A 144,179-nucleotide genomic window follows, 5' to 3' on the forward strand; every position below is an offset into this window, starting at 1 on the left:
ATGCAATATGGTTTCCATTCTGCAAGATCTACCGCAGATGTGCTAACGGTTATATCTCATAGGATTAGTGAATCTCTTGACAAAGGCTACCTTTCTAGGGCAATTGCTCTTGACATATCAAAAGCCCTTGACAAGGCCTACTTCACAAGATTTCCAGCTACGGTATAACTGGAAATGTTTTCTCAATCATTAAATCATTTCTCTGTAATAGGCTCATAAGAGTAGTGGTCGATGGACAAAAATCAGAGGCCTGCAGTATTAATGCTGGAGTCCCCCAGGGGTCCATCCTGGGCCCAACTCTCTTCCTGATCTACATCAATGATCTCCCTAAACACATACTTAAATCATTCGTTGACATCTATGCTGATGACACGACCATCTACGGCAACACATCAAAGGCTGTAAATGACAAAGTTCTCTCTGATTCTCTCTCCTCTGATCTCGAGCATGTAGTTCAGTGGGGGAAGACGTGGCTGGTTACCTTTAATGCATCTAAAACCAAGATCCTATCTTTGCACCATCAACGTTCTGATCCCCATCTGGCATCAATTGTAATGGATGGCTCTCGCCTAGGAGAAGCTCAATGTTTTGATAAGCTTCTGGGCTTGACCTTTACTCCTGATATGAAATGGAACACGTACATCAAGTCTGTTGCCAGGGTCGCTGGAAAGATGGTAGGTTCCTTCTACCGCTCCATAAGATATCTCACTACTGAGCAATTCTCTATCTATATAAAAACCAAGTACGTCCAAGGATGGAATACTGCTGCCATATCTGGGCAGGAGCTACTAAAAATAGCCTATCCTACCTTGACAGAGTACGAAATAGACTTTGTGGCTTAGTGGGGGATGCCCTTTTCTCTTCCCTGCAACCTCTCTCCCACAGAAGAGACGTTGCGAGTCTGTCTTTGTTTTAACGTTATTTCCATGGCAAGTGCTCGTCTGAGCTCCAATCTCTGGTTACCCCCTCGCCAATCTTTTATGAAAAATACCCGTCTAGCTGAAGCCACTGTCAAAAATTTTCCCCACTCTCCATCTGTGCCTAAATCAAAACGTAGATTCCATGAACACGGCTTCTTTCTTAGAACAGCAAGCCAGTGGAACTCTGTTCCGTCTGCTTGTTTCCCACCTGACTACAACTTGGATGTCTTCAAATCCAACGTAAACAAATTCCTGATGAACCGCCCCCTTAAGTAGACACTTTATGAAATCTCAACACTAACGTACAACATACTGTACATGCAATAGCCCTTATCCCTGAGTGGCTTCCGGGCCTTGATAAGTGGTGACCTCCTTGTAAAAAAAAAAAGAAAAAAGAAGAAGACCTGTCGCCCCCAATTAATATATAATGATATTACATTTAAGTTTTATTTAATACATTAATGTGTTTTTTATGTGTTTTTATTTTATTTTGTCGAGTAAATCTCCAGAGTTCTTTATTTGGGAAATGCTAATAGTGTTACACATAGGAAAACCAAAATTTTACTTGTAGAAATTATTATTGAATTGAAAATAAGTCATATCAGTTATAAGTCTTTAAGTCATAAGTTATAAATCTTTAAGTGCTTATAAAGGTATCAGAAGTTTTTTTTTTTTTTAGATGTGCATAGAGTAAATTGAAACATTTTTTAGTGAGGACATTAGTACATAATGATGTCACATATAGTTTTATTTTGTTAATGTTTTTATTTTGTTGAGTAAATCTTCAGAGTTCTTTGTGTGGGAAATGCTAATAGTGTGGTAAAAATATTGGATATGGCTTTTGTAATTTTGTGTTCGGCACTATCGATGCCTAATATTACTGGGCACATAGGGATATCCGATTTGTGAGCTTTGGGTAGATCAGATAATGTGGGACTATTGAGGTCGTATTCAATATATAAATGTCCATGTTTTTTTATACCAATCCCCTAAATGCATTTGTAGCAGATGAAATTACAACAAACACAAGTAGGAGCGAATTCTCACGGCTGGAGATTTTGAATACACTTCCTTCTTGGCTTGTCCAATCAGAAGCCAGCTCTTGGTTATGTGACCAAGTTTATAAAATTAATCACCTCAAAGGAGTCTTGAAATGTTAATAATTTGGTTTGTTACTTTTTCATCTCTCTTTTACCCCCACTACCTTCTACTAAAATGCTCCACACATGTGTACATGTAAACAAAAAAAAAGAAACATTTGGCCATAGCTCAAAAACTTGAGCTGATTGAGTGAAAACAGATGTGATTTTTGGATTCAGCGCATCCAGATTCGCTGTATAGCAGCTGAAAATGCTTACAACAAATTTTTTGTTGAGCCACTAGCAGTGTCAGAAACTGACATTAAAAATGCGTGATAAAAAATTTAATAATTCGACCTACTATCTTTCCAAGCTTATAGCTACTTGAAAAATGTAATTCAAACCCTAATTTTTTTTTTCAATTATAGGAGCAAAGACCAAATTTTTAAAAAATAACAGGTTTAATAGCAAATTATGCAATATTTGTTTTTTTAAATCGGTTTTCTTTAAAAAAGATTTAAAGAAAATCAACGTATTTTAACTTGCTTCAATAAAATGTATATATAAATGCCAAAAAATCACTTACCTATAAAAAAATACTATTCAATGGCAAGTTCCATTTTTCATTATTAAGAATTTATCCATATTTATGTTTTAAATTCCATGTATTTTTTAAATAAAAGAATTTTTTTAAACAACTATTTGAAAACCCTGCCATTACATAAGCATTATTATGGTGTTTAGTGAAACACCGAACCAAATGGTGTTTCTCTTTGTTTTGAACTACGGATGAACAGAAGGACGTAAAAACCACACGTTTGCCGTCTAGCCTTGTGCGTGAAGAAATTTGTGTCTCCATAGTTGAAACTACTCACATTCTACTTATAAGTGTTTACCTTAAAAAAAAAGTCGAAGAATTTTTTTTTTCTTTTCTCAAAGAAATACATGAGTTTTTGATTTAATATATTTTATTTCCACTTTATGGGGCGAATTTTTTTTTTAATATATCTAAAAAAAAAAAAAATTAAATGAAATAGAAATAATTTTCGTAATAAAGCGAAACTTTCTGTGCAATATAAGAAGATTATAAGGTTTCACTTAAAAAAAAATCAACATTGTTTTTAAAAAAAAAGGTTTTAAAGTTTGGACTTTACAGGTAAATTTGCAAATAACTGTATCTTTTTGTTTTAAATTAGCTTATTTTATTTATTGATCTTTTATCTTCAATTTGTGATATATAAATTTGAGGTGAGAAAATTAATAATTTTCATTTTAATAGACATTTCAAAATTGGGAGGGGGGAATTTAAAAAAAACCTTTGCCTAGAATATTATATTCGGTTTATTGGAATGAGCATAAAATTTCACATTGAACCTGAAGATATCGTAAAAATTGAACTAATAGAAAAGTTTTTATAGATTATAGATGTAGTACCAGTTTTCAAGAATTCTGGCAAAAGAACTAACCCAGTAAATTACTGCCCTATTAGCCTCCTCCAACTTTTGCCAAAATATTTGAGTCCAAAATCTAGTCTATCACCTTACAGATGCTAAACTTCTGACCGACCAACAATATGGATTTAGGCAAGCCCGTTCCACAGCAGACATTCTAACTGTCATTTCCTAGCATATATACCATTCACTTGACAAAGCAGGGGAGGGTAGAGCGGTAGCTTTAGATACATATCTAAGGCTTTTGACAGAGTATGGCATGAAGGTCTTCTCAGGAAAATCAGATCATATGGTATCACTAGAAGAATACTTAACATAATTAAATCCTTCTTAGATAAGAGAAAAATCCAGGTTGTTCTCGATGGTTGTACATCTAGACAATATGATATAAATGCGGGAGTACCTCAGGGGTCTATCCTTGGACCTCTATTATTCCTAATATTCATAAATGACCTCCCTGACAAAATTGTCTGTGAGATGGGTATATATGCTGATGACACCACGCTCTATAGCAGACATGACAGGAAAACAAATGAACACATATCTAAAGAAATGACAGAAACATTAAAGGATGACCTCCAATCTGTAGTGGAATGGGGGACAAAAATGGATGGTCACATTCAATGCTGCCAAGACTAAACTTGTTTTCTTCAATAACTATAGGAAACCTTCTCTACCACTAATAGCAATGGCCAAAGACTCTTTATCTGAAAGCACATCTTTTAAACTCCTCGGCCTAACGTTCACAGGAAACATGAGTTGGAACAATTACATTGAGAACATTGCCATATAAGGCCACCATTCGCCCATGTATGTAGTATTGTTGTCATATTTGGGCCGGTGCATCTGCTATGAGTCTCTCACTCAAAAGAGAGTCGTCGACCTAATAGGTCCTGAACTGTCATCTAAGCTTCGGCCTCTGTCCCATCGACGAAATGTAGCATGCCTCTGCCTGTTCTACAAGTACTTAAACGGTGAATGTTCCGACGAACTGCAAGAACTTGTACGCCCTCAACGTAAATACCCCCAACAAACCCGACAAGCAGTAAAATCCCACCCCTTCACAGTTGAGATCCCTAGATGTAAGAAAGCTTTCTACTCCAGTAGTTTCTTCCCCAGAACCGCCAGACTTTGGAATTCCCTTCCAGGTTCCTGCTTCCTCAACTGTATTGACATGCAGAAGTTCAAGAGTAACGTGAACCGACATCTTGCTGCCAACTCCCCACCTAGTACTCCTGTAGCCTGTGTCCCTAATAGTACATACATTAAAGTGGCAATGTGCCTTGTTTGGGGTGAAAATGTAATTAAAAAAAACATATCCAGTTAGGTAGAAAAGTAACTTAGCTTGTCTTTTATAACATTTAGTTGTCATATATTTGTTTTTTGACAACTTTTTCGAATCTATATGTACAGTAATACACACCCTACTTATTTTATAAGCTTATAGTTAAGAACATAGGCCATAATTTACTTGTATATACTGCTACTGCGCCAATAGTTTGTTCATATTGAGTTATGGTTCTTGAATCCTATTTAAAATCCCGTCAACCATTTTGTTTGTTTTTCTGGTATATGTGACACAATAAAGTCTAGTCAGAATACTTTATGGTATTAGCGTGATATATCTTTCTAAATAAATGTCGCTGAGATCCTACTAGACTATTCAAAAAGTTACATGAAAAAAAAAAAAACCCCAGAGAAACAATTCAAATTAAAAAGGACAAATTTTAATATGGGACGAACTTTCACCTGACACCGGTATTTTATTTGACTGCGGAATATGGCTGAAGTCATAAAAAATAATTTATGGAAAATTAATAAAACAAAAAAAAAAATACACACACATGAAAATTCCCTTTTAAAATAAAATAAATGAACATTTGTGTTCAGATTATTAACGAACGAAAATCGAAATTTGTACAACTGCGGAGTCAGAATATTTACTTCCTTTTAGAAACAACGTGTTCTTCTCACGTCCTTGATGTTTTTATTTTGACAAGAATGTCTTTTCTTGTCCGTCGTTGTTGTCTGACACACAATGTCAACATTTTTTTCACACAAAGAAGATTCCGATATAAGAAAAAATGGGTACATGTTTTATTTATATTTTAATATTGTTAAAGAAAATTGGGTAAATTTTTACTTCATTTCCACTTTAACAATCACCTTTGAAATGACGACTGTTATAGGTTTTCGGGTATGCTGAAAACGAATATCGCATTTAAATTTTCCACAAACAAATAGTTTTCCGGATATTAAGCAATTTAATTCCTGATATTATAAGTGATGGTCATCGTTGTACGCGCACTGTGGCACCACTTATAACATAAGGAATTACAATGGCCACCACTTTTAACAAATATTGCTTAATATTTGGGAAATATCTGTTTGCGGAAAATTTAAATACGATGTCCATTTTTATCATACCCAAAAACCGTTTATATTTGTCATTTTAAAGCTGATTAATGAAAAGTAAGTAAAAAAATTATCGAAAATTGTTTCATGTTTTTTTTTTTTTTTTAAATAAATAGGCCTAACGCGAATTATTGAATTTACAAACAGGACAAACACGGGACAAATGTTTTGCACCTAAACTAGTCTTTTTTTTTTTTTTTTTCGGTTTTTCTTTACGAATACTGTTTCCACTTCATTTCCGGTCTTTTCGGGCCAGGATCAAAGTGAAGTATCTGTTCTCATGCTTGCTGCACTTCACTTTTTTCATTTTTTTTGTTTGGTCTCGGTTAATGGAGGAGAAATCTTTCATGACTAATACATTTTTTTATTTTTGTTACTAACCAGAGTGCCCCTTTTGGGGGAGCTGTTTTTCCTCCTCATTAAAAACCGACCTTGTATCTAACTCTGCCCTCGTGGGGAGACAAGTAAACTAACAAACAAACAAAAAAAAGATACGGTAAAATCAAGTAAAAACGAAGGAGCAACAAGAAGTAGTGTCGAAACAGTAATCGTAACTTTTTTTTTTTTAATATTTACATCAAACAAGGCACTTTGTCAATTAATGCACTACTGTGAATTAGGGGCCCGATTTATAGGACATCCTGTGTGGGGAGTTGTGTAGCAAGATATTCAGATTACATTTAAATGTCGGCATGTTGATTGTGGATAGACGAAGCTGAGAACGACAGTAAGAAACATACGTTGACAACACCTGGGCAACATAAAAAATGAACAACAATGAATTCATGAATACCTCGAGGGATAAAGATAGATGGCGAGCCATAGCCGTCAATGCCTGTACCAGACAGGACACCACTTAAATGAATGAATAAATGTTGATACGGTCTGGGAAACAGTAAGCAGGGAGGTAATTCCAAAGGCAAGCAATTCGGGTAAAGGAGCTATTAGAGTAGAAAGCTTTCCAGCATGTGGGAACCTCTACAATGAAAAGGTGGGATTTTGCTGCTTGTCAGACTGGTTGAGTGTATTTACCTTGAGGAGATACAAGTGCAGTTAGTTTGCAATACTTGTAAAACCACCACATGGATGCAACATTGCAGCGATAATGTGACATAAACTGGAGATTGGTAGACAGTGTGGGATCTCTTAGTTTAGAGCAGCAGCACTTTTTATGCTTGCCACCAATCACAATCAAAGCATGTGATTATAATTAACTAACCAATGGCAACCATTTGAAATTGAAGAAAAATCGTCTGCTTTGAATATTTTAAAAATGAAACCAGTCTTTATTTTGACGTCTGCATAGAATATTTGCTGATTTTACAATATTTTTTCTTTCCAGTTTATTTTAAAATAGAATTAACGTCAATTCTATTTTCAAAGAATGATTTGGAAAGGAAAAATAGGTACTTATCGTGCTGAAATAATCAACCTTATTATTTAGAAAGCCGTTCTTAACAATGTGAGAGTGTTTCGTAACTATTCTGTGCTTTCACCTAATAATTTAATAAACAAAAATATCATAAAAATTGAATTTAACTTAAAAATACTATTAAAAAATACTGCGGTAATATAGTTGCATAATCACTAAAAATATTGTAAAATCAGCAAATATTTAAATCAAGGACAGAGTTAAACACAAGGTAAGTTTTAATGTTGAAGAGGGGCACACTAGATTAGGCCAAAATAAAAGTTGCCATAGTGTAGAAGGATTTCTCCTTCACTGATCGAGGATAGAGAAGACAAAGTATACTGTCTGAACAGATACTACACTTTAACATTAATTCTATTTTAAAAAATAGACCAAACAGAAACAAATGTAAAATCGACAACAGTTCAGATGTTTGTTCACCAATAATGTGTTAATCACTCAGCAAGCACAAAAAAAATGTCTCTTAATTATGCAACTGCTACGAAAACAAATGCTTTATACCAAATGCTATAGAATTTGATTATCTACCGACCTGTTTACTTTTAGCATTCTGAAATACTTCAATTTAAAAAAAAAATTTTATTTAAAGTTTTTTAAGCTTGTTGCTTTACTGTTGTGTGTCTTTATTCTTGAAAAATGCTAAAAAGAATAATAACTTGTCCTATCACTAACCCTAAGTCTGGGAGAGAGGGGCTTTGGACATGGTATTGGGGCTAGTGATAGGATAATAAATTTTATTTTACAGTTTCTCAGGAATCAAGCCCTTCTCTCCCAATAATTAGTGACAAGCAGTCATTTATTTGTTTCTTCTGTGTGTAAAGATTGTTTTGAAGGCAATAAAATGTTGAAATAAAAAATTTACAGACAGTTTCACTAAGGTAAAAGTATTGGATAGTTGACAGATAACTAAATTCTATTGTGTTTGGTATTTAAAAAATTTTTTTATTCCACTTTGATGTAGAGGGCTACTATCAGGGATATGTTGAAGGTATACTATGTGGGGAGTTGAGCAGCAAGATGCCTTGAACTTCTGCATGTTAGTACAGTTGGAAAAGTAGGAACCTGAAAGGGAGTTCCAAAGTCTTGCAGTTCTGAGGGAGAAACTATTAGAGTAGAAGGCTTTCTTACATCTAAGGATCTCTACTGTGTAGGGGTGGGATTTTGCTGTTTGTCAGGGGTATTTACGTTGATGGGGTACAAGGACTTATAGTTCGTCAGAGCTTCCACCATTAAAATACTTATGCTGGAGTCTCCAAGGGGTCAATCCTGGGCCCAACTCTTTTCCTGATCTACATTAATGATCTTCCAAATCACATCCTTACATCATTCGTAGACATTTTTTGCTGATGACACTACCATCTATGGTAGCACATCTAAGACAGTAAACGACCAAGTTCTCTCCGATTCTCTCTCCTCTGATCTTGATCACGTTGTACAATGGGGAAAGGAGTGGCTGGTTACTTTTAATGCATCTAAAACCAAGCTTCTTTCTTTACATCATCAACGTTCTGATCCCCATCTGGTATCAATTGAAATGAATGGCTCTCGTCTTGGGGAGGCCTCAAGTTTTGACAGGCTTCTGGGCTTGACCTTTACTCCTGATCTTAAATGGAATACGTACATCAAATCTGTTGCCAAGGCCGCTGGAAAAATGGTCGGATCCTTCTATCGATCCAGTAGATATCTCACTGCTGATGCAATTCTCTATCTATATAAGAGCCAGATACGTCCAAGGATGGAATACTGTTGCCACATATGGGCAGGAGCTGCTAGAAAAGACTTGTCCTGCCTTGATAGAGTTCAAAATAGACTTCGGGGCTTGGTGGGAGATGTCCTTTTCTCTTCGCTGCAACCTCTGTCTCACAGAAGAGATGTTGCGAGTTTGTCTCTGCTTTATCGTTATTTTCATGGAAAGTGTTCGACTGAGCTTCAATCTATGGTCCCCCCTCGCCAAACTTTCACAAGAAACACTAGACTAGCTGAAAACATTATCAATAATTTCCCCCACTCTTTATCTGTACCTAAACCTAAACATAGATTCCATGATCAAAGTTTCTTCCTTAGAACTGCACGCCTGTGGAATTGTCTTCCGTTTTCCTGCTTTCCAGCTTTCTATAATATGGTTGTCTTCAAATCCAACGTGAACAAGTTTCTGATGAGCCGTTCCACTTAGGTTAACAAATTTGCTGAACTTCCATTACTATCGATTACTATATTGTCCTTTTGACTACTCTACACTCTTTAACCCTTATCCTTGAGTGGCCTATCGGCCTTGATAAGTGGTGACGTCTATGTAAAAAAAAAAACAAAAAAAAACAGGCAGTGAGATGCAACATTTTGTCGATGGAACAGAGATTGAAGCCTAGATGACAGTTCAGAAATCATTTGTTTTCTTGTTTTTTTTTTTTGTTTGTTTGTTTTGAATTTTTGTATGATTTTTAAACTGTTAACTACCGTGTGGATAAATACTTGTTTTAAAATATGGGAGGTGGGGGTTCGGCCATAATTTAAAACTACAGAGATAGGACCTTAGCCTACCCACTCATACAGACACCACCACCATAAAAATGATACTTTGACAGAGCTCTACATTGCGAGTGAAACAGTTGCATTTGCAATTTATTTTTCCAAGTGGCGACTAAAAATGATAAAACGCTTAGCTTTTGACAATTGTTTTTTTTTTCACTGACAATCTTCCAAAAGCTCATTACTAAGTGAACAATTTTTTTAAAGCTTTTTTTTTTATAAATCGAGCAAAGTCAAATTATTTAAACAATAAAAAAGGTTAATAGACAATACTCTTTTTTTTTCATGATGGTTGTTCAAAAAACATCTGAAAAAATATAAATGTTTATACTTTCCAATCTCAACATAAAAGTTTGGTGCATATTTAGAAAAATATTTTTAAAAAATACAGAAAAATTTTATGATGTATGTAGTCATCACGGAATGAAGATATCATATTCCAAAATTCACATGGATTTGGCTAGTAACTTTTCTATTTGACTAGTAAATAAAAATATTTAGTTGTCAAAGGTTAACTTAAGATAAATTTATCCATAGAGCCCTATTTGAAAAATCGATTTTATTTAGTTAAAAACAATTAATAAAAAAGTATTTCAAAATAAGTGTGTGTAGGGGGGGGGGTTAAGTCTTTATTTTAAATTTAAGGTGAGAACTTCAAACTCAGAAAAGTCAATATTATTTGTTTGAAAAGACTATTTTCTTTAAATGCAACTCAACATTCACTGTTAAATTGGTGACTTTTATAGGTTTTCAGATATGCTGAAAATGAATATCATATTTAAATTTGGGGCAGGCAAATAGTTTTCTAGATATTAAGACCTTCACTATCCAATGTAACCCCTTATGTTTTCACTGGTCGCCATGTTTTTTTCCTAACTGAATGTATACTTATGCGCATGTGTGTTACAAAACACCCCTTCCCCATGTTAAGAATGGCGACAGCCACTGAAATTCATTAAATAATTAAATATTACACTGGAAAAAATATGATTTTATTTACTACCCAGAAAACTATTTGTCTGCCTCAAATTTGAATGTGATATTCGTTTTCAGCACATATGAAAACCTCTAAAAATCGTCAAGGTGAATGTTGAGTTGGCACTTATGTAAAAATTTACTTTTAAGAATATGGGGAGGAGGGCAATAGCTCCTATTTAAAACTAGAAGAGAAAAAGCTTTGCTCCTCTTGAACAATCATAATTTTCAGTTAACGAATTGTCCTTGCTTTGTGCCATTTTTCTTATTTATTTACTTTTGCAATTTTTGGCGGGCACCATTTTTATTGGATATGCAGTAGCTCAAAAGTTGTACTTTCAAGTGAGATCAAAGAATTGTTACAACAAAGTGAAAAGAAATATTGGCGTTTTTTCACTATTTTCTCACCATTTGTTTTGGCAATTTTTACGGATCAAATTTTTAAATATTTGTCTGTGTACAATTATCAATCATGTGGCTAAAGAATTTCAGTATTTAGAAAGATTATCAAGTATTTTAGAGTGGGGGTGGGGGTTACTTTCCTATCTAAGTGTTATGTAAAATGATCACCCATTCCTACCTAAGTGTTATGTAAAATGATCACCCATTACCAATTTGACCATATTCTTTTTTCTGTGTACACTTACTATATTGCTAAAGAATTCCGTTTTTTTTTTTTTTTTTGCTTTTGTCTTAAATCAATATTTTAAATTTTAATTTGTTTAAAATTTAATGTAAAATAATTACCCATTTCTTGACCCTAACCAATTTTCAGACAGAATAGCACATAAGTGATATTAACATTAGTTTTAACATTATTATGTAGTAACCAATTTTTTTTGTTTTTGGGTGGAGGGAGATTAGTCCTTGCACAAAAGAGCAGGACACAAAATGGTTTAAATAATAATAATAATAACTAGCAGGACCCGTGGAAATTCCACGGTAGTTAAAATCTTTTAAAACACATCAGTAAGAAATTCCTTATTGTTATATTACAAAAATGAACGTATGGAAGCAAGTAGAACAAAGAACTTTAGTTTAAACTTTTATTGAAGGTCAATGCGATCGTAACTGATGCTGTTGATATTGTCAGGAAGTGCTGGTGATGATTGAGGCGGTGACAGGGACATCGATCAGCTCCTTGGAGTGAGAATAGTGGTCAGTCAGCAGGTTCTTGGGAGTCAGATTGTGAATTTAAAAAACTGTGACATTGTTGACATCGATTTTGTGAAAGTTCTGATGACCCCAAGTATATTTCAGGACATCTTGGATTACACGTGTGAGTAATGAATAGGTCACAGAAAAGTGCCATTGCATCTTGATGAAGCTGTTGTAGATTCCTAGGACTTCCTGTAAATGTAGATGGTAGAATAACTGGTACACCAGAATAACCATCTTCATTCCTTGCTAAATGATCCATTAAGCCAGCATATTGAGCAGCTCTTGGTTGACTTTGATAGCTTTTAATGAAGTTAAATAAGCAACTGTCAACTTTTACATATGCAATAGACTTTTCTATTTATTTTGAATTTTAATCAATGAAGATTTGGAAATTCACAAATATTTTTTAAGTCGAATTATTGATATAGATTTCAATTAAATAAAATATACTGTAAATCTTTTAATAAGGAATAAATATTTATTTAAACCATAATTATTGAAACAAAGTATTTTACTGCATAAAAAAAACGGTTATGGGGAGAAGGGTTAACTATTTTGAACCTTCACCTAAATAACGATTTAATGAAAAAATGTTTAAAATGTTCTTGTATCTGTTTTATAATTTTTGTTAAATAAGAAAAATCAATAACTTTGATAGCACTATTGTAAGAATCATGCTGAAAGCCATTCTTAATATGGGGAGGGTGGTTAACTATTCTGAAACTACACTTAACAATGTAAAAAAATAAACGAAAATATATGTATGAACAATAAATATTTCTTCAGTTAAATAAAATATACTTTAAATCTTTTAATAAGGAATAAATATTTATTTAAACCATAATTATTGAAACAAAGTATTTTACTGCATAAAAAAACGGTTATGGGGAGAAAGGTTAACTATTTTGAACCTTCACCTAAATAGCGATTTAATGAAAAAAAAATTTAATGGTCTTGTATCTTTTTTTAATAATTTGTTTTAAAATAAGGAAAAAAAAATCTTTGATACCGCTATTGTAAGAATCATGCTGAAAGCCATTCTGAATATAGGGAGGGGGGTTAACTATTCTGAAACTTCACCTAACAATGTAATAAAAATAATGGAAAAATTCTTTAGTTAAATAAAATATACTGAAAATCTTTAAATAGGAAATAAATATTTCTTTAAATAAATTAAATCGTAAGTAATGAAACAAAGTGTTTTATTTCATATCAAAAAAAATTGTTGTGTCCATTTTTTATAGTATTTAGATATGCATGCCCTGTCGGTGGGCATTAGAAGATGATGAATACCGGTAAAAGAAGCAAAATAAAACAAACAAAACATAAGTAATAACTATGTAAACAACGTGAAGATGTATAAATGTTACAAAATTACTTGATTCAGCATTAAATAACACGAAAAAGGATTGATATGCCGTAAAACAAAAGCAAAACAAAACAACAAGACGTAAAATATGTTTTGACTCTGTGTTACTCAGTGTATTTGCGAATGGTGACTTTAGTGATTTATTTAATAAAGTCATTCTTGACTTTTGTAACATGTATTTCTAAACATATTTTTTGTCATGTAAGGCTCACTCAAAAAGTAAATAAGAATAAAAAAAAAAGATAAAGTGGCACAGTAAAAAAAAAAAACGAACTCGTAACATTAAATGTAAAAAATATATTTATTACTTAATATATAAAATACACTACAATAATAAACAGAAGACATCATTAAAAATGTAAGTAAAATACTATACTATTTAAACTGTGGAACGATACCTTCTATGAATAATTGTCTTTAAAATAATCCGGAACCATAAATAGACAGTTCATATATATATATATTTGGTCTTGTTGTTGTTCGGGAAGTTTTGGAAAATAAAAGGGGTTAATGATTTTTTAACTAATAAAGAGTGAACAATAAAGGGAGATCATTCACATTAATTAATGTTTGCGATGATGATGACGCGTTTCATTAATTAATGTTTGCGATGATGATGACGTGACACCGTACGGACAAGCATATTAATATATAGATAGAATAACAATAACAAAGACTATTGCTGGCAAGGACTACTATTGAGCGTAACCAGTTATACAGTCCTTTTGAAATTTTCATGTCTATTTTTCTCGTTATCTACAGAATATTTTTAATGAAACCTATATGAAATACGTTCCTTATTAAATTGTAAAGATTTTCTATTCTGAAAGAAGTTTTAAAAAATTTAATCTAAAAAAAGTTCTTTTAAAGATTTTGTTAAAAGAAAGTAAGATTTTCTCATTATTCAGACATGTATGACAAAGAGAGAGTTGCAAAAAAGAGTTGTGGTGTGAGGAGAAATAAAAACTGAAATAGAGAGTAGGAGAGTTTTTATAAATACATGCAAAACCACATTCATTTTGTTTTTAATCCAAATTAATAAATTAAATAAAATATAATCTTAAAAAGATACGATACAAGTTAGAAAAGCATTTCATCCAAGGCATGAAAATTGTTAAACAAAATGTTTTTACTATAGGCTTTAAAAATAAAGGTACAAGATTCAATTTGAAATTTATTTATCTTCAAAGTGCACTTTTATAAATTTTACAAAGTAAGGTATAAAAATTTAATACCTTACTTTGTAAAATGTATAAAAGCGCACTTTGAAGATAAATAAATTTCAAATTGAATCTTGTACCTTTATTTTTAAAGCCTATAGTAAAAACATTTTGTTTAACAATTTTCATGCCTTGGATGAAATGCTTTTCTAACTTGTATGTGTGTGTGTGGGTGGAGTTGACTAATCTTGTGAAATTTTCTTCTCTTTTTTTTTAACTTGTGTAGAACATGTAATTGATTGTTTTAAAAATTTTTGTATTCGTTTATTTTTCTGGTATTTGTATTTTTTTTCACATTTTTTTTTCTTAACAAATTGTAATATTTCCGTTAAAGTAAAAGTTTCTATGGCACGTGATTTTGCACACGTTCCTTTTCCTTTTTAAAAGGGCTGAGGTTTTTTTTCTTCAACATTTCGTTACTAACAGTTCTTGCGTTTACTGCTGCTACCTGCTCTTTACTATTTGATTTTACGTTTATTATTGACTGTGAAATTAGTTTGGTAAAGCCTAGTAAAGAGGTTTGGCTCTGTCTTTCGTTCTGTGATAAAACAACACAATTTACTGAACTAATTTTTTTATTTTCCTCATGGAGAAGATAATTCACCTGGATAAATTTGACGTTTCCTCGGCAGACCCTCAGGCCAACAAGCTTTGGAAATTATGGTTCCACAACTTTAATTACTACTTATCAACTATTGCTTCATTAAACCCTGATAAGCTAGAAGTTCTCTATTTAAACATCGGTCCCTCTGTTGCTGACGTTATCAAAGGTTGCTCTGGTTTTGAACATGCCGTGGAATTATTGAAAGGCATTTACGACAAGTCTCCAAGCGTTATTCACACTAGACATCTGCTTTCCACACATTTGCAACAAGAAAGCGAGTCTGTCGACCAATACCTTCAGGCCTTGAATCGACTTGCCGCTGACTGTTGTTTTAAAGGGATGAATCTGTCCGTGATGCATTCATTTGTGGTCTCCGGTCCTCATTCATACGTGCTAGGCTCCTCTTGAAATAGACACTCTAACTCTCACAGAAGCTACTCAATGTGCTAGGGCTTTAGAACAAGCTCACTTTCGTGCAGAATCGTATGTGTCCCCCCCCCCAGATTGGAGCAGTCACTGTTACTTCTATTACGGGAACTAAAAATGTGCTGACCAATTCTGCCAAGGAGGCCACTTGTATTTCTAAAATTTCTCTTCCAACTGATTCTTGAATGGAGTTTGACTCTGTACAGTTCTCTGCTGCCCTTCCTGTTCGTGGCAAGTGCTACAACTGTGGAGGGCGACGTCACCTTAAGGATGACTGCCGCCTTTGCCCTGCCTGCGATAAAGTATGTCGAAGCTGTGGTAAACTCGGGCATTTTTCTAAAGTTTGCCGTTCTACTCTAACGGCACCTTCATGTTCTTCTCCTGCTATCATAGGGGCCCGTGCTAAAGGTGGTGATAGTTGCCCTCCTATCACCGAAACTGTGGAGTTAAAAGGAAAAAGGTTAACTGCCCTTATAGACACCGGCAGTTCTGATAATTTTATCAGTGCCCGCATTGTCAAAACAATGAGACTGCCCACTTTAAAACGGAATTCCGTAATTTCTATGGCATCATTCGCCGTTTCCCTTAAACTGTATGAATATTGCACCGAGAACATTTTCTTCAATAGTTGCGAATATAAAGGGATTGACTTTACTGTGCTTCCTGACTCCTGTATGGACATTATACTTGGGGTGCCGTTTTTGAAACTACACCAGGGTGTTACTATTTCTTTTGGTGGATCTCAGAATGCCTTAAAAATTTGCGCGCTAACCAAGATCAGTTGTGCCCCTGTAAAATTGTTCCAAAACTTGACCCCTGGTTGCAGACCCATTGCTACAAAATTCCAAAACTACCGTGCGGAGGATGCCCGATTTATTGAAAAGGAAATTATTCAACTGCTTAAGGATGACGTCATTGAAACCAGTTATTCACCGTGGCGTGCTCAAATTGTCGTAACTTCGTCGCCTAATAGAAACGACCAGTGGCTGATTTTTCCCAAACTATTAACCGTTTCACCCTACTTGACGCATACCCTTTGCCTCGGATTGAGGATCTTGTAAACCAAATTGTCCAGTATCATATTTTTAGCATGATTGATTTGTCTAAGGCTTACTACCAAATTGAAATTTGTTCCGAAGATCGGCCCTACATGGCTTTTCAAGCTGGAAATCGTTTGTATCAATTCAAACGAATACCCATGGGTGTCAGTAATGGGGTTTCTGCCTTTCAACGGTTTATGAATTCCTTTATTTCTGAAAATAAGTTATTCAGAACTTTTTCTTACATTGATGATATTACCATTTGCAGTAAAACTCAAGAGGAGCATGTCGCTAACTTGGAACCTTTCTTAAAGGCTGCCTCAACATACAACCTCGAAATAAACCGAGTAAAATCAAAGTTTTCGCTTCGCTCTATCAGTTTGCTTGGATACCAAATCTGTGACGGAACTATCCAACCTGATCCTGAGCGGTTGAAACACCTTTTGCAAATGCCTCCTCCTTCGGATTCAAATTCGTTAAAAAGGTGCCTTGGTATGTTTTCTTACTACGTGAAATGGATACCTAAGTATTCACACAGGAGTTGCATTCGTACTAGTGCATAGTAAGGAGCGAATAGAATTTAAAACATCAGGCAGAACGTCCTGCTAAGCACGAAGGTGTAACTGTTTAGATTCCAGGGCCAATAATATTGAGTGCCAAATAACGCTGTTATACCACTCGCACTGGCTGTTTCTTCTTGGGTTGTATGCATTGTATGCAGTAGTGTTACTGCACCCAACCCTAAGTCACGTCAGGAAATTTCTGAACTCCGACACGAACGATGTTCCTCTATCAGAATGGATGAAAGTGGGGAGTCCAAAAAAAGAAAAAATATTGGTCAGGCACTTGATTGCGGTCTGCAAAGAACAATCACGGCAAGGGAACGCAAAGGGAGATTGACTGTACTCATCTACGATAGTAAATAGGTAACGACATCCTTTCGAAGATGCTGGGACAGGCCCCTTGAAGTCTACGGAGAGGCGCTGAAAGGGAGCAGTAGCACGGATCAGTGTATTGTTAGTAGGGCTGAAAAATCGAGGCTTTATTTTTGCGCACGTTGTACACTCAGATGTCATGCGCCGAACTTCATCAATTGAGTCGTGCACGAACGATTGTCCAAATTTGAAAGGCGCCTTACCTGTTTCGCTCTGCGAACCTGGGGAGGTACTATTTAAACGGTTTGGCAACAGGAGCAAGTACAACCCAATCATCGAGGTAGTGGAACTCCTCGAGGCCAACCCTACGCATGCGAGAATACGGCATAATGATGGCTTGGAGGATTCAGTGGCGCTAAGACATTTGGCTTGTTTTCCACACTCTGATGGACCTCAGGGTTCTGCTAAGAATACTCGACCCGACCTTGCAAATGCAGACCCAGCCCATTTGATTGAAACAAGTCCAGTTGACAATACACCTAATGCAGAAAATATAGAGAATTCGCAGAGACCTGTCAGTCCTTCGAATATTGAACTGCTTCCACGCCGGTCTAGCCGAATCCGTAAACCAGTCCAGCGACTAGACTTATAAATAAAACACATCGCCAATTTCAAAGATAACTCTGTACTTTGAAAAAAAAAAAAAAAAAAAAAATCTACACCTTGCAATCTCTCTTACTAGTGGGAGGGGGGAGATTGTTATATTTCCGTTAAAGTAAAAGTTTTTATGGCACGTGATTTTGCACACGTTTCCTTTCCCTTTTTTGAGTTTTTTCTTCTTCAACATTTCATTACTAACATCTCTTGTGTTTACTGCTGCTATCTGCTCTTTACTATTTGCTCTTATGTTTATTATTGGCTGTGAAATTAGTTTGGTAAAGCCTAGTAAAGAGGTTTTGCTCTGTCTTCCATTCTATGATAAAACACCACACAAAGTTAAGATATTGGTCTTAGAGGCTATACAGTTCACATCACATAAGGGCATTAACGAGCTGCTCTTGTCCTCCAGTTTCTATTGCATGGATAAACTAGTGCATTTGGGCATGGGGACAAAAACAAAAACAGATTACATGCATTTGGAGAGTGAGTATTTTCAAATCACAAAAACAAACCCGCAAGTTTTGATGTTATATGGTGAGTTTATTATTTTACAGAAATTATCGAGCGTAAAACAGATATGCATTATATCTTGTTGTTCTGTGTATGCTTTGGAATTGTAGAAATAAAAAAATTTCAAAATTAAAAAAAAAATGAAAATTGTTCAGTAACTCCTAAAAATAATTGTTACCATTTTAAAATTAAGATAAACTTGAAAAACAAAAACAAAACAAAATTAGATATTTCTACATTAAGTTTCTGGAAATTGGTTATGGTCAAGAAATAGATCTAAAACTTGTAAAAATTGATTTTCTATATAAAAAAGATTTATATGATTTTTGGAATATGACAGTTTTGTTCCCTGACGGTTACATACATCTTAAAGATTTTTCTATGTTTTTGTTTCTTTTTAATTAGCTTGAACTCTGGATTTGCATCACATTTGTTTATTGAATTACTACCGTTAATCCTGGTGCTACCAGATAAGGCTGTCTGAAGATACTGACTTCCTAACCTAAAATGCACCAAACATTGATGTTATTGCTTTTTCTTTTCCTTCCCCTTTGCAGAACGCAATCATGTTTTACAAAAACAATAATTTTCCCCTGCAGAAACAACCAAATGAAACACCATGAATAAATATTTAAAGATATTAAAAAACTTGAAGCATAAAAGCTTTTTTCAAAGTCTTCATTAAATAACCCAAAAAGGGTTGATATGTTGTAAAATAAAACAAACTAACCAAACTCTATGAATAAATATTTGAAGATATAAAGAACTTGAAGAGGCATAAAAACTTCTTTCTAAAACTACTGGATTCGTCATTAAATAACTAGAAAAGAGTTGATATGCCATAAAACAAAACAAATAAACAAACCCCTCTTAATGTTGTTACATCCAAAAAATTAACTATATATATAGAGAGATACTGAAACAGATAAAATGCATATTAGTATTTAATAGATTACTGGATATTACTAATTGTTACGTAGTATTTTAGAATTTAATATACTTGGATTCAGTTAGGAACCTTGGATGCATGGCTACCAGGCCTCTTATAATTATTGCCTTGGCGCATTCATATTTATTTATTTATTTTAAAAAATTTTTTTTTTTTTGGTGGTTATCCAGAATTTCCGCATCTGTATGATGTACATACCTGTGACAGAAAGAAAATATTGCATTTCAAAAATCACATAAATTGATTAAGTAGTTTTATAGTGGGTCAGATTGCTGAAACAATCTTTCACTTGGTGCTTGTATCAGTAAGCGAAAGATTCTTATGGAATATTGAGATAACCTGCCCCACTATTATTTTTATAAAGAAAATCATTTTTAAGTGCATTTTAGTTTTTTCGATATCCCCATATTAAAAATGACTTTCTAAACTCTTTGAGTTATTTCCCTTGATCCCTTGTTACTTTCCTTGTTCCTTTAACCTTTTTTTCTTTTTTTTTTGATGTCATTGCTATTTGTTTAGCCACAAAATTTGATTTTCTTATTTAAAAATAGAACTACTTGATCAGCTTATGATTGGTGTACAATATTTTCTTGCCATCACAGATAAGTACATTATATAGATTTTTTAAATTTTTATTGTTGTTTAGGGTGAATTCTAGACAAGTACCATTGTTTTTGATATTTCCCATTCATTTTTTTGTCGCTGACTCTTTTCTCTTTCAGGCTACACAATTGAAGGAAAAATCACACACAGACCGCGCCCTCGAATATTTTGATATCTACTACAAACCGTTCTATGCTAAACTCTGGCCCTCAATCCGTATTTCTCTTCTCTCACAACAGAAATATGGTGCGCTTGTTAATAACTTTTCCATAGATGAAGATACTGTCAACAATCTTAGTCAACTGGGTGCTTTTGATATAATCCAGCAAGCAAGAGACACTGAGCCACTTGTCGAGAAGAGCGAACATCCCACGATAGGAGAAGTCGTTAAAGAAATGGATCCCTTCCGAGATCCTGAGGAAAACATGGAACCTGAACCGGACAATCTTGACATGTTTATGCCTGTAAAGAAAGTTTATTCCGATAAACAGATTAAAAAACAAGAAGAGATAAAGCAGAGTCTTTACAGCCCGAAAGACGTTGTGAAAACAGTTCCATGTTTGTCAACACGTCTACCAGAAAATTTAAAGTTATATGTTTATGATTTGGGAAATGTGAGCGATTTTCCAAAGCCAACCACAGTCAAAAGTAATCTTTTAGGTAAGTTTATATTTTACATCATCTGCAAGATCTTTTTAAGATTCTGTTACCTTAATCGCAATCGCTTGTATCTCTTGATTAACTGAGTATATTCGCCATTTGATTTTTTTTTTTTTTTTTGAATAAAACTACTTGATCAATTTACATGATTTTTGGAATATGCTATTTTCATTTTGTCACTGGTAGGTACGTCATACAGATTTTTCTTTATTTTTGTTTTTAATATGGGGGAATTCTGGACAAGAACCTTTTTTTAAATGAATTCTGAACATTTATTAAATTCATAAACTGTTTATAAACTTCCTAGATTCATAAACTATAATTTTTCAATACCTAAAATGTTGTTTGATAATTCTTCTTAGAAAGAGTTTGACGAAAGAAACGCGAATTCCATAACAATGAAAATTTGAATATATTTCCAATTTTGATGAAAATAATGGAGATCCTTATCATAGTTATGGTTTTTTAAGAGGAATTATTTAAGGATTTCACTTTTATTTTGATGTAACCATAACTACAATGAGGATCTCTGTTATTTTTCGCAAAATTAGAAAATATTTTCAAATTTTCACCATGTATGAGCAAATTTCTCAACTGCCTCATGGATACCTTGGCAAAGGCTAAGGGAGTAAACCCCAACAAAAAATCCAGTTTGGAGTTCTGATAGGCGGATGGTGAAGCACCACAACACCTTTCTGCCAACTCCTTCAGCTTTGCGACCATATTGGCTTACCTTTCTATCAGACTTTGTCTGCAATGCCTGGAGGGGGACCTTGGTAATTGGGCAAATCTAGGTTTCCTTATCACCTAATCCAGGCCTGCATCCAAAAAGGCAATTCCAGCTTTGAACTGTATAGCTACTGTAGATGCTGCAGTGCATCAGAGTAGATATAGATTGCCATTGTCTTATTAGACAAAAGGTTGCCATCAATTATTGTTTCATAATTCTTTGTTTACACTGGTCTGCATATGTTATTTTATATATTTACTAGTGATATTCATCTGATATTACCCGTATTATTTTATATATTTACTAGTGATATTCATCTGATATTACCCATATTATTTTATATATTTACTAGTGATATTCATCTGATATTACCCATATTATTTTATATATTTACTAGTGATATTCATCTGATATTACCCGTATTATTTTATATATTTACTAGTGATATTCACCTGATATTACCCATATTATTTTATATATTTACTAGTGATATTCATCTGATATTACCCGTATTATTTTATATATTTATTAGTGATATTCATCTGATATTACCCATATTATTTTATATATTTACTAGTGATATTCATCTGATATTACCCATATTATTTTATATATTTACTAGTGATATTCACCTGATATTACCCGTATTATTTTATATATTTATTAGTTATATTCATCTGATATTACCCATATTATTTTATATATTTACTAGTGATATTCATCTGATATTACCCATATTATTTTATATATTTACTAGTGATATTCATCTGATATTACCCGTATTATTTTATATATTTACTAGTGATATTCATCTGATATTACCCATATTATTTTATATATTTACTAGTGATATTCACCTGATATTACCCGTATTATTTTATATATTTATTAGTGATATTCATCTGATATTACCCATATTATTTTATATATTTACTAGTGATATTCATCTGATATTACCCGTATTATTTTATATATTTACTAGTGATATTCATCTGATATTACCCATATTATTTTATATATTTACTAGTGATATTCACCTGATATTACCCATATTATTTTATATATTTACTAGTGATATTCATCTGATATTACCCATATTATTTTATATATTTACTAGTGATATTCATCTGATATTACCCATATTATTTTATATATTTACTAGTGATATTCATCTGATATTACCCATATTATTTTATATATTTACTAGTGATATTCATCTGATATTACCCGTATTATTTTATATATTTACTAGTGATATTCACCTGATATTACCCGTATTATTTTATATATTTACTAGTGATATTCACCTGATATTACCCATATTATTTTATATATTTACTAGTGATATTCATCTGATATTACCCATATTATTTTATATATTTACTAGTGATATTCACCTGATATTACCCATATTATTTTATATATTTACTAGTGATATTCACCTGATATTACCCGTATTATTTTATATATTTATTAGTGATATTCATCTGATATTACCCGTATTATTTTATATATTTACTAGTGATATTCATCTGATATTACCCATATTATTTTATATATTTACTAGTGATATTCACCTGATATTACTCGTATTATTTTATATATTTATTAGTGATATTCATCTGATATTACCCATATTATTTTATATATTTATTAGTGATATTCACCTGATATTACCCGTATTATTTTATATATTTACTAGTGATATTCATCTGATATTACCCATATTATTTTATATATTTACTAGTGATATTCACCTGATATTACCCATATTATTTTATATATTTACTAGTGATATTCATCTGATATTACCCGTATTATTTTATATATTTACTAGTGATATTCACCTGATATTACCCGTATTATTTTATATATTTATTAGTGATATTCATCTGATATTACCCATATTATTTTATATATTTACTAGTGATATTCATCTGATATTACCCATATTATTTTATATATTTACTAGTGATATTCACCTGATATTACCCGTATTATTTTATATATTTATTAGTGATATTCACCTGATATTACCCATATTATTTTATATATTTACTAGTGATATTCATCTGATATTACCCGTATTATTTTATATATTTATTAGTGATATTCATCTGATATTACCCATATTATTTTATATATTTACTAGTGATATTCATCTGATATTACCCATATTATTTTATATATTTACTAGTGATATTCACCTGATATTACCCGTATTATTTTATATATTTATTAGTGATATTCATCTGATATTACCCATATTATTTTATATATTTACTAGTGATATTCATCTGATATTACCCATATTATTTTATATATTTACTAGTGATATTCATCTGATATTACCCGTATTATTTTATATATTTACTAGTGATATTCATCTGATATTACCCATATTATTTTATATATTTACTAGTGATATTCACCTGATATTACCCGTATTATTTTATATATTTATTAGTGATATTCATCTGATATTACCCATATTATTTTATATATTTACTAGTGATATTCATCTGATATTACCCGTATTATTTTATATATTTACTAGTGATATTCATCTGATATTACCCATATTATTTTATATATTTACTAGTGATATTCACCTGATATTACCCATATTATTTTATATATTTACTAGTGATATTCATCTGATATTACCCATATTATTTTATATATTTACTAGTGATATTCATCTGATATTACCCATATTATTTTATATATTTACTAGTGATATTCATCTGATATTACCCATATTATTTTATATATTTACTAGTGATATTCATCTGATATTACCCATATTATTTTATATATTTACTAGTGATATTCACCTGATATTACCCGTATTATTTTATATATTTACTAGTGATATTCACCTGATATTACCCATATTATTTTATATATTTACTAGTGATATTCATCTGATATTACCCATATTATTTTATATATTTACTAGTGATATTCACCTGATATTACCCATATTATTTTATATATTTACTAGTGATATTCATCTGATATTACCCATATTATTTTATATATTTACTAGTGATATTCATCTGATATTACCCATATTATTTTATATATTTACTAGTGATATTCACCTGATATTACCCGTATTATTTTATATATTTACTAGTGATATTCACCTGATATTACCCATATTATTTTATATATTTACTAGTGATATTCACCTGATATTACCCGTATTATTTTATATATTTACTAGTGATATTCACCTGATATTACCCATATTATTTTATATATTTATTAGTGATATTCATCTGATATTACCCGTATTATTTTATATATTTACTAGTGATATTCATCTGATATTACCCATATTATTTTATATATTTACTAGTGATATTCACCTGATATTACCCGTATTATTTTATATATTTATTAGTGATATTCATCTGATATTACCCATATTATTTTATATATTTATTAGTGATATTCACCTGATATTACCCGTATTATTTTATATATTTACTAGTGATATTCATCTGATATTACCCATATTATTTTATATATTTACTAGTGATATTCACCTGATATTACCCATATTATTTTATATATTTACTAGTGATATTCATCTGATATTACCCATATTATTTTATATATTTACTAGTGATATTCACCTGATATTACCCGTATTATTTTATATATTTATTAGTGATATTCATCTGATATTACCCATATTATTTTATATATTTACTAGTGATATTCATCTGATATTACCCATATTATTTTATATATTTACTAGTGATATTCACCTGATATTACCCGTATTATTTTATATATTTATTAGTGATATTCATCTGATATTACCCATATTATTTTATATATTTACTAGTGATATTCATCTGATATTACCCATATTATTTTATATATTTACTAGTGATATTCACCTGATATTACCCATATTATTTTATATATTTACTAGTGATATTCATCTGATATTACCCATATTATTTTATATATTTACTAGTGATATTCATCTGATATTACCCGTATTATTTTATATATTTACTAGTGATATTCATCTGATATTACCCATATTATTTTATATATTTACTAGTGATATTCATCTGATATTACCCATATTATTTTATATATTTACTAGTGATATTCATCTGATATTACCCATATTATTTTATATATTTACTAGTGATATTCACCTGATATTACCCGTATTATTTTATATATTTATTAGTGATATTCATCTGATATTACCCATATTATTTTATATATTTACTAGTGATATTCATCTGATATTACCCGTATTATTTTATATATTTACTAGTGATATTCATCTGATATTACCCATATTATTTTATATATTTACTAGTGATATTCATCTGATATTACCCATATTATTTTATATATTTACTAGTGATATTCATCTGATATTACCCATATTATTTTATATATTTACTAGTGATATTCATCTGATATTACCCATATTATTTTATATATTTACTAGTGATATTCATCTGATATTACCCATATTATTTTATATATTTACTAGTGATATTCATCTGATATTACCCATATTTTATATATTTACTAGTGATATTCATCTGATATTACCCATATTATTTTATATATTTACTAGTGATATTCATCTGATATTACCCATATTATTTTATATATTTACTAGTGATATTCATCTGATATTACCCATATTATTTTATATATTTACTAGTGATATTCATCTGATATTACTCATATTATTTTATATATTTACTAGTGATATTCATCTGATATTACCCATATTATTTTATATATTTATTAGTGATATTCATCTGATATTACCCATATTATTTTATATATTTACTAGTGATATTCATCTGATATTACCCATATTATTTTATATATTTACTAGTGATATTCATCTGATATTACCCATATTATTTTATATATTTACTAGTGATATTCATCTGATATTACCCATATTATTTTATATATTTACTAGTGATATTCATCTGATATTACCCATATTATTTTATATATTTACTAGTGATATTCATCTGATATTACCCATATTATTTTATATATTTACTAGTGATATTCATCTGATATTACCCATATTATTTTATATATTTACTAGTGATATTCATCTGATATTACCCATATTATTTTATATATTTACTAGTGATATTCATCTGATATTACTCTTATTATTGTATATATTTACTAGTGATATTCATCTGATATTACCCATATTATTTTATATATTTATTAGTGATATTCATCTGATATTACCCATATTATTTTATATATTTACTAGTGATATTCATCTGATATTACTCATATTATTTTATATATTTACTAGTGATATTCATCTGATATTACCCATATTATTTTATATATTTACTAGTGATATTCATCTGATATTACCCATATTATTTTATATATTTACTAGTGATATCATTTGATATTACCCATATTATTTTATATATTTACTAGTGATATTCATCTGATATTACCCGTATTGAGATATATTGCTAATCAGTATGATAATGATTTGGAAAAATACCAAATTACCAATTACCATTTGGTGGATTGATTCTGGACCATGCAGTAGCTTCTGGTGGGGCCTCTCGATGCCATATTAGTGAATACTGTTACAGCTTTACCTTTTAATGGTCTGCAAAAATCATTTTCTGTTTCCCTTTTCTCCTTTTCTTTCCCTCTATGTACTGCTCTTACAACTCTGCCAACCTCTTCCACATATCTCGGTATTCCAACATGGAAAGTCTTAAGAAATAATACAAGATTAAACCCAGAACTCCAACTTCCACTACCAGGCTTCCTTCTCCAATATCTGGGGTCTAAGTTCGAGGTTGAAATCCAATAATAGGAAACGAAATCTGACCTATTGTTCCAAGATGAAGCTGACATTGGACCGACTATTTCCCTAGGTGAGTTTGTGATTAAAACATACTCAAACTTGACATTCAAATAAAACACCCCAAGATCATCATAGGCATGGAATATGTGCCTACATTAGAGACGGCTTTCCATGTTGTAAAGAGATTTCCAGAAAAGATCTAAAATTGCCCTAATATTCACGTCTGTGGAGACTTTAATGTTCACAATGTCGAATGGCTAGCCAACTCAAACAAGACGAATGATGAGGGAGAGGTTCTGTCATGACTTCTCCATTGCTTATAACTTAACACAGATTGTTCACCAGGGCACTATGGACAAATTTATATTTAGTTGACCTTTGACAACTAAATATCTTCATTAACTAGCCAAATAGAAAAGTTACTAGCCAAACCCACATGATTTTTAGAATATGACATCTTCATTCTGTGATAAGTATGTACATCATAAAGATTTTTCTGTATATGTTTTTAATAAATGCAGTTCTAAATCTACAACAATTTTCTGTTGATACTTGAAGGTATAAACATTCTAATTTCTTCAGATATTTTTTAAACAGCTTTCGTTAAAAAAAAGTATATTGTTCTATTAAACTTTTATTGTTTGAATAATTTAACTTGGTTTGTTTTATTATAAAAAAAAGTTGAAAAGATATTTTTCACTCAGTAGTGAGCCTTGGAAGATTGTTAGTGAAAGAAATGCAATCGCTAAAAGATAAGTGTTTCATTATTTCTAGTCGCCACTTTGAAAAATCACTCACAAATGCGACTGTTTCACTCGCAATGTAGAGCCCTGTTCACCAACCCACCCATATACCTGACACTGACAGACAGTATGCAAGTCTCCTAGACTTTTTTCTTACAACTTTCCCAGAACTATGCTCATCCTCCATTCTGTCTTCACTAGGATTTTCTGGTCACTTGGTCGTCTCAGTTAAAATAAAAAACAAAATGTAATAAGTCCTCAGACGTACCTCCATCATACAATATATTAATACTCTATGGCTAACTGGGATAGCTTCAAAACATTTATATCAGATATACCTCTGTATCAAACTGGACTGAATGTTTCACTAGTCTGTTTTCCAGCTGCTACAATATCATTATCTTCAAGTCCAACGTAAACAAGTTCTTGTTTAATCTGATTATACCAAAAACGATTCACGCAATTGTCCCAATAACTACAATACATACATTAACCCTTATCCTCTAGTTGCCTCCAGGCCTTGATATGTGGTAACCCCTTTGTAAAAAAAAAAAAAAAAAAATTTCTGCATAAGGGGTTATTATAAATGTGAGCAGTTTTGCAGAAATTGTAATGGACTTGTCATTAATTTTATTTTGTTTTAAAATCTATTATTATTCTTTAAACTTATAATATAAGGCCTGTGTTAATATTCAATATTATTTTATTTTATTTTGTATATTTTAAATAAATTTTCACTTTGATTTTATTTTTATATATGAAATGAAAAGAAAATCTATTCAAATATATAAATTTTGTTTCTTTACATTGTAATATATTTCAGTTATTTTATGGATCTAACCAATAATTGCTTCTTGTAACCTCAGATGGAATTGAAGGAAATATTTTTTTACTCACCTTCACCCCAAACAAAGCATATTGTCACTTAGAAAGTAGAAAGCTTTTTGGCATTTAGGGACCTCAACAGTGAAGGGGTGTGATTTTGTTGCTAAGTAGGTTTGTCGGGGATATGTACATCGAGAGGACAGAAGTGCAACGAATTCATCAGAGCACATTCCATCAAAATGCTTGTAAATAGGCACAGGGATGCAACATTGCAGTGATGGGACAGGGGTTGGAGCCTAGTTGACAAAGTGGAACCTATTAGATTGGAGACACCTTTTTAGGAGCTTATCCAAGAGGGAGATACTTGAGGTAGATACACTAGCCCAGATGTGGCAACAATTCTCTACGCATAAGCAAGCGGTGGTCTTGTAGAGGTACAGGATACTCTCAAGTGTGAGTAGTTTTCTAGCCTGATAGAGGGAGCCCATCTTCCTTGCAGCAGCCTTCACAATATCCTCAATGTATTTGTTCCAGTTCATATTTCCTGTGAATGTTAAGCTGAGGAGTTGGAAGGAAGAATTCTCAGGTAGGGGAGTTATTTTTCATGTATTCAATTGTATTTTTAGATTTTGTGAAACATTTAACCTGTAACTCTTATAAATATTGACTTTTATATTATGTATTGTTTATATTTAAAAATTATTCATTTGAAAAATTTAGAAAATCAAATTATGCTATGAAATATTTTATTAAATTATTAAAATCACTTTTTTAATAATTTAATAAGATATTTTATAACATTATTTGTTTTTTCTAGTTTTCAAATTAACCTTACAAAATAATGCTTTCAAAGAGCAAACTAATAATTATTAAAATCTTTGGATCTTCCATTTCTTTTTGTGTATTTCTTTTCACAGATTACTATTTACTTGATGCTGCATCCATTTTGCCTGTAATTGCTCTTGACCTTGTCCCTAATGACCATGTCCTTGACCTTTGTGCAGCTCCTGGTGGTAAAACACTTGCCATCTTACAAACACTTTTAACAGGTTTGTGAAAAAGAGAAAAATAAATATTTCTTTTTTGTATTAGTTTTTTTTTTTTTTTTTTTTTTTTTTTTTACAATTTATTGATCTTTTTGTTTTTGTTGGGGATGGGGCATCTTACTGGATGCCAGATATTCACCTACTATTTCAGAAACTCCATCTACAAAATTATTTTAGGATTCTAAGCATACCTTTAAACACAAATTTTTATGCCTCTCTTGCACTTAGTTCACCGAGTATATTCACCAATTGCTTCTATAAAAACTGAAATGATGGTGATCTTCCTAAGATTCCAGTTTCTTTGTATTGTTCACAATATGTTAATGTAATTTAAATTTTATAAATTATCCAGAGTGCTCAATACTCCTTGAGGTGCATAATTGACTTAATTGATATTGTTGAGGACTATAGAATTAAAGATATGCATTAATACTGTTGGGAAAAATGAAGCCCATGTTCCTCCAACTATGACTTGTGTTGAACTAATTGTATAAATGAAGGGCAATCAAGTTTGAATTTTATGGTTTTATAAATCCAATTTTGTGTTCTTATTTGGTCTTCTATTGTCAGGTCTATACCGAATGGTATTATATAATACCATTCGGTATAGACCTGACAATAGAAAACCAGATAAGAACATAAAATCCAACCTGCATCGCCTTTCAGGGTCTGTGGCACAGTGGATAAAGGCATTGAGTTTCTATGGTTCCGGGTGAGCATTGTCTGAGGATAGCAGTTTCAATTTTACCCAAAGCAGGCCAGAGGATTAGTTGGCCAAAATGTGATGAGACAACAACTATGGAAGGCAGTAATTACTGAAGATACAGTTACAAGACACAGCATTCCTATCCCATCGCAATTAATCACCTGAAGAAGGTCAGGGGATGAATTGGCTGGAACATGGTGAAAAAACAACAACTATGAAGATGAGAAGGATAACTGTCCGCAAAAAAAGTAAATACACAAATTATGAAGTCTCATCTCAAAAGATTCCAAAACATAAAAATAAAGTAATATATTAAACTGGTGTTGACCGAAAGCTGTCCCTTTTGTTTCCCTTGTCGACTGTGGTCCTTATACTCTACTTGGTCCATTCATACTTACTAGATTTATGTTGTAATGCCTATGAATTCCCATTAATTACTTAAAAATTATTTCCTTTATAAAAATAAAACTGTTTGATTAGTTTACATAATTTTTGGAATATGAGATATTTGTTTTTAAGGGGAATTCTGGACAAGAACTAATGTTTTTAATAAATATGATTGTTAGTTTTTAACTAGTATCATTACTTGGTGTTGCCTGGGAAAAATGTATCTAAAATCTTTTTCTCTCTTTCTCTCGACTGGTTCACTGTGATAGAAAGCAGAAAAAGAAAAAATCAAACAAAGAAAGCTGACTGATTTAATTTCACTGTTTTTGAAACCATTATTAGCAATAATAAAAAAAAGAGACCTGTTTGTTTGTTTTTTTTATGTGGTTTAAGGAGGTTTAAAAGAAAGTTGAGTGTTTGTGTAGATTATCCATCTTTTGAACCAACACATTTCAGGTGAAAACATTATTACGTACTTATGTGCTATTAGTATAAATTCCAAAAATACGAAAATGATAAAATAGAAGATGTGCTAGATGTATTGGAAAAAAATTCACCCACACGTACATCTGAGATTGTGTGTTTCAAAATGGCAGACCCTTAATTTAAGCAAAGGTAGTCAGATACATTTTTCCCAGGCAACACCAAGTAATGATACTAGTTAAGAACTAACAATCACTTTTTCATACAGAATTGGTTGCTCAACTCTTCCACATTAAACAATCTAATAAAACTGGTAATTTGATAAATTCTATTTTTACTTGTGATTATCTTTATTGCATCATTTTAAAAAATGTTTTGGACTTTCTACTAATTTCTTCATGGCACGTAAGTACATAATAATGTTTTCACCTGAAATGCATTGGTTTAAAAGATCACCAATCTACGCAAGCACTGAAAGTTGTCACACATATTTTTTTAACTCTTCTATTTTCTTATCCAGAATCCTGGATAACATCGATTTATGACATTTTTTTTTTTTAGTTCACAAAGTTTTGTTTCATTTTCAGAAAATTTGGTTTGCAATGATAAATGCCGAAATCGAAACCAGCGCTTGATAAATGTGTTACGTTATTACACCAATAGAAACAAAGATACGTCGTCCATACAAGTCACATGCAAGAATGGCTTACAATTTACTGAGCCAATTTTTGACAAGGTAATTTTCTCATTCTCTTTTCTTTTAATATGTTGTTTTAATTGCAAGGAAATCTAGCATTGCCCAGTACCTTTCCATCAGTAACACTTTGACCCCCACTGGCATCAATTGAAATGAATGGCTCTCATCTTGGGGAGGCTTCATGTGTTGACAAGCTTCTGGGTCTGACTTTTACTCCTGATCTGAAATGGAACACATCAAATGCATTGCCAAGGTCGATGGAAAAATGGTGGAATCATTCTACCACTCCAGCCGATGCAATGCTCTACTTGTATGTCATAGGATGGAGTACTGTTGTCATATCTGGGCAGGAACTGCTAAAACAACCATATCCTGCCTTGACAGGGTTCAATATAGACTTTGTAGCCTAGTAGGGGATTTTACCTTTTCTTTTTCCTGCCATCTCTTCCCACAGAAGAAACATTGCGAGCCTGTCTCTGCTCTATCGTTATTTTTTTAGTAAGTGCTCGTCTGAGCTCCAATCTATGGTCTCTCCTTGCCAAACTTCAAAATTAAATAACCTGAAAAGTTGATATGCCATAAAACAAAACAAAAAAGAATTTTTTAATTCACCGTAAGTGCATTAAAGCAACTTCCTTCAAAAGAGGAAGCTTTTAGGGAATATCAAATTCACTAATGGTTCCCAGTCACATGTATATTTCAGTTAGGGGAGATTATGACGTTAGATTTTTGTGGTTCTTCCGGGGGGAGGGGTGTTGATGACTGGTATTCCTAAACGGTCACTTGTATGCAGCATAATAATATTGACACACTGGTTCTCATTAGATCACCAAAGTTAAGCAATGTTGAGACTGGTCAGTACCAGATGGGTGACCATTTGGAAATACTATTTTTATGTCTCTGTAGGAGGATGTCGCTATTATAATTAAGACCTTTTATTTAATCACATTTTTGTACATGTTCTAATTTCAAGATTTTAATATCCTAATGATTAACCACAATGTTATATTTATTTTCTTGGATTTATGTTTTCTAGTTGCTTTCAATATCTACAGTCACCAAACTGTAAATAAAATTTAAAAATGAACAATGTAATATGGTGACAAGAATGGTGGCTGGTGCAACATTTAAGAGCTCTAAATCTTTTTTCCTTGAGTACAGGAGGCTTCAAGGCAAGCTCATCCTTGCCTACAACATCTTTCGTGTACAGTGTGGCCTGGACCCAGAACCTGTTCTTCACCCCTGCACCGGATCATGGGCTCCGTGAACACGTGATAAAGTACCTTTGACGGTTCCAGAGGCTTTGACGCCAAACAGGGTTCTTTCTCTATGGAACCAGCTACCGAATGAGGTTGTAAACCAGCTGATACTACAAGGTGGTCTACACTGGTTGGACTGCCACGGTTTTCTCCCTTTATAATTTCTCTTTGTATATAGCTCCCTAAATTCTCACTGACTTTTTCCCCTTGTAAATGGCGATTGCTTGTGTGTTTATTCTTTGCCAATTAAATGAATGAATGAACATGTATGAAATAAGGTATCTGTTTCTTGTTCAGAATTCCCACTACATAAATTTAAAAAAATAGGTATGATGTACGTATCCATGATGAAACAAAAATATTATATTCTGAAATTTATGTAAATTGATCGAGTAGTTTTTTTTCTATAAAGAATATAATTTTTAAGCAATTAATGGAAATTTGTAAACATTACAACATAAATCTAGTAAGTTTGTATTATTGTTAAGTTATCTGCCTTTGGTTTTTGTCATTTTTTTCAAAATAGCAGGTAAGACAGTCATTCCTCTGATACTCCAATTTGATATTCTTATTTAAAAATAAAACTAATGGGAATTCGTAGACATTACAACATAAATCTTGCAATCTTAAATTATTGAGTTATCTCCCTTTGCATTTTTTTTATTGTTTTCAAAATAGTGGACAAAACAATTGTTCTTCCGTTACTAATAAAATTTGATTTTGTTATTTAGAAATAAAATTACTTGATGAATTTTGGACAAAAACAAGGTTTGCTGTTGTGAGATATTTAGCTATATATATTGCAAGTTGTTGGTTTTTTTTTTTTTTTGTCGTTCTTCAGGTTCTTGTTGATGTACCTTGCAATTCAGATAGACATGTTGCTCTCAATGAAGACAACAATCTTTTCAAACCAGGACGAATCGAAGAACGTATCCATCTTCCTAAATTGCAATCTGATCTTCTCGTGTAAGTATATTATTTCTTACAAGTGTGGGGAGACATTAGTATTTTTAGTATAGCAGAATGGAACATAAATGCTATATGAAATAGTGAACAGATCAGTTACATAGGAAGGCATCTAAATTTAAGTCTCCTGTGAGTATAAATATGTGGTGTAACTGAGTAACGGTGGGAGTACTTAGTGGATAGAGGGAGGAATGGGAACTACTTTCTCTGTAGATTATGATGATGATATTCCTATGATTAAATTTAATGTTTTAATAATATGAATTAATGTGTATAAAATGTCCCTCTATCGTTAAATAAGTTACTGTTAATAGTGTAAACATAATAAATTTGTATATGCCATCTGGTGTTGTAAACCTATGGTATTTTGGTCCAGAGGGGAAAAACTGCGCCTTTTATTATATATAGGGATTTTGAAGTTATTTAATATAGGAATCTTATAAATTTTTTATATTCTCTGAGTGTGGTTATATGTTTATCTGATAAGACATCACATGAATTTAAGACTGAATAATAGGAGTTATCTCCCTTAAATTTGAAAATAAGCAAAGAAATAAAAAAATTAGAAACTAAAATGACTTCACTACATTCCTAGTAGATAAAACTAATGATATTATTTGGATTTTTTAGATTACTGCTCCCATTTTGAGTGTTATTTTCGCAATATTTCGGTTGATATAACCTCAGACCTTCTTCAGGTGTATGTTATCGAACTCGCAAACCTTTCTGTTAAACTTAGGAATCTACATAGAATTTTGAACAGCACACTTTATTTAATCTACAGGGGTAGCATGCTCTCGTTCCATCAGACATTATTGGATAGAAATATTTCTAAGTAGTTCACAATTGTATTTTGAGTGTCACCTGTAGTGAGAATTGAACGTTCAACCTCCCGAATAGTGTAACTTTACAACTGAATTTCACCAAGTACTTTATCTACTACACCATGGTTCTTGTGGACAAGATACACCTGAAGAAGGTCGAAGGTTACATCGACTGAAAAATTGCGCTCAAGATGAGAACAGTAGTCCAAAGAATCAATATAATACGAATAATCAATCCTCATCTCAAAAAATTCCGAAACGTAAGTATGGCCATCGTTAGAATGTGCCTGCTGTAAGGAAACAGTGGCACACAAGTCTAGAACCAATTGAGTGTCAGGCAGAGATGATTATGCAAATTTGTTGGGAGTCCAAAATGACTGAATTAAAGGAGATGGATTTTTTGGTTGGAAGTCATTTTTATTTTTGATGCCATGTCATGTGTGTTTTGGACGATTGTCGTTTATCTTTATTGGTGGTGAAAGGAAGAAAGGAAAAGTGTGACTGTCTTTGTTGTGAGTGAAGAAATGAAAATAATTTCGAACAATTTTTCAACTAAATAATTTACATGACTGAAATAGCAATTAATTAACTAAATATATCTTTCAGAATGTTTGTTATTTACCTGCCTACCAGGTTGGATGTGACACAAGGTTGGGCTTATTCTGAATGTGTTTTCTAAAACATATGTATCTATATCTTTTGTATTTTGAAAAGCGTATACACCTGATATACTTGAACAATCTGATATGGAGATCTTTCTTTCAGAGCTGGAATCAAAAGCTGTAAACCAGGCGGATCAGTTGTCTACAGCACGTGCACTTTGTCATTTTCTCAAAATGATGGAGTTATTCAGTCGGCATTTGAAACCATCTGGACAGAGACGAATATTAATATAGTCGTGGAGGATATGCAACCACTTTTCAGCCGTTTCCGGAACACTTTTAACTTCTTCCCAAAATGCAGGTTTGGTCAACTTGTGCTGCCTAAACTCTCTTCAAATTTTGGTCCGATGTATGTATGTAAAATAAATCGTCTACAATAACATTCTGTTTCTTTGTTGTTTTCTGTTAAATCAGCTGCATATAACCAGCCTTGCATATTCAAAACATATTGCTGAGTGGAGGGATTAGTCACATACAATTTAAGATACACTGAATATATCCTAACTTGTTACGAAAAGTGACAACATGTTGGATTTAGAGAAGCCTAAAATATATCTTGGTTTATGAAAATCAAACACAAAGTAACGTTCATAGCTTAAACGGGAAATAACTGTCAAAGCTTAAATAAATAAGCTTACTTTATGTTTTAAATGCAACTGCTGTCACCTATTAATAATTGAAAATAAATTAAATATAAATTAAATTATAAATAAAATGCGTCAACTTTAAATAATAGTTCTAAATATAGCAATTAAAACGATTCTATTATAACAAACAATTAATAAAATCGAACTAATTAGTAAAATAAATTTTCTTTAATGTAATATGCAAATGAAGTTACTCATTGAATGTAGATTTTTTTTAATAAATAGTATATATAGATATTATACTGGAATAAAAGTGTATATAAGTTTGTTCTTAGTTGTTAGAAATTTTTTTTATTTCTAACGCGCCTTTCTTCTCTTGGTTCCTTGTTATCCGAACAACTTGGTTAATTTTAAGAAAGAATAACACAATAAAATTCTTGTATTTAAAATAACGTATATTTACAAGTAAAGGTTAAAGTTTCCAAAACAGTTGTTCTGGAGGAGTTTCTGTTTGTTGCAGAAAAAGAGAGTAATTTCTGAGAAGTGCTTGCTGTTAATCTTTTTTTCTTTTTTATTGTTGCAAGCAACTCCAAGTAATAGTGAGTAATTTGCATAAGTGGCTTTATGCAAATTACCTTACAAAGTTTGAGTACAAATAATTCTAACATAGTATGAAAATTAATTTTTGAAACTGGGTACCTTTTGTACATATTAATTTAATTGTGAACAAACAAACAGACAGACAAGAATACAACTTTATTATAATACAAGATTCAAACAAGCAAGGACAGCCGGATGGTCCACAGAGGTTTATAATTATTAAGATTTAAAAGTGAGACAGGATACGGTAAACAATTGGATTTCCATACAAACCTCTTGATCACAGTGAAAAGATACAAACTCTGGTGGTATGTGTAACTTCCTGCCAGCCATGAAAGAAAAAGGGTTGCCGCTTCATATTGATGTTATCGATTTTATTTAAAAAATACTGTGAAAACTACAAAGGAAGAAATAGCTAGCATTCAAAAAGAAGATGAAAACATTTTAATAGAAAAGAAAACACAAGGAGGAAATGAACAAATTTTTAAAAAAAGAGGGGGAAGTTATAATTGGAACATAGCACACAAAGTACACATGAAAAATTCAGCATAGCCATAGGATAGCTGACTAGCGAAAATATTAGTAGCAGTAACCATCTTAGCACATATGCAAATTAAGCAAGTATGCACGCGCTAACATCAATGGAAGGAGGAGCAAAAAAAAAAAGGAGAAAAAAAGAACAGCACGTAGTTGAACAAAAAATAAGCAAAGTGCATGTCGGGGAAGATGGACATGTGATGTCAAGGGTGAGAAAGTGCTGACTATGGTTGGTGTCAGATGGCGGGAAGAGAGACTTTTAAAAAGCACATGTAATATGGCAGAGCATTGTAAAACATGGATGAGGGGAAAAAACTTTTGAAAGATAATGAAATGCGTTATTATTGGAAGAACCACAAATAAATGCATTTCTTTTGTGTTAAAAAAAATGCAGAGTCGAATTTTCCTTTCTCTTTCTTTTTTTTTTGTTTGTTTCTTTTGCGACAATACCAGACAACATGTGGGTCTGAATTGTTAAAATGTAAAAGCACGGTTAAGTTGTAACAGACGCATTACATAATTACCATGTTGTCTCTGCTAGCAGTAGTTAGAATGAGACAATGAATGATATTTGTTCCTTGATCTCATTTCCTGTTTAAATCTCGCAATAAATAAAGGGGTAATTTAATACAAAGGGTTATCAAATTATGGAAACAATTCTAATGTCTAGTTATGTACTTTAAATATATGATGAAAATGCATATAATAATCATAACTCACTAAAAAGTTTAATGACTGTTAGAGTAAGCAAATAGCACATAATTAACAGGCTTGCCACAACAATTTTTTGAGAGACATTGCAGTGTGTTAGAAAGAAAGGCAGATACCAAAAAAGATAGGACAACATGTCAAAGAAGACAAACCTAAAGTTTAGTGACACGCTTGGAGAGTAAAAAGTGGACCTTGAGTTTACTTTCAGCACCATTGGAACTCTTCCTTCCCTTATTTTGACCTTTAATTCTTACATTCCATAAACAATGTTTTTGACAAAGGGGAAGAATTGCTGTTTGCTGGCTCAGAATCTATTCATATAACACTTATCGTTTGGCATTTGTCCAGAATTTCCCCACCTTAACAAACAAACAAAACAGAAAAATCTGTATGATGTAGATACCTGTGACGAAATGGTTTGTCTAACTGATTGCCATTCAATAAAAAGACTTTACTACTTTATACTAATGTTACCAGTTTTATTCAATAAGAACTTAATGATATTGGCATGACATATAATTAACAGCGCTTGCCGTAACAATCTTGTAAGAGACATTGCAGAGGATGAAGAGAGACAGTGTTAAACCACGTACTCGTCTGGTCAAAACAATTGCTGACCCCAACGTTGTGTGTTATGGATTTCTTCTCTTCCATCTTCTCTTCTGGCCATGTTGTCGTTTCTCATATTGGCAGTGGCCGAGGGATGTGCAATGGCTCTGGGTGCATGTGTTACACCATCATTGAAAACGAATATCTGAACATTAAGGTTCACATCTACATAGTCTATCAAGGCCTCTCTGCCGTTGGTTGATATAAGCTCATCTCGATTTGCTTTCAGCCATGACCTGTGTTCTACTGTGTCTAACTGGAGATTTTTGTCAACTGTCTGTAAACTGTTCCAAACTGTCGTAAACAGTCGCAAAACTCATTGTCACTCCTAAAACAGCCCCAAAACTAACTCTAATACATCTAATATTTTTGTCTATTTTTTTTTTTTATCTACCATGCCTTGATTAACAATCCTATTTTACTTTTCTTTTGTATTCCTTGGTGGACAACTTCCTATACCTTTATTCTGCTGATAAACTTATTTCCTTTGTTTTTGTTACTTTTTCTTCTTTTTTTTTCCCTAACACTTGGAAGAGAGTGGGGGCATTGACAGACATCAAAAGAGATAGGATAACATCTCAAAGTAGACAAACATAAAGTTTGGTAACACTCTTGGAGATTAGAAAGTGGAACTTTAGTTTACTTTTAACACCATCATAGTTGTCTCCCTTCCTTTGTTTTAACCATTAGACCTTACATTTCATTAGCAATGTTTCTGATAAAGGGGGAAGAATGTTTGTTTCTGGGTTGGAATCTATCCATATAACACTTATTATTGAGTTCTTTTGCAGAATTCCCTCTCCTGAAAAAAAAAACAAATGTCTGTATGATGCACATACCGTGTTGGAAAGAAAATATCATGCACCAAAAATCATATAAATTGATAAAGTAATTTTATATTTAAATAAGAAAATCAAACTTTATGGCTAAGGCATGAGCGACGATCTCACACCAGCCTTTTGAAAATGGTCTCTTGTTGAAGAGGGAAACTTCAAATAATTCAAATTTTCGAGATTTTAGAAAGCCGTTCTTAACATGGGAAGGGGGGGGGGGCATTGGAAAAATTCAAAGTTGCTTCTAAAAGATTTTCTTTATAAAGAATAAAACTACTTGAACAATTTACATGATTTCTAAGTTATAATGTTTTCTTTCCGTCACAGGTACCTACATCATACATGGCCTTTTGGTCAAGATCAAAGTGTAGTATCTTTTCCGACAGATGCTGCACTTAAGATAATTTGTACCAGTCAATGGAGGGGAAACCCTCTATACTGGGACAATTATTATTTTTGGTAACCAGAGTGCCCCCTTTTTGCCTACTTTTAGGGGAGCTGGTTTTTACCTCACATTAAAAACGGCCTTGTGCCTAATTTGCTCAGTGGGGGAGCAAATAAATACCATCTGTTCTTCAGATGCTGCACTTCATTTTCTTGTTCTCTTTCGGTGGAGGAGAAATCCTTCACGACTGAGACAATTTTTATTTTTGTACCTTTTCTCCACGTTAAAAAACGACCCTGGTGTCTAACTCTGTCCCGTGGGGAGGTATAGTAAATAGGTACATCATACAGATTTTTCTTTATATTTGTTTCTTTTTCATAGGGGCAGGGGGAATTCTGGACACATACCTATTGTTGGCTAGTCTTTGACCTTGGAGTAGTGTTTTTTTTAAGCTTCTTACATCAAGTGACTTCATACATTTTCTATAGTGATTTTCATAAAAAAACGTCAAAAAGGAATGAAGAATCTTGGTTGACAGGTCATCTGTGATGTTAGATATATTCAGTGAATGAAATAAACACTTGAAGATAATTGACTTTTATTTGACTTCTGAGTATGGCTGTTTAATATCTAGGCTGTGTGTATCAAGAAATCATTTTGACAAAGATTTACACCAGACAACAAATGCAAAGAAACAACAAAATAATTATCAAATGTACCGAAAGGTCATATTAATAAAACATTATTAACATAGCATCATGTTTAATACCTAGATGATATCTACGGAGAAATCATTTTGACAAAACACATACACCTAGTCACAACTGTGAAAAGAAAAAATCAACTTAATTATCAAATGTATAAAAAGGGTATTTTGAATATAAATTATGAAACTGATACACACACACTTGCATGGTCAAAAACAACAAACTTGATCAATTGTCAAAAAGAAAATAAGTTAAAAGTATGATATTGGAAAAGTCATTTTCAGCAAAAGTTTACACAGGTGTAAGTCAGGTCAATTCAGTGAAATGACGATGGTCAAATAAAACACCCTTGGGGTGTGGCTACAGTGACAATGCTGTTCCAAAGGGGCATTTCAGGTAGTCACAAATGGTTATATAATAACCAAAAAAGATTTCAAAGTTGGTTGACAATTTGGGCTCAAGAAGAATCAACCCTTTGAATTCTTGTGCATGAATCTTTCTCCTAACAACCAACTATCCATAACCGTCACCGACAATAAAAATATATTGATATATTTTCATATATCAGTGTGTTACCATTCTTTTAAATGCAGCAGAAATACAATACTGCTGTAGAAATAAAGACAAACCCAAACAATGCTCTCCTATGATCTACATGTAGTCATTACTGGGTTCACCTAAACACAAAAGCTTTTATCCACAAAATGCAATACATATGAATCAGTTATGATACTGTGATTTGCTGGAGTCTGTTTTTCTGGTATTAGTTTTCTCTTATGTAATCAAGTACTTATAAGACGGACCACATGAAGGATGTCAACATCTATAATATAATTCTCACCCGCCTGTTTAAATGTATGTATGTATGTATGTTTGTATATCTGCCTAAAATGAACCTTTTTAGGGGTCAATGGCCAACTAGCACCGTGTGTGTTTGTGTGTATGTATGTGTGTGTTGGGGTGGAGAGGGCTTCTGTAAGCCGTGATGAAGGCAACCTTTCTAGGAGAAGCAAATCTCTGATTTAAAAAACCATAAAGCGGGAGACCGGTACCCGCATTAAGCTGGTCTGCAGTTTTTGTTCCTGACTATCTTGCTCTTGCTTGCTGCTGGATCTCAACATTTTGAACCAAGAGAGAGACTTAGCTGTCGTATAAAGCTAAGACTCTGTAACATCATCTGTGTATAGATAGTCTCTCAGGCATTTGTCTATTAAAATGGTCCTGTGGCAATGGAAGTCATTTTTGGGCTCATGGACTTTAAGTGTTTGAGGGAGTGGCACTCGTCTGACAAGACGCTGCAATCATCATATCTGCCTAAAACTTTCGACAGAGGCGACTTATTTTCATGAGATTGATATCATTTTGAAGCTCGACCCTTCAGACGACAAATATTGAAAAATTGGCCAAAAACATTAATTCTTTTACCCTCAACTAGGCATTTTCTACAGGGAGGGGTCGCTTTTTTCGCCGATATTTTCGGGAGTCATCACCTCTTTTCGATTGTCTAGCCTTAATTTAAACCTACGTCACTTCCAGTTTGGCGATGGGCGCAACAGCTAACGCATCACATTTTTTTTTTTCACTTTGTTTTCTTCCTTCATGGTACAGGTTTGAGCCTGCCTTCCTGCCTACTACCACTTTTTCTTTTTTTTTTTTTGTTTAACACACACCTCCAAACACCCGAGCAACGACGGCCAACCACGCTAATTCCTAATAAAATCAACAGTACAGGAGTCATCAATCTGTGCCGATACTTCTATCAGCAACATGCGGACACTAAGTGCCATCCAGAAAACCTCCCTAGTGTGATGGGTGATAGGGGTGCATCATGACATGTGAATCCTTGCTATTCACACACCAATGATAAAGTAAACTCTACAACAATTGATGAGGCAGTTTTGATTTAATGGTAGGGAAGGCGTGACGACGAGTGAAATAAATGAAAATTATTTTTTACTCGCAGAGAGGCACCTGACATTGCTGGTCGTAAAATAAAACTTAATATATTTTAATTCATGCATATTTCGTATTTATTATTACAGAGCCAATTCTTTAATGAATATTGTATTGTACCTAATATATAGTACTGACTTAAAAGATAAAAACAATGATTTGGATGCCATCAGCTAGAATTGAAACCAAAACATTTAGCGCTCCATCTGCACTCGCTACCATTTGATTGGTTGGCTGTTTTTGTTTTATGGCATATCAACCCTTTTCAGGTTATTTAATGCCGAATCCAGTGATTTTGAAGAAGAATTTTTTAATAGAGTTTATTTGTTTTTTTTTTTTAAGTTGGTTTCTATTTAACCCATAGTTGGGATCCTAACAGGTACTACCGCTCCGGGTCAGAGTTGACCTGGGAGCAATGGTAATTAAAGGGTGGCTCCACACTCCCCAAAGCCCACAAGCTGGGGCCTCACCATCGGATATAGTTTAAGGTCACATCTAGGAACGCTACCATTTGAGCTAATCTGACAGACAGATAAGAAAGTTAAAAAATAAAACTTCTTTTAGCAATGATTAGTTTACACATGTGAAAACTAATAGAAATGTCAGCAAGTTGAAATGAATATTTTGCCGATTTCTGTACACGTTTTTCATCCATCCAAACATTTTACTCATTATAAACCATCCTTAGTGTATGGTCACTATTTTCTGTTAATTTCGGTGTTATGTGACCTGTAGTTTAAGAGTTTAGCAGTTAAATATTTACACACGGCCACACATACATTCATCTACTGTTTTATATATAGAAATTTTTTGATTGTTCAGACTACTACTCATCTTGATTGTAATTCTCTCAACGTTTTGGCCCATGTAACCTCCCATCTTCTTCAGATATATCTTCACAATGGTTCTTATTGCTGAATAGTGGAATGAATGTTTTTGTCAATTTTTGTAGACACAGGTTTGGCTTCAGGAGTGCTAGGACTTTATACCCTTCTCTCACTGGTCACCTTCCTCCCCCAACCTGCACACGTTGGACTACTTTGTTTGGTCATACTTTGAGAACATCACCAATATGACCTCTCATGACACCAAAGCCATCCACCGAGTATTCGCCGAGCTCCTGTTGGCACTTGTGGAAAAGGCACGCTCCCAGTTCTGAACCCATATCGAGGTGGTAATTGAGGCTGAAAGTGGTTACATTGAATAGATGTCAGCTGTACTACATAATCCTGTTACCTGAATTGATTTTTCAATAAAAGTTTTAAAATAAAGCTGTATTATTGTTTTCTTTAGGGGAAGAATTTTATCGTTCCACCCTGTAAATAATAAATGCTATCAATCATCATCCAAAAATTTAGAAACAGTATTTTTTTTATTTTTCAAATACAAATACAAAGGCTGCTGCAGCTATTCTTACATAATGAAAGGTAGAAAGTGAGGGATAACAAAAGCTTTAATTGGTTGAACAAGATCAGGTTATAAAAGAGGACGGTGAGCTACAAAGCTAGAGCAAAAGAGACATTGCGAGCTTGCCTCTGCTTTATCGTTATTTTCATGGCAAATGTTCATCTGAGCGCCAATCTATCATCCCTGCTGACCTGATTTTCACGGAAAACACTCATCTAGCTGAAACCACTATCAATAATTTTGCCCACTCTTTATCAGTACCTAAACCTAAGCGGAGGTTCCATGAACAAATCTTTTTCTTAGAAATCCATGCCTGTGCAACTTTGTTCCGTTTTCCTGCTTTCTAACTGACTATGATATGGTTGTCTTCAAGTCCAATGTGAACAAGTTCTTGAGCCATCCACTTAAGTAATCCAATTTACCAAATTTCCACTACTAACGATTACTACGATATTTTCCCATTAACTACTGTACACTCATTAACCCTTATCCTCGAGTGACCTCCAGGTCTTGATAAGTAGTGACTCTTTTATTAAAGAAAAAAAGGTGGCCATCAGGACAGTCTCATCATGAAAATGAAATAGACAGTGCAAGGCGCTTCTGCTGTATAATAGGGATGGAGTTTTTTTTTTAGATGACAGAGTACATATATACGATGTTGGTGAGGGAGAGAAGTCATTTATATGTATTACAGTTTCACAGAGGGTGTGATCAGTTCTTATAACACAGGAGGGGAGGGTAATCATTACTCATGATGGAGAGAGACATTACTCATGAGGAGTTATTCAAAGTTCATTAAAGATGATTACACATTACCTTAAATTGTTGAATTACGACACGAAGACGAGTTTTGCAAAAACATAACGATAACTTCTTTATTATCACATCGACCAGTCGAAGGATGATGACGTCAAGGAATTCAAAATCGTTTTTACATGTTTAATGTTCTACCCCCTTTGCCTCTAAGGGGGACCCTCCTCATGTCAGCTCTCTCCGGCTGACTGTGCTGACTTTGATCCGGACTCGACTGCCTGACTGTTCGACTACCCTTGATCTTCGACTGACTAGCTCCTATATTAAGAAATTCCCTTTCTGCTATGACGTCATGTATGGCTTTAAAACGTGATCGACTCACGTGGCCTAAACATACGTGGTTTGGCACATGTTTCCAAACCATTTCTGCAGACAAAGAAGTCTCAGTAACCTATTTTTCAACCTAAACTATTTTCAATATATTTCTAAATTGCATCATTCATTATTTTCTAGCTGACCTTTTTTTTTTAATTCAGTTTTCATAAAAACAGTTGAACAATTAAATTCTTTTTACAATATCTTTTTCCAAATAATAGCTACAATCTAACATTACCATCTGAATCTATTCTGAACCTGGCTTACACGGTTCAAATCTCGGTCTATCCCAATCTCATTTTCACTTATCCAATGTTCTTCTTACAAGAAAAGGGGTCCCTTGTTCTTGTAACACTTCTACACTAGCAAAACGAAATTTCGGAAATTGTAATACTGAATTTCACATGAAAACAATGGTATCTACGTATTCCTTGTATTTTTAAGATGATTATATCCAAAGATTACGAAAATCGATAAGGTAGACAATTATTTATTAAAGAAAATAGAAAATCAAATTGAAGAAAACAATCGTATTTGTTTATGTAAGACATAGGAGAGTTAAAAAAAGAGGTAATTTTCTGTTGCGATTTATTTTATAAAAACAAGTTGGCTGCAATTTTTCACCTGCTAACACGATTAAAATTATTCAGGTAATTTCGACTGCATAATTTGAAAGTTAATATTGTGATTTATTAGAATTGACAAAAATAATCAGTAGAAACCATTGTTTTTTATCTGAAAACTCTATTTGTCGACTAAAAAATTTTGTTCTGATAGTGTAGAAGCGCTGAGTGCAAAATCCCAAAATTTCTTAGCTCAATCCACAACTTGCCTAAGAGAATAGAATGTGGAACTTGGATTAACTTTTTGGTAACCTTGTAATTCTTGCTTCCCCTTTTTTCTCCTTTAGTTCTTACATTCCATAACATTGTTTCTGACAAAGGGGGAAAATTGCTATTTTCTGAATCTCACATATCTACCACTTATCACTGGCTAGACTTTAACCCTGTAGTAGTATTTTGAGCTTCTCACATCAAATGGCTTCATGCCTTGTCTGGAGCAATTTCCATTAAAAAAAAATAAAGACTGTTAATTTGTTTGTAATAAATCTATATATATTAAAAAACGATTTTATTTTATTCATTCACTCATCTCTAAAACAACTTCCAGCTCAGAAGAAAAACTAAAATGGCAATTCACACCTAGTTACGAGCAAAATATATCTGTGTAGTACTGTAGTATCTACACTTTATCTTTTCTGTCCTCGGTCAGTGAAGAAGAAATCCTTCTAGACTGAAGCAATCTTTTAGTTTGCCTCAATGTAGAATGCTAAATTTTGAAGAGCTGGATTTTTCCCCAGGTCTGCCCTCGTGGGGAGGCATATAAATAGGGATTCACAACCAGTTCACATGTGGTGTACAAAGTCACCAAATCATCACGAATTCATACCCAACACTGTGGAATGTGAATACATTAACTGTGATCTATGTTGGGATCCTACGTCAGTACATAGAGATTATGTTAACTAGTATCAATTTTAGTGAGGGTTACATAAGTCGGTGCTTTCGTTCAGTCTCAAGAGACAATGGACACCCCTTTAAGAGTAGCTGTGCATGTAATTGTGAGGCAAGGCTTGCACAATCTCCAACTATACCATTTCTGTAATGACCTGATCCTTGTTGATTGTGATGTAATGCTGATTCTGCGCAGTTCTAGGAGGTGTGCTCTCACTCACTCACTTACTCACACACACGCTCGCGCGCACGCAAATAAACAAACGTTTACTGATTTCAATTTCTCCGTGCATTTGCACAAAAATAAGTTCTTCTAGCAGTGACATAATTCCAAATATGCCCACGCGCTTTTCTCACAACAACAAAAGTAAAATGGACATATTTCTGGCGGACGTAGTTCAAGACAGTACCATGTAACGCAAGCGACCAATGAGAAAATTTAGAAGATTGTCTTTTTAACGCTTTTTCAAAAGCCAAATACCAACAGCAGCAATCTTGTGTTGGAGCCAGTTCAAAAAGTATTTAAACGCAACAAACATTCTTTCTTCCCCTTTTTCTTCTTCTCTTCTCGCTCCAACGTGACACGAGAACATACCTCTCGTTTTCATCTCATCGTTTTTCAAATCTGTTGAAACCATAATTACACACGCCATGCGGGCACCCAAAAATCACACTTATGCACACACTCACCCATTCCGTAAATTTTCTATAAGAATTAATAACAACGGACTACTTTCCTCATAGGACTTTTGAATAAGGCGAACTTTGCCAGCTAAAACACAAACCTTGAAATAAGGACATTTTTTTCACACAAGACTTTCACCTTCTAATCTTATTAATTTAACGAAGGACTTTCATCTAACATGACCTTTTAATCCTAATAATTCCACAAAGGATTTTTCACCTACTTTGAACATTCTAATCATTATGATTTCTCGATCGGACTTTGCTTGTTCATCTTGTTAATTTTGTTGAAAAATAAATGCGGTGCATTTTAAGCGAGAAAGAGGTGTTATTTTGTTTTATTCCTTTTTTTTTTATAATTTTGTTTGGGGCAGAGAAATTTAATTTCACTTAAACCTCTTTTCTCCTATAAAGGTTCACCCTCCCAGGCTTTGCCTTCTCTCTTTGAGAAGAGGGTAGTTTATTGCTAATTGCCTGAGACGCCCTTACCGGGGAATGCGGACGGGGTTGTCCAGACACTTTTTGCAGGTCAGAGTACCCTAATTAGGGGGCGCTGACTTCTCAATCCCACTTTACGACCCTGGTGTCACAATTCTTATCGTGCGAAAGAACAAAATACCCTCTCTCCCCTCGATAGGTGCGACCGACAATAAACTCCCCTGAAGGAGAAGTTAATACCTAGGAAAGTAGACCTCTTTAAACTGAACTGGAACATACTTCCTTGAAAGGATCAGCAGGCGCTTAGTTAGAAAGTTTTTCTTAACATTAGTCGATTAGAGTTGTCTCCCTTTACAACTGAGAGTCGTGTTTGTAAATCGCTGATGGCGATGCCACGTCTAATGAAATCATAAAAAAAAAAAAAACTAAAATAAATTTTTAAATATTAATTATTGTTTTAAGAGAAAACGCCACTCACTTTCTTCCCAGAAACGAATCCATTTATTGGAACAAGAACAAATATTATTTGTTTCTTTAACGCGTAACCATTCATTCCGACTAAAGACACGGTGAGTATTGTTGTCAATTAAAAAAAAAAAAAAGTGCTTGCCAAGTTGTTTCATTTTCATTGACATTCATTCGTTAGATTATATAACACTAATTAATAGTTACCTGGTTTAAATAAATGGGACAAAAGTGTTAGAGACATTGTACGTTTTTTATTAAATAAAACTGTACTCATGCTGAAATAATAATGTCATTATTTTGAAAGCCATTCTTAATATGGAGATAGGAGAGTATTTTGTAACTGTTCTGTACTTTCACTTAACAATTTAATATCGTAAAACTCGAATTTAACTTGAAAATACTATTTAATAAAAGCGCGCGGTACAATTAGTTCATAAACACCGTGTAACAAAGCGTTGCCGTTGCTTATTCATTCATGGCAGCAATTAAAAGTAAAGAAAATACGGAAAAGTCTGTATGATGTACTTATTAGAAAAACAAGGTATCATATTCCAAAAATTATATAAATGAATATATATATATTTTTTTTGTACTAGTGCACTTATTGATCCGTGCTGAAATAATAACGTTATTATTTAAAAGGCCATTCTTAACATGGGGAAGGGAGGGTGTTTTGTAACTATTCTATACTTTAACCTTACAATTGAATAAAAAACATAATAAAACTTTAATTAAACTTGGAAATACGATTTAAAAATAGCGCGGATCAGTAAGTGCACTGCACTAGCACTTTTTTTTTAACTAACAAAATCAATATTTACGATTTTTAGCGATTTTACTACTAAACCGTATTAAACATAAGACCGATTTTTTTACCTCGAGACTTCAATTTGAATCGTCTCCCTCTTATTTCCTCATGCTTGGCGGAAACACTCTGACTTGACTGGCTTAGTTGTAAAATTTGATTTTCTTGAAAAAAAAAAAAACTACTTGATCAAATTACATAATTTTGGGAATATGACATCTTCGTTTTGTAACGAATACAGACTTTTTTCTAATTCGAACAAGCATTAATAAAGTTGGTTACGTTAATATAACAACGTGTCGATTCAGAAGTATAGGCGACTCTAAGTGCGTGATGTCAGATGAAAACCTAGACTCGATGTGAAAATGTTCCGATTACCAAACCGGACTTCCTAGTTTAGTTTAAAATAAATCTTTAAAAAATATTTTTAAAAATCGGTAAATTTTTATCTAGTTTCCATTACCTTAACATTTTCCAGTAAAATGATGAATTTTTAGGTTTTCAGGTATGCGGAAAACGAATATCGCATGTCAATTTTCCGCAAATAAGTAGCTTTCCAGATATTAACCGATGCCATTTCTTATGTTATTGCTGGTGGTCATCTTGGTACGCACGCTGTGCGCAAGCACGTGCGTACCAAGATGGCCACGAGCAATAACATAAGAAATGACATTACTTAATATCCAGAAAACTACTTATTTGTGGAAAGCAAAAATCCGATATTCGTTTTCAGCATATCCGAAAACCCGTGAAAGTCGCCATTTTAAAGGATGAAACCAGGTAAAAATCAATAAACACATTGAAAAGATTTACATATTTTCTTTCTTGTCAATTTCCTTATTTATTTTAAACGAAAACAGGAAGCGCTCCAGACTGGAAAGTGGATCTTGTGTTTACTTTCGGCAGCCTCTGCTTCCCTTATTTTGTTTTTAATCTTCACATTCTAACAAAGAGGGAAGAATTGCCTGAATCTATTCCATCTAACACTTATTGTTGGCAAGTTTTTTAACCTTTTGATAATGTCCAAGATCAGTGCTCGGAAAAATCAAGCTATTGGAAGTGGACACGATTGATTATGAATCGTTACGGAATCAAGACATGAAAAACGGAACTATATATTTATTAAAAAAAAAAAAAAAAAAAAAAAAATTAACACTGCTTGTGTTATCACGAAACACACACACACACACACACACACACACACACACACACACACAAATGACTTTTAAACGACAAAAAAAACCTCTTGTATTATCAAATAATAAAACAAATATTTTATTCCAAAAAATTAATTTTGTTTTAACACTTGTTTTACGACGAAACAGAAAAACAATTATTTGATTATATAAATTATATATTATAAAGTTTTATTTAATGATATAAATTATATATATATTATAAAATCTCTTTAATATATTTTTTATTCTTAAATTGAAGGACTTTCACATGTTTTATCACTTAATGTTTTCATAAATTACCATAAAATGGTTATCTCCAAACTTTATAATGTATAAAACTTTAAAATATATGATTTATTTAATCGAATAATTTTATAATAAATGAAAATTAAATACACATGTAACTTTTAGTTTATGTCCATACAAACATTTTGAATTGTAAATAAGTCTCTTTAATTTAAGAATTTAGTTAAGATTTAAAAAAAAAAAAAGCTCAGTTTTAGGGATTAAATATTGATATTTCTTAGAATTTAATAAAAATAATTTAAATATTACTTTTTTCGGGCTATAAATTACGATATTGAAAATTAATAATAAAGGAAATTTTGTCAGTTAACGAGTTCCATATCAAACCGGAAGTTAATTGTTTTAGATGTTTTCTGCTAAAGTATTTTTTTCCTGGAGATACATATTTATATATGTCCTTTTTATAATATTTCACGCCAAAGTTAATTTATTGTTATATTTCACTTGAATAATAATCGAACAAAAACCTTAAAAAGATATAATGTATATTTATTTTTCCCCCCTATATTTTTAATGTTTTATAAGACCTGTTTTTCGAATATCAGCAGCAGCACGATGTTATATTCTCATTTTTTTTTTTTTTAATGTTTTGGTTATTTTATGATGTTCAGATCAAATATCGTCCATTTTATTCAGTGTAAAATAATGTTTATATGCACTTTAAACCATGATCTTTCTTCAATATAGAGTTAAAATTATGATGAATTAATTTCATTTTACTAGTTTTTACTTGTATTTTTTGTTATAGGTGTCGAAAATTAGTCTCATACCTACAGTTCTTACATCAAGTCGCTTCATGACTTGTCTGGAGCTATTTCCATAAGAAAAGAAAAAAATTAGATTAAAAAAATAATTTGTGGTATTAAAAAAAAATGTAAATGACATTTTTTTCTTTTGTCATTACTCATTTAATTTGTTAGCACAATTTAATGACTGTTAACAATCAATATGCAGAGAGAGATAAAAAGATTCAATGTGCACTGCTTGTTCAGTCGAAGACCTACCTTTAGAATGTTGACTTTTAAGGATACTAGCAGTTCCGTTCGGCTTTGCTCAGGCCCCTATGTACTGTTCATAACTTTACATTAAAAAGTGTGAATATGCAAGGTAATACCTTTCTATAATAATAGGCTTTCTTAACTACCAGAGAGAAAAGTTGGTAGAGACTACAGACGTCAAATTTCTTTTAACTTTGACCCCTTAACATTTATTGTTTTGGACTGAAATTAAATTAAAATGTTCGAACTATGTCCAAGTAGCCTACATTTAAAATTTCAAGTGTATAGATCCAAAATTGGCGGAGGAGTTTGGTAAAGTCTGTAAAGTTCAACTCTGTAAACTTTAACCTCTTGCCAGCCAAAATTTCGCCCTAAAACTAATTAAAAAGCTTGCTGTATATCTGAATATACTTTATGTAAAATTTCAAATGTTTAGACCCAGAATTGGCTTAATAGTTTGCTAGAAACCGCAAAGGTAAAATCTATTAAACTTTGACCCTTTGGAAGCCAAATTTTCAGCAAGAAAAAAAAAACGATTAAAAAGCTTGCCCTATGTCTGAATACACTTTATGTAAAATTTCAAATTTTTAGACCAAAAATTGGCTGAGTAATTTGATAGAGACCACAGAGGTCAATTTTTTAAAACTTTAACCCCATTTATGACCCCTTAACCCCATTTATGACCCCTTAACCTTTATTGGTTTGGGCTCCAATCAAATTATAAAGTTAGATCCATGTCCAAGTAATCTAATTTCAAATGTTTAGACCCAAAATTGGTGGAGGAGTTTGGTAGTTCTCAAAGGTCCAATCGTTGAACTTTGACCCATTAACAGCCAAATTTCTGGGCGAAAACCAATTAAAAAGATTTTCCCAAATCTCAATACCCCTTATGTCAAATCTCGAGTCTGGAGACCGAAAATTGACAGTTATTTGGTCGGGAAGTGTACACAGACAAACACACACACACAGACATTTTCACTTTTATAGATATAGGAGTAATCTAGTCTGCTATGAATGAATATCACCTTTAAATTTATCAATGTGCAATTATTCAATGTGCAATGTTATTTTCTAGTATTTTGAATTGTTTGTCATGTTCGTTAATGAAAGGAAGTTGTTTATGGAGCATGCACAAATGTTTGAGTTTTGCAATATATGACAAGTGCACTACTTTTACTGAATGCCTGAAACTGGAGAAAGTTTCCCTCAAAAAAGAAGAATTCAACCAGCTTGCTCTTAATTTTTAAAAAAATTTTTAAATAAAGAAAAACTTACCCGCAAAGAGTTGATTTTTAGGGGTATTACCTTGAGACTTCGATTTCAGTTGTCTCTCCCTTATTTATTTCATCATCAGATTTCATGATGACTCGCTTAGTAGTAAAATTTTATTTTTATTTTTTTTTGAAGAATAAAAAAAAAACTACTTGATCAAATTACATAATTTTGGGAATATGACATCTTAGTTTTGTAATTTGAATAAGCACCAACAAAGCTTATTACATTAATATAACAACAACATGTGTCGATTCAGAAGTATAGACAACTCTAAGTGTGACCGTACTGATATCAGATGAAAACCTAGACTCTATGTGAAAATGTTCCGATTACCAAACTATTTAATTTAAATAAATCTGTAAGATATATTTTTAAAAATCGGTAAACAAAACCTCCTTATGGTAAAACAAGCTTTTGGAATAAACACCCCAACCTTCCCATCTTAAGAACGGCTTTCAGAATAGACATTCTTTCCAGATAAGTCTTCAGTGAAACAACCAGGCCACATTGGCCCCATTTTTTTTTTTTTTTGCTTTTTTCCGTATTCAGAAAGTTTTTTTCTTTTCATTTTCACATGCGCACAACCTTCAGTTTCTTTTAACTGCCAAAGCTAAAACAATATGGCTGCCAGGTAAAACTACTACAGGAAAACATGGGATAATGAATTGTATCTTTTGAACTAGTTGTCAGCAATAAATTTAAATATGATATTTGTTTGTATTGGGTCGGATTACCCCTATATATCCTTAAAAGTCAACATTCTATAGGTGTTTGATTGGACAAGCAGCACACATTGACCAAAAAAAGCGAACAAATATTACAAGCAATTTACTTGTCTACCTACTTACTGGCCCTGTCGGTGGGGCATTAAAATACGCCGACTGCCCCCCTGCAGAGGGTAAAAGTCCCTCAATGGGGGTCCTGGATATGACCTTAAACTATATCCAGTGGTGAGGCCCCAGTTTGTGGGCTTTGGGGAGTGTGGAGCCACCCTTTAATTACCATTGCTCCCAGGTCCACTCTGACCCGGAGTAGTAGTACTTGTTAGGGTCCCAATATGGGTTTAATAGAAACCGACTTGAAAACAACAAATATATTCTATTAAAAAATTTTTCTTCAAAATCTTTGGATTCGGCATTAAATAACCTGAAAAAGGTTGATATGCCGTAAAACAACCAACCAACCAACCTACTTACCATTTGAACACTTTTATTGATATTTTATCGATGCTTTCTCAGTTTTGTGAACCTTCCGTATTCAAAATAGTGACGGATGTTACTCCAGGTGAAAACTCAAGGTCGAAGATGAAAAAAAAAAAAAAATTAAACCAAAAATACAGCAAGTAATGTTAAATGAAACGACTTTTTCAAGTTTTGATGACAAATTTTCGACTTGACCTAATTATGCAGATGATGAATTGTGAAGAAAAATATTTGGAAAATTTGTTTTCAATCTTAGTTGTGCACACACACACACACACACACACACACACACACACACACATACACACACCCGCACACACACATACACACACCCGCACATACACATACACACAAAAGCACTAGAACCCTAAGCTAAGCTTGACTCTGACCCAACCCAAGTTCTTTTTTTTTAATTTTTTTTATTACATTTTCACCCCAAACAAGGCGCATTGCCACTTTGGTGTAGGGGGCTACTATCAGGGGCAGCAACTACTGGGGCACTATGTTGGGATTTGGGCAGCAAGACGTCGGTTCACGTTGCACTTGAACTTCTGCATATCAGTACAGTTAGGGAAGCAGGAACTTGGAATGGAATTCCAGAGTCTAGCGGTTCTGGGGAAGAAATTACTGGAGTAGAAAGATCTTTTACATCTAGGGATCTCTACTGTGTGGGGGTGGGATTTAGCTGCCTGTCGGGTTTGTCGAGGGTGTCTATGTCATGGGGGTACGAGTGTCTGCAGTTCGTTAGAGCATTTACCATTAAAATACTTGTAGAACAGGCAGAGGGATGCAACGTTTCGTCGATGGGACAGAGGCTGAAGCTTAGATGCCAGTTCAGGGCCTATCAGATTTGCGACTCTTTTTTGAACTTTGTCTAGGAACGAGAGACTAGTAGCAGATGCACCAGCCCAAATGTGACAACAATAAGTTCAGATGACAACAAATGCCTCACCCAAAATAAAAGCAGCAACAACAACAACAACAACAACAACAACAACAACAAAAATATAAATAGAAAGAAAATTATTGGCTGTTCCCTGTCATTTGTAGTTGTTCATCCACACAAAAAAATGGGGAAAATATGTTTAAACATCTTCTTCTGGTTACTCTAAAAAAATCTCTCTCTCTCTACTATTATATAAAAGAAACTGTCTGTGAGTTCGTTCCCTATGGACTTCAAAACAACTGGGTCAATTCTTATGAAATTTTATATGAAGGTATTTTATGTGTCTATAAGTATTCTTAAATAGGTTTTTAGATGGCTTTTATATCGGAATATCTTTGATAAGTATCAATAATCAAAATGATCCAATGAAAGAAAGAACAGGCGATTTTGATCAAAGTTAACATCTTACACAGTTTAACATCACAAGTGCATTTGAGAAGTTTTATTGCCACACAAGCCGAAAGATCTGACTTATAAAATCAACAGCAGGTTCTTTGATATGACAGGGACAGGGGCGTGTTCAAAATGAATGTTTCTGTTTAGAGCACAATTGCACCATGATACTTGACTTTTTCATTTTAAACTTAAATTCAAGCCATCATATATATAAAAAAATTTATGAAATCCATAGTAGGTTCCCTACAGTGCAATGTAGACTACAATGTATTGTGGACTAAGTCACTGTGGGGAGGCATGTGAAGCTTCCTCTCGGTGCACCACGATGGGTCCCCAACTAGAGTAGGCAATCAATTGATTTGATTGAAAAATAATCGATTTAACCAATTTCGATGATAATAAAATATGGGAGTGTGAAACATTTGTTGATCATCATTTAATCGCGGGCAACGTCAGGTCTCCCTGCTGGTATGCAATAAATTATTAAAAAAAAAAATAGTCATGTTTTCCAAGTATTTGGATAAATGTGTCTGTCAAGACTTAGGAATTTCCCTAAATATTCTTTAAATATCTAGTCTGCATGAACGCTAAATATGGCTTTTCTTGCATTAGAAGTTTTGATTTATAAGCGTTTTATTTTAAACCCAATTTCAAAATTTCTTTTCCTTTCACTATTGCTTGAATGACTTAATATTTTATTATGCAGTTTTATTCAACAAATACGTTTTTGCTTCTATAATTAATTTTCTTCGTTTACTTTATTACAGTTTCAAAAATTGATCTTCGTAAGCTCTACCAAAGTGTCCTCTCAACAAACAGCACCCGAAAATTCCGGATCCCTGTGGATCGCTGTGCCAATCAACGATAGGAATAATCCCAATTTAGACTCTTCCAGTTTTTCCTTCACCGAGAATCCATCAACCGCAACAACAAAGTCATCTTTTACGGACTCAACAACTCTTCTTTTAGAACCTGTTGAAGAAAGTGTTGCTTTTGTTAATACAGCCAACAAGCCTCCAGCACCGACAACGCCATGTCTGTTGTTGCCATTGGCGATCAATCATCCGCAGCACAAACGGCACCATCCCAGCCATCATTATCATCCTCATTCTCAACCAAGCAATGCCCTTTCTACCAAACACATCGACCCACAAGTCCCAGAAAATACCAAATCTACAGTTTTCACTCGCAACAAATCGTCGGTCTTACAGCAGACATTAATTAGCAATACTTTATCACACTTCCCTGATAATAGGGATAAAAACTTTAAGTTTCCGCTTTGTTGGGACAACCATAACAAGAACCGTTGCGAGTGTGGTGGTGACTGTTCTGAAGACCAGATAAGACACGTGCATAGCTGGGTGTGTCGTGTGATACAAGAGGAGAATCACAACGAAGAGGACACGTGTGGTTTGAACGACACCTCCGAAAAAGCTAACCAAGTAAGTTTTTATGGTAATTTTATAGAATCACTCCCGTTTCCAATTCACTTGGACTTAGGGTTAGTGGTAGGTTTAAAGAAGGACATGGACTTTCTTCAAGCAAAGTCTCCCAATGCTTGCTGCGAGCCTGTCAGACTAAAATCAAACATCATAAAAAAACGTATCCAATGCAAAATATTCTGAAAGTTTTGTTTACTATTAAGATTTATGACTATTTTAGGAATATTCTGTGTTTGATAAGTTTTTTTATGATGTTTGATTTTAGTCTGACAAGTCTGTAGCAAGTGTCAGGGGATTTTGCTTGAATTAAGCTAAATGAATGACTTTTAATTTTATGATTTTTATGATCTCAAAAAATGTTTGTGATAAAACGTTAGGACAGGGTGGAGCAATACATTTGTTGCCCTAAAGAAAACAACACTACAGCTTTATTCTAAAACTTTTATTGAAAAAATCAATTCAGGTAAATTGATTATGTAGTGGAGCTTACATCTATTCAATGTAGCTGCCTTCAGCCTCAATCACTGCTTTGATATGGAGCCAAAACTGGGAGCATGCCTTTTTCCACAAGCGCCGGCAGGATGGTGGCAATCAGGCTGGCTTTGGTGTTGTGGGAGGTCATGTTAATAATGTTCTCAACATATGACCAAACAAAGTAGTCCAACAGGTTCAGGAGGACAGTGAGAGAAGAGTACAAAGTCCTAGCACTCCTTCTGAAGCCAAACCTGGGTCTCTTTGGACTTGGGAATTATCACACTCTTCAGCATATCCAGATACACTTTGAAGTAGACTTTCAAGCCGACTTCAAAGATGTGAGGTGGCATGATCTGGCCCTCATTTGAAACTCACCAAAGACCATAACTGTGGCTGTAAACTTTGTTAAGCTGTACCTTCAAGTGTTGAACTATCCGGATTTGCATTTTGAGGGTGCTGGCAATGGTCCTTTTGTCATAACTTGAATTGATAGACAGAATGAGTTGTACAGCAGCGCACCTCCGATCACGCTCATTGAACATTGTGTCACTGTCAGGCATGATAGAAGGCTCCTATTGCTCTTAGGATTTATACACAACTGGCCAACTAGTAGATGGTTTACAACAAAAAAAGAAAACCGATTTTTATTTAACGGAAATGGAATCATGTCGTCTTTTCTAAGGCAGCAATTTTATCATTCCACATCCAAAATATATCGGTATTAAAGGTTATTAAAGAAAAAACACATACTCTTCCTTAATACTAGCATTTACTCTAAGTCTAGTTTGATTGGAGATGCGGGTGAGTCTATAAAATTGTTTTTTTTTTAATTTTTTTGTGAGGAGTGGAGGTAAATTCTGCATCTCCATTATCCTTTTTTTTCCCCACTTATTCACTCCCCCCTCCTAACAAAGCATGTTGGCATTTAGACATTACAAATTTCTATTTAGGATCATGTCTACAGGGGACCATGTAGGGAGTTGAGCAGCAAGATGCTTGTTCATATTAGTTTGAACTTTTGCCAGCTTGTACAGTCAGAGAAGCAGGAGACAGGAGGGGAATTCCAAAGTCTAGCAGTTTGAAGTAACAAACTATTAGAATAGAAGGCTCTGCAGCATCTAGAGATCTAAACGGTGAAGGGGTGGGATTTTGCTGCTTGATGGGTTAGTCAGAACAAGTATTGAGAGTTCATTGTTTCATTAAAATACTTGTAAAATAGGCACAGGAATGCAACATTACGTATTAATGTATTAGTTAAAATTTGAAATATGTGGTAATCTCTGAAGTAGGATGAATGTTTTTTTCTTTTCTTTTAATATAAATGTTAGAACAAGTTTTGCAGATCTATAAAGTTTTATCAGGATTCTTTTTTTTTTTTTTTTTTTTTACAAAGGAGTCACCACTTATCAAAGCCCAAATGTCACTCGGGGATAAGGGTTAAAGAGTGGACAGTGATCACCAGTACAACAGCGTAGTAATCATTCGTGGTGAAAATTGGGGATAATTTGATTAGTTAAAGGGACAACTGAACAAGAACTTGTTTTCATTGGACTTTAAGATGACCTTGTTGTAGTAAACCAGAAAACTGGCTAGTGAAACTGAATTTCACAGGCAGCAGCTCTAGAAAAGAAGCTTAGTTCATGGAATCTGCATTTAGATTTACATACAGTTAGAGAGTTGAGGAAATTGTTGATAATGGTTGTAGCTGTCGAGTGGTGTGGGTGAAAGTTTGGTAAGGGAAGATCATAGATAGGAGCTCAGGCAGGCACTTGCCATGAAAATAATGATAAAGCAGAGGCTTGCAACGTCTCTTCTGTGGGGAAGAGGTTGCAGGGAAGAGAAAAGGGCATCACTTACTTGGTTTTGAAGCCGGTTTTGAACTCTGACAAGGCAGCAACTTCTGCCAAGATATGGCAACAGTATTCCATCCTAGGACATATCTGGCTCATACAGATAGAAGGTTGCATTGGCAGTGAGATATCTACTGGTGCTGTAGAATGATCCAACCATTTTTCTGGCGACCTTCGCAATGGATTTGATGTATGTGCTCTGTTTCAGATCAGGAGTGAAGGTCAAAATTTAAGTTTAGGTTTTGTTTGTTTAATATTATCCTGTTTGAAGGAGATAAATACAAAACGTTGCTGGATGCATAAAAACTTATTGTTTTTCATTTTTCCATCACCATAAATGCAAAAACCCAAGTCAGAATTTTAGTGAAAATTTTGGTTTTCCTCCAGTTATTTAAAATTCTGGTTTTACCCATCAAAAATGCTTCAAACTGGTAATTTTTGCAAATATCTAAAAAAAAAAAAAATACTTCAAAATCTCCCAAGAGTTTTCTTTTTGGTTTCGCTATTTCCACTTAGATCAGATTGTGCATTAACATGAGCATTTGCATGGCAGTTTTATAAGCCTTACTACTTCCGTGTTGTCTTATGACAAATTGGAAGCAGGTATTTTGTTTGTGATACAATCTCTAGAAGATTGTCTTACAGGGCTAGCAGGCTTTCCATTTGTTTTTACATCAAAGTTTCCTTCTCCCAAATGGATTGCCTTTATTACGGCTGAATTTCATCTACTTCTTGTATGGTAACCCTATGGAATATCAGAGGAAGGCTAATAGGTGTGACACCATGCCCAAGGGTGACCTGGATCTGTGCAAGGCAGGAGCATTCAGATCTCTTAGGAATTATACTTACCCGCATGTTTAAATACATACCACACTTTGTATTCCCAAATGGTCACCCATCTGGTATTGATTAGACTCAATGTTGTTTAACTTTGGTGATTTAACGAGAACCAGTGTGTCAACATGATTATACCATATATGGTAAGGGTTAAGATTAATTATTAATTTATTTATACATTTAATTAGCAAAGAATAAATACAAGCGATTACCATTTACATGGGAAAAAGTCAGTAAGAATTTGGGGGCTATATACAAAAAAAAAAAGAAAAAGAATTTGGGGGCTATATACAAAAAGAAACTATACAGGGGGAAAACCATAGAGGCCTGACCAGCGTCGGTCCAAGGCTGCCTTGAAGCTCTGTAGTATGGGCTATTTTATAACCTCATTGGGTAGCTGGTTTCATGGAGATGCCACTCGAACCGAGACGCTGCTTGATTACTTACATAAAACGTTGGTAATCTCAGCAAAACTCTTATTTTGCTTTCTACTGAACCAAAGATCACACCTTTTCTCAAATATTTAAAGCACACTCACTAGTCCCCTCCTAAAATTTATTCAAGTAGATTTTGGGATGATAACTCCTGCTTTACTTGTGTAGCAATCGAACATGAAGATGCTTTAATTTGTTTCTATGCAGGCCTCTTTTTGCATGCATTCGCCTGAATTAGTAAAAACAAATAAAAAAATGTTCTAGGACAATCAAATACATTTCTCTGAACTTATAAAAATTTCCGTTTTCCATCCACCTTGGATGCATAAAAAGCCAAAGTTTTCTTCAATAAATAGTTGAGCCAAAATCCATGACAGAACTTGCCTCAGGCACCCTCGCCACTTTCTCTACATACACACAGTCATAAACATACACATGCAGACATTAATGAACACACAGACACAAAACTCATTAACTTTTTCATTCTCGTCTGCTCATCAAAATCAAATGTATAAACTTATTTAAATATTTCTAAGTTTTTATCAGTGAACTTTCTAATACTTATGCAGATAAGTTACTGTATTGACGTAATAATGTTATTACTTAGAAACCCATTTTTAACATGGGGAGGGAAGGGTATTTTATAACTATTCTGTACTTGCATCCAACAATTTCATAAAATGATATTGTAAAACTTTAATTTAACTTGAAAATACCATAAAACAAATAGCATGGTAATTTTCTACAATGAAAACAAATGAACACTGACTTTTATTAATAACTTTTAAGCAAATATAATTTGCACAATTGATTGAAGAAATTTTGATTATCATTTTCAAACCCGTGGATAATTCATAGCACTTAAATTATTGAATCAGACTTCTTTAATATCTCAGCTAATGAATCCCTCTTATTCTACAAGGACTCTATTGATAAGAACAAACATTCTGTTTTCCTATTCATGTTAACTTCCATTTTGAACATAGATAAAAATATCTCTTTATTTATGCTTTTGCTTGTGTTTATCATCTATCATTCTCACACATTAGAGTATAAACCTAAAAACAATTTTCACTGAAAATGTCTCCTTAAAATACTTCCTCCAAATTCAATTCCCATTCTCCACAGTCCTTCATGTCTGAAGATGACTAGACAAGCTTCATGCATTATCTACCGATGTTGAAGCTATCCTCTCCCGGTGTAGAACATCTTTCCGCAGGTAGCACATGCAAAGCAGCCAGGATTGTGTTCTCGAAAATGTCTCTGAGCTGCGACCTCTCTCCTATTCTTGATCATGACCTTCCTTTTGTGTAGATTGTTCTGCCAACTCCCTCGATCACTACTTTGTGCCTCCCAATTTGGGATATCAATGGTCATTTCCTTAAGATGACATTTAACTACATCCTTGTACCAGAGTTTTTGCCCACCCACTCTTCTATTGTTTTTCTCTAATTCTCCATAGAGGAGAATTTTTGGGATCCTGTCATCTGCCATTCTTACAGCATGACGAGTCCGACACGGTTGTGTGGTTGCAAGTACTGCTTCTATGTTGTCCGTATTTACTCTTTTTAGGACTTCCACTTTTGTCACATAATCATTCCACCTGATTTTCATTATTATCGTCCGGAGGTGGTGTTGCTGCACTGCCTCTAGCCTTCTGATATGAGCCCGATATAAGGTCTAGGTTTTGGAAGAGTCGAGCATGGTAGCAGTACTACTTATTATTTTAATGGATGGCTTCTCCCAAAGTGGAACTCGTAAAAAGGGAAACTGCAGAAATGTTTCAATTAAAAAATGCAAAACAATTGCTTTTTACAAAAATTATTTATAATTACTCAGACTTGAAAATTAAAGGCGCAAAATAACTCATTTTTCATAAGATCATATGTCGATATGTGAATTAAATTTGCTAAAAAAATTATTGCCATTTGGAAACTGAATGGTAAAAAAAAATGAATTTACTGCAAAAACTTTTGTTTATTTAGATTAAAATATACAAAGAAACAAAAAAAAAACAAACAAATGTTCTTTGATTACATTATTCTTTGTAAGAAAAAACTATCAATGCAGACGATACTGAAAATACAATTGTAAATTATTTAGGACTTCTATTAAGTCACGGTTGATGGAGTGAAAGCATGCAACCCTCGTTTACTTAATAAAAGGTTCCATTTGAAATTCCATTCAGATTCCTGAATTCAATGAGATTCATTTGAAAAAGGTCAATGGTTATATCGACGGAACCGCTGTGAAAATAACACTCAAAATGAAAACAGTAGTCTGAAAAATCTGAATAATATGTATATTTGTGCATGAATTAGAGAAGAAAGCAGTTATACGAGGTGAGGGGGGAGGAGACATGTTATTAAAGTAACATGACTGAAAGTGAGTGAGAAAAAAAGGAGGGAATTTTTAAGAGAAGGCTCTTATAGGTTTTAAAAGAAGGCTCTTATAGGTTTTAAAAGAGGGTTCTTATAGGTTTTAAAAGAGGGTTCTTATAGGTTTTAAAAGAAGACTCTTATAGGTTTTAAAAGAGGGCTCTTATAAGCACTTTTAAAAAAAAATTATTCTGTTTTCTTTTCCCGAACCTCAGGCAGTCTTTCTAGTAGCTTAGCCGCATTTTGTGTGCTTTCTTTTTTCATGTGTAAGTAATTATTCATGATGTAAAACCTAAAAATAAGTAAAGTATAAAGTTAAAGCTGTTACCAGATTTGATCAGCATTCATGTGGACACTGCAGACTTTGTTTACGTGGTGCATTTCGATAGACCAATTCAGTATTTCTAAATAAACGTAGTGACTGGTTATTTCATTCTTTTAGATTTTTTCTTTCTATTCTGCAACAAAGTTTCACATCAAAATCGTTTTACTATCTGAACTCATTGCTTTTATTTCCGTTTTTAAAACAAAGAAAAATGGCGATAAAAAAATCTGCGCCAACCAACTGTAAGTAAATAAATTGCAATTTCAAAATTTTTCTGTTTCTGTTGAGAAATATTTAAAAAATTCATGAAGTATATATTTTTTTGAATTCCACATATGAAGGTGTATCAAATAAATTATAAATCATATTCTTTAATTGAATATAAACTGAATGTCTATGTACTTGTATTTTTAATTTTTTAAAATTATAATTTTTGTATTTTTTATTTTAACTGTAATTCAACATTCACTTTTAAATTGATGACTCTGAAAGGTTTTCAGGTATGTTGAAAACAAATATCACATTCAAATTTGGGGCAGATAATTAGTTATCTAGATATTAAGACTTTTATTATTCAATATAATCCCTTGTTTTCACTGGAGGCTATGTTTTTCTCTCAACTGAACAAGTAGTAATGCGCATTAAAACACATCCCTCTTCACGTCAAGAATGGCAACAGTCACTAAAATTCATTAAGTAATACATTGGAAAAAGATGTCTTAATATCCTGAAAACTACTCGCCTGTCCAAAATTTGATTATGATGTTCATATTCAACAGACTCATAAACCTTTAAAAGTCGTCAATTTAAAGGTGAATGTTGAGTTGCAGTTAAAGTAAAAAAAAAAAGATTATAATTTTTTTAATTATAATTAAAAAAAAATTTGTTTTTGAAAGTTAGATTTAATTATTGTAACATTGTTTGGTCATTAAATTATTAATTGACCGAAATTGTTATAAAAAATATACTTTTGTTATGATAATTTCCATTTATAAAATTTGTAGAAGAATACGAGTCCTAGTACGGGCAAAATTAATTCCCCAAACAAAACAGGTTTGCACCACTTTTATGCATTCTTACCAAGACTAAAGAAATAAGATACAGTGCTACCAAACCTTATGCCTAGAATCCTTATGCAAATTTGGTAATAAAGTCCATTACATAATTTTGATTCTAGAAAATATCTAAAATTTAAGGCTTAAGCTTAATGGAGCTTAAGAAGAAACTGAAATACAGGGAATCTTGGTTAATTCATGTCTAATAACGATGGATCAAATTTAATACAAGTCTGAAATATTTGAATTTTGAAATGGGAGATTGTGTTTATATTATGTCCTCCTAATCACGCTTAAAAAACTGACAATTGGGGACTATTTATTAATTCACCAGACACCATAAAATTCAGCATTGGACAAAGCGCACACTGCTACTAAATTTGACACCCATAGTCTTTAAATCAGTAATAAGTACATTTCTCTTATGTCCATCAAAATAAAACTTATATAACTAGGTTCCAAATAATATTTACTTTAAAATGGTATTTGAATATTTTTGTTGTGATTTGTATATTCAAAGAAATTGCTATTTAAATCCGACTGTTAACAATGAAACATACCAGCATAGCATGCCTGCTGGCGGTAGATCACTTTGTTAATGTCTAGTATATCTATTCTCAAAATTTCACAAAAATCAGAAGTATCTGAATTTTCACAAAGCGCTATCATGCCCTTTATCCCTTTACATAAAACTAAATTAAACTCACATTACAACCCCTTCTTCCTAGCAGGTTTCTTCCAAAATTCATAATGATCAGTTAATCCTGTATATATATATATATATATATATATATATATATATATATATATATATATATATATATATATATATTGTGACATTCGCTGTTGGGTATGTATATAATTAATACATACGAGTCTCGGGAAAGGACCGATCAACGAATGTCACATGGGGAACTCGTCCGGAAAAATATATAACATATATATTCAAAAACGAATAACCTGAATACTGTCCTAGACAACCAGACGTGCGAACAAATCACATAAAGGGGGCTTGATAGCCAAGTGATATAGATACGTCAGAGAAAACATTTTTTTTTGGTTGACAAAGTTCTTGGAAAATAAAAGAAAATAACTAAAATATGAAAAAAAATTAAAAAAAAAAATAGGCGGACAAATAAATAAAATAAAGAAAAGAAAAATGGCTACAGGAAGAGTGGAGAATTTCCTAAATGAACCGTCTCTTGAAAAGCTTGAAGAAAAGCGAGCTAATTGCAGTAGGAGAGAGAGACTGAAGTTAGAAACAAAAATGGCCATGAGAAAAAACAAAATTATCGGGATAATACTGGAGCACATGGTGGAAGAACAGATCTTCGCGCCAGAAACGCTAGATGAATGGCACAGTGACTACAACGAATTATCAAGGGAACAACTAGAATTGGAAAAATATAGAATTGGAGCAAAAGTCGAGTTGGAAAAGGCGAGGAAGGAACAAGAAATTCGGATAAGAGAAAACAGGTTAGCTGAGGCAACGACAGAAACGAACCGAGACAGATTCGATTTGGCGAAACAGGTACGGCTAGTACCTAACTTTACAGAGGAGAGTGTAGACGAATACTTTTCACATTTTGAAAGTATGGCGGTCAACATGGAATGGCCACAGGAAAAGTGGACCACACTTATACAGAGCACGTTAATAGGAAAAGCACGAAGAGCTTTTACAGCGTTATCGGCCGAAGAACGGGCAGATAATGATACAGTGAAACAAGCCATACTGAGCAGTTACGAACTAATACCAGAGGCTTATCGACAAAAATTCAGAACGATAAAGAAAAGCGAAACGCAGTCGTTCAGAGAGTTTGTCAAGGAAAAGGAATGAGCAATGAATAAATGGTATGATTCAAAAGGGGTGTACGGAGACCCAAAAAAATCAAACAGCTCATTCTGATCGAAGAAATTCTAAATGGATTACCTGATGATATGCGGATACACTTGAATGAAAAAGGAGCAAAATCAGGCAGTGAGCTAGCAACACTGGCTGACGAATATATAATATCCCGTCGGAAAGAAATAAATAAACTGCAAATAATAAATCGGGCAAATGAACCGAAAGAAATCGCTATGCGAGGGGATAACTCAAAGAATGGCCGACCAACACAGCTACAGAGGATGAACCCACCTACGTGTTATAAATGTGGAAAAATAGGACATATATCAATTCAATGCAGATCGAATTGAGGAACCGAATTAAAGAACAATGTGGGAACTAAGCCACAAGGAGTAATTTCGTCAGTGCCAAAACACGATATATATAAACCTTTCATGAGAAAGGGAATGATAATAAGGAAGGATGGAAGAGAAATACCGATAAAATTATTAAGAGATACGGGGGCCACGCAATCGGTGATTCTAAGAAAGATGGCGCCCCGAAACAGAATTATCAACCACGTGGTGATCAGAGGAGTAGGAGGATGTGATATGAAAATACCAGTGCTAAAGATTAAGCTGAAGGCAGGGGAGATTACGAGGATAATAGAGATGGGAATCATAGATGAACTTCCTATGAAAAACATAGATTTATTACTGGGGAATGATGTAAAGATAGAAATAAACGAGATAGACGGATATGACCCCAGACGAAATATGGGAGCATATAATCTGTGGAACGGAAAAGGAAAAACGAACAGAACGAGAAATGACGGCACATAAGAAGGAAAGCAGGGAAGCAACACCATTTTACCAAGTCGGTGACAGAGGACTCATAATGTTAAAAAAATCACAAGAGGAATTAAAAAAAAGGATGTCAGCTTTAAAAAAGTTATTTGAACAAATAAACTGTTGTGAAGGAACATAACTGGCTATACACCGGTTACAAACTGTATATATATATTGGACTGTTTGGCAGACAGCGGCAGACAAGCAGTCGCAGTAAGACGGATAGTCTTACGTGTTGATTATCAGACTTTCTTCCCCATACTTGTTACTATGTACTTCTATTTACCTTAGGCGAGCAGCCTTACGTTTCTGTATTATAAATAAACCCCATTACACATACCACTCGGTGTAACTCACGTTTGTCTTTATTTCCTAAGTATTTAGGAATATAACAATGGCGACGAAAGGATGTTCTTTCTCTTAACAGAGATAAATTACCGTACCAAGGACTGTGTACAATGCAAGGATTTTTTGTTTTACGAAAAAAACAAACTACACAAGGATTTTTGACCACGTGCGTCAATGAATTTAAAAATTTTTCCTACCTAAAGTAGCGAAAAGTACGGATTTTTCTTCGTAAAGAACTCACAAGAAATTATAGAAACATGTTCAAGGTAAAGTGGAATTTATATTTATTTTGACAAGTAAAAAAAAAAAAAAAAAAAAATGGTCGCAAGTTGAATTCGAAACTACACTAAAGGATTACGAGTTTCGAAAGAAAAAATATAAATACAACGACTATTGTACCATTTTATGCCACGTGGGAACGGCAGCCATATATTTTTTTTTTTTTTGGAAAATTAATTGTTTGTTATTGCCTTTATATAAATAATTGGAACTATTTGTCGTGGGAAGTAAGAAATATTTTGTGTATGAACTTACGTTGTTGAAAAAAAAAAAAAAAAAAAGAATTATTTTACAAAGCCTGTTGAATTACTATGGATGAACTTTGTTGAAACGTGTTGTGTCTGCATATTGCTACTAATTTACGATATACGTAAATTTACGATTTTTCTTTGGAATTATTGTGTAGAATTCGAAAAGACATTTTTGTACTAGAAGCTAACATGGAACAATTAGCAGAGTTAACTAAGGCTCTAGCCCTTAGCATCCAGGAACAGACAAAAATGACTCAACAATTTTTAGCGCAACAACAACAACAACAACAAATTCAACAACAACAGCTACAGCAACAGCTGCAACAACAACAAGAAAGAACACAAAAAACTTTAGAGGCACAACAAGAACAAACAAACATACTACAACGACAAATGTCGACACAGCAAAAGAATTTAGAAAAGCTAATTCTAACGTCGACCGGGAAGAAGACTAATTTTTCTGCCGAGGGTATTTCAAATTCACTAACGGAATTTCGTTACTCCCCGGATACTGGTGTTACTTTCCCTGCATACTACAGAAGATACGAAACAATTTTTACGAAAAGATGTTTAGACTGGACCGATGAGGAAAAAGTTACCCTGCTACTACAAAAACTGGGTACTGATGAAAACACCAAGTATGCAAATCTAATTCTACCAAAAAAACCGGAGGAGGTTTCGTTCGAGGAAACAATTAGTACCTTGTCGAAAATATTTGATAAAAGGGATAGCCTATTTCACTCTAGATACAAATGTTTGAACATTCAGAAGGCAGAAGCTGAAGACTATCTAGAATATGCTTGCACTGTGAACTGTTTATGCGAATCATTTAAATTGAATGAAATTTCCGCAGACCAATTTAAATGTTTAATCTTTGTACAAGGTCTCACAGCACCAAGGGACAAAGATATACGTTCACGGATCCTAACAATTATGGAGGCGGATCCTAACATAACATTGCAAAAAGTCACTGAAGAGTGTCAACGTCTGATTAACATAAAGAAAGACAACACTCGCATTGAAGAGAAAAATATTTTTAAGGTGCAGCAAGTAAAAAGGCAAGGGACCACAAGAAAGTCCAGGTTCCAAGAACACAGGATCCTTAAAGGATACAAAGACCCAAAGCTAAAGTGTAAATGTTGTGGTAGTTTAAGACACAACAATAAGACCTGCTGGTTTAGGAACAAAATATGTTATGAATGTGGTCTCAGAGGTCACAAGGGAACATACTGTGCCCAGAAGAAAAGACAAGGGACCGATAATGTAAATACGCTTCGCATGAATAAAGAAAAAAGCTGCGAAAGACGGAAATATGTTGATGTTCGGATAAATGGACATCTGGTTACATTGCTTCTGGATAGCGGTGCAGATATTAGTATTATAAATGAAGATATATGGAAAAGGATAGGTCGACCTGAATTAACGAAAACCAGAAAGACGGCGAGAAGTGTGTGCGGCAAAAGATTAGAGTTCAAGGGAGAATTAAAATGCAAAGTGACATTCGCTAACCAGACTCATAAATCCAAAGTGTACGTCGTACCAGGAAAGAATACATGCCTGTTTGGGGTAGATTGGATTGTCCTGTTTAATTTATGGGAGAAACCCATAAATTCGTTTTGTAACGTTTTAACTGCAGAAAAAGCAAACCAAAGGGAAGACTTCCTGAAGGATTTGAAAACTGAATTTCCCAATGTTTTTGCCGAAGGACTAGGACTCTGTATTAAGACAGAGGCAAAATTTGAATTATAGAAAAATGCCACTCCAGTATTCAAACCTAAAAGGAATGTGCCTTTTTCAGCGATGGACGCAATCGAAAAAGAGTTGGATAGACTTCAACAACTGGAAGTCATTGAAAAAGTTAACCACACAGATTGGGCAAGTCCAACCGTGTATGTAAAGAAAAAAAATAACAGAATAAGGGTCTGTGGAGATTTTTCAACGGGTTTAAATGACTGTCTATTGGACCATAATTATCCCCTTCCGTCCGCAGAAGATCTGTTCTCTAAGCTTAACGGAGGAAAAATTTTTTCTAAGATAGACCTCTCAGATGCTTACTTGCAAATTAAGATCAGCGATGAATGCTCCAAATACTTAGGCATAAATACTCATAAGGGCATTTTTAAGCTAAAGAGGCTTCCTTTTGGATTAAAGGTTGCTCCTGCTATTTTCCAGCAAATTATGGACACGATGCTGGCAGGGTTGGAATTTTCAATGGCCTACCTTGACGATATCCTAATTAAAAGTGAAAATTTGCAAGATCATAAGAAGCATGTAAAAGAAGTATTCAAAAGAATACAGGAATTTGGTTTTAAATTGAGCCCAGAAAAATGCGATTTTTTTATGAAAAAAATTAAATATCTAGGTCAAATAATCGACAAAGAGGGTCGAAGACCGGATCCACAAAGGACTGAAGCAATTGAAAAGATGCCTGCTCCAGATTCAGTGACAAAATTAAAATCGTTTTTGGGATTAGTTCAATACTATGCAATTTACATCCCTAACATACATAATTTAAGAGCTCCTCTTAACGAGTTACTGAAAAAGGGTGTTAAATGGAACTGGAATAAGGAATGTGAATCTGCTTTCCAAAATATCAAAAGATGTCTACTGTCAGACTTAGCATTGGCACATTTCAATCCAGAAAAGGAACTAATACTAGCAACGGACGCCAGTGATTACGGTGTTGGCGCTGTATTACTTCACAAGTATGAGGATGGTAGGACAAAAGCTATCGCCCATGCTTCAAGAACGTTGGTTGCAGCGGAGAAAAATTACAGCCAAATTGAAAAAGAGGCGCTGTCGATAATATTTGGAATTACAAAGTACAATCGATTTCTCCATGGACGATCTTTTATTTTGCAAACCGACCATAAACCCCTACTTACCATATTTGGATCAAAGAAAGGCATTCCCACACATACTGCGAATCGATTACAGCGATGGGCTGTAACCCTCTTAAACTATCAGTTTAAGATGGAACATGTATCCTCAAAAAAGTTAGGACACGCAGATGCATTATCACGGTTGATCCCTAAAAGAAGCGAAAGTTTCGAAGAAACGGTAATTGCTGCGCTTAAAGACGAAAGTGAATGTACAAGTTCAATGTGTAATATGATACGTGAACTTCCGGTAACTTTCGAAAAAATAAAAAAAGAGGCAGTAAATGACATTTTCATTAAGAAAATGAAAAATCAATTGGGATGGATAAAAAAAAATAAAAAGGTAGATCAAACAACGCCTTTTTCCATCTGTGAAGATGTGCTCATGTATGGTGAGAGGATCGTAATTCCACTAACGTTACAGAGGAAAATTCTGAAGGAATTTCATACAGGTCATCCGGGCATTTCGAGAATGAAATCCCTTATGAGAGGATATGTGTACTGGCCTGGTATGGACAAGGAAGTTGAAAAATGTGTCAAGACATGCAGAGGATGTCAATTAGCAGCTCGAGATCCTCCAGTAAAAACGACGCCATGGCCAAAGACGGACCTACCCTGGTCACGTCTGCATATTGATTATGCGGGACCTATAAATGGTTATTTTTACTTGATTATTGTAGATTCTTTTTCAAAATGGCCAGAAATATTTAAGTTTAGACATCCAACAGCAAAAAACACTGTGAGTGCGCTTAATGAAATTTTTAGCCGTTTTGGAGTGTCAAAAACCTTAGTGAGCGATAATGGAACAGCATTTACTGCTCATGAATTCAAAGAATTCTGTGACTCACTAAATATTCTACATATGACAACACCTGTGTACCATCCACGATCGAATGGGTTGGCCGAAAAATTTGTAGATACGTTTAAAAGGGCACTTAAGAAAAATCTTACTACGGACACAGACGAACAATGTATTCAAACATTTTTAGCAATTTACAGGGTGACACCAAATCCTAATAATAATGTCAATTCTTCCCCGGCTGAGCTAATGTTTGCAAGAAAGATAAGATCTGTCTTCGATAGGCTGCTACCAGAGAAAAAGAAAGTTTTCAAAAAAGAAAACCTTAATACCAAGTGCTTCTCCCCAGGTGAAAATGTATATTTCAAAAATTTTCAAAATGGACGAAATCAGTGGGTTGAAGGTATTATCAAAAAAAGGATTGGGAGCATGGTCTATACCATCCAAGGATTAAGTTTTGTCTGCAAAAGACACAGAAATCAAATACGTCCCAGACTGTCTCCAAATGTGGAAGAGACACCAATGGAAACATTGTGCGATATTTTTGATATACCAAAACCAGCGTGTGTACCGCAAACAATGAATATTTCGCCTGAACCGACCATACGGGCTGGACAGAAACCTTTACCCCGGGTAACGCTGACCAGAAGGAAAAGCGCAAGAAAGAGAAAAGTTACCAGGAGATTAAGCCCTGACCCTAAAAGGAAGAGGTATTTAAGCTAAAATCAGGAAGATTTCAGCTTCAGGGGGAGGTGTTGTGAAGGAACATAACTGGCTATACACCGGTTACAAACTGTATATATATATTGGACTGTTTGGCAGACAGCGGCAGACAAGCAGTCGCAGTAAGACGGATAGTCTTACGTGTTGATTATCAGACTTTCTTCCCCATACTTGTTACTATGTACTTCTATTTACCTTAGGCGAGCAGCCTTACGTTTCTGTATTATAAATAAACCCCATTACACATACCACTCGGTGTAACTCACGTTTGTCTTTATTTCCTAAGTATTTAGGAATATAACATAAACAAACCCACAAGTGACCGGTATAAACAGCAATACATTATAGAAGAAGGAATATTAAAAAGGAAATACGACGGTCAAGAGTTACCGGGAAATAGAAGGGATATGCGATGCCAAATTGTTTTACCAAGTGACTATAGGAGAGGAATGCTAAGGTTAGCACATGAAGCTCCACTAGCTGGACACCTAGGTGTGAACAAGACCTATGAAAAATTAACCAGGCACTTTTACTGGCCCGGAATAAAAACAAGTGTCAAGGAAATCTGTAAATCTTGTAAAACGTGTCAAACGGCAGGGAAACCACAGCCTGGAATTCCCCCAGCACCACTTAAACCCATATCCATAACTGGGAAACCGTTCGACAGGATACTAATAGATTGCGTAGGACCCTTGCCGAAGACAAGGACAGGACATCAATATCTGTTAACATTAATGTGTGCTAACACAAGATTTCCGGAAGCAATACCATTGCGAAATATTTCTGCTAGAAAAATAATCGAGGAATTATTAAATTTCTTTACAAAGATGGGGATACCAGAAATTATACAGTCTGATCAAGGAACAAATTTCACGTCGAAATTATTAAAAAAAGTGACAGAAACGTTGGGAATTCAACATGTTACATCGAGCGCTTATCATCCTCAATCGCAAGGAGCGCTGGAAAGATTTCATGCTATCATTAAGAGCACGCTGCGAGCACACTGTATAGAAAGGAAAAATGAATGGGACAAAGAGTTGCCGTTTGTATTGTTTGCCATAAGAGACGCTAAACAAGAATCCTTGAGGTATAGCCCTTTCGAATTGGTATATGGCAGAGAAATGAGAAACCCGATAAAAATCATTAGAGAAGAATGGGAAAATTCAGATAAATGGGCCGAACCCATAAGGGATTATGTTGCGAAGTTGCAAAATACTCTGGAAAGATGCCAAAATATCGCAGAAAATAATATGCTGAAAAATCAAACCAGAATGAAAAAATTATATGATTGGAAGGCTAAGGGAAGAGAATTCAAAAGAGGTGACAGGGTTATGGTTCTTGCACCCTCGGTTAAATCACCGTTTGAAGCAAGATTTAATGGACCCCATGATATATTGGAGAAAATCGACGACCAAAATTACAAAGTGAGTATATTCGGAAAGAAGAACAGGGTACAGATATGTCACCTGAACCGGTTAAAAAAATATTCAGAACGTAAGAATGACCCTGAACGACCCATAGGACAGGTCATTACTACAGAAGAAAGGGAAAAAGATGGAGATGACTAGTTTGAAATTAAGAACATTCCAATGAAACTAAATAACTCCATAATTATGGAAAATATTGATAGCAAGCTCAAACACCTGGCGGAGAAGGAAAGAACTGAGTTAAAGGAAGCTATGCAGGAAGTACCTGGATTATTTTCGAATGTTCGCAGGCAAACAAATATTATTGAACACAATGTGGAACTAAGTTGCGAACAACCGATAAGACTACATCCTTATCGAGTCAATCCGACGAAGCAGAAAATCATCCAGAAAGAGATTGAGTACATGTTAGAGAACCACATCATCGAACCAAGTCGGAGCGAATGGGCGTCCCCGTGCGTAAGCCAGACGGATCAGTCAGATTCTGTACAGACTATAGGAGGCTGAATGAGGTTACGAAAACAGATTCATACCCCATCCCTCGGATGGACGACTGCATTGATCAAATAGGCAACGCTAAATACATAACCAAGTGTGACTTACTTAAAGGGTACTGGTCAGTTCCTGTAACAGCAGAAGCAAAATTGAAATTTGCATTTGTAGTGCCAGGAGGCAAATATCACTAATGTAATGCCGTATGGGATGAGGAATTCCCAGGCCACCTTTACTCGATTAATGAATCGATGCCTGTCAGGAATTCCGAACGTAAGCGTCTATATCGACGACATCGTGATACATAGTGATGATTGGGAGAAACACCTAGACATCATCAAACGAGTATTCAAGAAACTGAATGACGCTAGATTGACGATCAATCTAGAAAAGAGTGATTTCGGAAAGGCTGAAGTCAAGTATTTAGGACACAAGGTCGGGTACGGAAATATCAGTCCGAGTGAAATAAAAATACTGAATATCAAGGAATATCCCAGACCTAAAACCGCAAACGAAACCAGACGATTTCTAGGTATGACCGACTATTACCGTGAATTCTGTCGGAACTTTTCAAGTATTGCCATGCCCCTACCTGATATCCTGAAGAAAAACAACAGATTCAAATGGATGGCAGAATGCCAAGAGGCTTTTGAGCAAATAAAGAAAATGCTTAGTGAGGAGCCCGTACTATTAGCCCCGAATTTTGAAATAAATAAAAAAAGATGCTGAGATAAACAAATAAATTAGATGCAATCCAGGGACTGGATTTAAAAAAAAAATTTTTTCTGATAAATTTTTTTTTTCTTTTATGGAGGATGGTGTGACGGGCCCGTACGAAAAAAGTAAACAAACCCGTCAAAACAGCACATTGACAAGATAACGAGAGAGAGAGAGAGAGAAAGAAAGACCGTAGAAAAAGAATATCAGCAGAAGCAAAGGAGAAGTGAGGGAGAGAGAGAAGGAAAGAACAAGATAGCAGAAATATCAGCAGGGGTAAGGGCGAAGGGAGATAATTGAGGCGGCAAAAAGTTTTAGTTGCCGCGAAGATTTAAAATGGTGTAGACGCAACTCGCCCCGTGGGGTGTAAGAACAAAAGGATTACCAAATTAATCCCATCAAGACTTTAAAAAAAAAAAAAGAAAAGGAGAAGAATATGAGTTTGGAAGAATCTAAGGTAAATACAGACATCTTTTCTTGTAATGCGGAAGGCAATACGAAAAGTGCGAAGAAAGAACTTTTCATAGCGGGGTTATAGTCTTTTAACAAAAAAAAAAAAGAGAGAAAGAAGAAACCAAATATGAGTCTCGGAAGAGGTCTAAAATGTTTGCATATACATTTCCTCTTTTTCTACCATGAAATGCAGATGCATTATGGACACAAATAGAAGAAAAAAGGATCGGATGTTTTAACGAAAAAAAAAAAAAATATTGAATGTTTTGAAGAAGTGATAAAAGCAAAAAAAATCAAATTCAAACTTAAAGTATGAATAATTGTTTTATTATTTCAGCATATAAATATATTGAACTGGCACATATAGTAACGTGCAATATGACTTTTCATTTTATAATAAAAAAAACAAAAAACAAGAGAAATCTCCCTCTCACTATCTTTCTATATTGGATAATAAAAAAATTGCGCGTGATGCACCCGTGGTTTGGAATTAAAATATAATCCGCTATTTGGTTTTCTTTTTGTTGTTTGACGTATGTAAAATATCACACGACGGAATTTATAATTCCGCATAACCTCAGTGCGCTTTGGATTCTAGTCGAGACAAGCCAAAAAAAATAAATATATTCGATTCTCTATTGTTGTTGATCTCGACGGCGAAAGGAAAACCATAGCTTAGCGCATGCGTTGATCGGTCCTTTTCCGAGACTCGTATGTATTAATTATATACATACCCAACAGCGAATGTCACAATATATATATATATATATATATATATATATATATTGTTTTTGTTGGTGATTTTTTAAACGATATTAAGGTTAACATCTCCGGTGTTTTTCTTTGGACATATTTTTTTTTATTTATTTATTATTTTTTAAAAACAGTAATCTACAGACACGCGTGTTTCGGAGCCCTACTCCTCTTCAGCGTAGCTTGACTGATGTTAGGAGTCGAACCCCGAACCTAATGTATTTCAGTCCAGCGCCCTCATCCATTACGCTATGATGCCAAATTTACTGTTTAGTTTTTATTGTTTATCTGTTAACGTAGTTTTTGTTGTTGATTTTTTTAAACGATATTAAGGTTAATGTCTCCATCTCTGAGATATTTTTGTATATATATATATATATATATATATAGATATATATATACGGCATAATCACGTTGACACACCAGTTCTCATCAGATCACTGAAGTTAAGCAACATTGAGCCTGATTAGTACCAGACGGGTGACCATTTGGGTATTCTAGGCATTGTATGTGCGCTCTGCTTATCTCGGCATTTGTTTCCAGTCGTCCGGTACATACACTTCACTTGCTACTGGTATTTAACAATGTCGACTCAGGAGAGGTGTGGTTGGAGATTGCGCATCACCTGCCACAAAAATTTCATGCACAGGCACCACTACGTGGGTATCCATAGTCTGTCAAAGACTGAAGGAGCTTTTATATATATATATATATATATATATATATATATAATTCTTCTAATTCTTTTCCAATTCTAATCTCAAAAATGTTTCTATTTCTAATCTGAATGTTTTCAAAGTTAGTGTTGTTGTTTTACCTTTACTTTGTATAATGCCGGCTTTTTCTCCTCTTCTGAGAAGAAGCATTTAAGCTTTGAAATGACATGGCCTAAAGAGGTTTCTCCTTTATTCCTCATTTTGTAACCCTTATTGACTTGATAATGTAATAAAGTTCCTATGCAACTTTATGCTTTATCTTAACTTATTCTATATATATATATATATATATATATAGAGAGAGAGAGAGAGAGAGAAATAAAAAAGGAATGTACCAAGTTATGTGTTCATCAACGTTTCATCTTTATTCCAAGACTTCCTCTGGATGAATGAAATTACGAAAACAAAATACCAGTACAAATATTTGGAAATATATTTTGATGTAATGAAATGTATTACCCTGTTCCATTTCAGAAACGAAAAAGTCTTTGGAAATTTTAAAAAGTGGGGGTGGGGGGGGTCATCGCATTGTGAAAGAGAGTAACGTCATGTAGCCGTTAATATATTTAAAAAGATATGATGCAATTCATATTCTTTTTGGAAAAAATATGTCCGTTATAATTCAAATATGGATTTGTAACTGAAATGAAATGAGTGCATTTTTGTTATGTAATTTATTGACTGATTATATGTATTAATTATTATTATTATTATATTAGTGGTGTTTTCTATGGTGTGAGAGTGTTAACCTGTGTCTAAAATTAAATTATGTTTATTAATGGCGATACATTATAGACACGTTCACATTGTTTAATTGTACTGGAATTTGCGATAAGCACTGATTCAAGTAGTCTCTGTCGCATTTTTTTTTTTTTTTAACTGAATGTAACTATTTTTGCTTGTTTGATTATGCTGCAATGAATGAGAGAATAATGCATTCAGAGAATTGCTATTTCTTATATCTCTTTTATGTTCATTGAGCCTTTTCTTTAATCTGCACTGGGTTTCACCAACGTATATATTTTGGCAAGAAACAGTGTATACACACCTATACACAATACAATAATTTGCAATGCACTAAACAAAAACTAGGAATTCTAATCATATAAGGATGGTCAACAGCTAATTTGACCGCAATGTTGCATAAATGACACTCAAGATAAGAACAACAGTCTGATCAATACAAGTAATTTTTATATTTAACATGTTTTATCTTTGACTATTACTGTTTGTTTAGGGAAGTGATAGTGGTCTATTGGTTAATGACATAGACTGACAATCTGGGTGTTTCAAGTTCAAATCCAGTACGTTCCACAAAATCACTTTCACGTAGGATGTTGGCAACCTTTTTTTTTTTTTTTTTTTTCAATTTTGTTTTTTATTGAATTTCCAACCCAACCAAGGCACAGGGCCACTTTGAAGTAGGGGGCTACTATTGGGAATATAAATTGCAGGATTATTATGAAGGGAGATGAGTAGAAAGATGTCTGTTTACATTACACTTGAACTTCTGCATGTCAGTACAGTTGGGAAAGCAGAATTCCGGAAGGAAGTTCCAAAGTCTAGCAGTTCTGGGGAAGAAACTATTGGAGTAGAAGACTTTCTTACACCTAGAGACATTTTATTTAATTTAAAAGTTTCAGTTAGGGTGAGTGAGGAGTACTGAACAAGTGGTTATGCAGAATATCAGATATGCAATACAAGTAGACCATCAGCTGTCTCCTCACCTACAGGATTATGGCCTCACAAAAGCCTACCTGGGATGACTGCAGGGTCCCTTTCCATGCACGACATGGCACTACAATCATCCCAATACTATACAACTGTTGATGGAGCAGCTGCTCTAAGCGCTATCAAAGAGTTAGGGCTCCTGTACTATCAGTCGGAAACAGCAGCTAGTAAGTGTAAGTCCAGTACCCTCAACCCATCAGACAAAAGTCAGCCCAATCCAAGTGCACCGGCATATATGACACTCAAGCACTCCCACAGTGTCCAATTTAGGGGAATGGAATGTGGTAGGAGTGGGGAAAACAGCGTTCATTGCCCTCGTCAGGAAACAAGGTCGACCACTGGGTGATTCTGTTGAGTCCCTGTGATAGCACCTTTGCACCTGACTAATAGGCAAAGAAGGAGTATGAAAGTCAGGAAATAGGCAGAGCTTATCTACTCCTTAAATCTTGTTGATGTTGGCACCCAATGTCTCTCTAAAAAGAATTTTGATGAGTAAAATTATCAGGGAAACTAATGCAAACAATAGAATCATTGGATTCATACGATATACATCATCTTCTGCGACTTCATCTACCGTTTTATTCCACGTTGAAAAATCAAATATATTTTGTTTTTCTATTCCAGAATTGGCATCCAGAAAGATCTTATTCGGTTGAGTCTGTAACACATTCCAGTGGCAAAATGCCTCTGCAGAGAGTGGCCATATTCCAACTTGGAATGCTTCTAATGGTCGTACCTCTCCAGTTCATCATCACCAAGATGTCTTCAAGCACAGAATCCCAACGAGTTGATCAGCTGACGAGGTATTCTTTCTAAATTCTTCTCTTGGGTGTGATTTCTAAAAAAATTTAATATCCACAAAATTTCGTTTCAGCACCACCTTCCCGATTGTATCAAATTTTATTCCTACATTATGAATAACTAGCTGTATTTACTGTTGACTGAGAGAAAAATCTTGTCATGTTTAAAAACATATTTGATTAGAATTAAAATAAAATTTCTTAGTTTTCTTTTATTTATGTGTTACTATCATTTGTCAGGGAGAGTGTCTTGGTTTGTTTGGAGATATTTCTAGGATGTTATGTTCTGGGTGTGTCAACCAGCTCCTTTGATGTTATTTTCATGACAGGTGCTCGACTGAGCTTCAATCAACCACTGTCAATAATTTCCCTCTCCTGCTCTCTCTATCACCCTACTAAATGAAATGAGCAAATTCTTTTATAACTGCTCTGCTGTGGAGCGCAATACTGCAGGGCTGATTCTGAGCTTACTACCACATTGTCATTTTTAAGTTCAATCTAAACAAATTCTTATTGAGCCACTCACTTAAATAATCCAATCTGCCTAATCATCACTATCATTACCAATCATAAAGATGTCTCACCATCACCTGGCTCTCATATAACTCTTATCCTCGAGTGGCTTTTGGGCTTTGATAAGTGGTGATACCCAAGAAAAAAAAACACAGACACACAAGATCTTGTGTGATAGTTTTATTAATGCAGAGATGATACAACACAATCTTTTGGAAATTGTGTTTTAAAATATATTCAAAATGAATAAAACTTGTTCGTTCAATTTGACATAAGGAACTAGGTAGGTTTACAGTTCAAAAAACAAATAACATTCAAAAATTGTTTTTGATTTTCCTTTATTTTTGATTTTAATAAATATTTAATCTCTATATAAATAAAATGAACTCATTTTTTCCCGTCGGATTTTGACCTTAATAGGATTAAAAATCAAGATATTTCATGCAAATATAATATCCACAAACGGCAGAACAATATCTGAGGTGTGTTATAGGCTTATTATTTCTCAAATTCCTCGATAATCTTAGATTTCTATACTTTTTCTGCTGAGAAGTCACGGCCAAAATCGGTTAAGATCAATGGAAGTGGTAAAATATTTTCTCTCTTATAAATTCCTCCTCCCCCTGCCACCACTTAACACCGTTTGGGGATCGTTCGCAAGGAACAGTTGAGAAGAGAACACCGGTTTGGCTTCGTAGTTCTTTCATGTGAAGTTATTTAAAATCACTAAACTAAGCTGCAGTGCTCTGTGGCGTAGTGGTTAGCGTGCTGGACAATTCACATTATATTTTCACGTTCGCGCCGACCTACCGTAGTCGTTTTTTTTTTTTTTTCCCCTAAACAACTGGAATGGACTTTTCTTGGTGGCCGAAGTGTTAACGTTGCAGATGTTTTTTTTTTGTTTTTTTTTCACACTTTATTTTCCTACTTTTACTCATGACTCCGGGTTTGATCCTTCCTACTTACCTACCATAACATTTTTTAACTCCCCCCCCCCCCCCGTCCCGGAAACAAACACTCGGGCAACGTCGGGTACCCCCGCTAGTTAATAATAAAAGAAATAATTCTCTGTGCATTTACCAAAGTTACTTTTGGTTGCAGGTTCTTTGTCGGACGAGCATCCTGTCTCAGACAGGGTGCTGCGTGGAGGTGTTATTGCACCATTATTTTTGCTCTTCATCAATGACCTGCTGACATTTACGGACAGTGCAACATCTTATTTTAACGGTGATGACTTGACTGTCTTCCCAAGCTCTTATGCCGACCACACAAAAATTTCTGTCACAAGCAGACCCTTACATAGCGTTGATATATCTGCGGTCGCTGCTTGCTTTTGCATCTGAGTGGTTAGGGGGCTGACATTAATGTGGTGTTCAACCCAACAAAAACAGTTGTGCTATTGTCCTCTAGATATCTCTCTTCTGTCCATAGGATTTGTTTCGAGACACATTTGTGTCATTCTCAAAATATCATAATTGTCTGGGTGTAACAATATCTAGCAATTTCAGGTTTGAACACCATTTGTCTTATATATCCAATAGGGTTAATCCAATATTGTTAATAAGGAGCTTTACGTGTTGCATATCCTGACCTACCAAATTCCTCATGAATGGTATTTGCTGACAAGGTTTACAAGGCAATGATTCATCCCCACTTGCAAGACAGGTCCCTAGTTTTGTCATAGTTAGCAAGGTGTCTGATTCTCTTGAGCATCTACAAAGTCGTTCCATCAGATATATACTATTTATTGATTGCCGTAACCCTGTTCCCTCTGGAGTATATGATCTGCTTGGATTAGATCTGCTATCTACTCACTAGAATGTAACAGTTGCTTACAGATTATTTCATGGTTCTTGCCTCACCAGTATGGTTCTTGCCTTACCACTATGCTTACATATCGCCCTGTGCTGTGGCTGAACAGACCAAAACTGCAACGATATGCATCTACATTTAACCCTCTGCATAATCATACTGGTGTTTGCTCAAACATGTACCTGCGATCTCCTTTCGCATTGTGTTCTGTAGTCCTAAATGTGCTGCTTCAGAATTATGTGAATGAATACTGTCACATTTTCAGAGTTCTGTATTGACTAACTATCATGATATTCTTAAGTTTTATGCATTCCCTAATTAGCTTAGTAGCCTTTGTCTGCTACTAACGGTTTTATAACCATTGCTTAATAAGGGGGGAAAAAATAGGCAAGAAATACAAACACGCATCTGATAGTTTTATTAATAGAGAGATTGTACTTTCTTATATAAAGTAATTTCTATCATTAAACTCTTATTTTAGGCCTGATTTTAATTAAAATTCTATATCAATTTCTATCATTGTATCTAAGTTAAAGCTGTTAAGTCAATCACAAAAGCCTGTGACAGCTTCATAAGTAAATGAGTGTTGATGTTCATTTTTGGTACGCGTCCAGAGTGCTTCTTTAGAACTCATGCGATATTGACCTTTTGTAAAATTTGTTAATTGCTATATATTGGTTAATGTTTTTTAACTTTTTAAATAGAGCTATATTATTTTGTTTGATTCTCACAGCTGAAGTGATAAAGTTCTTCCAAATCGTGTTGTCTCAGACACCCCTTTTTTTTACTTATGAATTGTCTCTAGCTATCAACAGATCTAAATGTTCTCATTTGTTTCTTTCACTCATATTAAACTTCAAGTCCTTTACCACATGATTCAACTAACTAATCCACTATTTCACTCATATCATGAGGAAACGTTTTCAATCATAATTAAGTAACATTTTGTATCTTGTGATCATTTTCACCCTTAACTTCAAAAACATTATGTAATACAATATTAAAATTCTGCCGTTTCCACCCATTGTGGATAATCATTTTATAGTGATGGCCACCATCCAATTAACCTTTCTCAAGTAAGTGGTGACACATATGTAGGTATTTAATTATTATAGTAAAAAAATAATGTAGGTATTTAATTATTATAGTAAAAAAATAATGTAGGTATTTAATTATTATAGTAAAAAAATAATGTAGGTATTTAATTATTATAGTAAAAAAATAATGTAGGTATTTAATTATTATAGTAAAAAAATAATGTAGGTATTTAATTATTATAGTAAAAAAATAATGTAGGTATTTAATTATTATAGTAAAAAAATAATGTAGGTATTTAATTATTATAGTAAAAAAATAATGTAGGTATTTAATTATTATAGTAAAAAAATAATGTAGGTATTTAATTATTATAGTAAAAAAATAATTATATATATATATATATATATATATATATATATGATTTTAATTGCTTAAATCCCATTCTGTTGAATATCACATGTGCTAAATAGTAGCCTGTGATTGGTTGTTTTTTATCCAATTACAGAGCACATAACAAATCATACTGTTGTAATAATTTCCAATAAAACACCTTCTGTTGAATACAAAATCTCTTCCATTTGAAGGATTTATTATAATATTCAAACACTTGATTTTTTTTATCTGTAATATCAAACATTCCATTATGATGTGTGAAATATCATATTTTTGATACTGATTCCATTTAAGTAAAATTTACTATTAAATATGAGCCAAATAAACTTTTTAAAAGTATTTAAATCTAAAATTAAAATAATCGATTTAGATGTTTTGTATTTGTTTATTACTATGAAAAAATACATTAATTGCTGTTTATGGTAATAAAAATCATCATTATTTACTGGAAAATCGCATCAATATTTTTACTATAAAACCTAACTGAGATAAACTCCACTATAATCTAAATTTAATTGATCTCCTGACAAAAGGAGGGTGGATCTGTAAATTCACCCTCGTCCGTTTGTCTGTTTGTACTTTTCTCAATAACTATGCCTTGGAATTTTTTGAAATTTTGCACAAACATTAAACATGATATGAGTAAAAAAGTAACATTTTACTGGAAGACTCTGGTTGCCCCCCCGGGTACCTTTCAGGTCAAAATGGCTAAAATTGACACTTAATTAAAAAAATGATACTTTGGGTTTTAATAAAACTTTCTGAAAAGTTGTAACTTACTGATTTTTATATAATTTTGTTTGCCTATACTTTGCGATAACTTTTAGGAATAATAAAAACACTCCATTTTTTTGGGACTATTTTACCATATTTGTCCAAAGTTTTCTGTGTATGTCTATTTAGCAGTTTTGCATGGTGCTGAACTCCAATTTAAATAAGGCCTTGGGGATTTTTGGGGCTAAATGGAGGGGGGCAAATGATGGACTTAATCATTTCTTTTTTTTTCATGGTGCAGAACTCAAATTTACATATGTTAAGGCCTAAAAACTGCACTGTTTGTTCATTTTAACCAGGATTTGACATCCCCTGGAGACTTTTGGGGCTAACTGGCGGAGGGGGGGGGAATGCCTCGTTTACTGTGCGTTTACGTGGGACCATGCATGCTTCACTTGTTTAATTCAAAATTCCATACAAGGTTTCATATTTGACACAAAGATACTCAAGTTTGAAAAGATGCTCCTAACGAGCCTCAGAAATTAGCTCAACAAAAACATTGTGAAAATAACAAATGAGATGAGAATAGTAGTTTATCATTATCTAAAAACTTCTGCAATTTATTTATTTTTTGTGTTTTCGAAAGTGTAATGGAGGCGGTTTATGGATTCAGTAACAAATACTTGTCTTGGGAGTCTTGGCAGAGATGGAGTTCTACCTTCTACCAGAATGGAATTGCCCAGTTGTTCCAATCAGAAAACAATGATAATAATATTAATAATGATGAAGAAAATGCATATTCAAGAACAAAGGAAAATAATGAATTTTTTGCAAGTGAGTAGAAAATAATTTCTTTAATTTTTAATAAACAGGTTCCTTTGAGGCTGGTTGAAGACTTTTAACATTCAAATATTATTTACAAAACTTGACTGGTCTTATTGGATTCGGTGACAAGAATTCATCTAGTGACATGCAGTATGGTTTCTGTTCTGCGATATCTACAGCTGACGTACTGACTGTTATTAGGTTTGTGTATAAATTATATCATTTTTTGATGTTCAACTTCAAAAGATCATAACTTCTTTCATAATAAACTTTATTTATCAAAATAAAAACTATTAGAATAAACACATTTTTGCCAATGAGAAACAAGTTTATTTATTCTATTAGCATAGAAATCCGGAGTTCTGGAAACGATGAAGCCATTGAAGGCCAATTCAACATCATCTTGGCTTTTGAAGCATTTTTCACGCAGGAAGTTATCGAGATGCTTGAAAAAGTGATGATTGGTGAATGAGAGGTCCAGTGAATATGGTGGATGAGGCAGTCTTGTAGCCCAATTCATTCAGCTTCTGCAGAGTCAGTTGAGCAACATGTGGGTGAGCGTTGTCATGGAGGAGAATTGATCTCTTCATATTGACCAATCTCGGGCACATATGTTGGAGCTTCTGATGCATTTTGTCAAATTGTCGGCAGTACTTCTCCACCGTAATCATTTTGCCCAGATTCAAGAAGCTGTGATGGATGAGACCAGCCACAGACCACCAAACAGTCACCATAACCTTTTTTTAGTGCAGTTTCTCTGGCATCCAATCACTGTTCCGAATGTCGGCAGTTGTCATAGAGGATCCACTTCTCATCACACATCACAATCCGTTCAAAAAATGAGTTTTTGTTGCGCAGAAGGAGCATAGAAGACACCTTAAAATGACAATCTTTTTGATTATCATTCAATTCATGTGGCACCCATTTATCCAACTTTTTTGACTTCCCTATTTGCTTTAAATGGCGAATGACTGTTGAGTGGTTGACTTTGAGTTCAACAGCAACTCCTCGCATGGTTTTGCAAGGATCGACTTCAATTAAGGCTTTCAAATGTTCGTTATCAACCACAGTCGGCCGTCCGTGACTGTCTTCATCTTCGAGGCTCTCGTCACCATTGTGAAATTTCTTGAACCACCATTGTGCTACATGTTTGTTAGTGGTTCCTGGGCCAAATACATCATTGATATCACAAGCTATCTTGGCAGCTTTTCGGCCTAGTTTGAACTGGAACAAGGAAATCGGTTTTCGGCCAGAAATTTGGCTGTTAAGGAGTCAAAGTTCAACGATTTGACCTTGGAGAACTCTACCAAACTCCTCTGCCAATTTTGATCTAAACACTTGAAATTTTAGATATAGGTTCCTTGGACATGGATCTAACTTAATAACTTGATTTGAGCCTAAAACAATAAATGTTAAATGGTCATAATAGGGGTCAAAATTGACCGTTTTTTTTTTTTTTTTTAAAGGCTCAACATACACCTCCAAACACCTGGACAACACCGGGCTGAAATGCTAGTCTTATATAAATTTTACATGTGTGAGAAAATGATTTTTTTTTTTTGCACCAACCTAATATATCATTGGATTAGTGATGGCAGAAGCTTTGTCTCTAGAGCAATAGCTCTTGACATATCAAAGGCTTTTGATAGCATGGCATAAAGGTCTACTTCACAAGATTGGCAGCTATGGAATAGCTGGCAATGTTCTCGCAGTTATAATCCTTTCTCTCTGATAGTCATTGATGGGCAGAAATCAGAAACTCACTGTATCAATCCTGGTGTCCCTCAGGGTTCCATCCTGGATCGATCCCTGTTCCTGATCTTCATCAATGATTTCCCAAATCACATTCTTAGGTCATTCATAGACATTTATGCAGATGACACAACAATCTATAGCGACATTTCAAAGGCCAGCAATGAAAAAGATCTTTCTGATTTTCTCTCTTCTGATCTTGAGAACATGGTACAATGGGGAAAAAGGTGGTTGGTTAATTTTAATGTATCGAAAACCAAGCTTGTCGCCTTTCATCATAATTGCTCTGATTCCCACCATGCCTCAATTGAAATAAATGGCTCTAGTCTTGGGAGAGCCCCATGCCTTGACAAACTTCTGAGACCGACCTTCACTCCTGATCTGAAATGGAACACATACATAAAGTCTGTTGCCAAGATCGCTAGAAAAATGGTTGAGTAATTCTACTGCTCCAGTAAGTATCTAACTGCCGATGCAATCCTCTATCTGTATAAGAACCAGGTGTGCTCTACAATGGAGTACTGTTGCCACATCTGGCCAGGAGCTATCCTGCTTTCAAAACCTGCTGTTTCTGTTGTATTGCTATTTTCATGGTAAGTGCTTGTCTAAACTCCAATCTATGCCCTCCCACCCCCTTGCCAAACTTTCACAAAAAAACACTTGACTAGCTATAAACTATATATGATTTTCCCCACTCTCTATGTGCCTAAATGCAAACGCAGATTCCATGAACAAAGCTTCTTTCCCAAAACTGCCTGCCTTTGGAACACTGTTCTGCTGGTATGCTTTCCAGCTAAATACAATATGGTGGCTTTCAAATCTAATATAAACAAGGACCTGTGTAGTTGTTCTCATAAATAATCGAATTCTACCCAATTTAGACCATTCATGATCACTTCACTGCCACCCTACATTTACTAACCCTTATCGTCGAGTGACCTTGATAAGTGACCTTGATAAGTGGTGACCCCCAAGTAAAAAAAGAAAGTCTGGTGAAGTATGTATTGTGTTGCTACTTGAAGTAACATCATTTGGAGTGTGGGTTAATCATACTGAGGAGATCTTATTTGGGCTGTGAATATTTCATGTGATTTTGTATATTTAGTCAAGGTTAATTGTGATTAAAAGTATCCTCATGTCTGCTTATCCTGATAAACCCCTGTACAGAGACCTTAGACACTTGAGAATAGTGTTTAGTAGGTATTCAAGGTATTCAAAATCTATAAAAGTGAAATTGTCTGTATGTATGTGTGTACATTTCCCTACCAAATTACTCTGTCAATTTTCAGTTTACAGACTCGAGATTTGACATAAGGGGTATTGAGATTTGGGAAAATCTTTTTAATCGGTTTTCGGCTAAAAATTTGTCTGTCAAGGGATCAAAGTTCAGCGATTTGATCTTTAAGAACTCTACCAAACTCCTCTGCCAATTTTGATGTAGGTTACTTGGACGTGGATCAAACTTTTTAATTTGATTTGAACCCAAAACAATAAATGTTAAAGGGGTTAAAATTGGGGTCAAAGTAAAAAAAAAAATTTGACCTCTGTGGTCTCTACCAAAATACTCAGCCAATTTTTGGTTTAAACATTTGAAATTTTACATAAAGTGTATTCAGACATAAGGCAAACTTTTAAATCAGTTTTTGGCCGAAAATTTGGCTGCCAAGGGATCAACGTTCAAAAGATTTGACCTTTGCAATCTCTAGCAAACTATTCAGTCAATTTTGGTTTAAACATTTGGAATTTTACATAAAAGGTATTCAGACATTTAGCAAGTTTTTAATCAGTTTTAGGGCAAAAATTTGGCTGGTCAAAGTTTACAGTGTTAACCTTTGCAGACTCTACCAAATTCCTCTGCCAATTTTGGGTCTAAACACTTGAAATTTTAGGTGTAGATTACCTGGACATGAGTTAAACTTTTTTAATATATATATATATATATATATATATATATATATATATATATATATATATATGCACATAAAGTTATGAACAGTATATAGGGCCTGAGCAAAGCCGGGCTGAACTGCTAGTAATCAATAAAGTTGTTTTAAATGTTAGAATGTCTTTTCATTCTACAAAATTAAAAAAAAAAGAAACAGTAAGAAATTTTTCAGAGGGAAGCCACAATCCAAAGTTTAACCAATATTTTTGCTGAAATGTCTGGGAAAAATTCTACTCAATGTCTGGGGAAAATTTCATGCCATGTTGTTCATATTAGATACTAAAGTGAAGGTAATGCCTGCGAGCCGCAATCTAAATGTAAACAATGAGATTGATGATTATAGAAAGGCCAACCAACTTCTCTCCCCTTATATCATGCAGGGTGTAGATAAATGTCCAGAGAGTTTGATATTCTGCAATCCAATGAAATAAAGTGATGTAAAATCTCAATCTCTTGGTTTATTGTGTTCAACCCTGAAAAAAAACTTGCACATATGAATCTAAAGTATGAATCCAAAATAAGTTTGTTTATCTCAGAAATGTTTTTTGTTCCTAATTTATTATTTTTTTTGTTCATAATTTATTCCATGACTTTATAAATAATTTTTCTTTTTTTTGTTTTTTTGTTATTCTTTAAACAGCTTCAACAGAACCACGAAGTCCTCGTCCCAGCCACGTACATTTTCGGGTTGGACAAGTAATCAAGCATAAAATCTGGGGATATCGAGGAGTGATCATCGGCTGGGATGAAGTAGCCGTTGTAAGTTTCTATTCGACTCTTTGAACTATTATTATGTCCTGATTGATAAATAGCACAATATTCCATGCATGGGTGAATGGTGGTTTTATAAAGATTAAGGATACTGGTAGGTGTTAAGTTTTCTAGCCCAGTAGAGGGAGCCCACTTTGTCTTTTTTCAAATTATATAATTCTTAACAACAAGCACTGTACCTATTGTACCTACTAATATAGTCGGAAGACAGTAAATTTTGAAAAAAATCTCTGAATTCAAATCATATGCATATTTTAATTTCATTAGAATTGCGTATACATATTTGAAGTTTTAAGGGGAGTTATGCTACCATAGAAATTAGAGATCATTTCCATTGTTTTAGAAATTCAGAACTTGTGTTTTCCCTTGTATTTTACATATGAATACACCTTTACTTTTCATGTAAATTCTCTAACCTTTTTATAGGGCTAAAATATTTACATATATAAATATATACAAACAAGGTCACTTATATATAGTAAGTTTTGAAAATATATATATATGCCAATTAATCTTCACCAAAATTTTCCGCATTTCATCTTTGTGAGGATTTGTCAGACTATTGCATGGAATTAATGTTGCTTTGTATTTTTATATATTCGTGTAGTATTGGGTTTGCTAGTCAGCCAATCAGATTCTTAGTTATTCCCATATTCATATATATTTTCAAAACTTACTACCTAGCTCTACTTATGTAAAGAGCACTGTCAAAAGTAAATACTACTACTACTAATAATAATAATAAATATATATATCTATAATATAAAGCTGAATGTCTGTGTGTATATGTGTGTGTCTGGTCATGAATAAGCTCCTATATGGTTGACTATTTTAAAAAACTGATTACATATAATGATAGAAGATGTATCGAGACACAGGAATGGGTATGTTTGATCTGGCAGAACGGTGGTTCATTAAAATTGTGGGGTCTGCGTTCGTGCCTGGTCCACAAAGTATGGAAATAAAAAATTTAAATTTAAAAATTAAAAAAAACGTTTAGAGGTGTTTTTGATATAGATGTACATGATACTTTGATAAGTATGTTTTAACTTAAATAGGTATGATAAAATTGTGGGGTCTGCATTCGCACCTGGCCTCTATAGAATGGAAATAGGCACACACTTTAATAAAAACTTTTCATATCTATCTCTTCCTTTTCATAACCTATCATACTTTCATAAATCAGAGTCCATTTTCTGTAGGCTGTTTTTGAACCCAGTCAACGACGGGTACTTTTGCTAGTATATATATATATATATATATATGAAAGTGACCATGTCTGTCTGTGTAAGGAACGGTCTTTACCAAACTACTCTATCAATTTTTGGTCTACAGACTTGAAACTTGATATATAGGAGATTTGGACCCGTGGAAGAAATTCAATTTGGTTTTTAGTTTAAAAGAATAGGTACTAAGAGGTCCAAATTGAAAAAAAAAAAAAAAAAAACTTGGCAGGTGCAAGCATTAGTGCATCTCCACGAAAAACCATTTTTAATACATGCTCTTCATACACTTGTGTATAAAAGTCTTGCATCTCATTTCGGTTGATAGCAGTTTCTTCTCTTGGCAAAAACATATAGTCTGCTCCGGTGTTTGCATTTCTTTTTCTAAAGAGCAAAAATTCATTCTCGTGCCTGCCATTATCTTTTTTGAGTTTGAAACTAAATTTCTTTTTGCTTTTTTTTTTCATTCAATTTCTTCCAATTTGAAAGTCGTCTGCTTCCATTTCAGTCGTCCTTTTTCACTGGCTGATTAAACACTCAGCCATTAAATTAAAAAAATAAATAAGCAAACAAAAAGTCCCACTCATCATCTAAAAAATAATTAAAAAATATAATTTTTTTATACAAAAACACAATGCTTGGCTTAATCTGGTTATTGCCGATCGAACCTGAGCCAAAATTGATGGAAAATCTGAGGATCCGGGTCAAATTCTGCAATAATAATAAAATACATATGAAATCTGGATAAAATAACACATCATATTTAACTGTATTTTATGACTGAGTTTGCCAGACAGCCTGCGAGTATATATATATATGTTTTTGTTTATTGAAGATTGTCTTAATGTTTTTTTTATTTTGATTGTTGTAGGCACCCGAATATTGGATGAGCATAAACCATCCACCTGACAAACCTGTGAGTATTTATAAAATTGATATAATTTCTTTCATGTGTCCAAGGTGTGATAAGAATATTCTTAATCTTGACTTTTTAGCTGATTCAAAGTATCTATGTCTGTTTTGCTTTGAGGTTATTTAGTTTGTAATTTTTATATGATACATGGCATGACATTGCGTTTGAGAAATGTTTTGCTTACTTGTGGAACCCAAAACTTGCAGAGTTACCAGTGCATGACCTTTGATCATCTATATGATATATTTTATGATTGATTAATTGAAGGTTCATTTGTAATTATTTCCTTTTACATTCTTGACTTTTTGTTATATTCATATAACATAGTCGAATTCTCAATATAATCCATTCAACTTTTCATTTATTTCTCTTTCAAACGATATAAAAAAGTTAAAGATAGAAAGAAATTAACTCAAGTTTTCTTTCTGTTCTGACGACCTAGTCCACAAATTTTCAAGCAAAACTGGCATCGGACAGACTATTTCCCTAGATGAGTTCGTAATTAAAGAATACTCTAACTTAACTTCTAAATCTGACTCCCAATATCGCCATGGGCATGGAATATGTGCCTATATTAAAGATGGCTTTCCATGTGGTAGGGACACCTCCAGAGAAGATCCTAACTTACCCTATATGTGCTTCCGGGTTGCACTAGCTCACACTACTGCATTTATATTTACTCTCTATCGCCCCCACAACAGCAGAGTTACTATCTTTAAAAGCATATCTGAGAAAATTGACAAAGTCCTATCTGCTTATCCTTCAGCTAACATTCATGTATGTGGAGACTTCAATGTTCACAACGTGAAATGGTTGACCCACTCAAACAAGACAGATGATGAGGGGAGGTTCTGTCATGATTTCTCCATTGCTTATGACCTCACTCAGATTGTTCACGAATCTACCTGTGTGCCCAACAATGATGGCCAGTATGCGAGTCTACTAGACCTTTTTCTCACAACTATGTTCAGTTTCTGTTCAGTCTCCTCTTGGATCTTCCGATCACTCTGTTGTATCAATTAAGATAAAAATGAAATATAATAAGTCCCCAGACGTACCTCTCCATCGTACAGTATATTGATACTCTATGGCTGATTGGGATAGTTTCCGTACATTTATATCGGATCTACCTCTGCGTTCCATGTTTAAAAAGGATGTGTCCTTTATAGTGTCAGACCTGACGGAATGGTTAAGAATGGTTAATTGTAGGTATAGACCGTTTCATACCCTCAAAAAAGTTCCAGCAAAAACCTAACAGCCAGCCATGGTTCTCTCCAGAATGTGCTGCTGCCATTGCGCACTGAAATCATTTTTTTCCACTGCTTCCAACGTAATAGATGTATGGAAACTAAAGCCGCTTTCAGGACTGCCAGCAGCCATTGTAAGAAAGTAATAAAGAACGCAAGAGAGTATGCTCAGTCCGTCAAGTCCAAAGTAGGTGAGCAGCGGCTTGGTTTCCACCAGTTTTGGCAAATAGCAAACAGAATCCTGAACAGAAGCATGTGCTCTATCCCAACTATCATTAATGGGTCTGAGTTAATCCCGTCAGCATCAAACGAAGCCAAACTCTTTGCCAAGAACTTTGCAGCTAATTCTACCCTTTGCGACCAAGGCCGCCAACCCCCAATATTTCCTCCTGTATCAGAAAACACACTATGTGATATACAAATATCTGTAAGTGATGTTGCAAAGCTAATCAAAAACCTTGATTCCAGTAAAGCAACAGGGCCTGATGGTATTCCAATTATAGTACTCAAAAAACTTCAACCAGAACTAGCGCTCATACTTACAAAACTGTTTAAACGTTGTCTTAAGAAGAATTGCTTCCCATCACCCTGGAAAATCTCATCAGTATGCCCTGTATTTAAGAATTTTGGTGATCGCTCATCCCCCCTCTCAGTACAGGCCAATAAGTCTCCTGTGCGTCATGAGTAAGTTGATGGAATCTGTGTTAAATAGAGAAGTAATCAACCATCTCAGCAAAAATAACCTTAGTGACACACTATGGTTTCCGTTCTGCTAGATCTACAGCTGATGTGCTTACAGTTATATCTCATAGGATTAGTGAATCTCTCGACAGAGGCAACCTTTCTAGGGCAATTGCTCTTGACATATCTAAGACCTTTGATAGGGTATGGCATGAAGGTTTACTTCACAAGATCTTTAGCTATGGTATAGCTGGAAATGTCTTCTCAATTATTAAATCATTTCTTTCTGACAGGGTCATAAGAGTAGTAGTTGATGGGCAAAAATCAGAAACTCACAGTATTAATGCTGGAGTCCCTCAGGGGTCAATCCTGGGCCCAACTCTTTTCCTGATCTACATCCGTACATCATTTGTAGACATTTATGCTGATGACACTACCATCTATGGTAGCACATCTAAGTCAGTAAACGACCAAGTTCTCTCTGATTCTCTCTACTCTGATCTTGAGCACGTGGTACAATGAGGAAAGGAGTGGCTGGTTACTTTTAATGCATCTAAAACAAAGCTTCTCTCTTTACATCATCAACGTCCTGATCCCCATCTGGCATCAGTTGAAATGAATGGCTCTCGTCTTGAGGAGACCTCAAGTTTTGACAAGCTTCTGGGCTTAACCTTTACTCTTGATCTTAAATGGAACAGGTACATCAAATCTGTTGCCAAGGTCGCTGGAAAAATAGTGGGATCTTTCTATCGATCCAGTAGATATGTCACTGCTGATGCAATTCTCTATCTATATAAGAGCCAGGTACGTCCAAGGATGGATGCCACATTTTTTTTTTTTTTTTTTTACACAGTGATCACCACTTATCAAGGCCCGGAAGCCACTCAGGGATAAGGGTTATTGCAAGTACATCACGTTAGTGAGGAGATTTTATGAAGTGTTTAATTAGGGGGGGCGGTTCATTAGGAATTTGTTAACATTAGACTTGAAGACATCCAAGTTGTAGTCCGGAGGGAAGCAGGCAGACGGAACAGAGTTCCACAGGCGTGCAGTTCTAAGAAAGAAGCTTTGCTCATGAAATCCGCGTTTTGATTTAGGCACAGATATAGAGTGGGGGAAATTTTTCACAGTGGATTCAGCTAGACGGGTGTTTTTCGTGAAAATTTGGCGAGGGGGGACCAGGGATTGGAGTTCAGACGAGCACCTGCCATGAAAATAACGATAAAACAAGGATAGGCTCGCAACGTCTCTTCTGTGGGAGAGGGGTTGCAGGGTAGAGAAAAGGGCATCCCCCACTAAACCACGAAGTCTATTTTGTACTCTGTCAAGGCATGATAGGCTGTTTTTGGCAGCTCCTGCCCAGATATGGCAACAGTATTCCATCCTTGGCCGTACTTGGCTTTTATATAGATAGAGAATTGCATCAGTAGTGAGATATCTTCTGGAGCGGTAGAAGGATCCCACCATCTTTCCTGCGACCTTGGCAACAGACTTGATGTACGTGTTCCATTTCAGATCAGGAGTAAAGGTCAAACCCAGAAGCTTGTCAAAACACGGGGCCTCACCCAGACGAGAGCCATCCATGACAATTGATGCCAGCTGGGGATCAGAGCGTTGATGATGTAAGGATAGGAGTTTGGTTTTAGATGCATTAAAGGTAACTAGCCACATCTTCCCCCACTGAACCACGCGCTCGAGATCAGAGGAGAGAGAATCCGAGAGAACTTCGCCATTTACAGCCTTTGATGTGTTGCTGTAGATGGTCGTGTCATCAGCATAGATGTCAACGAATGATTTAAGTACGTGTTTAGGGAGGTCATTGATTTAGATCAGGAAGAGAGTTGGGCCCAGGATTGACCCCTGAGGGACTCCAGCATTTATATTGCAGGCCTCCGATTTTTGTCCATCTACCACTACTCTTATGAGCCTATCGGAGAGAAATGATTTAATGATTGAGAAAACATTTCCAGTTATACCGTAGCTGGAAATCTTGTGAAGTAGACCCTTATGCCATACTTTGTCAAAGGCCTTTGATATGTCAAGAGCAATTGCCCTAGAAAGGAAGCCTTTGTCAAGAGATTCACTAATCCTGTGGGATATAACCGTCAGCACATCTGCGGTAGATCTTGCAGAGCGGAAACCATATTGTGTGTCACTAAGAAGGTTATTCCTGCTGAGGTGGTTGACTATTTCTCTATTTAATATTGATTCCAGTAACTTACTCATAACACAGAGAAGACTTATTGGTCTGTATTGAGAGGGAGATGACTATCACCTGAATTCTTAAATACAGGGCAAACTGATGAGGTCTTCCAGGGGGTCGGAAAGCACTTCTCCTTAAGGCAGCGCTTAAATAGTTTCGTAAGTATGGGAGCAAGTTCTGGTTGAAGCTTTTTTAACACTATAATTGGGATGCCATCAGGGCCAGTTGCTTTACTGGAATCTAGGTTTTTTATTAGCTTGGCGACCTCATGCACGGATATTTGTATGTTACCTAGCTTGTTCTGTGTTATAGGAGGAAATATGGGGAGTTGATGGCCTTCGTCGCATAGGGTAGAATTAGCTGCAAAGTTCTTTGCAAATAGTTTGGCCTTGTCTGACGCTGACGAGATAACCTCTGGTCCGTTGATAATGGTTGGGATAGAACGCACACTTCTGTTCAGGATCCTATTTGTTATTTGCCAAAACTGGTGGGAACCAAGCCGCTGATCAGCTACCTTGGATTTAACAGACTGGGCATATAGCTCTCTTGCATTTTTTATTACTCTTTTACAGTGGTTGCTGGCAGTCCTGAAAGCAGCTTTAGTCTCAGTGCATCTATTACGTTGGTAGTTATGGAAAAAGTGATTTCTGTGCGCGATAGCAGCAGCACATTCTGGGGAGAACCATGGCTGGCTGTTGGGTTTTTGTTGGAATTTTTTAGATGGTATGAATTGGTCTATGCCTACAATTAACCATTCGGTCAGATCTGATACTATAGAGGACACTTCCTTCCACATCTGGGAAGGAGCTGCTAGGAAGGACTTGTCCTGCCTTGATATAGTTCAAAATAGACCTCGTAGCCTTATAGGAGATATCCTTTTCTCTTCCCTGCAACCTCTATCTCACAGAAGAGATGTTGCAAGTTTGTCTCTGCTGTATCGTTATTTTCATGGAAAGTGTTCGACTGAGCTTCAGTCTATGGTCTCCCTCGCCAAACTTTCACAAGAAACACTCGTCTAGATGAAAACACAATCAATAATTCCCCCCACTCGTTATCTGTGCCTAAACCTAAACGTAGATTCCATGAACAAAGCTTCTTTCTTAGAACTGCATGCCTGTGGGATTGTTTTCCGTTTTTCTGCTTTCCAGCTGACTACAATATGGTTGTCTTCAAGTCTAATGTAAACAAGTTCTTGATGAGCTGTTCCACTTGTTAACAAATTTACTGAATTTCCATTACTAACAATTACTATAATGTCCAATTTCTAATGTACACTCTTTAACCCTTATCCTCGAGTGGCCTCTTGGCCTTGATAATGTGGTTATGCCTATGTAAAATAAAAAAAATAAAAAAATACGTAATTATTGCATAGTTTTTACGTATTTTTTAGATATTTTTTCATTTTCATACACCAAATTTGAGGAAGTTCCAAAAAAATAATATGCAAGGCAAGGTTATTTCCCTTCAACACCATGGGAGAGCAGAGTTGGTTCTTCTTTGTTATTGTACCTATTTACAATGCCTCCCCACGGGACAGAGTTAGACACAAGGGTCGTTTTTTAACATGGAGAAAGAGGTACAAAAATAAAAATTGTCTTAATTGTGAAGGATTTCTCCTCCACTGAAAGAGAATGAGAAATGGAAGTGCCGCATCTGAAGAACAGATACTACACTTTGATCTTGCCCAAAAGGCCAAGTTGACATTCTTTGTTATTGTAGCGAAATTCGAAAAACGAAATATTGCATTTCAAGTGAAATCAAAGTATCTACCGAATTTTCATATTGCAATAATGAAAATATCAAAAAATTACAAAAACCGATAAGGCGGAAAATTAATTATTAAAGAAAGCTTTTTGCTAAATTGGCCCCAAAATTTTCATTTTTCAGAAAATATTTACCTCCCTTTTGTTGCAATTAGAACTCTCTGGTTTCTTTTCTTGGAAAAATTAATTTTTGCGAATTGTCTCTGAAAACTATTTTCATAAAGAAATAATTTAATTTAATCTACCTCATCGTTTTTCATAATTTTTGGATATGTTCATTACTGTTACATGACAATTCAGTAAATATTAGTTTCACTTGAAATTCAATATTTCAATTTTCGAATTTTGCAACAATAACAAAGAGAAAACTGATTAGCTGTCCTTAAGTTCGCATTGCATTCTGAAAATGAGAGCAGCCATGAGAGTTTGGATGTAAACAAGCATGCTTGAGAGAACCTCAGATAATTATCGTACATCCAGTAGTTTTTAAATAATCTTTCAACTTGCAAATTGTTTTAATAAATTTATTAAGTTTCATACTTTGTCCATTGATGTTTGTCAATGTATTGCGACACTGTACTAACAGTTGTTGTTATAATAATATTAACAATAATTCCAATTGGATATTTGCATAATTCAAATAATTTGAAACTTTATTCAAAGGTGTTTTGCAATAAAGAAAAAAAGTACTAGTAACAGAATAACTTGTGATTTACGAGGCGCCTTCAATAAGTTTCCAGACATTTTTCATCTGGGCACTTTTATTGATAGTACCCACATGAAACTCTAGTCCTCTTCAAAGTAATCTCCTCCGACTGTAATGCACTTGTACCATTCCAACAACTTCTGGAAGGCCCCATGGAAATCACAGCCTCTTTCATCTCCTCAATTGTCTCATAACGACAACCTCTAAGGTTTCCCGGAATAAGCAAAAGTCACAGGAAGCAAGGTCTGAACTATAGGGAGGGTGAGGAATTGTCATGATGCTCATCTTCGTCAAATAGTTTGTGACAAAGATGGAGTTGTGGACTGGTGCATTGTCCTCGTGAATGTGACACTGACCCGATTTGAAGAGTGCTGGCCTCTTCCGACGAAATCTCTTTTTAAACTCCTTTCTGACCTCAACATAGTATTCCTTATTGACTGTCCAGAGGGAACCCAGTGCATGTAGATCATGCCCGTGCTGTCAAAAAAAGAAATCATCATATGTTCCTGGGTTGGTTTGGTCTGGGAGGGCCAGCATGATTCGACTGGAAACTCTGACTCTTCGTCTCTGGGTCATAGCAGTAGATCCAACTTTCATCAGAGGTCACCAGAGCATCAAGAACTGGGAGATCTGAATTGATCAGCTTCACCATCTCCCTGCTGTCATGACAACGTCTTTATGTCTGATCTTCTCTGAGCATCCTTAGGACAAACTTTGCACAAATCATCCACATCTTCAGTTCCTCACAAATAATTTTGCATACAGTTCCCACACTGACATCAAACTGTCCACTGATTGTCTCTATAGACACACGACAATCCTTATCTATTACATTCTTCATCTGCCCAATCAATTCTGGTGTTCTGACTTCCTTACTCCTTCCACACCTCATCATCTCTTACAGACTCTCTGCCTTTCTTGAATCCCATATGCCACTCAATAACTGATGCTCGTTTCATGCAAGATGGTTCAAAAGCAGTCTGAAGCATTCCTTATGTTTTTGTGGCATTTTTTTCAAGTTTAAAACAGAATTTTATTGCATATCGTTCTTCTAAAGTGTCCTCACATCCAGATTACATTTTTGAAATTCACCAGCTGTGACAATCAGGCTTTAGTAGGGTGTATTTCAATTCCTGCTGTTTCTGTTCATTTGAACCTGAAATCATAAAAATTGGTCAGTCATCTCATAAGATGTGTAGCAACAACATAGTGAATTTTCAAGAGTCTACAGCAATTGTAAATTCCTGTATAAAAAATGCCTGGAAACTTATTGAAGGCAACTTGTATATTTTTTTTTCATTTAATTTTGTGATAAAGATTCAGATCATCTTTTTTTTATACTGTTCATGACCGTATAAGTTCAATGGAATACTTATAGCTATTTCGTTTCTTGCATTCGAAAGCACTTCTGTTACTATTTGACAACTTACCGTTTTCTTTAGCATTCTTATGTGTTAATGCCTTGATGTTAGCCGGAAAACTTTTTAGTCAGCGATCACTTTCTTTTATCAAACTCTGAAGACTTGTGGTCCTGGATATGACCTTAAACTATATCCGATGGTGAGGCCCCAGCTTGCGGGCTTTGGGGAGTGTGGATCCACCCTTTAATTACCATTGCTCCCAGGTCCACTCTGACCCGGAGTGGTAGTACTTGTTAGGGTCCCAACTATGGGTTAAATAGAAACTGACGTGAAAACAACAAATATATTCTATTAAAAATTTTTCTTCAAAATCTTTGGATTCGGCATTAAATAACCCGAAAAGGGTTGATATGCCGTAAAACAAAAACAACCAACCAACCGAAGACTTGCAAACTTGTCTTAATAAATCACACGGGAAACATTATGTTTGGTTAATCAACATTATTTTACTTTTGGTTAATCAACATTATTTTACTTGTGAGTTGTAAACAGTGGTTTTGAGTACACCCTTTCCCCCTTGCTATTTAGAATGAAAGGAAAGAATGAAGCTAAGTGACTTGAGAAGGAAAAACATTCGCTTAATATACTATACTAGTTGGAGAGTAAAAAGTGAACCTTAGGTTTATTTTTGGCAGCCTTCTGACTTCCTTTATTTTATCTTTTAGTCCTCACATTCCATGAGCAATATTTCTAACAAAGTGGAAAAAACTGCTGATATCTGGGTCAGAATATATCCATCTAACACTTGTCAATGGCTAGTTTTTGACCTTATATTTTTTAGCTCCTTACATCAAGTGGTTTCATGCCTGGTCTGAAGCGATTTCTAAAAAGAAAAATATCTCGCCAAACTACTAGACACTCTAAGATTAAATGATTAAATAATAGAACTTTTATTTTTTTGTAATAAGACAGTTGCGAATGCCAAGTTACTGTCTCTTCAAATTCATCCATTTTAATTTTAAGCAAACATTTTTAATTACATTATTGTGCATTTAACCTTTTCCGTTTCACTTTTTAAAAATTAAATGATAATAAAAGAATAAAACGAATCTGAAGATAGCGGTTTCAATCCTACCCAAAGCAGGCTAGAGGATGAATTGGCCAAAACGTGGTGAGATAACAACAACTATAAAGATGAGGATAACAGTCTGCAATTAAAAATAAATAAATATACAAATTACTCATCTCAAAGGATTCCAATAAAAAGTAATATATAAATCTGATGCTATGAATTCAAAATGAAAAAGAAAGACCAAATTGCTCAATGTTTCATCCATTGTTTTGTGGGCTTTTTCAAGAGTGAAAAGCAATAGCTAAAAATAGTTCATTTTCAGTTATTTTCTCAGCTAATTTGGCCTTTCTTTACCGTTTTGAATTCATTATCTCTCTGATATTTTATCAAGTGCATTTAAAAATATTTCTATTCACAACATTTTGTTTGGTGTGTCTCTTTCAGCATTGGCGTACGATGCCAAATTATTCCATCTTAGTTGATACAAGGGACCGATTAGCTCCTCAGATCACGTATGTGCCTCAAGAAAACATCGAAATGGCCCCCAAAACTCAGGTAAGAGATTTTCTTAATTGCACAGAATGAATCATTTTAAAAGATGCTGATTATTGGTCTAATCCGACTATGTATCGGCCTGTTAGTCTTTTCTCTATTATTAGCAAAATTTTTTAAATGTTGGCCAGCAGCAGGCTTGTTCATTTTCTGAAAAATCTGGGCTTCTTTAGTGATGCTTAGTATGGCTTTCATGGTTTTCATTAAACAGCTGATCTATTAATTGTTGTAACTGAATGGATAATGGCTTATGGATAATTTAGGAGAGGGTAGGTTCATTCTACTTGACATTTGGAAGGCGTTCGACAGTGTGGCATTCTGGTTTTCTACATAAACTTCAAGATTATTGTATTGGTAAAGTTCTTGACATTATTAGGTCTTCTCTTTCTGATTGAAGCTTGGGAGGAATTCTGGATGGTGTTTCTTCATTTTCTTTTCCTATCAATGACGGCATTCCTCAAAGCTCTATTCTAGGTCTAACACTTTTGTTAAGTTTTGAGACATTGTGTTGAACAAAGATGGCGGCGTAGTTCAGATCAGTAACCAAGATGGCAGCCAAGAATCAAATGTGGTTCGTGGTGTAGTTAACGGCGAACTGATTGAATCCAAAATTTGACAATTTTTATATTAACTTTGAAAAGTTTTCATTGGTTGTTTAGCACAGCCGTTGGTTATAAAAATGATTGGCGAATCCATTCGTCTCATACCCCCATTAGGAGTCAAAAACATTTTACACACCCCCTTTTTTGATATAATGGAAAAATCCTTTCGGATTCAATTTTGAGAAAAGGAAAGAAAAATAAATAAATAAAAATAAACAAATAAATGAACAAAGAAAAATAAACCAATAAAATAATTGTTTTGTTTTTTTTTCTCTTCTGGTTTTGGGGGAATTTGTCTTTATTCTCATTGGTCAAAAAGAATTATTAATATATTGGTACAATGTGTGCAAAAAGAAGCCATTTTTTTATGATATTGATTTTTTTTTTTTTTTTGATACATAAAAATAAACACTTTTCAAAAATATATAAACATACAAATAGAATACTTTTCAAATATATATAAACATGTGCACAAAAATTCACAAATATACATTTTTTTTTTTTTTTAACAAATGTTTGCCAAAAAAAGATACAAAAAAAGAATTATTTGACAAATAAGAAATTTACAAAGAAAAAGTTTTAACAAGTTACCTTTTTTTTTTTTTTTTTTTTTTTTTTTACAAAAACTGGAAACATTATGTTAGGTATTAGTTGGTTAATTTGGTGAGTAAGGTAGAAATGGTTGCAGCTTAACGTTGTGCCCGGGACAATTTACAATTTGTTTTTTTTTGTGTGATTTTGACTGTTCATGCTTCTCTTTTGGGGTTTCTGAAAAGAGATTTATTCATAATTAGATTCCAAAAAGTTTGGTTATAAAATGTCTTAATTTTATTCTTTTTATAGGTTTAGTGAAAATGTTGGCTATATTATTTTCAGACATCACATAAGTAAGAGTAATAGATTTTTTCCTTATTTCATCCCTTATAAAATGATATCTGATATCAATATGCTTCAACCTTTGATGAATCATAGAATTATTTGCTAATAAGATACTGCTCTGATTATCACAATGAATTACTATAGGTTTTTTACTTAGATCTGGTTTTAAAATAGGTTTTAGAAGACTATTTAGAAAAATTGCCTCCTGCACGGAATGAGTAAGAGCCACATATTCTGCTTCACAAGTAGAAAGGGCAACAATTTGTTGCTTTTTAGTTTTCCAAGAGATCATAGGTCCAGTCTTTGACAGTCTAAAACAATATCCCGTTATACTTTTTCTATCCTCAGAGTTACCCCAATCTGAATCTGAAAAGCCTTCTAAATTTGGAAGATATGTAGACTTTTTAAATATTAAAGATTGTTCCTTGGTTCCTTTTAGGTAACGAAGGATTTGTTTTGCATGATTAAGGTCTTTAATTGTCGGTTTCGATAAGTTTTTAGATAGCTTTGTTACAGTGTAACATGTGTCAGGCCTTGTTGCAGTCATCAAGTAGATGAGGCTCTCTACCATTTCCCTGTATATTCGATTATCTTTTTGGATTTTGGTTCGGTCCCTATATTTTTATTTATGTCTATTTCGACGGGAGTTGAACGCGGCTTACTATCTTGCATTTCGAACTTGAGTAGAATTTTTTCAATGTATCGCAATTGGTTCATAGTTATAGTTTCATTTTCACAGGTAAATGTTATACCAAGGAACCATGACAGTCGTCCAAGATCGGCCATTTTAAATTTTTTATTTAATTCATTTTTAACATCTTTTAAAGTGTTGTCACAGTTTGAGGTGAGTAATATATCGTCAACCCAAAAAACCAAAATCAACAATTTATTACCTACATGTTTGGTATACATGCACGCGTCTACGGGACATTGTTTGAATTCATGTTCTATTAAATAATTATGGAGTGTTAAATTCCAATTGTGTGCACTTTGTTTTAGTCCATATAACGATTTATTTAATTTCCACATCCAATTTTTATTTTTGATTTTAAATCCCTCTGGAGGGTAAATGTAGATTTCACAGTCAATCGAAGCATTTAAATACGCATTTTTTTACATCCATTTGATGTATTTTTAAATTTTATTGAGTGGCAAGTTGTAATAAAATTCTAATTGTTGTTGAAAATGTTGCACAAAATTCCACTCCAGAAATTTGTGAAAAACCTTTCGCAACAAATCTTGCTTTAAAAGTTTCACTGCCAGAAACTGTGATTTTTTTGGAGAAAACACAGCGTGAAGAAATTATATTTTTATCTGTTGGTTTTGCCACTATTTTATATGTGTTATTTTCAGATAAAGCTTTCAATTTGGATTTCATAGCTTGTTCCCATTCTTGGTGATTTTCTGAATTAATCGCCTCATCATAACTTTCTGGTGCGCTGTTCAATGAATAACAGTAATCCACGGCGTAATCTTATATCTTTTCAATTTGTAAGAAGTCTGGCCTTTTTCGCTCCCTTATTGGGTATCGACGTGTCTGGTTAATATTTTCGTCAGAAGTTCTACTGTAATTGTTGTCGTTATTAATATTTTCATGGTGATTGATTAAGATGCTAGGTAATATTTCACGTTTTTTATCCACTGGATCGGCATTTTTTAAAATTTAATGTATCATTGAATTTTACACATCTAACCCTTTTTATGGCATTTTGGTTTGGGAAGTAGATTAAATATGCTGGACTATTTTTATCGTAACCTACGAAAATACCTTTTTCACTTTTAGTATTTAGTTTACTGGTGTTTTCTATAAATGCAAAACAATCAGAACCAAATAGATGCATTCTATTCATTTTGGGTTTGACACCGCAAAACGCTTCATATGGCGTTTTTCCTAGCCTCTTATTGAACGATCTATTTCTGATATATGCTGCTGCCTTAAAGTGTATGTCCATAAACTATGCGCTAATTTCGATTCGATAAGTAGGCATCTTGTCATCTCAAAAAGGGTTCGCCATGCTCTTTCAGCGGTGCCATTTTCGAAGGGGGAATACGGTGCTGATTTTTCATGTTTAATACGGTGGTTAATTAATAGTAGTTCAAAGTCTTTACTAGTAAATTCAGTCCCATTGTCTGAGCCAATACATTTTACTGAACCGTACGGGGTGTGACATTCGCTGTTGGGTATGTATATAATTAATACATACGAGTCTTGGGAACGATCAACGAATGCGCTAAGCTATGGTTTTCCTTTTGCCGTCGAGATCAACAACAATAAAGATTTGAATATATTTATTTTTTTTGGCTTGTCTCGACTAGAATCCAAAGCACGCTGAGGTTATGCGGAATTATAAATTCCGTCGTGTGATATTTTACATACGTCAAACAACAAAAAGAAAACCAAACAGCGGATTATATTTTAATTCCAAACCATGAGTGCATCACGTGCGATTTTTTTACTATCCAATATAGGGAGAGGGAGATTTCTCTTGTTTTTTTTTGTTTTTTTTATTCATAAAATGAAAAGTCATATTGCACGTTACTATATGTGCCAATTCAATATATTTATATGCTGAAATAAAACAATTATTCACACATTAAGTTTGAATTTGATTTTTTTTGTTTTTTATCACTTCTTCAAAACATTCGATGTTTTTATTTTTCATTAAAACATTTGATCCCTTTTTCTTGTATTTGTGTCCATAATGCATCCGCATTTCATGGTAGAGAAAAGAGGAAATATATATGCAAACATTTAGACCTCTTCCGAGCTCATAATTGGTTTCTTCTTTCTCTCTTTCTTTTTTTGTTAAAAGACTATAACTCCGCTATGAAAAGTTCTTTCTTCGCCCTTTTCGTATTGCCTTCCGCATTACAAGAAAAGATGTCTGTATTTACCTTAAATTCTTTCAAGCTCATATTCTTCTCCTTTCTTTTTTTTTAAGTCTTGATGGGATTAATTCGGTAATCCTTTTTTTCTTACACTTCATGTGGCAAGTTGCGTCCACACCATTTTTAAATCTTCGCGGCAACTGAAACTTTTTGCCGCCTCAGTTATCTCCTTTCGCCTTTGCTTCTGCTGATATTCTTTCTTTAAGTTCTTTCTCTCTCTCTCGTTATCTTGTCAATGTGCTGTTTCGACGGATTTGTTTACCTTTTTCGTACAGGCCCGTCACAGGGGCAATATCAGCTAAATATTTCTTAGTGGCGAGGATAGTGTCGGATTTGTTTTTTTAGAAAATAAACCATAATTAAACTGGAAAAATCATCAATAAAGTTCAAAACTTACCTTAGATTATTTCTCCCCATGAAGCTGATCGGACCTGCTAAGTCACAATGCACAAGTGAGAGAATTTTTGTAGCTTTTTTGTCTGGTGTTCGGCTTATATCTTTTGTCATTTTCCCCTGTGCACACAAATCACAATTTGGGGGATCGTCTGAAGGTATTATTTTCATGCCTTCGACTACATTTGGTAATTTTTTAATATCAGCTGTATTGCAGTGTCCTAGAATTTTATGCCAGGTTTCCAAGTCGTGACAGGCAGTTTTTGAGTGAACCATACTTTTTAAATAATATAGTCGGCCATTTTCTTTAATGTCAAATACAGTTCCACTGGGGTATGTCAATTTTGATGTATTTTGGCCAAATTGTATCTTCGTGCCTTGTTTAATTGCAGCCTGCACGGAAAATATGTCTTGCTTAAATGTAGGTATGAACAGAGCATTTTTTAGAATACAGTTACAGATTATGTCTTTATTATTTTTTAAGGATATTTTAGCATCGCCTCTTTTCAAGACTATATCATTTATTTGACTACCGTCAGCAAGTTCGACAAAATGACTTTGAGGATTAAAGTTTGAATCAAAATTAATAAAATCAGATTCCTTGGTGATAACGTGCGCTGTAGGACCACAGTCTACAAGAAGATTTTTACCGTTTGTGGTATTGTTAAAGTTACATGTGAATAGAAATGTATGTTCTTCCTCAAAGTTCTCAACGTTTTTTACGGAGTTCATTTTAGAGCATTTATATCGACATTGGAAACTTTTGTGGTTGGGTCGTCCACAATTATAGCAGTTAATTTTATTCTTTTTCTTGGGAAAATTACTTTTGGAGAATACGTTGCGGTGAGGTGCGTAATTTGGTGGTGTCTGTTTTTGGGAAGCATTTTTGAACTTCATAATATTGCTGGAGTTATTATTGTCCACGAGCATACGATTAGTCTCTTCGTAACTGCGCAATGCCACTTTAAATTCGCTGAAATTTATGGATTTGTCTCTCTGAGTTACAACAGTTGTAAATGGTTTAAAATCGGCTGGAAATCCCTTGAGAGTCATTGATATCAACAAGCTATCGCTTATTATTTCACCTGAGAGTTTTAAGGCATTGGCGGTTGTTTCTGCCCTCATAACCTAGTCGGTGATCGTTTCATCCTCGTTACGTTTCAAAGACATTAGTTCTGTATATAGTGATATAATTTTCGGTTTCCCTTTTGATAAATAATGTTCTCTTAATATGTTCAATGCTTTTCGTCCATCATCCAATGTGTCTCTTATAATCAGAGACAGACTTCTATCGTCTAAACATTGAATCAGTTCTGCAAAAACAATCGCGTTCTTTTCGAGAAATTCAGGGTCATTGGGATTCTCTGTTGGAGATTGTATGACTTTGTGTAGTTTTCGAATCCTTAGATATCCCAGAAATTTTACCTGCCACAATTCGAATTTAGATTCCGATCCGTCAAAGAAAAGACGATGGCTGGGCCCATAACCTGTTAAGTTTTGAGACTTTGTGTTGAACAAAGATGGTAGCGTAGTTCAGATCAGTAACCAATATGGCGGCCAAGAATCAAATGCGGTCCGTGGCGTAGTTAACGACGAACTGATTGAATCCAAAATTCAACAATTTTTATAATAATTTTGAAACGTTTTCATTGGTTGTTTAGCACACACTTTGTCTGATGGGGAAGGTCTCCTAGCGGCTTCGGCTGCAGGGAGACAGGGTAGTACACGTCAAGGATTTGTCACTTGACACTCAGCCCAACGTTGGACTGAGATACGCCGCCTGGGTAATCACTAGGAGGTCCACCCTCCCAGGCCTTGCCACTGGGCTTTCCGGTGGGGCAAGTTTATTGCTTATTATTGCCGACTGGGGAATCCTGACGGGGTTACACAGGCAATTCTTAAAATTGCAGGAGTGCCCCTTCTTTAGGGGAGCCTGTGGGGTTCCCACTTTCCGGCCTTGTGCTACATAATGCTGATGTGGGCAGCATTTAAGTATATACCCCCCATTAGGAGTCAAAAACATTTTACAGTTACCTATATAAATGACCTTCCGGAGAATATTAATCAAAGCAATTAACATTTATGACATTTTGGTATTGCTTTTTACTCATTTTCCTCTGTGAAGTTGACCTGTGTTCAGTTATGTTTAATCCTGTTATGGCTCAGCTTCTGTCTTTCAATCATAAGCGTGTCTCTTTTCTCCTTAAATTCTTATGGATGACTCTGCTCTTGCTGAGAAATCTATTCTAGAACTTCATGGTCTTTCTTTCTCATCAAACCTTTATTGAAGTTTATATATTAAATCCATTGCTCTTTCTGCTTCTTGTAAAATTGGTTGTGTTTATCATTCTAAACACTTTCTCACACCTTAGGCTATTCTCTATCGCTACAAATCTACAATCAGACCATGTACAGAATATTGTTGCAATATTTGGGCTGGTGAATCTCTGTCCCATTTGAAAGTTTTTGATAAAGTGCAGAAACAATTCGTCCCAGCCTTTTTTCCTTACTCTTTCAGCGATGTGATGTTTCTAGTCTCAACCTTTTTTTTTTATAAATACTATTATAGCATGTGTTCATCAAAATTATCTCGACAGTTGATAAAAGGGATTATCTCCTCAGATTACTCATGTGTCTGAAGTGTAAGCATCAAAACGGCCTCTGAAACTCAAGAGATTTTCTTTATCGCACAAATTAAATGCATTTTTCTTTAGAATTTTTTTCTTTTAATTATAGATGTTTGATTATTTTGTGTAGGATTGTTTTGTTGGGTTTGTATTACTGTACACATAGATTCGAAAAAGTTGTCAAAAAACAAATATACAACAAATAAATGTTATCAAAGGCAAGATAAGTTACTTTTCTACCAAACTGGATATATTTTTTGTGTTTTTATTCAATGTAACATATTTATTCAGCTCGAAAAACATGCAGTGTTTACCGATGTATTGGACAATTCAAAATGGCGGCCGACTCTCTCTTAAACACGGTAAGTTCGGGAAAAGGTGTTATAAATAATAAACTAGACAAAATACTATTAAAAAAAAACACCGAATATATGTCAACCTATGTCACGGTAATATATATTGAGCGAATTTCTAACAGTATTTTGTCTAGTTTATTATTTATAACACCTTTTCCCGAACTTACCGTGTTTAAGAGAGAGTCAGCCGCCATTTTGAATTTTCCAATACATTGGTAAACACTGCATATTTTTCGAGCTGAATAAACATGTTAAATTGAATAAAAACACGTGAATTAGATCCAGTTTGGTAGAAAAGTAACTTATCTTGCCTTTGATAACATTTATTTGTTATATATTTGTTTTTTGACAACTTTTTCGAATCTATTTGTACAGTAATACAAACCCGTTTTGTTTATTAAAACTAGAGAGGTGGCTGTCATGAAATGGATAATGATGCAGACAGAAGTTCAAATCCTGTCAGCTTTATAGCACTACTATCATTTACGGATGTGAACACCCCCTAACCTGATATCTCCTGTAGGTACTTGATTTCGAACAAATATACATGTAAGTGGTCATTACACTCGGACCGTGCCATTTCATTTCAGCCACTCTTGGACCTATATGCTGTCTGGCACTGTCGCAAAGGAACGAACAAATAAAAAAAGGAAAGAAATAAAAATCGGATTTGACACCTTTTTTAAGTGCAAATGAAAATGCATTTATTCATGGTTCTTCCAAAACAATGCATTCCATTATATTTCCTAAGTCACTTCGCACACACACATGTGCTTTTTAAAAGTTTCTGTCCTTGCCACCTCATGCTGGTGCTCACCAGTGCTTTTTCTCCCTCGTATTTACATATTCATTTTCTCTGGTATGCAGCTAGCTTGTCTCTTTGATCACATAGTGTATTTTTCTCTCCTGTTCTTGTGATACAAGCTTGCGTACTCTTGCTTAATTTGCATATGTGCTAAGACGGCTGCTGCTACTGCTAATATTTTCACTAGCCAGCTATCCTTTGGCTGCTGCTGATTTTCTCACATGTGCCCATAGTGTTCTATTAGATGCACAACACATTTCTAAGGCAAGGAAGGTGGACTTCTTCTACCATGCTAGAAAACTTTTTATATCTGAGAGTATCATATATTTCTACAAAGCCACCATTCACCCATGCATGAAATATTGTGGCCAACATATGGATTAGTGCATCATCCACTAGTCTCTCTTCATCAGACAAGGTTAAAAAAAGCATCTCCAATCGCCACAGTGTTGCATCCCTGTGCTTGTTTTACAAGTACTTTAATGGAATGTTCTCGATCAAATTTGTAGCACTAGTGCCCTCTTCTATGTAAATAGACCCGACTAACTTGACAAACAGCAAAATTCCATGCCTTTACTGTCTAGGTCTCTTGATACCTGAGAGCCTTTTACTCTGAAAGTTGGAGTTCTTTCTCTGTATCTTACTTCCCTGACTGTACTAACATGCAGAAATTCAAGTGTAATGTGAATAGACTTCTCATTGCTCAACTCCCTACTTAGAGTATTCCTGTAGACATTGTCACAGAAGCCCCTTATGTCTTTATGGCAACATGCTTTGATTGGAGTGAATTCTACAAAGAATCTGTGGGAAACAGAATCAAACTAGTCAAAAAAAGTCAAACCATTCTGAATTTAGTTTCACTAATTTTTTTCTTTTCTTTTTTTTATGGAAATCACTTGAGACAAGGTGCGAAGCCACTTGATGTAGGAAGCTAAGAAGAACAAAAGATGATTATCACAAAGACAGATGATACCTATTAGCCCTAGTCATGAAAAGACTAAAGCTGTAGGAAGGGGGAAGACTGTGAGCAGGAAGAGAGTTCCACAACCTTACAGTTCTTGGAAAGAATCTGTATTACAATTAGGTATCAAAACAGTGAATTGATGGAGATCACTAGACAAATGAACTGGAACAAAAGCAGGAGGGAACAGATCAGACAATTCCGAAGAACACATGCGATAATAGTATTTATAAAAAAGACTAACAACATCAAATCTGTGAGGAAGAGGTTGCAGAGAAAATTGATGAAATTATTTACTAATGATTCTTTCTCATCATCGTCTTTTTGCTGTCTTTGACGAATCTTCTATTCTTGGCATTTACCAGCATTTCCAAAGTTTTTGACGGTGAGTTTTCCCTGTCACAACCTCTAAGAAATGTTGCTGCTTCACTCTACGATAAAAGTCAACCAACCCCTGCAAATAAAATGTCAAGAAATGAACATATTAGCTTAGAGGTTTTTGATTTTTTGAGTCCGTATAAATTGAGCTAAAAATCAAAATCAAATAGCAATACACACTTGTCATAATATGTCTATAAAAGTCATAAAATTTTGTTTCTTTCATTATTTTCAATCCTCTCATCATTTTCGTCATCATTCAACTGTCAGTACATCCAATGTTTAGAATATTTATTACATTTTTAAGGATAATAAAAATACAAGCAACAACACATCTGTATTTAAATAAAATGACTATCTTATTTAACAATTTAATTTAATAAAATCTTCCTCTGCTTCAATGACAGCTTCTATTCAAAACCTAAACCTTTGGCAGGCGCATATAAGATGACCCTCATCGATATTGTCTATTACTCTGACTGTGGATGCTTTCAGAGAATCTTTGGTGTTGTGAGGATGTCTATTAATATCTCTCTCAACAACACCCCACACGTAATCAAAATGATTCAGGTCTGGAGAGCTTGCAGTCCACAAGTTGGGAGTAATATGATCATGAAAATGTTTCGTTGAGTGGTTTGAGTCTTTGTCATGGTACAGAGTCTTTTTGAAAAATGTAGGGCCTTCCATTTCTTACTCTATCGATCCATGGCTTAGCTACAACATTACCCAGGATATCAATGTAAGCAGCAGAATTGACTCTTAATCCTTGTGGAAAGAAATGTGTGCTGTCACATGTCCTTCATTGCTAACAACCCCCCAAAACCATAACAGTTGTAGGCAATTTTGTGTGCATGACTCTTGGAACTTCAAAGGAGTATGCACATAGCCATCTGACATTCCTTCTGTTTACCTTTTGGACTTAGTCAAAGTTCTTTTCGTCTGCAAAAACCAAAGCATGTTATGTTCAGCAGGATGTTTTAAAGTTTCTTCGATCTTACTAAAAGATTTTTCACAATCACTCCATAAAATGTACTGAATCTCTTAAAAATTCCTGCACATAACTTTTCATCTTCTCATGAAACGGAACTCTGTTATATCCCAAGACTTTTTTGGATTGGCTACCTAACAGAAATTCTATTCTTCATTTTCAGTTTTACAATTGAAAGCTTCAAATGTAGGAAATGCCTGAAACAATTACTCCAACAATGAGATGGTACTAGATGGCAACACCCTCGAGATAGGTAGCAGAAAAAAATCTACTAAGTGATATGCTGAACGTAGGTGCAGGATGTTAATTCAGTATAATCACAAGGGTAGAGGCAGTGTATGCTAAATCAGCATAGGCTGCCCCATTCTATTTTCTGGTAAAGTTTTATAGCTGATCCCACCCAACCCTCTCTTGCCAGACTGTGTGCAATGATAGATTCATGATAAAAAATCGACCTGCAATGTGAAATCTGACCAAACTCAAGACATAAGCACTACATTCACCCAACATGAAGACAAATTGATATTAATATCATCATGTGGAACGTTCATTTTCTTGGATGAACTGTTGCTGAAGCATGCATGCCTTGAATTACAGGAAGGTTGGTCAGCCAACGAAAACTTAGAAGCAATTGATTGGACAAGGTGGTACAAATTGGAATTTGTAGACCGTTGAACTGTCAACTTGAATTAAATATAATTTATGTCCTCCGGGTATGGACTTGATTGTATCACATGGCTAAACAATTAGCCAATTGCATTGAGGTGTTTCAAAATCACGTAATGCGTTTCATTACGGGACATCACCTGATCAAAAAAAAAAAAAAAATATCCACCCTTCGTCAAACTACTTTCCTACCTCATCTATTTGATAAAATCATGACCCTTAAACTTTTTGGTCATGTCAAACGATCAACACTCGCCTGTCAAAGTTGTGCTTTCATGGTATGTTAGAAGGAGAAAGTGAAGAAAAAAATGTTTTTTGATTAAACATCTCTCAACAGTTGGAGGCCCATCAACCAACTTGCACTGGATCGGAAGGAATGGTGAAAAATAAGTCATGTGGGTTCATAATCCACACCAAGCAGAAGATGTGATGATGATGACTTGTTGGACCAGGAGTGCTGGAGTGGACTTGCAAAATATCTAAAAACGTCCCCCTCCCCAGACAAAGGAAAATTACATTAAAAGGAGAGAGAAAGAGAGAAGTCTCCCAGGTCGGTTTACTTTACAGGAAATATTATTATTAGTGATGATTTCGATACAATTACTGATTCTTCATAAATCTCTAAATGTTTAGCTATTGAGTATTTTTTTTTAAATTTTCGTGCTAGTATAAAAACCCATGTAATATGTGCATATATTTTCGTAAACATAAAAAAGAGTGACATTTGGAGTTTAGTTTTACTGATAGTTTCAAATCAATAAATATTTATTTTATCATTAGTACCAAGAATGAAAATTAAGTTTTAAGCAAAAAACACCCCCTCCCCCCCCCAAAAAAAAAAAAATTAAAAGAATCGTTTTTGGCATTAAAAAAAAGGCAGAAATTTTTCTGATTCGGATATCTTCAGAATATCTGACTTTTCCAATTTTGGATTTCAATTAATTGTCCCAGTACATATATATTTGTACCCCTTCCCTGGTGTTTGTGACATGAAATAGCACTACACATTCACACATCATGATTTTTTGGCGGGGGTACAAAATTTGTATATTGCAATCATGGAGGAACGACTTTTATTGTTCATGATTAAAAAGTAAAAAACGTAAAACACATTATTTTTTTTAATGAAAAGAGAGGAAATAAATTAAAAAAACTGACCAGTTTTGCCGTCACTTTTCCAAACCTGAATCGAAGGAATTGTGATTAAAAAAGAAAAAAAAACAATGGCAAATGTACATAATTAAAATAAAGCTGTGTTGCATTATATTTATAGGTAAAAAAAAACAAAACCCAAAACAGAGGAAGCAATTAAAATAAAGCAGCATTATATTATTTTCAAAGCTCCTAGATGCTCAAACCTAAGAGATTCCCTCTGTTTGCAGAGAGAAAACCTCCTCAACCAAACATGAATAATCTCCAAGATCTTCAGATGCAATGTTGAATGAGCAGCACGATTCAGAATTGACAATGAGTCTATGCTGCAATTCGCTGCACATGACAGGTTTTTAAGGAGATGGTCAATTATTGAAGACCTGTATATATTGGTAAGAATGTCTGTTGCTCAGTACATCTCAGTTCTGATTTTGTTGAGTACATGTTGTTGGCCTCTCCCATCGAATCTTAACGTCTTTCAACCTGCATAGCTGGCACTGCAACTACACTTAAAATTGTAAATTACATTATTATTATGATAGGTAGAACATCTTTTCAAGAGGATGTCATTAAAGTTTTTGTAGAGAACGCAACACGTACAGTTGAAGCAAAATAGTATTTTTGAACCATTGAGCTGATTTCTTTGGTGAATTTCTTGCTTACTGTCCCCAATCATGGTAAACAAAGATATATTAGACATTTAGTCAGCGTATTGACTTTTATTTGGGAAAACTCAGTTTTCTTTGCATGACTAACCTAATCACATCAAGAGGGTAGCCATTCTTGGATAGGGTATTGGTAATCATTTTCAATTCCTCATCCAATTTTGATTTGGAACAAATCATCAGGGCACGATGTGTTAGGGTCTAAATTATAAAACTCTTACATTTTTGGGGGGCAAAATGAATCCCAGTGTGTATATAATTTCTTAAATGTGAATTTATGGTATATTGAACTTGTGTATCCATTGTTTTGTGAACTGTTAACCTTGTCTTTATAGTTGTTGTTTCACCATGTTTTGGCCAACTCATCCTCTTTCATTCTTCAGGTGATTAATCGCAACAGGACAGATATGTTGTTGTAACTGTATCCTCAGTAATTACTGCCTTCCATAGTTGTTGTCTCATCATGTTTTGGCCAACTAATCCTCTGGGCTTCTTGGGCAAGACTGAAACTGCTATTTTCAGACAATACTCACCTAAAACTGTAGAGACTCAATGCCTTTATCCATTGCGCCACAGGCCCCAGAGGGCGATCAAGGATGGATTTTATGATCTTATAAATCCAATTTTGTGTTCTCATCTTGTCTTCCATTGTAGGGTCCATACCAAGTGGTATTATATATATATATTTTTTTTTTTTGGAATCCTTTAAGATGAGGCTTCATAATTTGCGTGTCCATTTTCTTGCAGACCGTTATCCTCGTCTTCATAGTTGTTGTTTCACCACGTTTTGGTCAACTGATCCTCTGGTTTCAAAAGTCCGCAAAAGAATAAAACAAAAAAAAAATAATCTAATCTCCAGAACTTATTTTGCAATCAGCACATTTCCAAACACTTAACATTTGGAGTTATATAGAAATTTATGCAAAAAAGTTTTTAAAAAAAATGAGAAAGTGCTTCTTATAAGACAAAGTTGTAAAATAATTGGTCTAAGTTAGAAATCTACTTTTCAGTATCCAACTTTGTTTGCATGTATATATTTGATATCCCCACAAAATGTTGAAAATTAACTAACCTCAATATTTATACTTATTGTATTTGTAATTAGTGTCAATTTATGTATTTGATACTTTAAAAAAATTTCTTATTTTCTTCTAGCTGGGGATGGCAGACATTCACCCGCTATCTCATACATTCCAACCGAGAGACCTTTTTAAGATTTTAACCGCCCCATTAAGTATAACTGTTTTATCTCTCTTGCACTTAGTTCACTGGGTATATTTGCCAAGTAGTTTTTGAAATTCTTTTTCTTGAGTCCAGTTGCTCCTATAATTGCTGGAATTTTTATGATGCCATGTCAAGAACATGGTCTTTGAGGCTAATAGAGTTACAAATAGCATTCTTGTTAGAAGTATGTCTTGTGTTGAAATTTATTTATCCATGTACATGCACTCTCCACTTATGGAATCAGTGCGTCTTTCCATTGTCAGGTAGAGTTGACACAGGAACTACAACTATCCATAAAGCATAAACATTTTTATCCAACGTTTACTCCTCTAGATTAGCCATGCGTGCTCTCTATGTTCCTGCATATTAACAGGCTAACCTTGTGAAAATTGTGGATAAGTATTCATTATTGAGCAACTGTATTTTCTGCATCATATAATGCTGGAATGCTCGTAAACCAGACGAGGATACCATGAATAAGAATGTTGGAATCACTAAAGATTTATACAAGCATTAAACTTTGAAAAGAAACGATTTCCATTATTTGAATCATCTTCAATTGTATTTTCTTATTTTAATATTTTTCAGATATTCCATCCAGAAGTTGACCATTACTTTGAAAAATTTGATGGAATCCGGTACTTACCACGGCCGTCTGTCCGCAGAGTTTATCCATATGATTGACTTTGCTTAAAAAGAAAAGAGAAAAAAAAAAAAGTAATGATAAAAAAAATAAAAAAAGAAAACGTTTTGCTTCATTTGTGGAGCATTTTTATACGGCTTTTCTCGGAATGAAACATGTTATTTATGCCTTCCAGGTTTTTATTATAAAAATCATTTAAACACCGGCTGATAGTATCTTTATCATTTTAGCCATTGTTAATGTTATTTATAATGTAATTACTAAACTAATACTAATGATATAACCATTTATAATTTTGGTTATAATTTCCATATAAACATTTGCTGCTCTAAGTGCAATCACATTACTATGAGAAAAAAGTGTAATTCTTATTTTAAATGAGCCGAATTTTGGAGGGAATATCTCAGTAGTCATAGAGTCTTAGTGCATTTTAATAACAAATAACATTTTTTGTAATTTTTTTTCATTTAATATTTTACTTATATGTTAGTATTGCTAAACTCTTATTAACAAATCAAACTATGTTTCTGAAATAGATTCCTCTAAAAAGTCCAGACGATTGTATTTATTATTGATTGCCATCGGATTAACTTGATAAAAATAGAACGGACAAATGTGTGTTGATTGACAGGAAGAGAGTGGAAAATTTGGCACTCATGAGAAATAAGACAATAATCTGGGGGGGGGGGGATAACTAACATTGACTAAATAAGTATAATATTCATGCATTCATTTTTTTATTATTTAAATTCCTAATAAGCGCTAATTTATTGGAGCTGTTTTACAATATGTCACTATGCAAAGGGAGATAACTCTCGTTTAGAGATTCGCTAATTTTTTTTGTTATTTAAGTTCCTAATAAGCATTAATTTATTATTCAGTTTATTCTTTGGTGTATTCTTTCAGAAACTTCCCTCGCAATTTCCAAGAGTTGTTCCAAGTCTAGTTTGTTAATTAAGTTGTTTCTTTTTTGTAAGCTGTTTCGGCAATTCCAGGTACTAATTTTCATTCAGCTCTTGTAGAGACAAGGATTTTTTTTATTACTTAAAATTGTTTCATTGTTTGATGAATTATTTAGCATCCTAAATTATCTTTTGCTAATTTTTACTTAGTCAGTGATAGTTATCCCCCCCCCGATAATTGTCTCGTATTTTATTAGCACCAAAATTTTTAGAAAGGTGTCTGAGAAAATTTTTTAGATTAAAACATATTTGTATCTTTTTAACTATTTAAATTTATATATCTAGATTATATTTCTCTTTATCTGTTTGTCTGTTCTACTTTTCTCTTGGGCCGATCTGGTTCAAATTTTGTATGAACTTTTATGATAAGGTGCAGTGAACTATGTATTATGGTATCCGTTCGATAGACATTAATAGGGATTAGTATTAAATGCAAAAATGAGCTCAGCTTTCACCATACTAAGTCATACATTTGACATAAAGCATTCATTCAAAGTGAACAGGTTATAACTTTTGCCAGTTTTAAATCGGCAAAAATGTCTAGTTTATGATTACAAAGCTCTACTTTGTATTGAGCACTGTTGAAAACATAATGGAAAATCTAAAAAAAAATGTAATAACAATATCGTGTTGTAATTCTCGCTTCCTTTATTTTATCTTTTAGTCCTCATATTCCAGGAACGATATTTCTGACAAAGAGGGAAAAATTGCTTTTTTTTTTCTGGGCCAGAATTTTGGTCGTGACTTGAAGAAATATTTTTTTTTTTTAGTTCCTTAAATCAAGTGATTCATGCCTTGCCTGGAGCGATTTCCATAAAAAAAAATTACTTGTCTTTGTATTACACCACAACACAAAACACAACTTTAACGTTTAAGTTCTCAAATTGAAAGTTTATTCTTGTGCCAGTGTTTCATACAGCTACAGGAAAAATGGCAATCCCGTATCACGTAATAAGTAAAATTTAAAATGCTAAAACAAAACTTACATAAATTACTTACTTGTCATCGAAATATGGGGAGATTTTTAAGAGTTTGAATTTCCTAACCCTCATCCACCCTCAAAATTTAGGACCATTTAAAAAATTCAAAATGCATTTTGTCATGATATTGAACAGAAACATTGAAAATAATCTATTATTCGAAACTAAACTTGATTGGTAATAGATTTTTTTCATAGCAGAAGCACAGGTTTTATTAATTTGTGGTGTGAAACGGTAACGTATTCACAAGTAATAATTCTTTTGTAACATTGTCATTTTGCTCAATTTTTCTTCTTTTAATCTAGAATAAAAAATATTCAAATTATGATTTTTAAAAGCCATTAAAAAAAAACAATCAAGATAAAATCTGGTAGCCTTGCAAAGCTAAAACAAGACAATTACTATATTTTGAAACATTACAGTGTGTCTAATTAGTCTAATGGATGCTCTTGCAGATTATGGAATAGGCTATGTTGAGTTCAAGCTATTTTGACTACGTTTGAGTTCTATTATTTTGACTATTTACTCGTTAGTAATTAAGTTCTGAATCAACAATTTCCGCTCTACTATCGGTAAAATTGAACCGTTGTGTTCAATTTACAATAGGTTTTGTGCTTTAACATCAAATAACCTGAGAGTTGTTCCATTTTGTACTGTAAGGAAAACAGAACACTTTGAATAAAAATAGTTGTTGTCCTTAATTAAAAAAGCGAAAATACAGAAAAATCTTTATGATGTACATACCTATCAAGAAACGAAAACGTCATATTCCAAAAACCACATAAATTTATCAAATAGTTCTTTTTTTTTTTTTTTTTTTAAATATTTTTAGTGATTAACAGCAATTAATAGACATTAGAAAGATGATTTTAACCTAGATTTCTATTTCGGTAGCTCGAATTGAGTTGTTTCCCTTTATTTATTAAATAAATATAGTGGACTGAGACACACCATTCTCGCTTCCTCATAAAATTGGATTTTCGTAGTAAAAAAAAAAAAAAAAAAAAAGTTAAAAATACTTGATCAATTCACGTGATTTTTGGAATATGACATTTTTGTTGCATGACAAGTACGTACATTATAAAAAAATTATCTGTATTTTAATTTTTTAATTGGGTTGAAGTCTGGATAAGAATTAAAAAAAATAATTAAAGATTTTATCTTTGATTATTAATTAATAAAAGGTTATTTAATGCATCATAAGTACAAAATAAGTTTGATTTTTTTTTTTAGTGATAGTAGTCTTACTATTTTTTATTCTATTAGACGCAGATATGTTATGGATTAATTTCTCACTTATCGATCAAGTAAGCAAATGTATTAACGTCTTTCTATTTTCTCCGAATATTCTATAATGTATATAAATATCGTGCACGGGAGATAACTCTTTTGTTCTTTTTTCAAAGGGAGATAACCAATTTATCGTGTAAGGGAAACAATCTCCTTTGTAATGGCAAAATTTTAAAAATAATTTTTCGAACTTATCGAATATCACACAATTAATAAAAGCGAATGCCTCCTTTCTTATACCATCTACTATATACTTCTTTGTGATGTATCAAAATATATTTCACTCTCGTTTGGTCCAGCAAATATTTTCTATTTCTTTTCTTAAAATGATTAAGTGCTTATTCATTTGCAGCATTACTATAAAAAATAGAATATCAAAAATATTTTTGTTGATAAGTTTATTTGTATATTTATATATATATAGATAAAAATATATGTACTTGTATTGCATCACGAAAATGTTAGCGAGTAAAATACGTGCTGGACGAAACCATTCCAAATGTTGAGGGAAAGTAAAAATGTAAATAGCAAGTCAGAACACCCTCACCATTTAAAATGAATTCAGAAAGAAATCCTCCAAGGTGTTAAAAGGAAACTCTTTACATATCACAACACTTTCATTTAAATAAACATTAATAAAGAAATGTTTAAAAGCAAGTCAGCAACTTGATTTCTCGCCACAATAAACATTGATATTTCTTTACTTAAAGAATAACACTGTGCAACACTCATAAAAGTACAGGACATCTGTGTCCATTTTTTTTTTTTTCTCATGTTCACCCCTAACAAGTCATATTGCCACTTGGCTACTATTTGGGACCATGCCTAGGAAAGATTAATAAGATGTTGGTTTATGTTACATTTAAACCTTTGCATATCAGCACAGCAAGGGTAGCAGGAAGGGAATTCCAAAGTCTAGTTGTTCGAGGGAAAAAACTATTAGAGTAGAAAGCTTTCTAGCATTTAAGGACCTCAACAGTGAAGGCGTGTGATTTTGTTGCTAAGCACGTTTGTCGGGGGATATGTATGTCGAGGGGGCACAAGTGCAATAGGTTCATCAGAGCACATTAAAATATTTGTAAAACAGACACAGAGATGCAACATTGCAATGATAGGGTAGGGGTTGGAGCTTAGTTGACAAATTGGGACCTGTTAGAGTGAAGACTCTTTTTTTGACCCTATCCCAGAGGGAGAGGCTAGTGGTAGATGCACCAGTCCAGATGTGCCAACAATATTCTATGCATGAGCGAATGGTGGCCTTGTAGAGGTTCATGATACTCTCAGGTGTGAGTAGTATTCTAATACAATAGAGGGAACCCACCGTCTTTGCAGCAGCCTTTGCAGTATCCTCAATGTATTTGTTCCAGTCCATATTTCCGGTGAATATTAAGCCGAGGAGTTTGAAGGAAGAATTCTCAAGTAGGGTGTTATTTTACATGGATATTGGTGGTTTGAGAAACTTCCTGTAATTGTTAAAGGAAAGCAGCTTAGTTTTGCTAGCATTAGTATATGTACAGCAGTATGGAAAATCTTTTTGTCGAATTAGATACGTTTTTTTTTCAAAATTGTCACTTTCGAGAATTTTGTGCAGAATCGTAATGATGTAAGTGATGAACATGCCGAGAGATATTTCAGTGATGATGAAACGTTTTAAAGGAAAATAGAACCCTGGCGTGTTGACAGACTACTACTGGAATATAAGAGTAGAAGATGACAACATAAGAGGTTGAAGAGGACAGATGTTGTTTAAACAATTCTGTTTTTTCATCCTTAACAAATAACAATAAAATATGATTTATAATACATGAAAACAGCTTCTAATCTAGAGAAATGAAGGTCAGATTTAGTATCAAGATACTTTTTCTTACACTGAAACAGGTTTTATGTGGCATGCATTTTCTTTTTTTAACCTGAAATATGTTGCACTGTTATTAGACATAGGAACATGAAATTTGTTGCGCAGTGTAATTGACTATTGAATTAATATAAGCAATATGAAACATTTAATAAACCTAACCCAACCTCCCCCCCCACCCACACACAAAAAAACCCATTAAAATAAGAAAGATACAAAATAATTCAATTGAGAAAATAATTGCTGTACACCAAATTCGGAGTTATATTTTATAATCACTGTGCAGGTGTGGGCATTAATAAAATCTATGTATTGGGTAAACGTTTATTATTATAAAATATGGGATATATATTCTAAGCAACACTGTGAGTAACATTATGCATTATTCTTTTTTTGTTTTGCTTTTTTAATACACTTTACTATTTAGAAGGTGTGCCCGCAAAACCGTACCCCCTCTTTTTTCCCCCTGCAAAAAAAGAAAAAAAAAAAAAAAAATTCTAAACCTAATGTTATACATATTTCTTACACTCGTTCTGGGACGGGTGTTTTGTTCTTGCTAATATAAACTTAAGTTTTACACTTTTATACAATGGCTAATTAAAAAAAAACAAAAACAGATTATTGAAGAACATCCAACACAACATTTAAACTAAATCAAATGTTCATTTTTTTACATCATATTTTTGTAAGAATTAAATTTCAAAAAGAAAATGTATAAAATTGAAGGTAGATAACTTTTTATTGATACTATTCGGCCCTTAATTTATGAAAACTAATAATTTAACTGTAATTGAATAGATTCAATAACGTCCTTTCTTGTCTCATTGTTAGTTGGTTGGTTGACGGCATATCAACCCTTTTCAGGTTATTTAATGCCGAATCTGGTGATTTTGAAGAACGATCTTTTTAATATAGTATATTTGTTTTTTAAGTCGTATTCTATTTAACCCATAGTTGGGACCCTAACAGGTGCTACCACTCCGGGTCAGAGTGGACCTGGGAGCAATGGCAATTAAAGGGTGGCTCCACACTCCCTAAGGCCTGCAAGCTGGGGCCCTCACATTCGGATATAGTTTAAGGTCATATCCAGGACCTCTCATTGTTGGTTGACTATTAATTACAATACTGTTGTTTAAAATCTTATGTTTATTTCATTATTATAATACTTGTGCAGAATAGTGCACCAAAGAATTTTACCGTCGTTGCCACCCAGACTTAGGGTTAAAATTGTTAAATTCTTTGAGTTATTTCGCACAAGTATCATTATTCTTAAAATAAAGTTCAGCATCTACATTCATTCATTTATTCAAATGGTGTCTTCCTTATACAGGCATTGATAGCCATGGTTCTACATCTATCCCTCTCCCTCAAGATATTCATGAATTCATTGTTGCTCATCATTTTTGATGTTGTTCAAGTGTTCAGACTGGTGTTGCCGAGCAAGATTCACAGAAAACCGGGCTTTAAACTGCAGAAGTAACACAATATTTAACATTAACTGATACATATTTTTCATGCAATACTGAGGTTTGCTTATTTTAGTGGCCATTTTTCTCTTCAGATTTATTTGTGCATTTTTTTAACATTTTAACATTAAACTGGAGGTATTTTGGGAAAAATTATTAATAATTTAAAAATAAATATTGTGCAATGTACTAATGAATAGATAACTCAATTAAATTCTATTTTAATCACTGAAATTATTTAAATTTAAAAATTATTCCCAAACAACTTATTTTTAGTTAATCTGTTTTAGCAAAAACAATCGCATTAAAAGCAATATGTTATAACTAGTTTCTTTGTATAGACGAAACACTAAAATGAAAAGTCAACCAAAAAAATATAGTTAACATCTTTAAACAAGTAAAGAACTAAGACGATAATCCAAGTTGAAAATAGAAAATCATTTTTTTACGGGTGGGGGGACTAAACGGTACATATGAAAGCAGAGAAAATAATTATTTTATCATTTGTTTTTTTTTTTTATGATAATTTTTTTTTAAACTAAAAATGGTTCAGTATTTCTCAACATAAATCACATGATCAAATCAGGAAATTATTATAAAATGTTATTTAAAAAAATTAATTATAAAATTAAATTAATTTAATATGTGACATTTATATTGATTTATTCACAAAATAACAAGAAAAACAATAAATGGTGTCAAGATAAAAATGAACCTTTATCTAGCTCAAATGTTGTGGTGTGTGTACTGGTTTAGAAGTGAAAATTCTGTGGGATGAACATATTTTTTTTATATTGAAACAATATATCTTTACAGCTGTGCATATAATTCAATACACACTGATATTGCTAAACACTCTTCTGTACTGTGATATATTTGAAAAATGTTAATAAAATGTTGTTTGTTTATGTTTGCTTTGTTTTCTTGTTGAAAATTTATCCAAATTTATTTCTCTATTCTGAATTTAAGTAAAAAAAATTGACACAAGTATAAAAAGTGTGACAATAGATAAACTGACACGGGAAAAATATAGAGAAGAACTTTCAATGAGTTTATCAAAATATTGGATAGAATACATAAAATGGAAAACATTAAAGAGTTTATTAAACTAACCAGAAAATTATATCTACACTAGCGGGGCGAGGTGGGGTCGTCCATATTGCATATATATATATATATATATTATAGAGTTGTGATTTCAAAAGTAAAAAATAAGTATTTAGGTGCCATCAGCTAGAATCAAAATCGAAGCATTCAAAATAGGTGACGTTACCACTGTACCAACATGACATGCAGATAAACTGATCAAAACTTTAAAAAAAAACTAAGATGAATATAAAAAAATGAATGTAAAAAAAAACTAAGATGAATGTAAAAAAACTAAGATGAATGTAAAAAAAACTAAGATGAATGTAAAAAAAGATGAATGTAAAAAAAAACTAAGATGAATGTAAAAAAAAACTAAGATGAATGTAAAAAAAACTAAGATGAATGTAAAAAAAGATGAATGTAAAAAAACTAAGATGAATGTAAAAAAAGATGAATGTAAAAAAAACTAAGATGAATGTAAAAAAAGATGAATGTAAAAAAAACTAAGATGAATGTAAAAAAAGATGAATGTGAAAAAACTAAGATGAATGTAAAAAAAGATGAATGTAAAAAAAACTAAGATGAATGTAAAAAAAGATGAATGTAAAAAAAACTAAGATGAATGTAAAAAAAGATGAATGTAAAAAAGATGAATGTAAAAAAAACTAAGATGAATGTAAAAAAAACTAAGATGAATGTAAAAAAAGATGAATGTAAAAAAAGATGAATGTGAAAAAACTAAGATGAATCTAAAAAAAGATGAATGTAAAAAAAACTAAGATGAATCTAAAAAAAGATGAATGTAAAAAAACTAAGATGAATGTAAAAAAATGATGAATGTAAAAAAAACTAAGATGAATGTAAAAAAAGATGAATGTAAAAAAAAACTAAGATGAATGTAAAAAAAAACTAAGATGAATGTAAAAAAAAGATGAATGTAAAAAAAAGATGAATGTAAAAAAAACTAAGATGAATGTAAAAAAAGATGAATGTAAAAAAAACTAAGATGAATGTAAAAAAAATGAATGTAAAAAAAAAACTAAAATGAATGTAAAAAAAAAGATGAATGTAAAAAAAACTAAAATGAATGTACAAAATTTAACGATTTTTTTCAATTTTGACCCCTTAAAAACAATTTTAATCGGTTAAAGACCCATAAAAGAACGGCCCATAAAAAACCCCAATCATTTGAGGCCCATAGTGCCGCTTTGCGACTTTTAGTTTCGGAGGAGATACAGTTTGAAAATATAGAGACGGACAGACAGACATATAGCCGTTTATATGTTAGATTTAGAAGTAAAAAAATAAATAAATTCTAACCTTTTCTACATTTGTAGAATTGAAAGATAACGTCTCATTCTAACATTTAAAATAACTTTTAACCTCCGACTTGCTTTGAGCGTATCTTGTCGAACTTGGGAATATTTCTGTCAAACTCGAGAATCTGAACAAAATTTCGAACGGGACCCTTTATTTACTTCACGGGGGTAGCATGTTCTTGTTCCATCAGCCATGACTGGATAGAAGTCCTAAGTAAATCGCAATTGTATTTTTCGGTCTCCCACATTTAAAATTGAACTTTCAACCTTCAGGTGTATATCACTTTTACAATTGATTTTTCAAAATACTCTAACCACTGCGCCAGGGTCCCTGTGGATGAAAAATACAAATGCAAATTATTTAGAACCGATGGCTGATGGAACAAGAGAAGGCTACTCCTGTGAAGTAAATAAAGGGTTCCGTTTGAAATTCTGTTCAAATTTCTGAGTTCAACAGAAACATTCCCAAGTTTGGCAAGATACACCTGAAGAAGGTCAGAGATTACATCACTCGGAAACTGACACCGAAGATGAGAAGAGTAGTCTGATGAATCCAAATAAGACAAATAAAATAACTTTAATTATCTTCGTTAAATAAAAGAGTAATGGAAAACATTAACGTTATTAACAGCAATGAGTATGGGCAAAGACAAAATGTTATAAAGTCCTGTTTGAGGAGAAAAAGTTCATATGTGTATACCATACACAGGTGTTGAAGTCAGGATCAGGCAATAATCATGGTGGACTGTGTATCTTTTTGTCAAAGTCTGACACAGGGCCAAAGGCTCAAGGTGGATGTTTCTGTTGTGACCCAAGAGAGAAGATAGGGGCTTGAGTTGGCCAAGAAAAGAAATAAGCTGTGTGTTAATCCTTTTTATCAACTTCTATCGTATGCTCAGCTCACCTGAGAGATGGTATTTGGTCAAGCGAGAAGGAAAGTTGCACGCTTGCACCAATCAGTGTCCAGCTTATAAACCAAACACAGATTCAAACTCATAAACTGTCGCTGTTGCTACGTGGTCGTCGCAACCACCACTGCTGCTACAAATTCTCCCTGGGTTTATTTATTATGCTAGTCCCTTACTTATGCAACCAACATCTAATAATATATAACACGTATACAACTAAAACTAATGAAGTGCATGATTGGAGTCACCTGAGATAAAGGTTGGAAAATATTTTTTCATATTCTTGCTTTGTGCCATTTTTCTATTTGTTCACTTGTGCCATTTTTACTCATGTCAGATTTAATTGTGCCATTATTGCTCTGCACTTTATATACTTGTATTCTTTCATTTTTATTTTTGAACATTATTATTTTCATATTATTTGGATTCTTCAGACTACTGTTCACATTTAAAGTTATTTTCACAACGTTTTGGTTAATGTAACCTTCGACCTTCTTCAGATGTATTTTGTTGAACTTGAGAATCTGCACGGAATTCTGCATGGAGCCCTTTATTTAATCCACGGGAGTACCATGTGCTTATTTCATTAGCCATGATGAGTCCTAAGTAATTTGCAATTGTATTTTGAGTGTTGAAGGTTTTTCTTTTGTGAGAAAGAGAAAAGTGCATCACCTAGATTTTGAAACTGGTTTTGAGCTTTGCCAAGGCAGGATAGGATTCTCCCAACAGCTTCTATCCAGGTATGGCAACAGTACTCTAAGGATGTATCTGGCTTTTATACAGAAAGAAGATTACATCAGGAGTTAGATGCCTTTTGGTACAGTAAAATGATGCAACCATTTTTCCGGCAACCTTGGCAACAGATTTGATGTAAGTCTTCCATTTCACGTCAGGAGTAAAGGTCAGACTCAGAAGTTTGTCGAAACAGTGAGTCTCTTTTAGATGAGAGCCATTCATATCAAGTGGAGATCAGAACGTTTATAGAAAAAAGATAAAAGCTTTGTTTTGGATGCATTAAAATTAACCACTTTTTACCCCATTGTAGCGCCTGCTCAAGGTCTGACGAAAGAGACTCAGAGAGATCTTGGTTATTGTTGACCTTTGATGTGTTGCCATAGATGATAGTGTCATCTGTTTATATGTCAACGAATGAACTTAGAATATGATTTGAAAGATCATTGATTAAGATAAAGAAGAGAGTTGAGCCCAACATGGATTCTTGAGGCACACCAGTATTGATAATTTGAGCTTCAGACTTTTGCCCATCAACGACTACTTATTTAAACCTATTGGAGAGAAAAGATTTGATCATTAAGCAGACATTTCTAGATATTCCATAGCTGGATATCTTGTGAAGTAGACGTTTATGTTAAATCTTATCAAATGCCTTTGATATGTCAAGAGCTATTGCTCCTGAGAGGAAACCCTTGTCGATAGATTCACTGATCCTATGTGAAATTACAGTAGTACATAAGCTGTAGCTCTCGCCAGATGGAAACTATTTTGCTTGTCACTTAATAGGTTGTTTTTGCTTAAGTGATTGACAATTTCTCTATTTAACAAGAAACTTATGATACACAGAAGATTAATTGGTCTGTGCTGAGATGCAGAAGACCAATTTCCAATATTTTTAAATATTGAACAAATTAGTGAGGTTTTCCAAGGTGTTTTCGATTGAACAGCTTTGCAAGAATGGGTGCTAGTTCTAGTTGCAACTTTTTGAGTACTATAACTGGGATATTATCAGAACCAGTTGCTTTTTTTTTTTTTTTTTTTTTTTACATGGGGGTCACCACTTATCAAGGCCCGAAGGCCACTCAGGGATAAGGATTATTGCGTGTACAGTAATCAATGAGATAGTATTGTAGTAATCATTAGTATTGGGGGTTTTGATAGAGAGTCTTACTCAAGGGGGCGGTTTGTCAGGAGTTTGTTTATGTTGGACTTGAAGATGTCCAAGTTGTAGTCAGGTGGGAAACAGGCAAGCAGCAGAGAGTTTCACTGGCGTGCAGTTCTAAGAAAGAAGCTTTGCTCATGGAATCTACGTTTGGATTTAGGCACAAATAAAGAGTGGGGGAAATTATTGACAGTAGTAACGATAAAACAAAGACAGGCTTGTAACGTCTCTTCTGTGGGAGAGAGGTTGCAGGGAAGAGAAAAGGGCATCCCCCACTAAACCACAAAGCCTATTTTGTACTCTGTCAAGGCAGGATAGGCTGTTTTTAGCTTTGCTAGAAGTATGCATCAATTGTGATGCCACTGAGAAAGAATAAATTTAATAAGTTTGAGAAAGCAACTTGCAATCAAGCTGAGTAAAACGTATAAGAACGTTGTCTTAAAATGAGTTGTTGAAACAGATTTTTTCTCTTTTTCTTCATTGTGCCGCAATGGCAATTAAGATAAAGCGAAAGTTATCGTAATTATTTGTTGGTGTTGATTTAACAATAACTACCACCAAAGAAGGGTCCTTTCAATGCCAGGAGGTTCTTGGTATAATCATTTTTTTCAGAGTTTAACTTCAAGAGTTTTCAAATTTACGCATAAAGAAATATCAACTCGACAATCAAGATGACCTATATTGATTATCAACACATATTTTAGAATTGATGAGAGGAATTTCATTTTTGTTACTGTTGGGGTGACACCCCTATAGATTCTGACAATAGATTATTCCCAACATGCTATTGAGCAGTCTAGGCCTGAGACACAAAGGCAGTGGGTTGTAACCTTACTTTGTCCTTCCAGTTGAGCAGAGTCTCAACTCAACGAATATACTTTTCTGTATTTTCTGTTAATATATTTTTCATTTCACTGTTTCCAAGCTTTCTTGTTCTTCTTTCAACATTTAAACCACAACAGTTAAATGTTCTTATGACTTTATAACTTTGGGAAAAGATCTATTGAAATAATGCATCTTTTGATCATGATTAAATTCTGATATCAAAATGTCCAGAAGAAAGAAAAGGTAGCTGTATAAAGCCTAACTTTGTGCAAAAAAACTTTGCATAAAATTCTGTTGAATAATGGGTGTACATATCGGAGACATAATTGTTGAGTTCATTATTTGTAGTTGAAGGGATATAGATGTGAGAGTAGACTGTTCTTTTTAACACAGAGAGGAGATACATTATTGGTGGTGGGAGGATTCAGTTACACTTTGGAAGGGGCGGTGGGTGGGGGGTTACACAATGTTCATTTACAAAAAAAAAACACATTACCTTTTCGGTTGAAATGATGACAAATGAAGACTTACAAATATTTGTTCTTCTGGATGAGATGATCAGGGATTCGATTGCTTTGCAGAATTACATTGTCTTGACTCCCTTTCTGGTTTGCTTCTCTCTCCCGAGTCTCCTAGTTGTAATTCCCAACTTAATTTATTGAATCTATCTTTCTTTGTGACGTCATGTGAATATTTTTTCACGTGAGTTTTACATATTACACATATCTCCAACACGCTTTTTGGCAACACAAAAAATTCCTAAATTGATTTCCATTGTCCCAACTCTGACCCAATTAGTTGTATCGTTATTCTAACACAATGGATAGTGCTTCACATTTATAGGATTGCATCTAAATTGCAATATGTATTCTTTTCAACTCTTCAATACTGGGTTTGTTCTAGCCTTTTCCTTTAATAAATATTATTTTCAAACCTATTTACGTCATTTCTCTAATTACTGGAGTCAGCCCCCTTCCATATACAATAACTCTACCCTTTGCAATCAGGTCTGCCTATCACCTAACTTTTCCCCTAGGATAATAAACACTCTGAGTAACATCCATATATATGTATCTGCGATGTTGCCAAACTTATCAAGAACCTCCAATCTAATAGGCCCCACACTATCAACTAAGCTCCAACTTTTTGCATCTTTGTATCTGTTTTACAAGTATTTTAATGGAATGTTTTCTGACAAACTTATAGTACTGGTGCCCTATCAATGTACATACTTTTATTTTAGAGGTGTGTCGTTTCTCCTTTGCCGATATATTTTTTCTCATTCAAATATCTTTTGGGTATGGCTGCCCACTTTCTTCCCCGGCCTGCACTTGACACCTGCCTCATAGTTGCCTGATGTGAACGCCTGCGTACTACTCTGCCTACCCCATTTTCCCAGGTCTCAGTGGCTACTACTGCTATTGCTGCATCTATATAGTGTATGCTCAACAGGCTGCCTATTGCTGTGGATAAGTGGAGCGGTAATCATGGACAGGTTTGGAATGGCGTCGCCTGCATTCAGTTTGGACCCGACGAATGTGTGAAATGACCTTGTTTTTCATGCAGCTGGATTTATATTTTAGGCAGAAAGTTTCGCCATGTTTTACCTCGAGACGTTATCGCTGAGGCAAGAGAATTAATCATATCCCCTCCCACGGAGAGACTGCAACATCCTCTGGGAAGGAGTTACAGTGGCTGTGACAGTTTCCATGCACAGGCGGATTTCACAGTTATTAAGGCAGAAAGCTCTGGAAGATAGCATGCTGTCACAGTTCTTAAAATGTTTGCAGAAGTTGGCTGAGGGGGCGATGGATAAAAACATCAAGCATACCAACAGAATATGGGGTGGCAATTGCTGCACAAGATGGGTCCATGAGGGTCAAGTGGTTGGCGGAGATAGCTGATCACATAGTTGACATAATGTCTACACAGTCCTCAATGGTGGCTGGTGTTCAGATATCAGAGAAGGATGAGCTGCTATAAAAACTAGTAAAGAGGCAGAGGAGATTGGAGGGCTTGAAAGCAGAGGCGTGATGGTGCCCACGGCCACTCCGGAGGACAGGGTTGGGATGTGACAGTGTGCTGGAAGTGCAAGAGGTTTGGGGAGAGGGTGGATTCCTGTGTCCCACATTGTGGCTTTGAGGATCCAGGAAGAGTCTAAACTGACAGAGGACTGTGGCGTCAACTGTCAGTGTATCTCGCTCTGGCCGTCTATTGTATGTGGTAGACAAAAACTTGGGAACATCCTTTTTAATGGACAGCGGGCACAGGTGTCTTTCATTCCTGCAACAGCAGCTAACAAGAAATCTCCTCCCTGTTAGTTCACACTATGAAAAGTAAATGGTTCATTAACATGCACATACGAACCTCAATTTGAGCTTGCATTTTTATTTTTATAGTGACTGATGTAGACAGTGCTATTTTGGGTACCGATTTCTTGCAAGCGTTTGGCTTCGTTGTTGATATAACAGGCCAGTGTGTAAGAGATTCAGAGACAGCGTGTGGCATAGTCAGGGCTGGTACTCCATTAGCAGTCGTGCATGCAAACCAGGACAATGATTTTCTGAGTCTCTTAAAGGAATACTCTTCAATTTATGTATCCTTTCGTAGAGAAGTTTTGCCACACTCCCTCACACACTATATCGAAATGAAGAATCTGCCTATTCATAACAAAGCTAGACGCTTAGCACTGGAAAAGACAGCAGCTGCTAGGGCTGAATTTAAGCAAATGATGAAGTTAGGCATAATTTGTCCTTCAAAGAGTGAATGGGTTCACCTCTTCATCTAGTCAGCAAAGGCCCTAACACATAACGTGCATGTGGGGATTACAGAGCACTGATTGCTGTTACTAAACCAGTAGGTACCCTGTACCATACATCCAGGACATAACAGCAGTGGCTAAAAATAATCGTGTTTTTTTTTTTTTTTTACAAAATTGGACTTAATCCGAGTATATCACCAAATATCAGTAGAGCCCGAACATATTCCCAAAATGGCTATTATCACACCATTTGGAATGGTTGAGTTTTTGTGAGTTCCTTTTGGGCTGCAAAATGCAGCACAAACATTTCAACAGTTTATATACCAGGTATTGTTGGATTTGCCATTCGTGTGTGCATATATAGACGATGTACTCATTGCTAGCCAAAATAGGTGCACATCGAGTAGTCCCATTAAAATAAAGTCACATTTTTAGAACAACATATCTCAGAGGAGAAAATTTCCCCATCACCAGAAGCAGTCAAGTCTGTTCGAGATTTTCCTATTCCTGCTACTGTGAGACACCTGCACCAATTCTTGGGGCTAGTAGACTTTCACCGTAGGTTCCTCCCACACTGTGCACAAGTACTTTTGTGATTGACAAACTAATTGACAACTGTGAAGATCTGTGACATTGCACTTTCAGAGCATGCAGTAGGAGCATTCAATGAAATTAAGTCTATGTTGCAGGAGACCGTTAAATGTTGCAGGAGACCGTTAAATTCTCTTATATACAACCCAGCCATGAACTGTGCCTCACAGTGGATGCATCTGCAATAGGTATTGGAGTGGTCCTACAACAAAAATGTGATATGGACTGGAAACCTATTTCCTTCTTCCCCAAGAAATTAATGGAGACAGGAAAACACTACAGCACGTTTTTCAGAAAGTTGTTGGCTTCATTCTCCGCAATATGCCATTTCTGTCAACTCCTGGAAGGTTAGCAGTTCCATATTCTCATGAACCACAAATCTCTATTAGATGCCTTACAGTCTTCCTTGGTCATCATACTCAAGCTCCCCTAGGCCCGTTCCTGGTTACAGATGAGAGATTCAAGCACATACACATCAACATCGCCGGACCATTTTCTGCATTTGAAGGTCAGTGCTATCTGCTGACATGTATTGACAGCTTCTTTCGATGGTTCGAAGCTCTACCTTTGCCAGACATAACAGTATACACAACAGTCAGGACATTCCTTGGCAGCTAGGTGGTAGGATTCGGTATCCCAGAAAACGTAAGTGACAGATGGATATCGACAGTTTGAATCAGACCTATTCCACAAACTATCAAAACTTTTGGGCACCAGGAACATCCATATTACGGCTTATCATCTGCAGGCAAATAGCATGGCCGAGCGATTACATAGCAGCTTAAAAGCCTCCTGATAGGCGCAGTTTACTGGCAGTGTAGGGTGGTTGGAGCACCTCTCATTGATGCTGTTGGGGCTGGGTATGGAGTGCTCAGCAGCAGAAGCCCTGTATCGAACCACATTGTGGTGATCAGTGCAATATTTTTTGAAGCTCCCGAGAAGGTTTGGGATGTGACATTATTTGTCAACCGACTGACAACAAAAATGCCCATATTTGCTGTCAGGGTTAAATAAAAACACAGGCACACACGTATCAAAAAGCTTAGAGACTTGCACTCACATCTTTATCTGAGATATGGCTAGGGTGCATTCTCTGCAACCACTGTATCGTGGTTCCTTTAAATTTCTCAAGAGACACAAGAAGTTCTTCAGGGTTCTTATTAAGAATGAAGAGCAGAAAGTTTCAGTAGACAGGTTAAAACCAGCAGCACTAGAGGAAAAATATTAAGAAATAGCACCCCCAAATGTCGTACCAGCAAATATGACACCTGAGAGAGTTGCCCTGGACAAAAAACACGATCAGGTAGACATGTCAGATGGCCAGCCCATTTCAAGAACTTTTGTTTCTGTATGAATAAAATAAAAATAAATGTTAATTTTTCAGGTATTCCGTATTAGGGGGGGGGGGTACTGTAGGGGAATAAGGGTAAACAACACCAGTTATGGAGTAGACTCATGGGTTACTTCCCTTAAGGGGCAGAGAGAGTCCTGGCACCAGAAGGGAATGAATTTTTTACCCCTCATGGGAATTGTGATACTATAAAGTGGGCCTTAGGTGGACTTGAGTCACTAAGTGCTGATAGGGGGGGGGGCAATAGACAAAGGAACAGGAAACAATAGATACGAAGTAACAAACAATGCATCTCTAGGTATTTTTAGATTGAGCTTTTTAGAGTTGACAGGACAATAGAAACCTACAGATAAAACAGGGAAGGGCAGCTTCCGGTAGTCAGAGTGTGTGTGTGTGTGGGTGGGGAGACCTCAGATACCAATGTAGAGGAGACAGTTAGTAAACAACTAGATGCCCGTCGCGGCGGATGGGAGTTGGACAGCTTTAGAGTTGACTGTGAAACAGAAATGGAGACAAACGTAACATCAATAGAATGGGGAGAAGACACACACACACACACACACACACACACACACACACACACACACACACACACACACACAAGTCCAACAGTCAATTTATATGTGAACATTGGCGTTTGTGTTTTTCCTTTCTTTTTTCCACGATTTATTATATTTCTACTTTTGTGAAACCACATGTGTTCCCACCAACTGTCACCAGCGAGAAAATGACGATCCGCCCATAAGAGGAATAGTCGAACGAAAACTCCATGATACACGACGTTGGGAGTCAGAGATCTGTCGGGGCCACACACGTCTGATCACTGAACGATGACCACTTGAATCAGAGTAAGACTCTAGAATGAACGATATTACCTACCGCTCACGGTAGAGCCACCACAACAGTGAATTGTTCTGCATTGTAGTGTTGCTGTTTTCATTCACGTTTGTCAATATTGTAATAAATATGTACTTTTATGTACTTGGGTTTAGTCTAGTCAGTCATTGTATGTTATTTATGCTTGTAAGTATTTTCTACTGCAGATTAATTCAATTAACAATAAGACCCTAATACTTTCAATAACCGTTATATTTTATTTTAATATGGAAGTTTCTTTATAACCATGTACATTTTGTTGAAGAAACTCCCTTATCATTTGTGGTAGAATCTAGAGATTTTGTTAAAATTTTTTAGGTCCCTCTACAGAACACAGACGGTGCCAAAACCAAAATTTGGTCTGTGTCAGAAAATGCTGAAACACCTTAGCCAATGAAACGCACAGTGCGTGACATTCAACAAACCTGATAAAAATATTACTGAAAATTCAATTGTTCAAAATTGGTTAACATGAATCTAATAGAGTGGAGAATACATGTCAGTCTCTGAAAGTAAATATGGAATTTTTGATAAAAAAGAAAAATGTAACCAAAACAAAGAATTGCCGTACCTATGCAAATACGTGTAATTAAGAAAGAAAGCATGACTTAAAAGACAAGTATGCTTGGAAGTGTACAAATGGCAAAACCAATTAAACCTCTCTCTTTCTCACCCGATGCACACAAGTTTTCCTTTCTCTTGACTTTAACCAATATGTCCCCCTGATCTATAGATCATATTTCGTACTCCCTCATCCACTGTGGCAGTCATCTTTCCCTACTCGGCCTCTGAGGTGCCTCTTGCTGCACACCGCTTTTCAGTGTTTTACTTTCAACTAAGCTGATGTCGAGAATATGTCTCGGTACCCCATCTACTGCAATGTTGCTGCTCGTATTACTCCTGGTCACTTTTCCAGGCTGCATCCTCTGCAACCACTCCACCCACTTCCAAGACGACACTTGTTGCTTACATCACATCACGACTCCATCCAGTGTTCGCAGCATTCCACATCCCCAAACCGGGTCTTGAATTTCCACTTCTATTAGGACCTCTTCGATCAAGGCAGCCATTCTTTCTCACAATTTATAATCCCATCCCCTTCCTTTGCCATGCCGATTGATGTAGCTGCATGCTGGTCTAAGCCAGCCGGCAATTGGGTAATGCCCGATCAGTCTACCGCGTATGGAAAAAGCTCCCACTTGTTGAGCTCTTCTTTCATTTGCAGAATCTCATTCCCCCTTCAAAATTCCAGGCCATCGAACGCACTTTGTTTCAGCTTTAGCCCCAACGCCACTCCCCTATCCAATTTTTCAGGTGCCTTGGCGACCAACCTGAACTTCTTCAAGTGATCCACCACTTAATTTGCAGTCACTAGAGTTTCGTTTATGGCACCATATCCTTTCCCCCATTCTTTCCAGAACCTTCCTCAGAATGGTCGACATGATCTTGGGTGCCGAGTTCAACCCAAACCCCATCTCATAAGGCAGTAGGTTCTGCCTTTATATCTGACCAACTGGTATTTCAGAGTTTCTTGGCGACGCGGAGTTGAAAGTAGGCAGATTTAAGATCGACCAACTTAAACGCACCATTCATTTGCTTCCATTCTCTAATGATCTCATTGCATACACCCACAGTATCACCCCCCCCCCAGTATGGCATTCAACGTATTGGTTACACTCTCAGAAATCCAGAACTGGTTTGATCTTTCCTTTTGTTGGTTGCAGAACGGCCATAAATGGTAAGATGCCTGATTCGACGTCATCTGTCCATGACAACAGTATGCCCTGCTTGATCCATCTGTCCACGTCTTAACAAAATCCTTTCTTGTTCCTCCTTTGAGCGAATTATCATAGCATGTCACCCTTTTTGTTAGTGTCAGTGGTTTATTCTTCCTCACCCATTCCACTGTCCACTGATTCCTGTCGAATTCTGCTTGAAAATTCAGATCACAGATCAATATCCAGCTCTTTTCTCCGGCTGCTTTGATCCCTCATTGATCCACTTCTAACTGCATACTCAGCCGGTTTGAACCTCAAGGCATCGCTGCTGACTTTGACGCCGTATGTCCATTCCAATAATCGCTTGGACACCAGGCACCAGTTGGTCAGTGACAATTGCATGGCCATCATGACTTCTTGTCCTTCCACCTACCAAATATTTTTGCAGTTGGAAGCAGCTCACTCACCTCAGAGGCCTCGACACTAGGGCTGATATCTGCTGCAACCTCTGAAATTTCCTCCGGGAACCCAGTGATGAATGCCATCTTATCCATGCGACTCGCTGCCTGCCTCCTAATTCCTGCTAGCTCCACCAATCTTTTAAACTCATTAGCGTACACATCGACGAATTCCTCCATCCACCTCATCTCTTTTAATCTGTTTAACACCTCAAACGGCCCCTCAGCAAATGCCTGGATCAATCTGAATTTGATTGTGTCAGCGTCATCCTGTTCCCACTTGTTCAGCTCCAAGTATAGAGCTAGTGTGTCCCCCTCCAGGAACAATGGTATCACTGTGGCAACATCAACTATCTTTTGGAGCTTTGCCACTAGGTCCACTTTCTTTAGCCAAGCCACCACATCGTCTTCACGACTGAATGGCTTTATCATATTGTTCATCATAGCCAAAATAGCTTGTTCTTCTGGTTTCAACTCGAGAAACATCGTAACAATGGGCCAACAAAGTGTAGCTTGAAATCCAACAATGTGACTACCACCGACAATCGTCAAAGATACCAATTCACTCTTCTACTTCATGACTCGAGCTGCTTTTATAATTCCCCTCATTTGCATATGTGCGGCGTAATTTCACAAAACTTTACGAAATCACAGTTCATAAAACTACGGACGCCATTTTTGATCTCTCTCTTTCTTGCCTCACGCACATAAGCGGTAAGACTTCTGTTTTCATTTCTCTTAACTTTAAACAACATATATATATATGCAGGAAATAATTGACAAATGGAAAAAAAAGGAAAGGAAAAAGAAGCAATAACATCAATAATTGGTGCAGTGTAAGTCAGGAAGCTCGTATCTTCAGACAGCCTGATTTGTTAACTCCAAATGTTTTGTATATACTGATTTTAGATACGTTATCATATCTAAATGAGAATTTTTGTCTGTCGATAGATCTGTCACTTCCATTTGAAATAACAATAAATAAGTTAAATCAGCAAAATGAATGGACGTATCTTATTTTAGATGCATCTCTATAAAAGTTTCTGTCAGTTGGTCAGTCACATCAAAATTTAAAATGACAATTTCATTATTAAACGCATAGATTAAATGGACGTTTCTTTAGAATATGCATTCTTTGTTTTTCTATTTTTCTTAGTCTATTTGTCTGTCCGTTAACCTTCTTCTCGGAAACTACTGGTCCAATCTGGCTGAAATTTTGTATGGATATTTGTTATGATAAGGCAAAGTGAACTAAATATTATGGTATCTGCTTGATAACCTGGATGAATAGGAATTAGTCACTACAGTATCACATTTACTTTAGAAGTTTTCTTAAAAACTACCAGGGTGATCTGGCTGGAATTTTGTATGGACATTTGTTATGCTAAAGTACAGCGGACTAAGTATTATGGCATCCGTTCGATGCATAGATAGAGATAGGGATCATTATTTAATGCAAAAATGAGAACAAATTTAATCATATTTAAACATCAATTTGGCATGAAGCAGTAAGTCAATGGGCTATAAGTTTTGTCTGCTTTTAACGGGCTAAAAAAATTTTTTTCTATTTCTTTTCAAGATATATTTATTTTTAGTGGGCAAAAAACAAAACAAAACAAAAAAACAATCCCTCAAAATATGTTTTCATCTTTTGGTTTCCGTTATGGAGTTCAACAGTTTCCAGTTATATTTAGAACGATTCGTGAGTTGCTCACAAAATATTATGGCAACGATTTACCCCCACTTCCTTTGTTCATCATATCGTAAAGAACTGGGCAGATAACAAGAGGATATACCTAAACCAAAAAATGAAGTCAAGTTCATGTAATTGCGTGGGTGTAGTGTTTGTGTTAACACTGACAGGAAACTTTTTGAAATACGCCCGCAACAATAACGCATACATATATTCAGTGACTACACAAAAATGCCACCATATCTTAATTATCATGTATTCTAATACTAAAGTCTTGTTACTTATGCATTCTAGTTTTTTAGAACATTTTTTTCTGTTTTCATTTATGGAGATTCAGATCAAGGGGAGACAATTTAATAAGTTCTAAAGTTTTTTAAAGAATTTCTCTGAAAAATGTTAAAGTTTTGCATAACTTTTCGGTAAAATGTCAAGTATACTAAATTAACAAAACAACATAAAATAAAACACAAATTATATGTACATTAATTTTATTAAAATAATTTTTAAATTATTTTTTAAATAATTAGAATTCGAAATAAATTACAACAGCCATTTTTTTTTACAAAGGAGGCAAACGCCCAAAGGCCACTCGAGGATAAGGGTTAATTAGTGTATGGTGTTCACTGAGACAGCAGCGTAGTGATCGTTAGTGGTGTAATTTGATTATAAAAACGGAGGACTCAACAAAAACTTGTTTACATTGGACTTGAAGAAGACTATGCTGTAGTTAGCTGGAAAGCAGTCCAACAGAACAGAGTTTCACTGGTGGGCAGTTCTAGGAAAGAAGCTTTGTTCATGGAATTTGTGTCTAGATTTAGGCACAGATAGAAATTGGTGAAAATTGTTGCTAGTGGTTGTAGGTAGACGAGTGCGTTTTGCTGGGGTGTGAACCATAGATTAAATCCTGTTAATTTTTGTGATAGTTTTGTCACTGGGTAGCATATGTCGGGTCTCGTAGCAGTCATTAAATAGATAAGACTTCCTATAATTTCTCGGTATAATTTAGCATCTATTATTTCAGATTCTGTGTGTATGTTTTTATTAATAACATTTTCGACCGGTGCAGAGCGTTTCTTGCACTCTCCGATTCTAAATTTTAATAGTATTTTGATAATATCTTGATTGATTCATCGTAATAAGTCCTTTTTTTTGAGTAAATTCTATACCCCAAAACCATGATATTTTGCCAAGATCGGTCATTTTGAACTTTTTATTTGATTCTGTTCTCAACATCAGCCAACATTATGTCACAATTTGATGCGATTATCATTATCATTAAATATCATCAACCTATAAAATCAAAGTCAATAGTTTATTGCCTTAATTTTGAGTATACAAACAGGAGTCAACTGGGCATTGTTTGAATTGTTGTTCAATCATATATTCATGAAATACTGTATTCCAACACCGACGGCTTTGCTTTAGACCATACAGTGATTTGTTAAGCCTCCACACCCAACTTTATTTCTTATTTTATTTATTTTATTTTTTTCACGTGGGGGTCACCACTTATTGCGTGTACAGTAATCAATGAGATAGTATTGTAGTAATCATTAGTATTGGAGATTTGATAGAGTGTCTTACTTAAGGGGGCGGTTTGTCAGGAATTTGTTTATGTTGGACTTGAAGACATCCAAGTTGTAGTCAGGTGGGAAATAGAAAAACAGAAGAGAGTTCTACAGTCGTGCACTTCTGAGAAAGAAGCTCTGCTCATGGAATCTACGTTTGGATTTAGGCACAGATAAAGAGTGGGGAAAATTATTGACAGTAGTTTCAGCCAGACGAGTGTTTCTCGTGAAAGACTGGCGAGGGGGGACGAGAGATTGGAGCTCAGACGAGCACTTGCTATGGAAACATAAAACAAAGACAGGCTCGCAACATCTCTTCTGTGGAAGAGAGGCTGCAGGGAAGAGAAAAGGGCATCCCCCACTAAACCACAAAGTCTATTTTGTACTTTGTCAAGGCAGGATAGGCTGTTTTTAGCAGCTTCTGCCCAGATGTGGCAGCAGTATTCCATCCTTTGACGTACTTGGCTTTTATAGAGATAGAGAATTGCCTCAGTAGTGAGATATCTTCTGGAGCGGTAGAAGGATCCTACCATTTTCCCAGCGTCCTTGGCAACAGACTTGATGTACTTGTTCCATTTCAGATCAGAAGTAAAGATCAAACCCAGAAGCTTGTCAAAACATGGAGCCTCCCCAAAACGAGAGCCATCCATTTCAATTGATGTCAGATGGGGATCAGAGCGTTGATGATATAAAGATAGAAGCTTGGTTTTGGATGCATTAAAAGTGACCAGCCACCTCTTCCCCCACTTTACCACGCGCTCAAGATCAGAGGAAAGGGAATCAGAGAGAACTTTGTCATTTACGGCCTTTGATGTGTTGCCATAGATGGTCGTGTCATCAGCATAGATGTCAATGAATGATTTAAGTATGTGTTTAGGGAGATCATTGACGTACATCAGGAAAAGAGTTGGGCCCAGGATGGACCCCTGAAGGACTCCAGCATTAATACTGTGGGCCTCTGATTTCTGCCCATCAACCACTACTCTTATGAGCCTATCGGAGAGAAATGATTTAATGATTGAGTAAACATTTTCAGTAATACCGTAGCTAGAAATCTTGTGAAGTAGGCCCTTACCCCATACCTTATTGAAGGCCTTTGATATATCAATAGCAATTGCTCTGGAAAGGAAACCTTTGTCAAAAGATTCACTAATCCTATGAGATATAACCGTTAGCACATCTGCTGTAGATCTTGCAGAGCGGAAACTATATTGCATGTCATTAAGAATGTTGTTTCTGTCGAGGTGGTTGACTACTTCTTTATTTAATATGGATTCCAACAACTTACTCATGACACACAGGAGACTTATTGGTCTGCACTGAGAGGGAGATGACTTTTCACCTGAATTCTTAAATACAGAGCATACTGATGAGGTTTTCCAGGGTGTTGGAAAGCACTTCTCCTTAAGGCAACGCTTAAACAGTTTTGTAAGTATGGGGGCAAGTTCTGGTTGGAGCTTTTCAGCACTATAACTGGAATGCCATCAGGGCCAGTTGCTTTACTGGAACCAAGGTTCTTGATTAGCTTAGCGACCTCACGCACAGATATTTGTATATTGCATAGTGTGTTGTCTTTTATAGGAGGAAATACGGGGAGTTGATGTCGCATAGGGCAGAGTTAGCTGTAAAGTTCTTGGCAAATAGTCTGGCCTTGTCTGATGCTGACGAGGTGACCTCAGGTCCATTGATGATAGTTGGGATAGAACGCATGCTTCTGTTCAAGATACTGTTTGCTATTTGCCAGAACTGGTAGGAAACAAGCCACTGCTCAGCTACTTTGGATTTAACGGACTGAGCATATAACTCTCTTGCATTTTTTATTACTCTTTTACAGTGGTTGCTGGCAGTCCTGAAAGCAGCTTTAGTCTCAGTACATCTATTACGTTGGTAGCTATGCAAAAAGTGATTTTTGTGCACGATGGCAGCAGCACATTCTGGGGAGAACCATGGCTGGCTGTTAGGTTTTGTTGGAATTTTTTAGATGGTATGAATCGGTCCATGCTTACAATTAACCATTCGGTCAGGTCTGATACTATAGAGGACACATCCTTTTTATACATAGAATTCAGAGGTAAATCAGATATGAATGTACGGAAGCTATCCCAGTCAGCCATAGATATACAGTACGGTGGAGAGGTACGTCTGAAGACTTATTACATTTCATTTTTATCTTAACTGCTACAACAGAGTGGTGGGAGGATCCCAGAGGAGATAGAACGGAACATGAACATAGCTCAGGTCTAGAAGGCTTGCATACTGACCGGTAGTATCGGGAACACGGGTGGGTTCGTGAACAATCTGAGTGAGGTCATAGGCAATGACAAAATCATTATGAATCCCTCTGGAGGGGTAATATAAATTTCACAGTCTATTGGGGCATTTAAATAAGCATTTTTTTTACGTCCATTTGATGGATGTTAAGGTTATATTGCGGTGTGATTTGCAATAAAATTCTGATTGTCGTTAAGTTTGTGGTCTGTAAAAACGTAGAAAAATATTCTATACCGTAAATCTGAGAGTAACCTTTAGCAACAAATCTAGCTTTGTACCGTTCAACGCCTGACGCAGTAGTCTTTTAGTAAAGACCCATCTTGTAGAAATGACATATTTATCCTTTAGTAGAGGTACTACGAATATTATTTTCTGTTAAAGCATCTATTTCGTTTTTCATGGCTATTTTTCATTGCTGACAATGTTCTGAATTAATTGCTTTATAAAAATAAAAACTAAAATGAACATAAATAAAATAAAAAATAAAGCTTTTTGGCGTATTATCCATGGAATGGCAATAGTCGACTTAATAATCTTTAAAATTCTCGACCACAAAAAAATCGGGTCGTCTTCTACATCATCATCATCATCATCATCATCATCATCATCATCATCATCATCATCATCATCATCATCGCTGTCATCATTATTTATAGTCTTGTCCCCGTCAACGGCGACTTCATAGTCGTCATTTGTTTTATGAATTTGGGGAAATATTAATTCATCCTCTTCAAATAATGGATTTTCGTCTTTGAAATTGAACGTGTCTGTAAATTTTATATATCGGATTCTTTTTATTTTATTTTTCTGTGGAAAAATGCTAAATAGGCTGGGCTGTTTTTATCGTACCCAAGAAATATACCCAAGAAATATACCGCTATATTTTAATATTTAATTTGCTCTTTTTATCTGTAAATGCGAAGCAAGTTGAACCGAATACATGCATTCTGCTTAAATTTGGTTCGCTATCGCAGAAAACTTCATATGGGGTTTTATATAGTCTTTTGTTAAAGCACCGGTTGTGTATACATGCAGCAGTCATAAGTGCACACGTATAAAGATTTTTGGGGAGTTTTAATTGCCATTTTTGAAGTTTTTATTTTAATTTTGTCAACCACATTTGACAACTTTTTGATATCTGGAATATTGCAGTGCTCAGGAAATTTATGCTATGTCTGTTAATCATGACAGGCGGTTTTTTGCTGGGACTACAACACTATTTAAATAATATAGTCTTTCATTTTCTTTAATGTCGAATACAGTTCCATTCGAGTCCACCAGTTTTGATTTATCGTGGCTAAAGTTTATATTTTCATTTTGTTTAATGGCGGCGCGTGTACAGAAAATATATTTTGTTTAAATTTCGGGATTAGAAGATCATTTTCCAGAATATAGAAACAAAGTTCACCTTTATTGTTCCTTAGCGAGATTTTAGCATCGCCTCTCTCGATATCGTTTACTCGACTGACATCGGCCAGCTCTACAAAGTGACTCTGAGGGTTAAAGTTGGGATCAAAATTGATAAAATCAGATTGCTTCGTAATTATATGTGCCGTTGCATCACAATCGACAAGAAAGTTGTTCTTGTTTGTTGAAGCGTCAAACATACATGAAAATAAAAATGTATGCTCGCTAACGGAGCTCTTCACATTTTAATGGAGTTTCATGTGAAATTACTGTACATTAGAAACTCTTTTGATTAGATCGGCCACAATTATAGCAAATAATTTTTGTACTTTTCTTAGGAGAAAAATTATATTTTGAAAAAGTTGCGACTTTTATTCGAAGTAAAGGTATAATTAAATATTAGCGTTTTTAAGTTGCATATTTCATAATATTTGTAGATTCGTTTTTTTTCTGTGATCATTTTCTCAGTTTCCTCGTAACTCCTGAGTGCCGCCTTGGATTGACTAAAAATCATGGGCTTTTCTTTCTGAGTAATCACGGTAGTAAATGGCTTGAAATCACTCGATAACCCTTCAACAGACTGTCGCTTATAACTTCGCCAGACATTTTTAATGAATCTGTTGTTGTTTCGGCCCTTATAATATAATCTGTAATCGCATCGGCTTCCATACGT

The 144,179-nt window shown here is 34.4% G+C and overlaps 2 protein-coding genes across 3 annotated transcripts; both read left to right on the forward strand.

Annotated features, from left to right (window-relative positions):
- The first annotated feature begins 5,381 nt into the window (after positions 1-5,381).
- On the forward strand, positions 5,382-36,388 carry LOC145277027 (5-cytosine rRNA methyltransferase NSUN4-like). Its single transcript, XM_080128630.1, has 6 exons — positions 5,382-5,538; positions 20,335-20,875; positions 29,954-30,085; positions 32,186-32,334; positions 34,396-34,520; positions 36,110-36,388. Exons 1-6 carry the CDS (start codon positions 5,452-5,454, stop codon positions 36,384-36,386), a joined length of 1,311 nt encoding a protein of 436 aa, XP_079984756.1. The 5' UTR covers positions 5,382-5,451; the 3' UTR covers positions 36,387-36,388.
- Positions 36,389-48,432: 12,044 nt separating this feature from the next.
- Positions 48,433-116,426, forward strand: LOC145277028 (uncharacterized). 2 transcript variants are annotated; one of them, XM_080128631.1, is made up of 8 exons: positions 48,433-48,668; positions 56,441-57,115; positions 79,334-79,512; positions 84,626-84,813; positions 89,142-89,260; positions 91,367-91,411; positions 100,886-100,996; positions 116,167-116,426. In XM_080128631.1, the coding sequence occupies exons 3-8, from the start codon at positions 79,391-79,393 to the stop codon at positions 116,260-116,262; spliced, it is 681 nt and encodes a 226-aa protein (XP_079984757.1). In that variant the 5' UTR covers positions 48,433-48,668; positions 56,441-57,115; positions 79,334-79,390; the 3' UTR covers positions 116,263-116,426. The 2 variants fall into 2 exon arrangements, with proteins under 2 accessions (XP_079984757.1, XP_079984758.1); XM_080128632.1 differs by lacking the exons at positions 48,433-48,668; positions 56,441-57,115 and adding an exon at positions 63,455-63,655.
- The last annotated feature ends 27,753 nt before the right edge of the window (positions 116,427-144,179 follow it).

This window comes from Euprymna scolopes, chromosome 5 (genome assembly GCF_053919585.1).
Source record: "Euprymna scolopes isolate OS-2025 chromosome 5, ASM5391958v1, whole genome shotgun sequence".
Taxonomy (NCBI): Eukaryota; Metazoa; Mollusca; class Cephalopoda; order Sepiida; family Sepiolidae; genus Euprymna; species Euprymna scolopes.

What these genes read in the sequence shown, in the direction of transcription:
- LOC145277027 (XM_080128630.1), top strand. Translation starts at nt 5,452, where the DNA reads ATGTCTTTTCTTGTCCGTCGTTGTTGTCTGACACACAATGTCAACATT. An exon ending in TCCGATATAAGAAAAAATGG is followed by an intron (nt 5,539 to 20,334) that starts GTACATGTTTTA and finishes TTTCTCTTTCAG; the next exon opens with GCTACACAATTGAAGGAAAA. An exon ending in AGTCAAAAGTAATCTTTTAG is followed by an intron (nt 20,876 to 29,953) that starts GTAAGTTTATAT and finishes TTCTTTTCACAG; the next exon opens with ATTACTATTTACTTGATGCT.
- LOC145277028 (XM_080128631.1), top strand. Translation starts at nt 79,391, where the DNA reads ATGCCTCTGCAGAGAGTGGCCATATTCCAACTTGGAATGCTTCTAATG. An exon ending in CGAGTTGATCAGCTGACGAG is followed by an intron (nt 79,513 to 84,625) that starts GTATTCTTTCTA and finishes TGTTTTCGAAAG; the next exon opens with TGTAATGGAGGCGGTTTATG. An exon ending in AAATGGCCCCCAAAACTCAG is followed by an intron (nt 100,997 to 116,166) that starts GTAAGAGATTTT and finishes AATATTTTTCAG; the next exon opens with ATATTCCATCCAGAAGTTGA.